Source organism: Cibotium barometz, chromosome 20 (assembly GCF_041138505.1).
Source record: "Cibotium barometz isolate CiBa-2024 chromosome 20, ASM4113850v1, whole genome shotgun sequence".
Lineage (NCBI taxonomy): Eukaryota > Viridiplantae > Streptophyta > Polypodiopsida > Cyatheales > Cibotiaceae > Cibotium > Cibotium barometz.
In genome coordinates, this window is record NC_141065.1 from 26,926,546 (window position 1) to 27,070,724 (window position 144,179).

General features: G+C 42.5%; 1 protein-coding gene, 1 long non-coding RNA gene and 1 pseudogene across 3 annotated transcripts; 2 read left to right on the forward strand and 1 right to left on the reverse strand.

The window, feature by feature from the left end:
- The first annotated feature begins 21,640 nt into the window (after positions 1-21,640).
- On the forward strand, positions 21,641-79,999 carry GRV2 (DNAJ heat shock N-terminal domain-containing protein). Its single transcript, XM_086814675.1, has 24 exons — positions 21,641-22,045; positions 22,329-22,842; positions 25,441-25,576; positions 43,482-43,715; positions 43,803-43,890; positions 43,977-44,185; positions 44,343-44,444; positions 44,652-44,714; positions 44,798-47,035; positions 60,029-60,391; positions 60,848-60,988; positions 66,085-66,477; positions 66,562-67,047; positions 75,465-75,688; positions 75,774-76,118; positions 76,230-76,524; positions 76,641-77,111; positions 77,201-77,546; positions 77,630-77,973; positions 78,108-78,581; positions 78,661-78,785; positions 78,906-79,029; positions 79,120-79,188; positions 79,282-79,999. Exons 2-24 carry the CDS (start codon positions 22,487-22,489, stop codon positions 79,504-79,506), a joined length of 7,851 nt encoding a protein of 2,616 aa, XP_086670801.1. The 5' UTR covers positions 21,641-22,045; positions 22,329-22,486; the 3' UTR covers positions 79,507-79,999.
- A 471-nt stretch (positions 80,000-80,470) lies between these two features.
- Positions 80,471-81,282, forward strand: LOC147627730 (uncharacterized). Of its 2 annotated transcripts, none has more exons than XR_015268326.1 (3): positions 80,471-80,594; positions 80,808-80,867; positions 81,174-81,282. It is a non-coding gene; the product is annotated as an uncharacterized LOC147627730 (long non-coding RNA). The 2 variants fall into 2 exon arrangements; XR_015268325.1 differs by having other exon boundaries at positions 81,097-81,231.
- Positions 81,283-93,210: 11,928 nt separating this feature from the next.
- LOC147627731 (18S ribosomal RNA) lies at positions 93,211-94,325 on the reverse strand (annotated as a pseudogene).
- Between the last annotated feature and the right edge of the window lie 49,854 nt (positions 94,326-144,179).

The window sequence follows — 144,179 nt, forward strand, 5'->3', positions numbered from 1 at the left end:
AATAGATTTTGATGATAACTTTATAGGCATTCCTTCCATGGAAGGCTGGAGACTAGACTCTTTGGTCAAAACAGAACCTAGTGTCAAAAGTTAAGACACTAGGAAAATAGAAGAGCCAAGAGTGCAGAAGACACTAGGAAAATATAAGAGCCCAAGAGCGCAGAATAAATTGCTAAGCAGTGACCAAAGGACTAGAAGAATTGTGGAAAACCTCTCCTAGGGAGATGGGCCATCCACATTTAGCTCAAAGATGGGAAATGACTTAGTGTGCTATTTGGCAGAAGCAACCATATGATACATGAGTGCCCATTCTTGAGAGTAAGGGGGAATTAGTGGTGTAGGTATTGTAGAAGATATGGAAATCATGATGTCCAATTGCTACCACCACACACAAAAAAATAGCTAGAATGACAAGAGTGCCTACATTATTGGTCGCTCCTCAGCCATTAGCTTTACCAACCCCACCTACAACTGTTATGAGGATAAATATTCCCATGTTGTGTAAATTATGGATTCTTAAAAGAATTCATGGAATATTTATATTCCCAAGTTTTTATGTTATGAATTCTCCTAGAGACGGGTTTAGATTGGGACACCTTTCTAAACCTGGGCGATCATAGCTTACTTTATGCATACGGGGGTGAATCCGTACATGCATGGAAAGTATTGGTTTATTTTAATCAATTAATTTATTGATTGATTAGCTAGTTGATGCAAGTGCTGATCATTGGACCAAACAATGGAGGTGAGCTGGTGACAATCAGAAAATATACTTTGAGATGAAAAATTTTGAAAATCAACAAATAATATTTGATTTTGTGACGACAAGTGCCATTAACGCTATTCATATTTATTGAAAACATATATATGTTAATTGGGACATGTGGAAGCTCCCTAGTGCATATTTTAATTTTCACGACATGTGCACTTTATAAGGTTCAAGGCTCACACCTATTTTTAAAAGGAAGTACTATGCTCATCAAGAAAGTTATTTTTGAATCAAGCCACTTTTGAAGAATACTATTCTTGAGGAAGTTGACATTTTTTTAAAAGTATACTATTTTTGAGCCCTAAAGGCTATCCATGAAGTACACCAAGAGGAAGCATGGCTCACTCTTGTGTGTGGGGGCAGATTGGACCCAATCTTGAGTATTGAGTATATTGTTGTATTTACTTTTCAATATTTTATTTATTGCAATGATTTTTTATGGGTTCAAGTCAATCTCCCACAACATTGGTATTAGAGCCATTTGATTACAATTAATAGAATCTGTAAAGAGCTAGTGGATAAAGAGGCAGAAAAGCTTGGCCTAAAGTACAAATTTTCATTCAAAGCATACAAAAGTCTAAGGTTTTTTAAGAAGCTTGTTTCTGCCCAATGGGTATCAAAAACCCATAATTCTTTTACCCAATGGTCCATTCAAGGTGGAAAACCACTTGTCCATTTTGAAAACCACTTCCAAAACCAAATACAAAAATCATTTTTCTATTTTCAATCCCTCTTTTCGATCAGACACCACATATGAATTTCCATCATCTTGGAGGCTTGTAAACCACCCTCACCATGTCTTCTGGTTTTAATTTGTCTTCTCCCTCTCTCTAACGGCACACCATGATTTGTTTTCTTTCCTAAATTACTTCATCGAAGTTATCTGCGCACTGTGCCATTTGGTTACCTTTTTACAAGCTTTGTTTTATAAAGCTTGGAAAACCTTATAATTGAAGGAGGGTATATATATATATATATGTATATATATATATTCCCTCCTGTGCTACGTGTTGCCGCATGCTCTCTCCTTCTCGTGCTAACCCTCAGCATTTCTTTCCATTCTCTCTCTCTCTCTCTCTCTCTCTCTCTCTCTCTCTCTCTCTCTCTCTCTCTCTCTCTCTCTCTCTCTCTCTCTCTCTCTCTGTCTCTGCTACGTGTTGTCGTTCGCTGACTCCCACCCCCTTGTGCACGAGGATTATAATATAGGGAGCTTTTTATTTAGCACTTTTTGAACAAACACACCAAAAAATAGAGCTTTTTGCACACATGATGTTATTGCAAACAAAGCTCCCTCTTTTCATTAGTGGTAGTGATATACATATGGAAAGAGGATGTGTACCAAGTAGAGAGATAACTAGAAAGATATATAGAGAGAGAATGTGTACATAGGAGAATAAAAATAGAGAGAGAACAAAATAACAGGCATATTAGTGGAGAGAGAAAAATTATCTCATGAATATTCTCAAAGACCGAGTAGAATATTAAACTTAAAAATAACTTTTATTCACAAAAATAATCACCCTCTCTACATTAAAAATTAGCAACTAGACATGACAGAACACCCTTTAATAAATGAAAGTTGTGCTAAAATGCCATTCTCTACATTTAGAAGTAGCAACTGAACCAAAGAGAGATACATTTCATCAAATCCCAATGCAGGCCTACATTGAATGCCCTTTTAGTAAACAAAACATTGATATCATCTCCTATGAAGGCTTTACATTAAAAAGTAGCAACTAGAACAAAAAGAGATTCATATCATCAAATTACAAACGAGAATCAAAATACTGAATGTCCTTCAGTTATCAAGAAGCTACTCAAAATGTTGAGGTCGTATGCATCATACGATTCAGCTAGCTTCATTAGACGATGTTGTCCAAGAATAAAACGAATATCCCGTTCTTGTAGTGTTGGCTGATGCATTCTCATGTGTTGGTGTTGATGTAGTCCCAGAACATGCAAATAGATGAAATACATATGTTTACAGGCTAGAGAAGGTTTCTTATTCTCTTCTCCCTTTTGGAAATCAGGGCAAGTGCAGTAAGGCTCTGCTTTGATATGAACTTCATAGTACCCTTCTGTGTGAGAAGACAAAATTTGACATGCTCATTTGGTGTAACACATGTCTCTTCTATTAGTACCGCATTCAACTCAAGGCTTTGGCTATCTTTTTCTTTGCCTCTTGATATTCCATGTTGCTACTTTTTTCTCATCTTACTAGATGGAGGGGTAATTCCATCCATGCCCAAAACTCCATGATTTGGATCAAATCTTTGAAACAATGGCGATTGACAAGCTATATGCAAAGTAAAACTAGCCTCCTGAATTCAGCAGAGCTAACATGTTTGTCCCCTTGGAAATTGGCCATATCCTAGGTAGTTGAGGTACAATCTTCACTTACTTATCCACATTCCACTTGTGCTGAACATCACGATTGCAAAACCACATTCACTAAAATATTTGTTTTCCATTGTACTCCCTTGCTGACCAAAAATAGGGTGCTCCTGGGGACCTGCTCTCTATGTAGGAAGGACACTTTAGCCTATTTATCACCCTAAAACATTTACGCTTGTAAATGAATAGGCATTCTTCTTATTGCCCACATAGTTTTGTGCACATTCTCCTCAATTATATTTTTCTCATCCATATTTTTTACTTTGTTGCTTTCTGAAGATTGGTCATGATAGTTATGCTTTTCATCCATTTGTTGCATGTTATCCTGTTCCATGTTTACATGTTTGTCTTCAAAACTAATATGTCTTGGTCTTCCTTTAAGCTTGCACTGTTTTGACTCTATTACATACCCTGGTTTGTGTAAGTTAGTTGTAATACTCCCTTTTTTCTTTCTTTGCACTGTCTCCTTGTCTCCATGAAGGATAGGCTTCTCAAATAATGGTGTACCTGCTACTGCCGTTTGCATTACATTGGCAACAATAGTAGGGGTTGGAGTCCTTCCCATTGAAACTCTATGTAATAATGTTTCCATATCAGGTCCTGTTCCCATATAGCGACCAGTCTCAAAACCTAGGTACTTTGCACATTGCAAGTAGGAATTAATCACATCAAAGAGTGATATTTTTCTTGCACCTCCTTCTCCTGCTAACCAAGTAGCATGTACACTCTCTGAGAGATTTGTGTGGGTATTTTTGCTCTTTCCCATGGGCTATAAGAGGCCTGACCATACATCACAAGCACACAATTATGAAAAAAATAACTTGTATCTAAAGGCTATAAACTGAATTAAATAAAGCCATTGTACCTCGTGTTGATTTCCCCAATGGAGAATTCTTTCTTTCCACTACTTAAACCATCGCCTAAGAGCTTTTATATTCTCTTTCAAAACATTACCTTTTCCCCACCAATCCTTGATAGAGGTGGCTTGTTTTGCTGCACACTCCGATGTTCAAGCAAGCCTCCATGCTTCACACATGTCGAGATGTGTCCATCTAAGCTGAGGTAGCACCAATTTTTTGGTGTGCTTCTGTAGACTCTATTCCCAATGAAAGAGATAAGAACACTCTCGACCATCTAACACATTGTTAGTTCATATTGCAATCCAATTGGCCTAAGCCTCGTCAGCCATAAATCTTGCAAAGTCACCTGTTGGGAATCCTTCTTCTTGCATAACATTGTTAAGATTTTCCCATAATAGAATTTGTGCCTCTACATCCTCCTCTTTTGTTTCGCATATAGCAATTACATCAAGCTTTTTAAACTATAAATTTAAATTAATTATTTTACAATATGCCTACTTATTGCATGAAATAAGTATTTTATGAATCACAAACACCAAATTACTTTACACAAACCTTGGGTCATACACCAAACATGACATGGTGGCCCAACCATCAACTCTATGAGTGTGATCAAAGTGCACCCAAGAATCATGCAAGTCTCCAAAGCTAGTTTAATGCATTCTATTTACTAGATCAACCCTTGAACCTCTTCCTTTGGTGGACATCTTGAAGAGGCAGCACTTGTCGGAGGCTTTTCCTTGACCTGGGATTCGACTACCAGACTACCATGGAAGAAAGGAGACATGCATCTTTACTTGAGTTGCAAAATGTTATCAAAACCATTCCCAATATCCAAAGTGTTCTTCTTCTTCTCATAGGCAACAATGCTCCTAAACCTGCATAGAAAATTAAAGTGTTAAATTTTATTATGGATTATATAATTTACGCTAGACAATGGACTGTAAAAAGCAAACCTTTAATTTTGAACAAGAGGTATCAACTCTTCTGAAAAGTTATTAAGCTATGATTCCCCCACTGTTTCATTTACGATCAAATGTCAAAGAGTCCATAAGTAGTTGTCGAGCCACAAGCATATGTATTTTTCTAGGCCCACTACCTTATTATAATTTGAAAATGTACCCACGAGCCTCCTTAGTCTCTCAATAGCAGCCCCCGTTGAGGTTCCCGGCTCAAGTGGATGACTTTGTTCACCTTGGTGTATCATAGTCATGTCATACAGTTATCTTCAAGAATGATGTAATAGACCAAACAAAGACATGTATGCACACAACAAACAATGTTTTTGCAATATTGAAATGTGATTTGTGCCCTTCCTTCTTCATCTAATAGTCCTTTGGATACTCTGTTCTCCAAAAAACCATGGAAGAACATATCGTTAAATTGTTGATTATTCTCATAATAATAGATGCAAGATTATCTTTAACATTGGAGAGAACCAAGGCAATAACTACGCTCAACATTGCATGGCATTGAAATATTAGATTTCCTTGGCCTTGACCACATATGACCATCATATTTTTGTTGCATCCCATCTATACTTGATGCCTTTCCAAATGTTGGTGGAAGCTCAAAAACATAGAGTACTCTATGATTAAATGGAGACATTGCTTTGTGAAATGCCACTTTGTCAATGTTGATCGGGGAGTACTGAAGGAGAGTTGATGTTGGCTTTGAGAACTTAAAATGAGTAAGTAATTAGAGTCATTCATGTTCTCTTTGATGGGCCAAAATGAAGTGGATGGTTTGTCATTTTGTTTCGTTTTTATTTCATTTTGTTATTTATGTAGAATTGGGAGAACTACCATATGCACAAATTTTGGTCAAGAAATTTTTCACTAAAGAGTCTTTGCTCAAGGATTTTCCAAAAGAGTGGCTTCATTGGATTGAAGTGGAGTTGGCATGTGAGAGGAAAGCGGCCAAGGGCACATGGTATAATGCTCCAGTAGTTTTACTTGCTATGCTTGTTTGAAAGGTAAGAATATAAGAACTTTTATTACTAACTTTTTTACTCCTTGACACCATGAGATTGTAAAATTACTAAGTGGGACTTTCTTGTACTGCATAGGAGGAATTTGATGCGTCTCTAGTAGCCAAAGAGATAGTAGATAGTAATGATCCCTCTCTATCAATGCGAGAAAAGGAGAGCATAACTCGAGGTAGAAATGAGAGGATCTACAAGGAGAGAGATTATAATGTATGTAATTTTTAATACGGCATGAGTGGAAGTCTAAAAATTAACAATTAATCATGGTTGTAACCCTTTATATGAAGATTCTATCTATTGCAAATCCTGCGCGAATGGTCAAGGGTTTTTTTCTTCTTCTTTACAATAACAATTGGGTGAAAGAAAAGGATATAGTTGTGTTGACAAAGGATAAAGTTCACTCATTGGCTACAGCAAAAATATCTACTAATAGGTACATTATTTACAAGTATTTGTATGTATGTGTGTCCATATGTATGCTTCTTTGTAGTCGTTTCAAACGTTGTCATTTTTGTTGGAATTGTAGGAAGAGAGATATATTCCGCTCTATTCTCACATGCCGGTTGGATGATCCTTCATGTGAGTGATATTTGAGTGCGTAAAAGCTTAGAATGTACTTGAGCACAAAATGGTATTTGGAAAATCTTTTGAAACAATGCCTCAAAATGAAAGGAAAATTGGTGGAAGCGTTGCCAGAGGGCTTTGAAACATGGTTCTCTAACCAAAGAAGAGACCATCTTGACAATGCTTTTTCTGAGTTATGGGGCTGCATGAATACCAAAGAATCAAATGAGAAGATTCCGAAGCTTTTAGAGTCTTCTAAGAGAGTATTTTATAGGTATTCATACTACATTCTCTCATTCTTTTTATCATTATGTGCCTTGAATTAGAGAACCTAAGTTGCATGTGACATACTAATAATAAGTTGAAAGTTAATGATGATTATTCTACTTTAATAGATGGATTGTTAAGCTTCAATGATCATGCAATTGAGGAGACGCCAGCATTTGTGGATGAGTGGATATATGTCTCTGTGCATGGCTCCATGTTTCCTTTTTGGATGAAGGAGCATTGCCTTAGTGAATGGGAGGTGCAATACTGTCTGTGGTGGCTGGACTACCCCATTGGCATGAGGGAGATCATTACAAGGGTATTATTTTGGTACCTTTCTTTGGCCAAGCTATTTCAATTATTTTGCTATGTTATCTTCTACATGAAAACAAACATTCCTTTATTTTAGAGCATGCACATGAGAGGCCAATTAGTGAAGTGAAGGAGGTTGGTTCAGCTTCCAAGAAAGCCATCTCTTCCCAAAAGAAAGCAATCTCTTCTCAAAAGAAAGCAACTAATACCGTAGAGCCCTCCCACTCAACCACATCTTCAATAAAGAAATGGTTGGAGTACATGCAAGGCAATCCTCCAAAGAAAGCAAGCAAGAAATCCTCCAAGAGGACTAAGGAAGACAAGGAACCTTCACAACCTACAGGTATAGGCTTTAGTAGATGCTGCCACGTGTAATTGCAGTTTATAATGTACTGAATTTCTGAGCTCTAACTGCACTATCTGACCTCCACCTCCCCACCACCATGATAACAGGAATGGCTATGGAGTGGCCATTCTCTGGTTGCCAGCTAGCACTGGCTCCCTGACTCCTCCCTAGAATGGCCTCCCCATGGCCATTCCCTACACCTTCATCAATTATGAATGTCGAATTCTTTGAGCCGAAGGCACCAAGACTGTAGCGTCACTGTCACCTTCACAGAATGCTATGAGCTTTCATTAATGTAATACTCAACATATACATAAGAAATTTCTACTTAGCCAGGTCTCGCTTGGAAGCAACAGCCAATCTTTTTAATACGGCAACCTACCCAAGGAGTGCTATCTGTTGAGGTCGAGTAAATATTCTCCTTTTGGGTGGGTCATACTCATGTGTCACCAAACAAAAAGGATGTGTGCTAAAAGTTCATTGGCAAAGTTTTCTGTCAAGCATGCTATGCACCTCCTTGAGCAATCTCAAGTAACAACCACAACTTGGAGTACTATGTAGAATACTAACTATCATATTGCTATATATTGGCAGTTCCATAGAGATTAAATTATTTTCAAATTTAATCATGATTTACCTTCATGTACATTTTTATGTCGCTAATATTCATCGTTGGTTGTTGGTGGCTTATTTATTCAGATAGTTGAAACCTCTCTTATATAGTGGTTCTAACTTGTCTTTGTAACTCCCACGTGCAATATACCTCTCTTATAGTGGTTTCTCTAATGCTTTGAACCTCTCTTATAATATGAGCCCATATGAAGCTTGGACCAGTTTGTAACCAGTTCTAATCTTTCTATGTAAGTTTAAAACATCTCTTACACTAGTTTATAACTAGTTTTACTCTTTCTATCTAAGTTTATAACTTGCTCTAAATCTCTCTTTTATTGGTTTATAACCAATACACCTCTCTTATAGTGGTTGCATTAATGCTTTGAACCTCCCTTGTAGTACGAGCCCATTTGAAGCTAGTTCATAGCCACTTTACAACTGGTTGTATTTGGTTTACAACTGGTTTGAAATTGGTTATACTCCACGATCAATTTGTAACTTTTTTCCCATTTACAACAACTGGTTGTATTTGGTTTACAAAACTGGTTTGAAATTGGTTATACTCCACGATCAATTTGTAACTTTTTTCCCATTTACAATTTGGTTTATAACTAGTTTTGATATTTCTATGTAAGCTTATAACCTACACCTCTCTTTTACTGGTTTATAACCAGTATAACCTACACCTCTCTTATACTGACACCTCTCTTATACTGGTTTATAACCAGTATAACCTACACCTCTCTTATACTGGTTTATAACCAGTTTTAATCTTTTTGTGCAAGTTTATAATCTGTTATAAGCTCCTCTTTTACTGGTTTTAACCTACACCTCTCTTATACTGGTTTATAACCAGTATAACCTACACCTCTCTTTTACTGGTCTTAACCTACACCTCTCTTTTACTGGTCTTAACCTACACCTCTCTTATACTGGTTTTAACCTACACCTCTCTTATACTGGTTTATGACCAGTTTTAATCTTTATGTGCAAGTTTAAAATCTGCTGCTATAAGCTTCTCTTTTACTGGTTTCTGTGCAAGTTTATAATCTGCTGCTGTAAGCTCCTCTTTTACTGGTTTTAACCAGTTCTAAACTTCTCTCATACTAGGTAAGCTTCTCTTCTACTAGTTTATAACCAGTTTTAATCTTTTTATGTAAGTTTGTAGCCTGCCCTACACCCCTCTTTTACTGGTTTATAGCCAGTGTCAATCTTGATATGTAAGCTTATAACCTGCGCTAAACCTCTCCTATACTGGTTTAACCTCTCATATATTGGTTTATAACCATATAACTTTGTAAACTTGTCTTTATAACCAGTTCTAATCTTTCTGTGTAAGGTTTTAACCTGCTCTAGTTTTGATCTTTGTATGTAAGTTTATAACCTGCTATAAACCTCTCTTACACTAGTGGCACTGTAGCTTACAACCTACTCTAAACCTAATGCCATAACTTCAAAACACTATTAAAATCGATTTTATGACCTTGTGTATTAATTACATACTTGTTGGCATGCAGGTGGAGCTATATCTTCTCTTTAAAGAAATGGATCCTACAATGGTCATTTGAGAACTTGAAGCCACATGAAGTACAAGAATTGAGTCACATAGATTCTTATTGAGGTGCTCTTGTTGAAGTAGCCATTGGTTGGCAAGGCATTAAAGAAGTACGTTAACTTGCGAGGCTAATTTAGATATCTTCACCTAGGATAAGATATCAATGTGTTGTGAAGACTTGTGCTTTAAGAGGTTTGGAATTTGAAGGAAAGTTCCAAGCGATGGGTTGTACCATTGACCATGCTTTCACCCACCATGGCCTCCCCATCTAGAGATGTACCTGGAAAGTTGCCGATGATAAGGCCTTGATGCAAATGTCCTCCAATGCATGAGTATGGATATGTACTCATGGAACAGCTACTACATTAACTTAGCCAAAATAAAAGTAAGTTATAAGCTTAACAAAAATGTAATGGCTATTGAAGATCGTTGGGAGTTGCTTGTGATATTCTACCCTTGTTCCTCAAGCACGTACACAGGCACCCATCTTTGATGAACATTAGGAGTTAATGGTTGATGCATTTGGTGCTGAGGTTTCTTTTTTTGTGTAGGATCAGGTGACTTCTTCATGTGCTTGGGAATCCAAGCTTTGGTAGTACCCTTGTGCTTGCAATTTTTTTTTGGTACCCACACTTGAGTTGTCGGAGTTTTTTTATGAACTCGCATAGGCTTTTGTGGACGGTGTTGTGGAGTACTCTTATTCTTCCTTGGCCTCTAAGTGTTGTGTTGAGGAAGAGGCTTTGATGATCAAGGCACCCAAATTGTATTGGTGCCTTCATAGTAGCCTTGGGCTACAAGTAGCTGCTTCTCCACCCACATTTTGATACCATTAAGATACCTTGATTTTTGATTATAATGGTGGAGTTTTCTTTTTGGTTGTAGTGGAAGGTTTAGGGCCCTCCTTTTCACATTGGTTTGCATTGAGGTTACATGTTTGAGACTCATGAGGCTAGAGTCTCTTGTGGAGTGGTTGTCGATGATGAGTTTTTTTAGTATGCAGCCGTCTCCTATGGTGACGGTGGTGAACGAGGAGTTGTTGAGGTTGAGGCTTTTTCTTTAAGTTCCTTTTTAGAGATAGATGGTTGCGCTTGGGAACTTTTTCAGGAATAGCTGTGCTAATTACGAGATTGCGGTATTGTCGTTTGGTGAGGATGGAGTTGAATGAGTAGATGCTTTATCGTAGTCAGTCATTGATGCAGATGGTAGGTCATTGTGCAGAGGGGCTTATGGGGAAGAGGCTTATAACTTTTTGCATTTAACATCATAGAAATCCTTTAGGGTTGAATCCTCTTCTGTGTAGCATGGTATTGTCAATTTTGTGTTGTTGACCATCATGTTGACCCTATCACTAGCAAAGCATAGTGGTGCTTGGGCAGCAATAGTCCATTTATGCCCCAAGATCAAATCTTCTTCCAACACATACTCAACCACAAAAAACTTGCAAGTGAGGGGGTTAGTTTCAATATACACTGTATGTTCAAAGAACCCCAAACATGGCATGTTCAAGTCTTGTGTAAATAGAATTCTTTCAGAATGAGTCGTGAGTGTTGGTTGACCCATTAGAACATTTTGGAGATCATTTGTAGGGCCTTCTAAGAAATTCACGAATTCCTATTTTCTCTCTCTAGAAAAAATATACAAATATAAAACAATTGAATTTTAAGATGTGATTATTCTATTCTTGCATTTATGAATAGCTGCAAGCTTTTCATAAATTTGAATCCTAATACAACCTTATTTTAATATAATTCTTGTCAACTTGTCATAAAGTAGTTATTTTCGAATCTTATACACCAAGATAGGGCTCTTTAATGAAGCATTTCGCGCTTAGAATTGAAATTCTAATAAACCCCTTGATAGTATAAGCAAGATATTATCACCCTCTCTTCACCCTTACACGTAGTCCATGGAGAGCTATAGTGTAAGCAACCATTCTACTAACGTGCTTAACGAAGTAGATAATAATAGAAAATATCATCTCCACATTGATCTTGATAGTGAGTATGAGCCCATTCAAAAGTGCAGAAAACAATCTGCCATGCTCTCATCAAATGATAAGGCAAACATGAGAGAGTTTAGTTTACAGCAGCACATAGATCTTTGGTGTGATGGATCAATCTATTCTATTAACCCTACAACCGCTTCCCATCCTCCCTTATCTAATCCCACAACTCTATTATGTTTTACAGGAGATGGAGTCAATGGATTGCTAGGATATTGTCAATCAATTGCTGCCTATGCAAATAGTGAAAGGTAATACTCTCAATACCAAGCAGCTCAACTTCTTCGTTCAACAGAAGAATGCAAGGCATTAAAATTGAGAATGGAGGGAAATAATATTGAACTTTCAAGACTACGAAAACAGTTGAGGCAAAAGGAAACAAGCGTTGGACTACAACAAAGGAAGAGAAAGCTCAAGAACTTTGAGAACCTGAAGGCTGGCTCGGGTGGGCTAAATAAAAGAATCCAAGCAATAAGGTAAGAGATGCATTTAAAGCTTTGGTTATTTTGTGTTCTTGATGTTAGAACTTATCATTAGGTGGCTTAAATAAAAGAATCCAAGCAATAAGGTATGACTGTGTTAAAAATTATCATTGACTCTGTTCTTAATGTCAAAAATTATCATTGTTGTAACTACAGGGTTGTACTGCATCCTGACAAGGAAAATATTAATCCAAATAACCATCCAACAAAGCAATTTAAACCTTTGCTTACATCAAGAATGGCAAAGGAAATGTTGCAGGAAAAGAAGTTCAAGGTGGTTAAAAGAGATATAATAGAATAATTTGTTAGTAGTAATGTAGTCTCCACAATAGAAATACATGATGCTATGGACAGTAATGGAGTCAATCGAAGAGGTTACGATGCTATTCAGAAGTCACTATCTTCATTTCTTTTGATGCCAAGGGAATCAAAGCCTACCACATTGAAGAGGAGTTCAATGGAGAAAGTGGCAGCATCAGTAAACCCTACCACATTGAAGAGGAGTTCAATGGAGAAAGTGGTAGCATTCAATACAGTCAATTCAACAATATATTCCTAGATATGGAGCTTTTGCAAAAGAGAATGGTAGAGTTCTATGACATCACTATGAGGAGACAGGGGGTGTGCTTCAATTGGTCATCAAGCTTGATGAATGTGAGATTTTCAAAATGAAAAAGGTAGAAAGAGTGACAATAACACTAATGAATAGAGCACTCAATCAATAAATGTATGAAGAATGATAATCTGTAATATTTCAACATGTAATCTGAAACAAATATATGGTGGCTAGGATCATTTGAGGTAAATCATATTGCATTTATCTATAGACTTGTTTTTCTCTTGTTTAGGAAGAAAGTTGACATCATCTATTTATCTGTACAGGTCAAGAAAGAAGATCATGAAATGTTGTTTTGGGTGTTTCATCATACACCCATTCCTAAATTGATCAGCGAACAGATGAAGGGAAACAGAATCATTAGCGTCGACAACAAGGGAGACTTCCAAGTTTAGTGGCATCTTGCAGGTGACCTCAAGACACTCAAGTGCTTATTCAATTGCAGCAAGGGAGCTAACGCAAGATCACCTTGTCTTTATTGCATGGATTCCGCAAAAGAGCTAGACTCTAAGTAGTGGAGAAGACCACCAAACCGAATTTTGATTGATGAGAACTTTCGCCCTGTATTTGAGATTTCTCTCATCAAGTATGTGGATTATGGTGCCTCGAACCACATGACTAGTCATGGGGTGAGTGGTTTACAAATATGTAAAAAATGAAAAAACCAGGGATTTGAAAACAGGTGATGATACTGTATACCCCATTTTGCATGTCAGTAAAATGTTATTGTCTATAAAAGATAGCAAAATGAAGTACTTCATGTTTCTAATGTTATGAAAAACATGGTTTTTGTTGGATAAATGGTTAAGAAAAGTCTATAAGTGAGGTTCAATCCTTAAGGGTACTTTATGGAAGACTTCAAAAAAATCAGTGTCCCTAGTTGCAAAAGGGTAACAAAAATGGTAGGATATTTACTTTGGATATTAACATGCTTGAGGTGAAGACAACCATGTTTGCATATGGAAAAATGCATGCGATGAAGGAAACCATGTTTGTGCATAGGATAGATGTCAATGTAGGTACTAACATATGGCACAAGCACATCAATCATGTGAATATATAGTGGTTGAAGTCTATGTAGACCCAAAATATTATTATACATTTATTGAAATTTAAGGTTGATGGTATGCACAAAGTATGTGAAACATGACAACTTGGTAAGCAAGCTTAACATGCTTCTTGCATGAAAATCACGTGAATGTAAGGCTATTGGATGTAAATGGGGACAACCAAGACTGCAACAATTGCATGCTGCAGATATTATGTTACATTCATTAATGATGTGGGTTTACTTTATGAAGGAGAAAATGAGGTGTTTGCTCACTTTCTCAGAGATTTAAAGCCCTGGTTGAGAAGGAAAAAGGTATGCAGATCAAATACCTAACTTCGGATAGTGGGAAAAAATATTTATCTAATGAGTTCAGTGATTTCTTGAGAAAGCATGGAATCAAGAGTACCTGGAATTCATATACATGTACACTCCATAACAAAATTATGCTGCAAAAAGAAAAAAAAGTCACATTATAGAAGTTTCTCATGCCTTGATGTTTGAAAAAAATATGCTATATTATTTTGGGACTAGCCACTAAAGTAGTTATTTACATGTTATTTATATTATAAATAGGACCCCCACTACAACTCTTCATAACATGACGCCTAAATAGAATTTTATAACCATAAATTTAGATGTGTCTGACTTGAAAGTGTTTGGATGTATTACATATATGGATTTTTATGATGAAGTAAGAACCAAGTTAGATCCAAAGGTGCTTTGGAGAAAAAAGTTTATAGATGATATAACCCTACCACCGTGTGAGATGCAAGTAAGCAAAGATGTTGTTTTTAATGAGATGTGAGTAGTTGTTGGTATCCATCAGCAAAGGCAACTAAAGTTGTAGATGTAAGAAGTAATGATGATGTTCCATATGTAGAGCAGTAATCACATGTTCTTAGTGGATCTACAGAATCCTCTAGCAATGGATCTAGTGTTAGTCCATGGTCAAGCAAGTTGAGGACCTATGCAAAGAATGTAGATACATCATCTCATGGTACTATAGGTACTAGTACATGTAAAGAGAAGAAACAAGTAGATCAACCTTTTATGTCTGATTTGTCAACATTTCACTCTTACGTGGATGGTTACTCTAGTGCCCGAGCAAACCCTTGATAAGGAGCTTAGCATTCCGTCAATGGTTACTCTTGGTGCATAGAGAACCAGGGCTATTTTAAGGACACTCAATAGTGATCCAGGTGTACATATGTCTACTTAGGTTAGATACCCTATTGTGCCAAGTTAAGATATGATGGATATAGCCCATCATAAGTCTTACATGGTTAACGCAATACATGAGATAGAGTCCACTTATTTTGGGTAGACACTTGGAAATTAGAAATAGGAAGATGCCATGGATGAGAAGATGGAAGCATTGGATATAAATGAGATGTAGGAATTAGTGCCTTTGCCTAAGGATAAGAAGGAAATTGGATATAAGTGTGTATACACGGTCAAGGATAATTTAAAGGGATATGTGAAAAATATAATGTAAGATTGGTTGCGTGCAAATATATGGCATTGACTATGAAGAGACCTTTAACTTGGTTACAAAGAATGACAACAACCATAAGAGCTTTCACTGTTATGGCTACAGTAAGGGTTGGTATTTACATTAGAATGGATGTAAAGAATGTGTTCTTGCATGTTTATTTGCAAAAGAAGATATTTACATGATGCATGCACCAAGTTATGAAAGTGATGCACATCCAAATTTTGTGTGCAGGTGAAGCAGGCACCTAGAGCATGGTCAAACAAAATCGGGGAGTATCTTGTTACCATTGGATTTTAATAACCCGTGCAGATTTTTCACTTTATGTGAAAAAGATAAATAGAGAGATCATGCTATTAGTCATTTATGTGCATGACTTAATTATCACTAGTGATAGTGTTGCTGACATACATGATGTGAGGATGCTTTTGAAGCAAAATTTTGAGATGAAATATTGGAGTGAGCTATAATATTTTCTTGCTATAGAGGTGGTGAAATCACACGATGACATTTTGCTATTACCAAGATAGTATGGTGGTGGATATGTTGTCCAAATATGGTTTGACAAGCTATAAGCCTATTTCAATTCTATTGGAGGAGAACACTAAGCTTTTTGTAAATACACATGAGCTTTTGGAAGACTCCACTATGTACAAGCACATATAGGGTAACTTCATCTACATGACCATTACTAGGCTAGACTTGAGATATGTTGTTGAACTTGTTAGTTTATGTATACCCCTAAGAAGCCACACTTTTTGTGGCTCTAAATTTAAAAATACTTTAAAATTTTCAAATTCTAGCAAAATATATGTGTAATATCTAGTTTGGATAGGTTGTAACAAGAAACATACGACAGTTACCTTGTCAAGTACACATTTTTATTGTGACATTATGAGTAGTACACAACTGGCCTAGTAACCTAGTCTATCATGCTAGGACAAAGTACATTGGGGTGCATTATCATTTTGTGAGAGAGAAGGTTCTTAGCAGGTGATATGGACTTGGTATATATCAATATAGAGGATCAGGTGGTTTACATCTTCACGAAGGCATTGGGTACAAAGAAGCTTTACAAGTTTAAGAGCTTACGTGGAGTGGAGTGTGTGGAGTTAAGCTCAAGAAAGAGTATTAAGATATCGAGCTCAACTAGTGATGTAGACATTGATGACCTACCTAGGTGATAGCTTTACACACTTAAGCCATTAGCAAGGTTGATTATATACTTTTCTATGAGGCTGGTCGAGAGATACTACTACATTGCTATACATATATTGATCGGGCTAGTAATGTCTCAGACAAGAGATCTACTGAAGTAACTTTATATTTTCTTTTAGGAGTACTGCGGTGAGTTGGAGTAGCAAGAAATAGCCTTGCTTTGTTAGGAGTACAGAGGCAGAGTATATGGATACTACTATGGTTTCAGAAGCTACTTGGTGATATGGGTAAGCCCATGGATAGGGATGTGGTCATTTATTATGATAACATGAGTATCATATATAGTTGGCCAGTAACCCAATCTATCATGTTAGGATGAAGTGCATTATCATTTTATGAGGGATAAGATTTTATTTGGTGATGTGGATTTGGTATATGCTAGCATAAAGGAGATTAAGTGGCTAACCTCTTCACGAAGGCATTGAGTACAAAGAAGCTCCAAAATTTAGGAGCTTACTTGGAGTGCAGTGTGTAAAGTTAAGCTCGAGGAGGGGGACTATTAAGATATCAATCTCAACTAGTGCGGTGGACATTGATGACCCACCTATGTAATAGCTTCCACACTTAAGCCAGCTGTGTGACAACCACTTTGGTGTACTAGAGTTATGGTACAGTTATAGCACTAGCTCATATAGTCGAGGTCACGCTATGGACCGACCTTTGTAAGTTATAGTAGGAGAGTATTTTCCATAGAGTATGAACTCTTATCACTTTATGTTATGGTTGTAGAGAAGAGAAGAGAATAGAAGAAAATCAAACCATTTATCTCTCTTGTGTGCTTGTCTATTCTTATGAGTGTGTGTTTGGCTTGCAAGGAGCTCAAGCTCACCCTCTCCCACCACTTTCTTCTCATGGTATCAGAATGCCAATTCATGTGAAGAGCTCAAGAAGTTAAGAAATAGGCAAGCAAGGAAGTGGCACATGGGTAAGTGTAATTTCATCTCTTTCACTCTTTAATTTTGGATAAACACCTTTCAGTAGCTGTGAGAGCTACACACAAGCAGGGAAGTCATAGTATCAGATTGAGGCATTAAGTGTGGTGTTTACATTATGAACAGGACCCCTACTGCATCGGTCGAATAATAATAGCAACAACTGTTCATGACATGATGCCTGAACATAAGTTTATAGGCATAAAACCAGATGTGTCTCACTCGAAAGTGTTTGGCTATATTACATATGTGCATGCTCCTAAATGAAGTGAGAACCAAGTTGGATCCAAAGGCAAAGAAATGCGGTTATGCTTTGGAGAAAAAAAGTTATAGATGCTATAACCTACCACTTGTGAGACGCAAGTATAAGCAAAGATGTTATCTTTGATGAGATGAGTACGCACCGGTGAAGGCAACTAAACATGTAGATATAAGAAACAATGATGATGTCCACATGTAGAGAAACAATCACCGGTGCTTAGTGGACTTAGAAAGTCCACTAAGCAGAGCAAGTGTGTAAGAAGAATGATGTTATCCACATGTAGAGCAATAATCACAGGTGCTTAGTAGACTTAGAGAGTCCTCTAGAAGTGGATCCAGTATTAGTCCATGGCCAAGCAAGTTGAGGACATATGCAAGAAACATAGATGCATTATCTCGTGGTACCAGAGAAGCTAGTATATATGTATCACGCAAAGGGAAGGAAAAGGTAGATTAAACTTTTGTGCATGATCTGTCAACATGGCACTCTTATGTGTGGTGAATCTATTGTCTCTAAGTAGACCCTTGATGGGGAGCGTTAGTGGTTACTCTTGGTGCACAAACAACCAAGGCTATTTTGAGGACACTTAGTAGTGATCTAAGTTTACGTAGGTCTACTCAAGCTAGATACCCATATGACAAGTTGAGATATGATGGATATACAAAATCCACCACAATGCTTACATGGTTAAAGTAATATGGGAGATAGAGACCACTGTAAATAAAAAATGGAAAGATTCCATGGTGGATGAGGATATGGCATTGTTGGATACAAATGTAACATGGGAATTAGTGCCTTTGCCTAAGGATAAGAAGGCAATTGGATGTAAGTGGTGTACATGGTCAAGCATAACTTAGATGGATTTGTGAACATGTACAAGGCAAGATTGCTTGCCAAGGGTTATATGCAGGCATATGGCATTGACTATGAAGAAACATTTAGCCTAGTTGTACGAGAATGGGAATCGTGTGAGTTGTCATTGCTATGGCTACATTGATGCAAAGGGTTAGTCTTTACATTAGATAGATGTAAAAAATGCATTCTTGCATGGTGATTTACAAGAAAAAGTTCAGATGATGTAGCCACCAAGTTAAGAGAGTGATGCACATCTAGATTTTGTGTGTAGGTTACTTAATGCCTTATATAGATTGAATTAGGCACCCAACACATGGTTAAACAAGATCGAGGAGTATCTTGTTACCATTGGATTCATATATCCAATGCAGAGTTCTCACTTTATGTGAAAAAGATAGATAGAGGGATCATGCTATTAGACATTTATGTGGATAACTTGATTATCACTTGTGATAGTGATATTGACATACATGATGATGTAAGCATGCTTTTGAAGTAAAAATTTGAGATGAAAGATTTAGGTGAGTTGTAGTATTTCTTGGTATAGAGGTGGTTAGATCACCTAATAACATTGTACTATTATGAAGGTAGTATGGTTTGGACATGTTATGTCCAAGTATGGTATGATAGGTTGTAAGCCTATTTCAGTTCCATTGGAATAGAACACACTAAGCTTTTTACAAATATAGGTGAGCTTTTGGAGGACTCCATTGTGTATATGCACATAGTGGGTAGCTTGATCTACATGACCACACTAGGCTAGATTTGACCTATGCTATTAGACTTGTGAGTCAGTTTATGTATACCCCCAAGAAGCCACACTTAGATGTGGCTAGATGGATTCTCAGATACATAAAGTTAACTATTGATTATGGAATTTTATATAAGGCTGGTAGAGAGATACTGCTACATGGGTATACATATGCTGATTGGGATGGTAGTGTCTTAGACATGAGATCTATCAGTGGCTTTATGTTTTCTTTTGGGAGTGCTACTATGAGTCGAAGGAGCAAGAGATAGCCAACTTGTTGAGTACAGAGGCATAGTACATGAGTGCTGCTATGGTAGCTTGATTTTAAAAGGTACTTGGTGATATAGGTGAGCCCGTGTGATAGGGCTATGGTCATTTAATGTGACAACATGAAAAGCATATAGTTGGCTAGTAAGCTAGTCTATCATGCTAGGACGAAGCACATTGAGGTGGCGCATTATCATTTTTTGAGGGAGAATGTTAGAGCAGGTGATGTGGATTTGGTATATGTCAACATAGAATATGGGGTGGTTGACATCTTCACAAAGGCATTGGGTACAGAGAAGCTCCACAAGTTTAGGAGCTTACTTGGAGTGCAGCGTGTGGAGTTGAGCTCGAGGGAGAGTGTTAGGATATTGAGCTCAACTGGTGCTGCAAACATTGATAACTTGCCTGGGTGATAGCTTCTGCACTTGTGCCAACTCGTCCACTAGATTAGTAAGATTATGGAGATATGCCGTAAGTGGTTTATCTGCCGTGTGACAATCACTTTAGTGTACTAGAGGTGTACTCTTATCTCTTTATGTTATGGTTACAGAGAAAAGAAGAGAATAGAAGAAAATTCAACCATCCATCTCTCTTGTGCTTGTCTACTCTTGTGTGTGCGTTTGCTTGCAAGGAGCTCAAGCTCACTCTTGTGTGTGTGTGTGTGTGTGTTTGCTTGCAAGGAGCTCAAGCTCACTCTCTCCACACCACATTCTTCTCCATGGCCACCCTAACACACACACTTGGTTGACCTTAGCTCTATAAGACCCCAAAAGTGGTAAATTAAACCCAGGTAACTTACCCCTGCAAATTTAGGCCCCATGATTTGCCGCCTTTCTTTGGTTTTTTCTCCCACCAAACATAACTACTTGATCATCACATAACTTGTTTTGCCCTTTGTATGGTAGGTGTTTATACATTGGATGGTCTTCCCTCAAATGTATGATTAATACAATAACCATGTGGACTACAGAGGCTTTGTACTATGATGATTACATGGCCCTTAGGTTGTCCAACTGGCCCGAGAGCACCTAGTCAAGCCACCAAAAGGAGGAAATGAACCCAACTGATGACCTCTTCGTTGGTATCATGATCTTCTCCCTTCCACCTGAATTGCTTGATTATGTTCTTGCATAAATTCCTGGAGGCGATCCTAAAATGAGATAAAAGACAAGAGACCAAAAAAACATACCCCACCTCAAAAGCTCTCTACCAATGATACCAATGTAAGTACCACGTCTTGCAAGCCCACCTATGGGTAACTTTCAATCTTTCAATTATAGGGGCACAATGAATCTGGCATCTAGCTCACCGCCCTAGTGTAAATCCCCTCAAGCTCTTCCTCAAGCTTGAGGTCTAGTGGCATCTAGAGATATAGCATACATGTACAATAGTAAGCCCTAGCATCCCATACCACCAGGACACACTACTTCTATCATTGCAGAGAGTAGTTCCTTCTAGGCTGCAAATCTAGGATTGGAATGATTAACCCCTTAAATCGGCTCCACCGACTTATATAAACCAAGAGCTATTATTAGCCCAATGCCTCTTTTCACATCTAGACCTCCCCTTCAGATTCTCTATCGCAACACCTAGGTTAACCTAGCCTAGAGGTAGGTGTGCTAACCGACCTCTAGCCTTGGGTAATGGGATGTAACATTGATCCATGGCCATTCCTAGCTGTTACAATTGGGGATAGGCTAGTGATAGTGGTGTGATAGGCTAGGAGAGTAGAGAGACAACCACATGGTGATGGGAATGGGAAGGAGGGGGAGCCACTCAGGATTTTGAGGGGAATGCAGAGATGATGGCCTTGTGTGTGTTTTGTTTAATGGGAATTCCTATCCTAAACTCACACAGACACATGCGGGCCCTCCCCCTGCACCCTTACGATAGACATCCACTATTGCAACCTGGCGAGCATCATGTGTTGCTCGAGACTTCCATGCTCTAAGGGGACTAGGGGGGACACCGAGGTGATGGTTAGGAGCCCACCGTCAATCCAAATGTGGAACGACCTTATAGATCAAACAATTAATCATTACGACATTTTTTTCATATTTTTAACAGGATTTACACTGCGAATTTGCAGCTCCTCCTCTGATTCGTTGACAGCAAACATCAACGTAAAGCTTTTCCTGCCATCGTTACGGCCTTCTGAATTCTTACGGATCTCCATAGCCAAACCTTCTTGTAGCTCCCCCTCTTCGCCTTCGATATCGCCAGCATCTCTTCGTTGATCACTGTTTTTACAACGCTTCGTTGGTTTCATCTCAGAAACTCTCTCGCTTGGGCGCTGAAGATCGCTATCGCCATCGCCATTGCACTCTGTCGGTTCTCATTGGCACGCCATCGCTGATTCTTCCTCTCGATGAATTCTGCTAATCGGAGACGAAACTTGGGGGAATTCCCGTCTCTCTGGCTTTGGCTCTGCTGAAGCACCATCAAAAGCAGGTACTGTGTTATTCGATCTTTTTATGCTTTTTCTAGGAAAGCAGAAGCAGGGCGATTCGAGATTTCACCGATTTCTTCTGCGGCACGACACTGGCAGATATTAGCTGCCACTGTCCGGTCGAGCTTTTGAACAGTTGAGACAGTGCGATCAAGCCCCTTTAGAGTTTCTTCTGCGCTATGCCACTTGCACAGATTGTGAGCTTCTTCTTTTTGGTGTTTATGTGAAGAGCTTGCGGGCCATTGAAGGAAACAACTGTGCCTTAGGGCTTTTTTTCATCTACAGAGATTGAGAGCTTTGAAGAAGACGAGAGTAGTGTTTCTCAGAAGCGGGAAGAGCTGGGGGCAAGTCAGTCGGGGGGCCGCAAGGAAGCGGCGTGGAGCTGGTGGCTTCTCCGCTCGAATGCGCGCCCCCCATTGCACCCCCTCCACCTCCTGCAGACCATGGATTTCGTCAATCGCCCTTCCTCTTCAGCATCTACATCCCTCTCATCGGAGACCACGTCTGCACAAGAAGCACATGTACAAGAAGAGCCTGAGTACCTCGCCCGCTACATGGTTACCAAGCACTCCTGGAGAGGCAAGTACAAAAGGATTCTCTGCATCTCCCAAACATCCATCATAACTCTCGATCCTGCCACCCTTAATGTCACCAACTCATACGATGTTGTGACTGACTTTGAAACGGCGGCACCTGTCATTGGAAGGGATGATCCCCAGCCTCATCATGCCCAGGAGTTTATCATCAACGTCAGAACTGATGGTCGTGGCAAATTCAAAGCCATCAAGTTCTCATCCAGGTTCTTTCTTTGACATTCCAATTCATGGCAGCCTGTCAATGTTTTTGAGTCTTCTATGGAGTGCCTATGATTGTTTATCATCTTCTTGTATCATTACAAGGGCAATGTTATAACACGATCTTTCAAGCTTCCTATCTCCCTAACGTTAATGGGTTCAAATAGGACTTTTGATCCAAAAGTTAACTCTACCACAATTTGGAAACATGTGATTTTCTTAAGAGAAGGAAGGCTTACTACTAACGTGGCATGAGAATAATCACTCTGTGTGACTCCACTTTAGCTGGCTAGTTTGAATTTGATAAATTGGGGTTCAAGATGCAGTGTTATGAATCTGAGGCCTGAATTATGTGTATGCACTCTCTATTTCATCTGGTGTCCCATCAAAAGTAAAGGACTAGTACCTTGGTTTTTCTAAGGTTAAGTCTTTGACCCCTATTCATACAAGAAGCATGTAATGCATCTAAAGTATGTGGCAATTCATGGTTAGAGTTTGTGAGAGAAGTACTAAGTTGTCTGCATTGATTGTATTGAGACGGCTGTCTTAGATCATGCAGACTCACTAAGACAGTCATCATGGGTAGGCTGTACTGTCCATCTCCTCTGAGCGTCATTCAGTGGTGTGAAGTCTGCCTTGACTTCTTCACTTAGTGGCATGGAAGTCCAATCACAAATTTTAGAAAGCAGCAATAAATCTTTTGCTCATGATATAAATTGAAGTGGTCATGTCTGAACCAAGTCTGGCCTCTCAACCCAGTCATCAAGTATGTTTTTTTTTTTCTGGGAAAAAGATCCTTCTATTAGTTACTGAAAAAACAGCCTCGGAGGGCTAAAAACAGCCACGAAGGGCTAGATACAAACTTGCCTCATGTACAGGGCGGGAGTCAAGTAATCAAGAAGGGGAAAGGGACGCTTCTCCTCCAGCTGTCCACTCTCTGAGGAGAAGGCTATCTCATACAGGGGGAGGGGGGGGGAACAACCATACAGTCATCAAGTATGTTTTTATAAAGCTTGGCCATTTATTGAGGAACATGAGAGTGGTGAAAATGTTTGTGCATTATTCAGCTCTTTGGCTACTCCAGGCTCCGGCTCCGGCTCCATATATACATCATTAATCACTTTGGTAATGGGAAAAGGACCAAAAACTTCCTGAAAGAAACCTCCATACATTTATTTCCAACTTTCTGCAATCTTTGCTTTGTGATCCTGAGCTTCAGTCAAGTATCAGCTTCATACATCACATCATTGATCTGCTTGGTACTTGTAATTGGTGTGTGTCTTACTAATCTTTTACTTAACGGACTCCGTAAGTTTCTGTCACCTTGTCTGCTACATCCATACACTCAAACATGCGTGTGGTTAATGACAGAAACTGGTGGTTTCATATGGTGTCCTTCCAATGGCTGAGCACATTGCATGTTAGGTTGCAGAAGCAATTAATTAACACATTTAATTTGAAGTTTGGATCAAATTGACAATGTAAACTTGAACGATAATTCATGTTGCGTACACAGCACTTAGGTCCTAGTGGCTAGGATGCTCCTGCCCCCCCCTCTCTCTTCCTTTGTAGAGTATTTACTTTAGTGATATCATATGAGAATGAAAGTTAAGAAAAAGTTTAAAAAACTTCTAAGTTACCTCACTTGTGCTCTCTCTATGCATCAACAGATTGGGAACTAGAGCAACTCTTCCGGTACTTTGTTGACTGAAAGTGGCGTATGAGGGAGCTGAGTAACGGTGCTTGTGGGTTTGCTGAGGTGGAAGATGATGAGAAATGAAGGGATTTGGGTTCTATTTATAGGAGAAACACCACCCAACTTCAAGTAGTTGAAAAGTGTGATAAAGTCACTTAAGGCGTACAGATTGGGCTAAAAGGGTGCCCAATGCTAGGCTTCTCGGACTGACTAATCTGCTCATGCTTTGGCTCCCAAAACTGGTCTAAAATTGCACTGAAACTGTCCATTTGTGCTTCATGCCCATTAGCTACTGATTTTGCCCAAGGCATTGATCAATATGAAAAGAGGTTTAAGGCTTGTACTCTGAACAATTTATGTTTCAATTGAAGTCATTAAGGAGTTGGCTGATTTAGGGCTCAATTGAGCTTCATACTTGTAAAATCAGGGCTGAGAGTGTATAGTTTATGCTTTAATCATGCACTATATCTGCTGGCAAAAGTCAGACCATCTTTCAAGCAAGATCTAAAGATTCCATTGACATCCTCATGTCTGCCATCTGTTCATGAATGCCCTTGACGTTCTTGCAATCATTGACAGGTCTTTGTGCTCTTGAGGTTGATGATCCTTGTTTTGTTGGAGGTCTTATGCTTAAGATTTAAAAAATAAAAAAATCTGTTATGGCTTGATAGCTACAATTTATCCATCATTACTTTTTGAATTGTAAAGTTGATCCAAGTCAGCATTAGTGATGGGGCAGTTTATCTTAACAATAGCTTTTACTGAATGTTCTGAGTGAGTTGCTTGGGAAAAGTATGAAAGGGGAGGATTGGGTTGGTCAGTTTGTGGTTGGAATCCTTAGTTATTTGATCTTTGTTTGTACAACTATCTTGAATGATTACATGACAAGGGTATTGCCATTTTCCAGGTATCGTGTTGCTATATTATCAGAGCTCCACAGGCTAAAATGGAGCAAAACTATAGGCCAGCAACCTTCTATTTCGGCAGTTGCGGAGTTCTTGGTCCTTCACTTGCGGCGCAGAACTTCCAATTGGGTTCCATTTGTAAGACTCTTTATTTTTTAATGCCTTCAATAGACTTGTTATTTTGTATGAAGCCGTTTGAGAGTTGAACCTTGGTGGCAAGGGCAGGGGTAAAGCCACCTCATGATTGAGGTAAAAGTCATGTTCCTTTTTAGGTGCTAGTCACCACTCCCACAGGATTGAATATGACTACTTAGAATTGTAACGGAACATTTTGGTCGGATCCTGGATGCCTAGCTGAGACTTTCACTGGAACAGGCTTCGACACACCAGAGAGGGTTACTACAGATATAGTGTATAGAGGAGAGACTTGCACATTCAGAGGGGCACCGGGGTCAAGAGGAGGCCACACTTACGCAGGATCTTTGCAGTGTATGACACAGGTTTCGTGGCAACTATGCAGCCATCCCTCGTCCCACCACTAGATCCCCACCCCACTTTGTCAACCCTCTTCACTTTCTCCAATGTCACTTCGCCATACACGAACTTCGAAATGGGCATGCCCACGATCACGAGGGGCTACTAGCAGAGCAAATTGCACATGCATGTGACAACCTTGCACCTCTGTTGGCACACATATTCAATAGAGCCCTTTGCCATGGCTTCCCAGCCGCTTGGTCCGTTATTACCATCGTCCCCGTCATCACCGCGGGGGATCCATCTGATCCGGGTAACTACATGACTAATAAGATTGGCCACACACTGGCCAAGCTTTATGGGGCAGAGCTTAGCTCCATGGGGGAAATGTATGGAAACAGGGCTAAGGGACATGGAGGATTCCGGAAGATCTACTCTTTATTGGACCACACCTTCATCTTGAGGGCTATTATGGAGGAGGCAAGATTAGAGTGACACGGGGTGTATTGCTGCTCTGTGGATTTCTGCAAGGCATTTGACACTGTCCTTAGGCAACGTCTACATGATTCGGGTTTATCATCAGAGATGATATGGGGCATCACAACACTATATGACTTAGTTGTAAACTGGGTCAGAGCCTCATGAGGTATGCACAGGAGATCTCTAGTACAATTGGTGTGAAATAGGGATGCCCACTCTATTTTGGCGATCTTTGACTTCATTTAGCCTAGAACTGAAACCCTAATGAGGTTTCATAGACCTAACATTGTATGCATCGCGTGACCACGATAGTGTCACATGCACTCTGCACTCAGTGCATGGTGACAAACTGGCTCATCATCAGCAGTGCAACAGTTGTACATTATTAGAACCCAGTAGGATGATATTTGTCGTACGCCGTGACCCCATTGTACATCCTCAGTCCAGGATAAGTCAGGCACGAGCTACGTAGGTCATTGCTCAGCCTTAGCGGGTGAGTCAGTCAGTCAAGTCCCTTAACCCACTTGGAGAGAATCATTCATGCATGTAGAGTCAGTAGAAGCCTTAGGGTTTGCATCGGAAAGCACTCTGCATCCTGCATAATATGCATTCATATGCCTGTGCATCATTTAGAACATCCCAGAAGCCTTAGGGAATTTACTAGGATTTATCTGGTATTTTTCCCATATTTTTTGGTATTTATTTAGCATTTATTGTCATTTATAAGTATAAACTTTATTAAATAAATGATCAGCCAACTTGACCAGCCTCTAGTTAGTATAAATAGGCTTGCATAGGGCTTAGTTTCTCATTCAGTCTTCAGTGTGCTAAGAGCTTTCCTCCTCAGCCCTAGGAGTTCCCTTGGCCTTCAGCACTAGACTAGTCTCATCCAGCCCTTGGAGTGCTTGAGTTTGCTTCAGCCAACCTTGGTTCTCCAACGCATGCAATTCAGTAGTCCCTACAGCCATAAGCGCATCAGATCAGCCCCAAATCAGCATATACTCTTGCGTTTTCTGCATGTGAATCAGCCACCTGCAGTTCAGTCCCCTAGAAGCTGCGTTTATAGATCTTCAGCCCTTCAAAAGTCCAGCATCAGTCCTACGCCAGAAAACAGCTCTACAGCCCTGCGTTTGCATATTTCCAGCAGTTCTTCTATGCGTTTTCAGTCCTACAGCAGTTTACATGAGTAATTAGCTTCAGTACATCATCCAAGCATACACCAACCCTCTGGTGAAGGTAACCAAGCATTCATAAGCATTTACAGCATTCTAACATAGCATAGAACAGTCCACCGCCTTCTTTTCTCAGCCTCAGGTGTGCAGCCCTTCCTCATGCCCTTGGGAAGAGTGCATAGGCTCGAGATCAGTTCATCGAGGTGTTTCTACAGCCGTGTACAGTTCAGCCAAGCTCCGATCCTCCGAGATCTTGCATTGGCTTATCTACAGTTCACAATCATTCTCTCTAAAGAAATAAAGCAAATACTATCTCGTTATCGGGATAGGGGACCCTTCAGTGGGTAATTCGGGACCCAATCTGGTGTACAGTTCTCATATCTCTCTCTCATATCTCTTTAAAGTTTGAAGTATGAAAGTGGATTGCTAAACTCATGAAACTTAGGATACAGAAGACGGTGTGAGCATTTGTGTGACAGGATCTTCCAATACAAAGACTTCCGCTGCATGTCACATTGGTATCAGATTCAGATTGTCCACACACACCGTATCCTAGCGTGGGGGCATCCTTGGATGGTTAGATTGCGTTCCAGCACGACCACCGACTTTAGCATCATGTCTACAGAAGAGAGTACTCATCAGCCGGAAGACGTCTCCCTCGAAGGAGACCATGTTCTTCCGCCTACATCAGACACCATAGCTCATCTTAGAGCTCAGAACCAGCTGCTCATGGAGCGTCTCCAACTCTTGGAGGCAGCAGCAGCACGTCCTTCTACACCTCCAGCAGCACTCGACTACATCTCCCTCTTCTTTCAGATGGAACAACAAAGGAGAGAGGATGAGGCCGAAAGGAAAAGAGAAAAAGCAGAAAGACGGGACTATGAGGAAGCCCAATGCAGGATTGACGAAGATCGGCGTCAGACTGAACTCGCCGCTCGGGAACACCAACGTGAGCTTGATCGAGAACGTATGTTACTCGAGCACCAACGTGAGCTTGATCGAGAACGTATGTTACTCGAGCACCAACGGGAAAAGGAGGCCATACACTTGAGGTATCAACAGCTCTCCTCAGTCTCCCCAGTCATAGGTGTCACCTGCTAGCAGTCCGCAGCAGCATCAACCACCATCATTCGCAGTCAACCAAACTTCAGTAAGTATGATGGTAAGTGTGATCATTCATCAGTTAATCAATTTATTCATCAGTTTAATGCTCATTTTCCATTAGCTAGGATCACAGACCCTCAAGACAAAGTCCACTTAGCGGCTCCCCATCTCACTGGTGAGGCAGCCACTTGGTGGCAACATTGGTCTAGTATTCATACAGACCAGGCCACAGGTGTCACAACCTTTGACTGGGACATCTTTGTCCATGACCTGAAGACCAGACTTCTCCCGCCCCAATACATGACCGGTCTGAAAGACGAGTTCTATGAACTCAGACAGAACGGATCCCCAGTGCTTCAGTTTTTCGGTAAAATTATTACTTTAGCACAGCAGTTAGGGTTATCTTAGCAGGCTAAGATGGAGCAATTCATTCGTGGATTGGACTTTAACATTCGGTTCACAGTTCGTAACTTTGAACCAAGTACATATGACCGGGCTCGGACTCTCGCTCAGAATGAAGAAATGAAGCTTAACGGGGGCAAGCCCAAGCAGTCATCTCAGTCCAGTACCAAATCCCAGCAGCAGCAATCAGCTGCACAAACAGGGAAAGGTAACGCGTCTTCTAAAGATGCTAAGAAGGACAACAGTAATAGCTCCAGTTCGGGGGGTAAGAAAACCCTCGATGAAAAGGCTAAAGCAGACATTATTGGAGGTTATCTTCCTCCAGAGGAGCAAAGGAAGTACCAGTCAGAAAATAGATGTTTTTTTTGTCATATTATAGGGCATGGTAAGAAGGATTGCCACAAATGGCAAGCGGCACAAGTGGCCAAAACTCCTTCTGCCACAGTTGCCACAACCTCCCCAGCTCCTCCAGCCCCACCTACTCAAATGCAGTTCAACTTTTACCTTCCATGCATCCTATGCCATCCGTGGTATTTGATGCTAAGTAGGAGGGTGAGAGCGATGCTGCTCAGAAGAGCCTCATCTGAGCTTATGGCTCTGCCCAGGGCCGACAGTTTGTAGTCCTTTTCGATATGGGTAGTTTTGAAGACGCCATCTCTCCCCAGTTGGCTAATAAATTGAACTGCACATTAGTCCCATATCATCTGGATGTGGACGGGTTTACACTTGGTCTTCGCACCCATATTTCCCAGAAGGCACAACAATTTGCCTTTGAAGTTCAGAAGGCCTCATTTCAACGAGATTTCATTGTCTCATCTCTGTTGGGGTGTGACATGATCTTAGGAATTCAGTGGTTCCGTCAGTATGAGCCTATTCCCGATTGGGGGCAGGACACTTTTACTATTTGTAAAGGTTTTCCTGAGCCTGTCATGATTCGTGGGGATAGAAGCATTCTTGGCATTCCATTGATTTCACATCTCCAGGCCAGACGAGCTATGTGCAAGGAGCAGAAGGAGCATTAATTTATGCTCAGAGAGCTTCTATCTCATCAATAACCGCTGTCTCATCATCTTCAGTCCCTCAGTTAGTAGATCTCCTTTCTCATTCCAGACATTTTTAAGAATGATCTCCTACCCAGTATCCCACAGTTAGCAGAACCTCCTAGCAAGTTTCCCTCTTGTCTTTCCAAGACTTTCAAGGGCAAGCTAGAACAGCAGTCAGTTCTCAAACATTTGAAACATGTTCCTTATGGACACATTTTCACAGTCACCACCACAGACCACCAAGCACTTAAGTGGCTCTCGATGATGCCAAGTGCCCAGTGGAGTGCTCAGCACACTAGACAGGGTCAGCTCTTCCAACAAGTTGGAGGAATGATTAAGTACATCCGTGGTCAGCATAACCCAGTAGCAGATGTTCTTAGTAGAAAGACTAGCATCCCGACCAGTCAGGAGTCTACCATTCTCAACATCTCTGGAAAAGACTTAGAAGATCAGTATGTCGATTCCGCAGAGTTTGGTACTCAACCCAGTTTGGCCCTCAATTTTGAGCCTGGCCATCATTCAGTTCACAGACAGGCATGTAAGTTTAGACGAGATATCCACTTCAAGGAAGGGGATTGAGTCTCTCAGTGCATCATGAAACAAAGATTGAAACAAGTGGGCAAACATTGTCCCAAGCTTTCATTCCGTAGTTTTGGCCCTTTTCCAATAGTTAAAAAGTTAAGTGATGTCTCCATGAAGTTAAAATTGCCTACCAGTTGGACAATGCATGATGTTTTCCATGATTCTTGGCTAAAACCATATGTTGGTCTGGAAGTGTTTGATGTTTCAGATGAATAGCAGCTAGACGTGGTAGACGAAGCAGAAGTTATTGAGCTTAAGCAGATCCTTCTTCATCGATGGAAGCATGGTTCTGGTCGACGGATACGTCAGTTCTATACGAAATTCCGAGATCGAGGCACCCACGAAGCCGTATGGCTAGACGAGGAGTTCTTCCAGGAGTACCCCTAGTTATTGGCGGACTACTTGGAAGCCATGAACCTGCCGCCAAGCTAAGCAGGAGGGAATGTCACATGCACTTTGCACTCAGTGCGTGGTGACAAACTGGCTCATCATCAGCAGTGCAACAGTTGTACATTATTAGAACCCAGTAGGATGATATTTGTCATATGCCGTGACCCCATTGTACATCCTAAGTCCAGGATAAGTTAGGCACAAGCTACGTAGGTCATTCCTCAGCCTTAGCGGGTCAGTCAGTCAGTCAAGTCCCTTAACCCAGTTGGAGAGAATCATTCATGCATGTAGAGTCAGTAGAAGCCTTAGGGTTTGCATCAGAAAGCACTCTGCATCTTGCATAATATGCATTCATATGCCTGTGCATCATTTAGAACATCCCAGAAGCCTTAGGGAATTTACTAGGATTTATTTGGTATTTTTTTCATATTTTTTGGTATTTATTTAGCATTTATTGTCATTTATAAATATAAACTTTATTAAATAAATGACCAGCCAACTTGACCAGCCTCTAGTTAGTATAAATAGGCTTGCATAGGGCTTAGTTTCTCATTCAGTCTTCAGTGTGCTAAGAGCTTTCCTCCTCAGCCCTAGGAGTTCCCTTGCCTTCAGCACTAGACTAGTCTCATCCAGCCCTTGGAGTGCTTGAGTTTGCTTCAGACAACCTTGGTTCTCCAACGCATGCAATTCAGCAGTCCCTACAGCCATAAGCGCATCAGATCAGCCCCAAATCAGCATATACTCTTGCGTTTTCTGCATGTGAATTAGCCACCTGCAGTACAGTCCCCTACAAGCTGCGTTTACAGATCTTCAGCCCTTCAAACCTGCGTTTTTGTCCAGCAGCAGCCCTGTAGCTTGCGTTTCAGTCCAGCATCAGTCCTACGCCAGATAATAGCTCTACAGCCCTGCGTTTGCATATTTCCAGCAGTTCTTGTATGCGTTTTCAGTCCTGCAGCAGTTTACATCAGTAAACAGCTTCAGTACATCATCCAGGCATACACCAACCCTCTGGTAAAGGTAACCAAGCATTCATAAGCATTTACAGAATTCTAACATAGCATAGAACAGTCCACGGCCTTCTTTTCTCAGCCTCAGGTGTGCAGCCCTTCCTCATGCCCTTGGGAAGAGTGCATAGGCTCGAGATCAGTTCATCGAGGTGTTTCTACAGCCGTGTACAGTTCAGCCAAGCTCCGATCCTCCGAGATCTTGCGTTTGGCTTATCTACAGTCCACAGTCATTCTCTCTAAAGAAATAAAGCAAATACTATCTCGTTATATCGGGATAGGGGACCCTTCAGTGGGTAATTCGGGACCCAATCTGGTGTACAGTTCTCATATCTCTCTCTCATATCTCTCTAAAGTTTGAAGTATTAAAGTGGATTGCTAAACTCATGAAACTCAGGATACAGAAGACGGTGTGAGCATTTGTGTGATAGGATCTTCCAATACAAAGACTTCCGCTGCATATCATAGATAGATAGTGGCTAGTGACTCACCACCCAACCGTAGAGTCCTCTGGACTTACCCCCGAGCCTGAGGTCTGATTGCCACAAGCTTGTTTAGTACCGATGGCCCCAATCTAGCGTCCCATACCACTAGGCCGAACCTAAGGTTTGATTGCCACGAACCTACGTGGTACCGATGCCCCCAATCTAGTGTCCCATACCACGAGGCCGAACCACCCACCTTGCAGCTCCATGGCCATGAGGTCTTGCACGCCCCTGGTAGCTCTCTTGTCTACTACGTGGATACGTCAATAACTCATGAGTGCCCCCAAGGTCAAATAACTTGGCCATTATTGGCCCTTGCTTTATTTATAAGATTTCCCGCTTTATTTATAACTTTCAGCCATTATTAGCCCTAGACTATTAATTATAAGCTCTTAGCCAATCTAGACCTCCTCTCTTGCATTAATTATAAGCTCTTAGCCAATCTAGACCTCTTCTTCTTGCTAGCTCCTTAGCCCCACGTGTGGACCCTCTAGGCTTTGGGCATTATTTCTTGTCATGCAAAACACGACCATCAACAGACAAGGGCAGTCTCACGTGTCTAAAAATCCTTCTAGATTCACATGCAACCATGCACGACGCAAATTCACATATTCTTTAGAAATCTCATGTTCTCATTACTTGTATCTGGACATCTAGGATCACTGGGCACTATTCACTAGAAAGGGGTTCTAGACCAAATGGTGACACCTTAGCATGAAAGCAAGTATTGATGCACATGCAGTTCTAGCTGTTGTCTACTCGTCTTGACATGATGGATGTGGCACCTCAAGTACCTATTGCTCTAGAATCAAAGGTTCACGCTTCTTAGAAAGGGCTGGATGATTCTGAGGATAAAGTAGCGCACCGCTGTCGGGTGGAGTTTTTTACTTCCTTGGATGCAGGTATGGAAGAACCAATGAGCCTCACACTTGGTCTGGCAGTTGTCCTTTTGAGCTTGCAACTGGTCGGGAGGAGAGACACCATTCGTGTCATTGATGACTGTCTTCTTGATGAACTCCCTCTCCACCGAACTCTCTGGATAGTTCCCGTTCGCTTTCATCGGCTCGACGACGGGACACTATTGGTTTATCGAGTTGCTCCTTCATGCCTCGTGAGGAATGAATTCAGCTCTTGAAGTTGTTGAAGCCTCCCAAGTTCCATGGGAAGATGGACGACGAAGTCATCATCAATTGGACTGGCAAGATGGTAGCCACGTTGGCAGCAATAGGTGGTTCTGATGTCTTTTAGCTCCATTTGGTTCGCATGGCTTTGATGTGTGCCGTACTCTTGTGGTTGGAAGACCACCTGTAGCACCATTTTGTCACTTGCGAAGAGGGTGTGGCAAGGCCGGCTTGAAGGAGCTTGTTCCCATAGATATCGGCATGATCAAAAGAGGTCATTGGAGTGCTTTTTACAGAGTGAATTGATAACTAACTCTAGTTGGGTTTAAGAAGCTTCTACTGTGTTTTGTGGACGGTTTGAAACCATTCTTGCATTCAAACGTTTGTGCACATTGCCCCCTTGATCTTTTGGATGTGGTTTGTCTTGCAACAACCCTTGAGACATGGGAGAGTTCGATCTAGTGGTTGAGTGTGATGGACATGACTCTCTTGGGAGAATTTTTTTGAGCCAAGCGACTAGTGTTTCAAGTGTGACTCCACCTAGCACATCGTGAAGGATTGTCCGAGGACATTGAAGGAGTAGTCCGAGGAGGATGATGAATGTGAAGGAGATGCATGTGTGCATGTCTCGACTTTTTTCATTTCTCGGGTTGAGCACACACCAAGGGTTTTGAATTGCGCTAAGCCACAAGAACGAACTGAGGAAGTTTCCAGCCAAGTCTCTTGAGGGAGAGTCTTCACAGTTGCCGTCTGTAGTAAGTGGAGAATATTTGGCTTTAGTGGTGGTTGCTTTGGTTTTAAGGCATGTACAAGTGGACTCTTCTCTTTTGCAAATTTTGCCGGATGGAGTTGTAACATGCGGAAGCTTCAGAGAAGAATCGGTAACTTCAATACTCAAAAATCAGCACTCTTTTCGCGACGGAAATTAATGCACAAACTGAAAGGAGATGTGCAGAAAATAGAGAGAGGGAGAGAGAGATGGAGAGGACACAGTATTGGGTCCCAAATACCCTCTGTAGGGTCCCCACCACGGATGGTGTATTTGCTTTATTAGAATGATGTAAATCTGAAAGAAAATACAGAAATCTTGGACCTTTCTTGGCTGGGAATTCCGTGCCCTTGACCTGAAATCCTTCACCCCTTTGCTTAGCACCCTCTTGGCTTGTCTAGCCTCTTATGCTTGAGCTCTCGGTGAGAAAATGAGATGAATGAATGGGATTGTGGGCTCTCTATTTATACTACTCCAGTATGAGCAGTCGGCCAGTACTACTGCAGCCGGCCAGCCAATAAATGTCCCACGATTGAGAAAATACAGCAAATAATCCTTTAAGTGCTGCGCATCACTTTACTGCATGGCTGGGCACTTATGCGCATGGGAAACAGGGCTGGGCACTTAGGCGCCCACACCGGGTGATTGGGTACTGAATACCCCCTGTTCTGGAGGCTGGGCAGCCTGTATGGGCTCCCCCATACTTGCCCTACACCTCTTCTAGGGCTGGATAACCAGTTGGCTACCCCTGGCCTGCCCCTGGGGCTGTCCTACAACCCCCCATGGCCTACCCATGGTTGGTGGGTACAGCCAGGGCCTTCGTGGCCCTCATGGGGGTGGTTTCACACCATCCCCATGCCCACACTACAACTTGGGGTAGCCCTATGGGCTGGCCCCTTGTTCTAAAAGCAAACCCTAACTAACTACTCAATGACCTAGCATCTAGTACCATACCAGATGCACAGAATCACTGACATCATTCCAGAGGGAGACTCACAGCGCGGACTGCACTGTTTCATGTGGAGGATAGTGCACACTTGACCTTGGACTCGTGTGCAGGACAATGCACACCTGACCTCGAACAACTGAGATGGATCCCTGGCTGACTCGTCCCGGACTGGGCTCACATGGGACTAGTTCACCATCCCAGGTCCTGCACCTTCTGTACAGAAATGTCCGGGCCATTTTGCCGAGTTCCTTAGAGAAAGTTGTCTCGCGCCCCGGTGGTATTCTCTACCTACCCACCTGTGTCGGTTTCGGGTACAGGTACTACGTGGCATCCAAGTGCGGGATGCACGTGACATCCCCTTCTTCTTAACTTGACGGAACCTGCATAGCCTCCAAATAATCCGTCAATAATGCCGGATAGTCTTCGAAGAACTCTTTGTCGAGCCATACTGCTTCATGGGTCCCTGGGTCCTGAAACTTCGTGAGGAACTGTTGTAGTCTTCAGCCTGAGCTATGCTTGAAACGGTGCAGAAGGATTTGTCCTGGAACCATAACTTCTGCTTCATCCATAATATCTGGTTCCGCTTCGTCTTTGACTTCTGAAGGGATAGGACCTGCATATGGCTTTAACCAACTGACGTGAAACACATCGTGCATAGTCCAACTCGGAGGTAGCTTTAACTGCATAGACACCTCATTAATCTTTTTCCTGATGGGAAAAGGTCCGAAGCTCCTGAAAGACAACTTTGGGCATCGCTTGCCCACCTGTTTCAACCTTTGCTTCATAATCCGAAGATAAACCCAATCCCCTTCCGAAAACTTCATTTCCCTTTGGTCTTTATTGGCCTGTCGAGTGTAGGCCTCTTGCGCTTTAGCCAATCTGTCTTTTACTGACTCTAAAATCTCTTAGTAAGACTCCGTCACTCTGTTCGCTTTAGGTATTGAAGACGAGGTCCTGGTCAACAATGACTGGAAAGGTCTGCCAAATGCTCCCTCATATGGAGTCCTGCCAATAGCTGAAGAAAAAGAATCATTCAAAACAGCTTGAACTAAAGGCAAATATGATTCCCACTTACCTTGCTGATCGTGGACATAACACTTCAGCACATCAAAGGCCAACTGGTTGTATATCTCTATCTGGCCGTTCGTCTGTGGGTGAAATGCTTTGGAAAAATTCAACTTAGTACCAAAGTTATCAAACAATGTCCTCCAAAAATGACTGGTAAACTTGGCATCTCGGTCTGACACTATGGTCCTAGGAATCCCGCCAACAATTGGGTACCAATGCCGAATGAGCAACTGGGTAACGTCCTCGGTGGTCACATTGGCCCTGCAAGGAATAAGCATAACAAATTTGCTAAATCTATCAACAATAGTTAAGCACTGCGTATTACGCTTACTCGGACTGGGAGGCAGATTCGTGACAAATTCCATGGAAATGTCTTGGAAAGGACCCTCCGGAATCGGCAAGGGCTGTAATAACCCTATCTTCTTTCCACGAGGAGCTTTCACCTTTTGACAAATGTCACAGCGTTGTACATATGTAAATACATCACGTCTCATCTTTGGCCAATAGTATTGCCGTTCCAATTTCTCCAGAGTCGGATTCATGCCCCTATGACCACCTGTAATGGTGTCATGGGCATCATGGAGAAGAGCTGCCCTGAACAACTTCATGACACATAGTCGGCCTTTGTAGAAAAGCCAACCATCGTGTATCAGAAAGTGGCATGGTCGTGTGGCATTCAATGCCTGTTCCCACTGTGTACCGAATTCCTCGGAATCCGCGTACGTGTGCTTCATGTCATCCGGTCCTGTACCAACAAGATCAAATCTAGTGGTCTGAATCGTAGACACTTGTCCCTTCCTGCTCAAAGCATCGGCCGCTGGATTGGCCTTTCTTGGAAGGTACTCAATCATACCCCCGAATTGCTGGAATATTTGACTCCAGTGGTGTTGTCGATCACTCCACTGTGCACTTGGCATTGTCTGAATCCAGTGTAATGCCTGATGGTTAGTGCGAATCTCGAAGTTACGGCCATATAGAAAATGGTTCCAATGTTTCAAGGCTTGTATAACTGCTGGGAGTTCACGATCATAGACTGAATAGTTTTTCTCGACGGGCAGTAACTTACGAGACATGTAAGCTACTGGATGACCATTCTGTTGCAATACACCTCCAATTGCAATGTTACTCGCATCGGTGATCACCTGAAATGGGTCGTCCCACGAGGCAAGTGCTAAACAAGGCGCTTCTGACAAAGCCACCTTGAGGTTCTGGAATGCCTCCAACGCTCGTGGAGTCATTCGAGTCTTTTGCCTTCTTGTCTTCACTCCCTTTAGCAGATCAGTGAGATCTGCCGCCGAGAGGTCAGAAACTTGTCGACGTGGGTGGAGTATGCCTGGCATATACCTACAAAGGGTCTAATGTCATAGGTTGTCTGAGGTACTTCCCAGTTGACAATCTCGGCCACTTTAGCCGGATCAAGTCGAATGCCTTCAGCACTAATTATATATCCCAAGTAATGCACCTGGAACAGATAAAATTCTGACTTCTTTTCATTGACGTAGAGCTCGTTGCTTTCCAACAACTTAAGGACTTTCTCCACATCAATGTCATGCTGCTCAACCGTAGCTGAAAATACGAGTATGTCGTCCAGAAATATGAACACACACTTTTCAATCAAATCCCGGAAAACACGTATCATCGTGCGGTTAAATGTAGCTGGGGCGTTCGTCAAGCCAAATGGCATGACCACAAATTCATAGTGGGCCCGTTCCTTACGGAAGGCTGTCTTGGGGATGTCCCCCTCCACAATCCGCACCTGGTGGTACCCACTCTTTAAATCCAGTTTCGAGAACACCTTTGCTCCATTCAGCCTCTCGAGAATATAGTCAATTCGAGGCATCGGGAATCTGCTCTTGATAGTCAGCTTGTTGAGTGCACGATAATCGACACACAAACGAGAAGACCCATCTTTCTTCTTGACAAATAAGATCGGTGCTGCAAATGGCGACACACTGGGGCAGATGAAGCCAGATTGCAACAATTCTTGGAGTTAGCGGTCCAACTCCGATTCCATTGCCTTGGAAAGGCGATACGGAAACTTGCTGGGGGGTTCCGAGCCTGGGAGGAGGTCAATCTTGTGGTCCTCCGGTCTAGACGGGGGGAGCTGGGGAGGGAGGCTGTCCCGAAGAAAAATCTTTTGGAACTTTTCATGGAGAACCGAGTACTTCTCGAAAGGACTGGCCACCGTCTAGGCTGTCTGGATGTAAATCATCGCACACTGTGCACCTTTCCTGACTGCTCGCTTAGCCTGCAAGTGGCTTATGAGCGGAAAGTTCGAAATTCCTGGCTCACACTTAATGGTCACCGGGGCGTTTAACATGTTCCGATTGATCTGGAACTCGTGCTTGTCCCACTTGACATCAGGAAGAAACTTGTGAAACCACTGAATACCCAAAATTATGTCTGCTCCTACAAGAGGAGCAACCATAAAATCACGTACAAACTCTATGCCCTGAATAACTAACTTAGCACCTAGAGCTTCATACTTGACGCTTGTTGTCATGCCTGTGCTAAAACCCTCAACCTATTTGTCCACCAAAGTCAGCTCGAAACGGGCATGCCTAGCGGCCTGTTCCGTGACCACATCCTCCGTGCTGCCGCTGTCAAACAAGACGATGACTCTCTGGCCACCTATGTAGCCAAAGGACTTGAGCAATTCAATGCGCTCATACTCCTGGTCACAGGCGTCCTGCTGCTTATCTTCGAGCTCCCGGCTAATAATTGCTCCAACTGAAGCACCGGGGTTTGAAGAACTAGGGGTAGCCGCTGGGGTATGTGTGGGAGCTGAGCTCACCACAGAAGCTGTGGAGGCACTGTGGAGGTGGCGGCGGCTGGCTTTGGAGGCTTCTTCGGACAATCTCGAGAAGTATGTCCTTTTGTATGACAAAAGAAACATCTACCCTCCTCCTTGTATTGAGAAAGCTCTTCAGTACTCAACTTGCCACCTGTCTTGCCTGCCTCCGCTTTCTGGTCTGGAGTAAGCTTAGACGCATTGTTCGAGTTCTTGGAGCCAGAGGCTCCCGGGCTCTGTCCTGGGGAAGACCCCGTTTGGTTCTGGCTTTTGTCCCCCGAGGCGGTAGCGTTGGGAGAAGCCAGCTGGGAAGTCTTGGGCTTGCCATCATTATGTTTCATTTCTGCACTCTGCGCAAGCGAGAGTGCATCTTCAAAGGTGGCTGGCCTAAACATACGCACCTCCCATTGGATTTGCGTGTCCAGGCCATAGAAAAACTGCCCTTTCTTGTCCGTATCAGATAAGCCTAATTGCAGACATATAAAGTCGAAATTCTATTGGCAAACTGAAGGACTGGTTGCACGTTCTGATGCGCTCCCCGGAACTCGTCTTTGAGTCGCTCAAGGTAGTGGGGCGGTAGAAACCACTGCTTAAGGTCGCGGACAAACTCGTCCCACACATAAGCTGCCATACCTACTCTGGTGTGGGCATGAGCCCAGTGAGTCCACCAAGGAATGGCCTCACCTTCCAAGTACCAACTGGCTAAGACCTAACTGCGGCAAAGTAAGCTTCAAATTGATGTAACCATGAATAGAGAGTTGTGGGATCGAGTTTACCATTATACTTACTAAAGTTCATTTTCTCGAGAAAATGATTCGAGGGCGCCGCCCCGGTGTCACTCTAGCGTCCAATGCTCTGAGGTAACGCTCGTGTTCCACGCATCGCATGGCTTTGTCTTCTCGTTTCGGATCTCCAATGCACGCATCTGCAACTCAAGCAAAGAGCTTGGCTGCGGCTGTGACCCCGCGAGAGGGTCCCTGTGATGAGGATCTGGAATCTGGGATACGGAAGGAGAGGGAGGAGGAGATGGAAAACGCGATGCTGGAGAACGGGTACGCTCTTCCAGAGCCAAGATATGCGCCTTCTGCTGATCCAACTTGGTTGTCTGTTCTGCGATTGCTCGCATCATCTGCTGGAACATGTCTGTAACGCTCAAGCCTGGTGCCCTAGCTGGGCTGCCTGGTGCACTCTGGTCCCATGGTTCTTGGTCTCTCTCGTCGTCGAAGCTCACCATAGCAGGAAAATGCACTTCCTTTTGGGAACACAATCTGACCATCCACTACCCGTGTGGGAGACGTCCGGAGGCTTCCGGAGGCTGAAAACCAACCGTCCTTCGAGGGACAGGAGGCACTCCGAAAGGGGTAGTCCACCGGCGTCTAAAAACCAACCACACGAGCAAGAAAAAATTCTGGTTTCTTTGCTGAATCTTTGTACTTGAAGTAGGCTCTGATACCATTGTAACATGCGGAAGCTTCGGAGAAGAATCGGTAACTTCAATACTCAGAAATCAGCACTCTTTTCGCGACGGAAATTAACGCACAAACTGAAAGGAGATGTGGTGCAGAAAATAGAGAGAGGGAGAGGACACAGTATTGGGTCCCAAATACCCTTTGTAGGGCCCCCACCACGGATGGTGTATTTGCTTTATTAGAATGATGTAAATCTGAAAGAAAATACAGAAATCTTGGACCTTTCTTGGCTGGGAATTCCCTGCCCTTGACCTGAAATCCTTCACCCCTTTGCTTAGCACCCGCTTGGCTTGTCTAGCCTCTTATGCTTGAGCTCTCGGTGAGAAAATGAGATGAATGAATGGGATTGTGGGCTCTCTATTTATACTACTCCAGTATGAGCAGTCGACCAGTACTAATGCAGTCGGCCAGTACTACTGCAGTCGGCCAGCCAATAAATGTCCCACGACTGAGAAAATACAGCAAATAATCCTTTAAATGCTGCGCATCACTTTACTGCATGGCTGGGCACTTATGTGCATGGGAAACAGGGCTGGGCACTTAGGCGCCTGCTGCCTGGGAGGCTGGGTACTGAATACCCCTTGTTCTGGAGGCTGGGCAGCCTGTATGGGCTGCCCCATACTTGCCCTACACCTGTCCTAGGGCTGGATAACCAGTCGGCTACCCCTGGCCTGCCCCTGGGGCTGTCCTACAGCCCCCCATGGCCTACCCATGGCTGGTGGGTACAGCCAGGGCCTTCCCGGCCCTCGTGGGGGTGGTTTCACACCATCCCCATGCCCACACTACGACTTGGGGTAGCCCTATGGGCTGGTCCCTTGTTCTAAAAGCAAACCCTAACTAACTACTCAATGATCTGGCATCTAGTACCGTACCAGATACACAGAATCACTGACATCATTCCAGAGGGAGACTCACAGCGCGGACTGCACTGTTTCATGTGCAGGACAGTGCACACCTGACCTTGGACTCATGTGAAGGACAATGCACACCTGACCTCGGACAACTGAGATGGATCCCTGGCTGACTCGTCCCGGACTGGGCTCACATGGGACTAGTTCACCATCCCAGGTCCTGCACCTTCTGTACAAAAATGTCTACGTGGCATCCAAGTGCGGGATGCATGTGACAGGAGTACCTTTACTTTTTGATGTCATGGAGCCACCATAGGAAGGCATGTCACCAGATTTGTCTTCATCTCAGAGGAGGATGTGCCAGTTGGTAACATAGGTTTAGGAAGATGCGTTAGTTGGTGTCTTCACGCGTAGCAGATTTCTCGGGGACTTTACAGACAACAGTCTGAGTTTTTGCTTTGGTGTACCAGCAAAGAATTGCTTGGAGTATCTTCCACAAGGAGATGGTGGTCAGGTGGCAAGCAGTACTGGTGGTGGATACAGATTTGGTGCATCACTTCTAAGGAGTAGTGTTTCTGCCACCGGAGTGCATTGGAGTTGGTGCAAGTAGTTGCTGGCTTGCATGTTGTTTCATGGACAGTTATTGGAAAGTGCTGGATCAAAAGCAAAAGTAGGTCATCTGTAGGTTTCTTTGCACGTTTTTGTGCTGATGCGGTGAAGACAGAATGTGAGCCTTCGCACTAGACACACAGTGGTATCGTAGTGTTAGGGATCCTAGGTGACCTTGTATGATCCAAAAGTTGTGGAAACTCCGTTTCTTGGGAGGAGCTGTCTTCGTTTCCGTTTTCTCGTTTCTTAATCTCACTTGAGAATTTTCCTACAATTTCCCCCTGTAAGTTTTGATTTTCCCCAATTTTACACCATCCGGCCAGCCAAACATTATGACTGGGTTCCACCATACTCACGCGTCCCCTGTGTCCCTGCTGGTACCCCCATGCTACATATCATTGGGTCTTTGGCCTACAACCGTCACACACGAACGTTACCCGTTCAGACATTATTATAAGTGATGATGTGCAATAGTATGCTGCCGTTGGTTTTCCCATGCAATGCCCGTGTGTCCCACGCATTACTAGCGTGTAAATCCCGCATATCAGTGTGTATGTGTCCCACGTGTTGCCACGTGTACGGGTGGTAACACTCGCCGCGACGACCATGAGATGGCCTTGACCCGGATGCTCCTACTTGGTGGACGAGGCAACACACATTGACAGCACATGTGCCGCTTGTGCCACCCCACCTCTCGTGTGTCTCCCTAGATAGAGCGATTCAGGTGCAACGAGCTAGACCTCCGAGACCCATTGATCCGAGGAGATGCTCCACCCAACAGCTTCAGATCCGAGAGATCCTCCAAAGATACAGGTGTGACCCTCCACAGGCAGTGGATGTGGAGAGCCTCTATATAGTCATAGATTGCGAAGACCCACTTTGATCCCCTCGCATTGTATCATTGTAGCATATTGTTCCGGTGGCACTTACAGGGTCATTGTTCTTCTCTCAGCTCCAGTTGGGTTTTTTCATCATGTTTTTTTCCTTGATTTTGTCACTTCATGGACACATTGTAACACTTTTGGTCTCATAGACAGTTTGGTCTTTTATAGACATTAATAGAGCTTTCTTTATTTCTTTCTCTCAATTTCCTAGCAGTTTGCAAGTAGAAGCTTTGAAAAACTGTACGTGCACGGGGTGTGTGGGTGTGTGTGTTGTGTGCCTGATGTGTTTAGTGGTTGTCCCTCTGCTTCATGTATTCAATGATGCTATTATTCTTGATTTTTGGCATACGTCTATTATATGGGCTTCAGCTTAGCGTGGATATTGATTTGATACAGACTATACGGATTACAGCTGTTGGGGTCGAAGTTAGACAACCAAAGACGGGGGATCTGCGATGGTGTCTTGATTTTCGAGATATGGATTCACCCAGTATCATTCTTCTTGCTGATGCTTATGGGAGAAAAGGTGTGGAAGGAGGTGGGTTTGTTCTGTGTCCACTATATGGCCGGAAGTGTAAAGCATTTATAGCAGCTTCTGGTGTGTCAAACTCAGCTATTCTCTCAAAGCTGGTAAGTGTCCTAGCATCAAATCTTTGTGAGACCCTAATGTTAGGTGTCTTCTAAAAGAGTAATTATGGACTTTGTCACTTTTGACAGACAAACGTGGCCAAGACACAGATGGGTCTGACGTTGATAATTGATAGTTCACAAACCATTGGGGCAACAGAATTTTTGAAGCAAAGAGGTAAATCTGTACACCTCACCATAGCCAACTATTATTGTTTTTGTGTTGGATCTCAGCTGATAACTTTGTTTTTGGACATGAATCAGCTATGGTGGCAGTTGGTGCGGAGGAAACACGATATGGAGAGTGGTCTGTGACTAGACTTCGTTCTGCCGGGCATGGCACCGCGAATAGCGCAGGCACAAGCTTTGGTCAGGGGGGGAAAGGTGGGCTAGGTGACAATGGTGATTCTGTACCCAGACAACTTGTGTTGACAAAGCTATCCCTTGTGGAGCGGAGACCAGATAATTATGAGGTCTATTCTGGCTCATGAAAACCTGTCTTGTACAGTTGAAGAGAAGAAACAGCACTTAATTTCTTTATAAAATCATGCTCAAGTCCTAGCATGGGATCTTGTGTTTAAGTTAATCATACCTGGATGCGTTCTCATTATATTCTCCTTGCGAATGCAGGCAGTCATTGTCCGGCCTTTATCTTCAGTAGCTGCTCTAGTCCGTTTCTTAGAGGAGCCACAGTTGTTTGCCATAGAGTTCAACGATGGCTGTCTGATTCATGTAAGCAGTCAATGCCTAACCTCAGCTATTTGTTTTGTAGCGGTAGGAGTGGATATTCCTAGAATATATCATTTATGTAATTTCAGGGGACTTTTATACGAGTATACGAGTAATCAGGCATGTCAATGGATGCTACGTGTCCTAAGAGGCTATCTAGCCAATGCTCACATGTGATATAAATTATAATAGGACAGTACCATTTTGCAGGTATATTCAAGTACATCTCGTGACAGTTTATTGGCTGCTGTACAAGATGTTGTGCAGATGGAGGTGAGCTCTAATGCTTCAATGGGTTTGACTAGAAACTTTTGAGGATCAGGTTTCCAGCTTACGGTGTTTATCCTCATGTGCAGGGGCAGCGGCCTGTACCAGTTTTGCCAAGATTGACCCTTCCAGGTCACCGCCTTGATCCTCCATGTGGCAAAGTTCCACCACTATCTCAACCTGCAAGTTCCTCTCACCACCGTCTATTTGCAGACATTGAGGGTGAGGCTCTGCATTTAAAACACCTTGCTACAGCTGCTAAGGATGCTGTAGCTGAAGGTGGCTCCATTCCTGGATCAAAAGCAAAATTTTGGCGCAGGGTTAGAGAATTCAATGCCTGTGTTCCCTATAGTGGTTTACAACCCAACACTGAGGTAGCAGATGTGACACTCATGGCATTATTATCCATGCTTCCTGCTCCACCGAACTTGCCCCCAGAGGCCCCTCCACCACCCTCTCCATCACCAAAAGCATCAGCAACATTGATGGGCCTTATTGCTTGCCTAAGGCGGCTACTTGGTTCCACATCTGCATTTTCAGTTGTTGTTTCTATGCCCATTGCTGTGCAGCGAATTATGGGCCTCTTGCGAAGTGGGTCTGAAGGAGTAGCAGCAGAGGGCGCCAGTCTTATTGCTGTGCTTATTGGAGGTGGCCCAGGGGAGAGCAGTTATGTTCTCAATTCAAAGGGAGAGAGACATGCGACTTTGATGCATGCAAAGTCTGCCCTTTTTGGGCATCAATCATACATAACGATCCTAGTCAACAGACTCAAGTCAATGTCTGTGTCACCTTTGTTGTCAATGGCAGTTGTGGAGGTGTTGGAGGCAATGCTTTGTGAACCTCAGAGTGAGACAACAGACCACTCTATGTTTGTGGAAATGCTACGACAGGTGGCAGGACTACGAAGGCGTTTATTTGCTTTGTTTGGACATCCTGCAGAGAGTGTAAGGGAGACTGTTGCGGTGGTTATGCGAACTATTGCAGAGGAGGATGCAATTGCTGCAGAATCCATGAGAGATGCTGCCTTACGTGATGGTGCTTTATTGAGGCATCTTGAACATGCTTTCTTCCTTCATCCTGGTGAACGCTGTGAAGTCAGTAGGCAACTTGTAGCTCTGTGGGCAGACTCGTACCAACCAGCATTGGAACTCCTTTCACGAGTGATTCCTCCTGGTCTAGTTGCATATCTGCATACACTTCCATGTGATGATGAGGAAGATGCTCTGGATCCTGATGAAACTCAAGTCAGTTTTTCTGCAAAACGGAGACAGAGGCGCATTCTTCAACGGAGAAGGGGAAGATTGTTTCGCACAAAGAATGCAAGTGAAGCTGCAAATAGGAAAGAGGGAAATCCTCTTCCAGATGCTATCTATGAAAACGGAATAGCATCACCAAATGCACAGGTGCAAGTAAATAGTGCCACTGTCATGAATATGCAAGCATCAACTTCAGCTGGGGGGCCATCTTTTCTTAAGAACCATGTAACAGCTGATGGGGTAGCTTCATCCTTATCTCCAGATCTTCATGCTTCTGCTTCATTAACCACTGCTTTTTCTAATCAAAACACTATTGATGCAATGACAAGTGAGTCTAGCATTGGTCTACCTATCTCTGCAAATGTTCCAGCCCCTGCCCAAGTGGTGATGGAAAGCACCCCTGTTGGATCAGGTCGGCTTCTTTGTAACTGGCCAGAATTTTGGCGGGAGTTTGGACTTGATCACAGTCGGGCGGATCTAATCTGGAATGAACGGACTCGGCAAGAGCTAAAAGAAGCTTTGAAAACTGAGGTTCACCATCTAAATGTGGAGAAGGAGCGGACTGAAGATGTTAATGTTTTGGGATATGGGACTGGTGACAGACATGGAGAACAGGTCTCAAGTCAACTTTCTTGGAACTACTTGGAATTTGGGGCTAGGTATCCTAGCCTTTCAAAGGAAGTCTGTGTTGGGCAGTATTACCTTAGGCTTTTGCTTGATGGTGGGGGGATGGGAGGTCGGGCTCAGGATTTCCCTCTTAGAGACCCAGCTGCCTTTTTCCGGGCATTGTATCATCGTTTCTTATGTGATGCTGACATGGGACTAGTGGTTGAGGGAGCACATTGGGATGAAATCGGTACATCAGAGGATTGGTGTGACGTGGGCAAGCTTGATGGGTTTGGGGGAGGAGGTGGATCTGCTGTAAGAGAATTATGTGCCAGGGCGATGACGATTGTTTATGAGCAGCATTATTCTGTGATAGGTCCTTTTGATGGAACTGCTCATATTACTGCCCTTTTGGATCGAACAAATGACAGAGCACTTCGGCATCGACTTTTACTGCTCTTGAAGGTAAATACCTGTCTGCTCTGGATGGTTTTTAGGCTTTTTTTAGTTTGTTCCCAAATAAAATGAAAACAAATTGTTAGCATCTTGGAAAGAAAAATGTTATTAACATCTGATAGTGGACTGAAAGGGCTCATAAAGCCAAAGTAATATCTGATGGATTGATGCAGTGAGGAATGAGGAGGTGCATAAATGGTAGCCCTGCCTCACTGAACGGGAAATCTGAAAACGCTCACCGCGCCCCCCACAAGCTAAAACAGTGCTATGAGCCTCCCTATATAGGCAAGACACACCTCTGATCCAGTTTTGGGAAAACCCCATGTGTCATAGTGCCCTCCAAAAAATCCCAATCCACTCTATCATAAGCTTTTTCAAAATCAAGCAAAAGAATGGCAAGAGGCTGTTGACTAGCCTTTGCCCACTCGACAGCTTTCCAGAAAGAAAAGATGTTATCAAATATACTCCTTCCTTGGAGGAACCCATTCTGGGTATCATGGATAGTCCTTTGGAGAATCGGCTGCAACCTTATACTCAAGGCTTTAGCTAAGATTTTATATGCAGATCCAAGGAGGGTGATGGGCCTCCATTGCTTGATGTTAGTCTTGTCCCCACTCTTGGGGATAAGGTGAATTAGCCCCTCCGTGAGGTATGGAGGCATCATACCCGACAACCACATTTCCTGAAGGGCAACAGTGATAGCATCTCCAATATGATCCCAAAAAAGAATAAAGAAGGCGGGAGAAAGACCATCATTCCTTGGGCATGAACCACTGGAAAGAGCATGCAGTGCGTGAAGGAATTCATCCTTCGAGAAAGGGGCATCCAGGGAAGAACACATAGCATCTGAAATGAGCCTGGGCATGCACTCCCAAACTTTCTGCCGTGCCACATCTCTGTGAGGGGAGGGCACCTCTGCAGTCAACAAAGACAGATAAAATTCTGAAGCAATACCCCTCACCTTATCAGGCTCAATCTGAACCTCACCCTGTGAATCCTGCAAGTACTTCACAAAATCCCTGCTATGGGAAGGCCTGTGTGCTGAAAAAAACTCTTTGTTGCATCTGCCACCCATCTGAGTCCAAAAGGCCTCGTTCGCATGAAAGGCGAACTCAGCCCTCCTGTCCATGGCCAACAGCAGCTCTGCTCTAACTGTGGTCAAGAGGTCTGTAATCCAAGTCGCATGTGGATGCTTTTCATGTTCCCTCTGAAGAGTAGCAATCCATGCCTAATAGCTCTCTCCTTGTCCAGAGCCTCCTTCTTCTTAGACAAGGCAATGCTATGATAATGATGGCTGGTCCTCTCAAGAGCTAGCGCAATATTATGACGAGGATTAGGACCGTCACAAGATCTCCATCTCTCTCTGATCTCAAGGGAGATGTCAGCATCTAGATAAAGAGAGTCAGGGATATGGATACGGGGAGAGGCCGAGCGAGCCCCAGGCTCCCTGAGACACAAAACGACGGGGCAGTGATCGGATTTGGTGGTGCCAGGCATAATAGCAATGGTGCCTCCTCTGTCCAAGGACCAATCATCCACACAAAACCTGTCCAGACGTGCAAAGATGCTCTCATCCCTGCTCCTGCGGCCAAGAGAAAAATAAGGAATTTGGCCTTCTCTAGAAGTCATCCTCAGTCCAACAATCCCTGCCAAAAAAGGAAAGCGTGAACCTCTCCCATGAGGTTCACTCCAAAGGGTGTAAACCCCCTTCGCGTCCACCCTTCTTGTCAGAAGGTTGCTCAACCATATTCAAATCTCCTCCCACTATCTAATGATCAACCTGGGGAATGACATTTGTAATGGTGTCCCAAAAGGCCACCCTTTCACCTCTCACGTTAGGTGCATAGATATTCAAGATTCCCAATTTCTGACCCTCATGCATGATCAAGATCCACTGCGCTCTAGCAGGGATGATAACACCGTGCCCAATAACATGAGGTATAATAGATGCTGCCATTGAAATACAAACACCCCCTCTAGTCCCAACTGTCGAGGACCAAAAGGTGTGGCCAGAAAGCATCTTACCAGTTTTGCCACACTGAGATCTATCCAATTTGTGTTCATGCAACAAAAGCACATCCATAGGCCCTCCTATAACAGCAGGGTGAAGTTGGTCCTTCAAAAGGCGCTTCCTACCACCCACGGGTGGGAAGCCCTCCAAGGCCCTGAACATTCCATGAGACGATTCTCATGGAAGAGAAGAGGGTTTGACCCCCGATCTAAGAAGACGATGGGCAGCCTGAGGACGCCTCTCATAATGCTGGAGGACGGGAAAATCCACGGGGCAAAGTCCTTGTCCGAGGCCCTGCACCGTGCCTGCATATGTACGAGAAACCTAGTCGCCTTGCGGGGCATCAAGGGCAATGGCATCATGCTGAAAATCCTGCAATACATGATCCCCACTGTGCTGAACATCCTGCATATCGCCCCCTCCAAGTAGAGAGGACTCCACAAAGTCATCCTGATCTGAGATATCATCTCTCTGCAAAGATGCATCAGCTGATACATCCCTCTGACCAGAAACATCATCTATCTGTACATGAACCGAGGAAGCCTTCCCATAAATCGCACCAGGGGGCGGGCGTGAGAGACAGCTCGCCACACCTGGCAGACTGAAGGACGAGAAGGAACCAAGGGAGGTGGCGCCTGAGAGGCTTACGAGGCCTCCTGCGACCTCGAGCCCAAGGACAATCTCGAGCAAAGTGACCCTGTTGGTGACAAACCCGGCACTGATCGGGTTTACCTGCAATCTCCATACGTTGCTTCAAAGGGCCACAAGGACCCGGAAGCAAAACATAGTCCTCAAAGAGCTTAATGTCACGGGCAAGAACCATGACCCTGGGGACAGCATCCGCCGAGGCAGTGACCACCTGGGTAGAAGATGTCGGCAAGGCGTGAAGGGGGGGCACTTGAAGAACAAGCCCAAAGGCAGACCCGATGGCCTCTAACATAGGCCAATATGCGCGAGGAAGACCTGGGAATCTGAGAGTAATCGAGAAACGGTTCCGGTCTTCCTCAACAGGGTCAAAATAGCTGGAGTAGGGAAGAAAGAATATCTTCCTCGGGCCCAATGGCAAAGGGCTGCCCTTCAAAACCTCTGAGGCTGCGTCCTCAGAATCAAAATCCATTTGGAAGAAACCTCTTCCAAGCAACCTGACATCTCGAAAGTGTAGAGCGAGGTCGGAGGGCAGAGCCGCTAGGACCCAATCCCGAGCCTGGAGACGGGACAGGTGAGATCCAAAGATTTTGGCAATGAGGGTCGTTTTGGAGTCTTTTTCTATTTCGGCGTAGAGGACCGCGAGCTCGGCTTCGGAAAATACAATGGTTCGCCTGGCCGAGGGAGAATGATTGGCCATGATGCTAATCGAGGAAAAAGGCCGACTTGAACCCGGATGAGGAGCAATCCGAACCAAGGGGGAGGTGTTGAGGAGGAGGAAAGGAAAGGAGGGTGGAAAAGGGAAAAGCAAAAAAAAAAAAAAAAAAAGCGAAGCAAGGGGAAAAGGCTGGAAAGGGCGAAGAGGGGCGGGGACGGGCAGCACAACAGTGCTGCGCAAAGGGAAGAGAAGGGCGGGCAGGGGCAGGGGCAGGGGCAGACAGAGTGGAGGGAAAGGCGAAATAGCGCGGGCAAAGGCAAGGAGGGGAGGCGGAGGAGGATGGGGGGTGAAGCTGGGAAAGAAGCGGATGGGTGCAGCGAAGGAGGAGGAAAATGAGGAAGGAGGAGGGGGCAGCGAAGGAGGAAGGAAGCAAAGGCAAGGGAACAGAGGCGGAGGTGGAGGGGAGCGATTCAGGCAGCGAAGGAGGAAAGAGACGAAAGAGGAAAGAGGGGCGCAGCGATGGAGGAAGGAAGCGAAGGCAGAGGAACAGAGGCGGAGGAAGGATCAGAGGCAGAAGGGAGCGAAACAGGGTTTGGGGAGCTCCATCTGGAACAGTTTGATTGACACAAGACAACCTCCCACACCAAAAAAAATAGGGAAAACGTATGGAGAGTGGGGAAAAATGAGAAAACACCTAAACCGGGCGGGCACACCCACAACAGAGGCCTTGGTGTAAATATACAGACAGGAGATGATTGCTAACATGGTCATAATTTATAAGTGAGGTTTGGTCGCCCAAAACTTAGTAAAGTGTGTACACACTCACTTATAAATTATTATGAGATCATGAGGCTCAACTTTGACCAATACTTACCACCCGCATAACCATGTCAGCAAACAATTTCACACGCACGGTTCACTGGCAGGTGTCCCCTTACCCGGAACTACACATTGCTCAAGCAAGCATAAAAACAACATGCAAATTCAATTTGCAGCATAGTAACAAAAAAACGTGTTTCTAGCTTTCGAAACCTCGAAACCTCGAAACTTCGAAACGGTTTTTAAAAACCTCGAAACCTCTCTAGTACGGAAGTTTCGCCCAAATTTTGTTTTTTTCTCCCCTGATTTTTTTTGGGATTTCTTAATTTTTGTTTTTCTTCCATATCCTCCTTATCACCTTCCTTCCCTCTTCTTCTCCTGCCTCCCTCCTTTCCTTTTTCTTCTTCTGCTACTTCTTTCACCTCTACTCCTTCCTTCATTCTCATGTTCTTCCTTTATCTTCTTCTCTCCTCTTCTTCTCCCTTGCTCTTCTTTTCCTTTCCTCTTCTTCTCCTATCTTCTTTCCTCTTTTTCTTCCTTCAATGTCTAAAATCTTTCCCAATTTCTACCTTCTCTTCTTCAATTTCTTAAGAGTTCTTGATTGAACCACTTGTGGCATCTAATCAAGCAAAATTGCCATAATGCCTCACCAAAAGAAGGATGGTTCCCCGAGATATGTGAGAAGAGACCATTTTTTCATCATTACACTGTTTTTAGATGGCTACTATATTTTCTTTAAGTATTTAATACTTTATGAAATTATTGATTTTTCGAAGGTTTCTTAGTCGAGGGACGAAACCTTTCGAAACAAAACCCCAAAAACCTCGAAACGTTTCTTGTGACTATGATTTGCAGGCAAGCACATAAAGATGCTATGCAATGCAACATTGGTATAGACAATCCCCGTTCATAGCACTACCAAAATAGACGTGTTCAAGGCAAGTACATGAGGTACCAGACCTAGTGGAACATCAATCCTCCGGCATTTCTAGGCATGTACACATAGGCACAAGTCCCAACGGAAAGCCAAATCTAGAGTATCAAATGATTGGCATCAATCCCTTGCATAATAGCCATGGACGCCAATCCAATGTATACACATAATGAGAAAGCAAGTGTAGACCATTTGGGTGGCCAAATGGTCGGACCCAGTCCTTTGGAGAACCCATCCTGCACATCGTCCTCTCTAGAAAGCCCAATCTTCTTTGTCATAGGCTTCCTCGAAGTCAAGAAGGAGAACAATGAGATCTTGCTGATGCATCCTAGCCGAAGCGGTCCCTTCTCAAAAGGTGAAGATGTTGTCTAGAATGCTCCGATCCTGAGCGAAACCTGTCTATTTACCATGAATCAAGTCGGGGAGGAAGGGCTGTAATCTTCGGCTAATGGCCTTGGCCAGAATTTTGTAGGTGGTCCCTAGGAGGGTGATGGGTCTCCACAGCCGAATCTCCAATTTGTCACCACTCTCTTTGCTTAGAAAACCTCTCTGGCATGGCTTCCATAACCATTATCTCATTGAAGGTAGCTCTCAGGCCACCTTCCATGAGATCCTAGTGACGGAGAAATAAGGAGACTTGAAGCCCGTCCTCTCCTGGGCATTCGCCCCTAGGTAATGCCATCATAGCGTCCGCTAGCTCAGGAGGAAGGGCCGGAGAGTGAGACCACCTCTCTTGTATGCCGCCAAACCCGCTCACGCACATCTAGCACTTGTGAGGATATGGGGGCACTTGTGAGAAGAGAGCTGAAAAAATCTATGGTAATGGCTCTCTCATTGAGGGATTTGTAACAATAGATCCTTCTTGGCCTCGCAACCTACGGATACTATCTCTCCGCCTGTGTGGGCCTACAATCTCAAAGAACTTCCCAGTGACCCTGTCTCCTGCTTGCGTCCAAAAAGAGGCTTTGACATGGTATTTGTACTCCACCCTCTGTTCCTCTATGGGTCTGAGCTCTATCTAGTGGACTCTCCTGAAGCCGCTGAAGAGAAGCTAGCAGCCTAGGCTCTTGCGAATGCTCCTCTCCTGCTCTCGGAAGATAGCAATCTGCTCTGCATTGCTCTTGAGATAGACTGCCAATCTCTCCAAGGCCTGTATCCAAGGCGCCTGTGCAGCTGCACCCACCTGAGTGAAAATCTTGTCTCTCCCAAATCCCCTCTATCCTGCAACAAGTTTTAGAGTCCTGGATGAGGCTATCTAGAAAATTCGGGTACTCAAATGTCTGTCCTGCTTCCTCTGGGGAGAGAATAACCGGTGCATGATCGGAGAAAGTAGTGCCTGCCAAAATACCAATCATGCCACCATGACCACAAGCCCACTCATCTACATAGAACTGCTCTGATCTGAATAGGTTAGGGCTAGTACTCATTCTATTGGATCTAGAGAAACAGAGACTCCTGGGGCTGTGTTCAAACTCTGGAAGATGCCAAGGGTCCTGTCCCTTGAGAGCCAAAATCAAGTCCTCCCAAACCGAGTACTCTGTACTAGATATTGTAGCCATGCCACCTCCGAGTCTGTCCTCTGCTGGCTCTAGCATGTTTAAATCCTCACCCATACACTAGAAATCTGCTTGCGGCAAGGAATGACGAACTGTACTCCAGAAGGTGGCCCTGCCTACTGCAATGTTCAGTGCATATACATTCAGGAAGCCTACATAGTCCTCTCCAATCCTGACTGGTGCCTGCATCGACCAGTGTTGGCAATAGTTGCTCTCTACGGAAAACCTATGTCTTGGAGGGGCCAAAAGAATGGGACTAGAAGGTGTGACTCCTGCCTTGCAAGATCTTCCCGCATTGGTGGGTACGTCCCTCTGGAAGATGGTGCTCGTGAATGAGGAGAGTGTCAATGGGTCCACCAAGCGTTGCTCTGTGGAGCTCCTCTCTAAGGACACACGTCTCTGAAAGCATTGTGGCCCCCCCAAGCCGTGGATGTTCCATGAGGAAATCCACATAACTAAGATCGGTGGGAAGTAGAACTGTCCATAGTTGCATTTCGTACCCGTACTCATCGAATGTGTACCTTCAGTACTTTCCGTACCACTCCATACGTACCGTACCTCGTACGGATAAGGTCTTCGTACCAAATATGAGGTTCAATGCACAACACTTATTTGGCCCGTTTTTAAATTATTTTCAGTGGTCATTGCTCAGTAGTTAATAGATTAGTTTTGATTTCAATATTACCATTGTCTTTAATGCTATTTTTGTATAGATGCTAGATATTCCTTATTTTATACATACGTACGTACATACGTACATATGTATATATGTGTATATATATATATATATATATATATATATATATAATGTGAACGTACTTAAAGTACTTATCTTGATGCATACTTTACGTTCTCGTACCGTCGCGTACCATACCGCACCGTACCTAAAGTACTCCCCTTGAAGAGTCTTGGGCATGGGTTTCAATGGAGAGTAATCAGTGTTGGTCCTGTGGCGAACCTGCACCGCCAAATGGACACAAACCCTTGGCCTCCATGTGATGTCACTTTGTTCGAGCCCTGTGGTATGCATACTCTTGACTCCACCCGTCACAATGCGGGTATCTGTAGGAGGGGGGAAGGGGTGCTTCCACTGAAACATGAAGGAACACAAAAAGCAATAGCTCCAAGTTGGAGGACACCATCTCCCCTACCTGATCTCTAAGGCCCAAGCCACCCAACTCCATCGGAGCCAAAGGCCAGAGGTGCATAAGCAATACGCAGGTCATGCAAATGGTGCAAGAGCTCTATGGCCTGCCCTTGAATAGAGGTGGTGGACATTGACTCCATTCTCTAGTCTGTCACGTGCACTGCTGCACTCAGTGGGAAGGAGAAGATCATCACGCCACTCTCTGGGGTGTCCAGAGTGATAAAACACCACACATGCGAATGGGAGCCACTGTCTCCTCGAACTTATCAGCTCTTCGATGGGAGGGCATTGGAAAAAGCTGTAGTCAACTGGCTGCCCCAGGACCCTTGGGGGGGGGGGGTGTTGCCTGGTGACTCTAGAGGGAGAGCCCGCACTGGAGAGGTAGTGATGGTCATCTCTACTGGCTTTGTAAAACGATGGATCAAACGGCGGATTGAGGTGGCCGACTGCCTTTGCTCCGGGTCTGGCGTAGCCGGAGGGGAGCGGGAATGCTCTAGAGGGTGTAGTTGGAACCATCCAACTTTGCAGACTCAGAGAACATATGAAGAGAAGTCGGAGCAGCCATCACAAAAGCTTGCTTGGCCCTCCTCGCCTGTGCCCCCTAGGCCCTCCTCGCCTTCACCTCTCGCCTGCCTCCTTAGCCCCCTCACCTTTGCCCTCCTCCCCTTGCCTCCCGTTGTGTCCCTTGGCCCTCCTCGCCCTCACCTCCCAACTACCCCCCTCGGCCCTCCTAGCCTTCACCTCATTTCCACCTCCACCTTTCTCGTCACCCTGCCCCTCACCTTCACCCCTCTATGTCTTCCGCCTCCTCCCCACTGCCCACTCTGATGTCCCTCCCTCGCCCCAGTCCCCCCCTTTTTTCGGCCCTGCATTGCCATAGCTGCCCTTGCCTTGCTAGCTAATCGCACTCTCACTAGCTTCCCCCCCTCCTTACCATCTTCCTCGTCATGTGCTTTGAGCTTTTGAGCTTTTTTCTTTGTGGCAAGACTCGCATCTTCTAGTCTCCAACCCCCCGGAGGACTCCATGGCAGCCGCTCTGTCATCCCCGACTGAGGCCACCATCCCTTGCCTCTCCTTTTCAAAAGAGAATCTGTAGCTCCTCACTTCGATAGTTGCCTCTTTTTTGGCCCCCACCTTGGTATGCAAGATTATGGGTAGCCACACGGTGTGCGAACAATTCAAGGATCTGTTCTTGGCACGCTTGGAAAGATCGTTGACATTCATCCCTCCTTGGGGCGTGGCTACTATCAAGCTGAGTTAAGTTCATCTGTAGCGTCGGACAGAGTCATGCAGTTGAGCCCCGTCGCACTATGTACAGCCCATGCCTTCTTTGCGAGGTGGAGTTGAGCCCCGTCACACTATGTACAGCCCATGCCTTCTTTGCGAGGTGGTAGCACAGCATTGGCCCAACGTCCGATCCTTTGGCTGGTGTCTCAGGCTTTCCCGTGACAGTCTACTTTCCAGGAATACCTTCCTCCCCTCCCAGTGATAGATGGTGCTATCGAGAGAGTGATAGAATCCCTCCCCATCGGCTCTTGCTCAGAGCTGGAATTCCATCCCTTCGTATATGCATTCCCTCTTAGGGGTCCTCATGCCATATCGCTTCCTAGCCTTTGGGGGGACCCTATTTTGCAGAGAGTTGTGCTCTCTGGTCTCCTAGGCAAATGTTTCATCTGCCGGCAGATGGGAGACCTCACTAAAGCTTATCCTCGTCGGCAGACCAGGAGGGCTGTTAGCACATTCATCCCCAGTTTCTGCTCATTTCTGGTGCCCATTTGGTCCCTTTTGTATGGCCCTTGATTGTGGGCTGGCCACCCCTTTTTTCCATATTTTTATGGGATTTTTCCCAGCTGTTTTGGTATTTTACCAGTCGGCCAGCATACCTCACCTATAAATAGGTGGTGCTGGCCTCTCATTTCTCATTCAGTTGTACATATTTTGCTCCCTCACTTATGAGACTTCTAGGGTCTCTTGCTTGGGACTGTTTTGCTTCAATATATTCAGCATAGTTGCTCCATATCTCTCTCTCTTGCACTCTCTATTCAGCACACTCTAGTGCCACTTTGCTTCCGCTCTGTGCACTCTTTCATGGTATCATCGCTCCCGGTTCAGCGACTCCTCTACTGCCCCAGATTCGGCCCTATTTTCAGCACCCTCTCCTCTGCGTTTTTCTCGCTGCGTTTTCTGGACAGCACCTGCTGGTCACTTTCTCTCCAGATTGGCTTCATCACTTGCAGCCATCAGGTAATTTTCCAATCAGCATTTTTCTCGACGTGGAGTTTGGACATTGGAAGCCTGTTTTTTCAGGACAGCAGCCCTCTTCTGGCTGCGTTTTCCTCTCCGGTGGTCTTTCCCTTTTGCAGAGGGGGTTTGTGGTGTTTCGGGCTTTGGTGGCACACTTGGTACCTGTGGAGGACACTTCTTCTTCTGAGTTTGTGCATATTTCTGAGATTAAGCCGCCCAAAGGGCAGGCGGGCAAAGGCGAGGAGGGCCAAGGGGAGCTAGCGGGAGGCAGCCGAAGGGCTTAGGCACGAAGGAAAAGGGGCTGCACACAGGTGCAAGGCACACTGGAGCAGGGAGAGCGATGGCGGGTCAGGTACTAGCGCAGAGCTACTGCTCTTAGTCGTTGAATGGATAGATTTATTCTTCTGTGAAGGGTTAGTTTGTGTGTCGGATATCACTAGCAATTTAATATTCGGGGTCCGTAGACTGGTGAGTGATGGATTTGTAAAATGTATATGGGGCATATCCTAGTGGTATGGGATACTAGGGTCTACTTCATTTGCGGTTTACAGGTTTTCAGTGAGGTAGATGTTTTAGCCTCCGATGTGATCTAGAAAGCATATATTCAGTTATTGGATTTATTATCAAGGACTGTGTGCAAGGACTGTGTGGTAGAGTGCTGAGTGGTGGGGTTATACTAGTTTGACTTGGTCCTAGTAACATTGTGATGTTGTCTGGCATCTGGATTACCTTGACACAGTGGTTTGGCACAACTTGATATTTCTAGGTACTTCAAGCAATCAAGAATTGACTAGGTTGAGTTCCTGCTCATTATGATTGTTCTCAGTCTATCAAGAAACAGAGAGGATATATCATATTTTGGTGGAATGCTGTATGCATGCGGCACTAGGAGACCATATGATTTGATCAAGTTTGCGTGCGATGATGCTAAGCATAGGACTTTGGGTGATAGCTAGGTTATGTTTAGTGTGGGGTTCAATAGCCTGAGTTTCCTTGAAACTTTAGAACTTGAAGGTATAACTCTAGGAGAAGTTAACCTTGGAAAAGGGTGGATGGTTTGTAGTCATTGCATGGATTTGCATTGACAGATATTGACTTGCACTAGAGGGGTTTTATCGGTGGTGTTCTGGTTTGAACATGGTCTCGATGTCTTATAGCAGTGGTGTTTTGGATTGAACACAATCTTGATAGGAGCATTCTCTAAGGTTACTTATGATGAGAGTGCAGAGATACTTGATAGTTATATGATTCTCGGATAGGGAAGTATTTGCTGATCATCCTCAGTTTGTTGGGCAAACAAGAGGGTGCATTTGGTTTTGGAAGGTATGCTTTATGCATACGTCTCTAGGTGACCATCTGATTGGGAGAGGTACGTCCCTATGGTCAGCTTTATCTATGTTGTACTAGCATTTAGATACCGATTACAGTCTTAAGTATGTTGATGTACGGTTTTCAACCTACAACTTCGGTAACTATGGGACTTGAGAGTATTTGGATTGATGTGGCTAGAGATTTCTGAGAAAATAGCTATTTGGTGCATCGAATGCTATCGGGAGTGCTCATGATAGAGCACGGGTATATTATGATAGGAGGCATTCATCAAGGAAGTTACCCACTGGAATGCTGGGTTGTTTGAGAGTACCCAAGAGTTCTGAGATGTTACGATCGGGGAAGCTTGGGAAGTTATTCCCTAGGTACAGGGTATTATGTTGTCTTGGTGATTTCAAGTCTTCCAACTTCCTAAGGAGTTGGGGATTGAGGGATTGCTATGTTCCTCAAGACTGAGTAGGTTCTAGTTTTGTCTTATTTCCACAATGATAGTATGGAGGAATAGTAGCTTTAGTTGAGCTGATTCCTAGATACCTAGCTATGTGGTTTCATTAGACAGGTATGAAACATGATTTCGGAGGGAGATGTTTTAGGTGGCTATGTTTCCCTTGCTTTATTTCCAAGAGTGGAAATGTCTTAAGAGGGGAAGTATGTTACATACCTAATGCTAATCCATGGGATTAGTGGGCTAATCTAGCAAGGCTAGGGGAGCCTTGGGATTAGGGAAAGCAGGTTGATATAGGCGGCTAAGGCTCATGGTTAATAATACCAAGTATACTGGTTATTTATGATTGGATAGTTGTTTATAGCAATAGTAGCCACTATATAAGTGAGACTTGGGTTATTATTGTTCACATAGAGTTATTCACTCTGTTGTGGTCTGTGATGGACCAAGATTAATTCCCCTTATTGAGTTCTCATAGAGTTATTCACTCTGTTGTGGTCTATGATGGACCAAGATTAATTCCCCTTATTGAGTTCTCTGCTCGGTTGGGATGCCAGATTCAGCTGCTTGGGGTTGACAACACTCCTGCGGTTGCCTGACATCGGCGAGCCCATGACACTCTTCCTATGGCTGGCTGCACACAGGAGTCTAGCGATGGGCATTTGGTTTGTCGTCACCGGTTGTCCCACGTCCTGTGGCCAATGTAGCGCTCCTCAAAGTCCCAGTGACATTGCCTTTGGGACTGCCTGAAGCTGCAATAGGTCTGGTGGCAGATTTGACAGTCCTCTACGAGAAAGATTGCAAGGTTCTTGCGCTTCAGCTCATTCATTTCAGGATCACTGACGCCGCGGTTCCAGCAGCACCTTGGACCCCTCTTGATTCACGCGAATCAGATGTGGGAGCTCATTAGCAGCATCCATGTGTGGTGAGCCATGCATCCATGTGATAATATTACATCCAAGTCTGTTTCATCTTGTATTATTTAGGTAAGAAGTTGGAATTGACAAATCATGCATAACACTTCTTTGCTGGTTTGACCTTTTGTTTCCCTGATTATGTACCTCTTAGATGCTTTGTTTTGTTTAACATATTAATTCTTTTGCAGCAATGTATTGCTATTGGGTTTTGGTTTCTTGAGATTGAACAAGCTGCCAAAGCTATGGTTGCCCTTCAACTATTTTTCCTTATATTATTGTTTTGGACACATGAGACAGGTGCTCATGAAGGTGCCTTCCAATGCAGAGGCATGTGTCTCTGTAGGAGGCTGTGTACTAGCTGTAGATTTTTTGACTACAGCACATGAAACAGCAGAAAGAACTTCGATTCCCCTACAGTCAAATCTCATAGCAGCTACAGCCTTTGTGGAGCCGCAGAAAGAGTGGCACTATCTGAACAAGGATGGAGTGCAGGTTGGCCCCATGGAAAAAGATGGCATCAGGAGGGCTTGGTCAAAGCAGGAGATTGACTGGAATACCAAGTGCTGGGCTTCAGGCATGACAGATTGGAAGAAGTTGAGTGATATTCGTGAATTACGCTGGGCATTAGCTTCTCGTATTCCAGTGCTCACACCAGCACAGGTATGCTGCTCTGAACTTAGTATGTTGCAGTTATCTCAGTCAATATTATGATTTTAAGCACAGCGTCGCTCACAGACTAGGATGGTTTTTGATCTAGAGTGATCACTTTACACAAATGTGTATCATAATGCAAACATCAAGCACAAATACTAGGAGTCAAGCCAAATTGAAAGGGAGCCCTTTGGAGAAATGCATGTCAGGCCTGATTTGAGAACACTACTGTAGGGGCGATGGGGTATGTGCAATAAACACTTTCAGATGATGATAGGATGTTGGCTACAGTTTCATATTCCATTCCCAAATGACCTTTACTGTTTCTACTATTTGCATAGAATGGTCTTCCCTTGCTTTCCTGATCCTGTCCACAGATTACCCATCTAATGTCTAGTTTGTACATCTTTAGTTGATGCAGTTATAAAGTTATATGGCTCTGCTTTTGCATTGGATGAAAAACAGGTGGGGGAGGTTGGTTTGTCGATTTTGCACAGTATGGTGGATGTCCATTCAGACCTTGACGACGCTGGTGAGCTCGTAACTCCAACTCCAAGGGTGAAGCGTATTTTGTCCAGTGCTCGCTGTCTTCCACATGTAGCACAGGTAATTTATCTTCTTGGCTTTCTCGTTTTCGGGGTCCGCTTAAGGAGCTTTATGGTGCATGCCTAATGTTGTTCAAGGTAAATCTTATGCACTCCGAAAACTAAGGAAGCTCATATTTTTGTAGTAGCAAAGAAATTTTAATGAGTATAGTAGGCAGGTTGTTAATATTTGCAAGGCACACACCAACAATGCATGAAATACCCGGATCATATTTGCATCCTGAGTGTGCCCCTCTTCTCTCCTTGCAGCCATCTCTGTCTTCCCACTTCCTGCATCCCGGCCTCCCGCCTCCTGCCTCCTGCCCTTCCTGCCGTTTGCCTCCTGTCTACTGCCTCCTCATCCAGCCTTCCTGCTATCTGCCTCCGGCCTCCCTGCCTCCCTTTGCCCTTCCGCCTCCCTCCTGCCCTTCTGGGTCCCTTCTCCTTTCCTCCCGTCTTCCTGCCTCTCCTCCTGCACTCTTTAGAGTACGTAGAATTTTTTGTGTGTTCAAGTCGGCCTCTCCCACTCTGATTGGCACTATGGCCTCCGCCAAATTGGGTCTATATTTTGGGTAAAGCGGTTATGCTCTGCTGAAAAATACGTGAAGCTTCTTTGCTTCGCAAAGATAGTTATGAGGATCTTCACATGCGCACATGTATTTTGAGATTCAGATTCAGAGCAAATTTTGTTGATATTGAGATTAGTAGGTTTCTCAGATAGATTTATTCTCTCGAGAAGATGTAGTTTGTATTATGCCAGAAGAGATTGCTAGCAACCTTTGGTAAGATTTCGGAAGAGTGCAAGCTGAGGAGTGATGGATTTGTAAGACATATGGGGTATATTCTAGTGGTATGTGCGGGTTTATAGGATTGTGTCAAGGGATGTAAACCCAGCGGGGCGTGCTATGATAGATTCCACCACGTATCCAAGAGATAGAAAAAAAATAGAGAGAGAAGATAGAGAGAGGGAGAGTGTAGGGTTTAGAGAACCTTTGCACAGGACACACACTGAGCGGGGAACAGGCTCCGCCCCCTTTCAGGAATTTATTCAGGAACAATCCATGGGCTCGCAAGCCAGGATCAATACATTGATGAATACAAAAACAAACAAATATGCTGATAGAAACCAATGTCGTAGTCGATGTCTAGGCACGAGATCCCGTTGTCGAGCACACCACGGGGATGGCCTACAAGATCCCTCATCGAGCTAGTACCAAATTCAAGGGGGGAGGGGAAGTTTGCCCAAAACTGGAGCAAAAGCACAAATTCTCCACATGCACGAAATCCAACATACCCCAAGCTTGTAAATGAGGTACACGAGTGATAAGAGTAGATGATGAAGTTTATGACGATTAGCAGTAGATTAGACCCCCAATCCGGAGTAGAAACAGCCCAAATAGGTCCTACAGCTGTTGTTTTTGGCCGTACAGATGTGTGCGGACCAGAACAGATCCATCCTGCAGCACAACAGCAGCCAGTCGGCGCAGAACAGTAGCGCCACACAGTTCCGTACGAATTGTACGGATCCGTACAGTGTACGGCCGGTTGATGACGTGACATAGGGTGACATCAGTAGTGCTCTGGAACAATAGGAGGGCGACGAAGAATTCTGCGCTTCAGTTATGATGAGGGAGAGAGGTTCATGCTTGTTTTATACTTGTGAGGGTCTTGTTTTGTGCCCAAAAGCTAGCTATGCTTTTGTTTTACTTTTAGCTTTGTTTTTCTCTTTTTCAGTTTTTACAATAAAATATTATTCAAATAAGGCCAACTTTTCCCAAGTGCTTTTGTGCTTGGCTTTTCCAGCTTTAGACTTTTCCCAAGTACTGTTGTGCTTTGCTTTTCCAGCTTTAGGGCCTTACTTTTTGTCCCTAGAGTTGCTTTTTGAAAAAGTAACTTTTGCTTTTCGGTCTTGCTTTATCCCCTCTTGCCAGTGATGCTCCTAGCTCGCGGTCAACTCAATTTGACTTTTTGCTTCTTCTTTTTTTGCTTTTTGACCAAAACTGATGCTTTTCCATGTGCAAACCTTATGGTCCCTGTCCCTACGACTTCTTCCACCAGTCCAGTGTCTTGGCAAGGGTTCCATCATATGATAAAGTGCTAGGAAGGCCAAATAGTTACAAGGGAGATGTTTTAGCCTCTGATGGTATACTATCTAGAACTAAGGATTGCTCGACGTCTAGTTCATGGGGTGAATATACTAGCCTTTGATGCGGCAGATGGCCATTCATACAACCTATTACTATGGCTATTATCCAAGACGTATTTACTATACTAGTTTGACCTGATAGAGTGTTGATGCTAGTAGATTTGCACTTTGCATCTTGTTACATTGACACAGTGGTTGTATGGAACTTGAAGTTTTTGGATACTTCAGGCAGTCACAGTTGGCTTGAGAGTGGTTCCTAGTCGTGATGATTGTCCTCAGTTTGTCAAGAAGCAGAGAGGATGTATTAGGTCGTGGGGAAATGTTATATGCATTTGGACACCAAGAGACCATTTGTTTGGTCGGAATGGTCTATGATTATGGTGAGCATATGACTCATGGGCGATAGCTAGGTCATGTTTAGTACAGACTCTGAAAGCGTGGGTTTCTGTGATACTTTAGAACTTGAAGGTATGATTGCAGGGGCAGTCAGCCTTGGTAAAAGGCTGATGGATGTGCAGTGACAAATATTGGCGCGAACCAGAGGGTTTTATTAGTGGTGTTCTAGTTTGAGCACATGCTTGATATGTTTTATCAAAGGTGTTCTATTTTGAACATGGCTTGCCTCAGCCCAGTATATCTTCTCCCGTTGGTGCTTCTCACAAGGATGCATTGGTCAGCTACGGAGATTGGTGTAAACGGAAGGGGCAACTGAACACGGAAAATCTAATCAATCATGAAATCTAAAAATACACATATGCATGGCAGATAAAACAAGATGACGACTCTGCACAGTACACCACACTAGGGGCCAGAAGATGGGCTGACACCCCCCCCCCCCCTATGGTTAGATTACCAAAAAGGAGTCTGCTTCCAATACAACTTATGCGGGTGCCCAGGGTTCACCACTGGCTGCACCTGTTTCTTCCAATACAATATGAAAACAAGAATACATCACATAATCTGAATTTAATGACAATTCTCAGCACAAGTGAGCATTCCCGGCATCAAGCACATGCAGGACAACTATGGACAGCCCATAGCACTCCCACAGCAACCCGGGACAACTCAACATCTTCATCTTCCTCCTGTGTGGCTCACACACATGAGTGCATTGTCGAGGCAAACAAGACAAGTCATCCAAAGATAAAATAAAAGTCATGCACACACGAGTGCAATTATATTGGAAGAAACACCCATCTGCTCAGTTGTATCCGATAAAATGTCCAGGGCTCATGATCCTTCCGGAACCTTCCTAGAACATAAATACACAAGATCTCCAGGATAGCTAGTCCCAGAGACTTTCATCATGTCAGGCTCCATGGCCATACATGTACACCATGTTAGGCCCCACAAGCCACACATGTACTTTCATGTCAGGCTACACCAGCCATACATGTACTGTATGTCAGGCTCCATATGCCACAGAGACACACCATGTCAGGCTACACCAGCCATACATGTATGTCATGTCAGGCTCCACATGCCACACATGAGCGGTAGAAAAATAGAAGCTGTAAGGAATTTTGTGACAATTGGTCCGCAATTTTCTTTGGTCAGGTTTGGATGGCACAATAGATACGCGAGCCAGAGTTGCATGGGAGCCTATGATTCATCCTACACAAGGAGGGTTGAATATTTCAGATCCAGATATTTAGTGCAGAGCCTTGCTTTGCAAGCTAGTGGTCAGAGGCTTTCTTTGAGGCACTGAGCCATGGAAGAATTCCTTTCTCTCTCAAATCTCCAGATGTACGCCTTGTGGGGGTGGAGACAGGATGCCCAACATACGTTTTATCTTCACAGAGGCAGATTGTAGAGCACCTTTGTCTCCCCTCATGTAAACTGTTTTCAGAGCTTGGAGCAGTATGAGACCCTTCTTGAGACAGAAGATCCCGATATATCTGAACATGAGGTAGACAAACAACCCATTATGTGGAATGATTTCATTAGGGAAGAGATGCACACTAACAGTTAGGGATTGGAAGAGATGTGCACCAACAGTTAGGGATTGGAAGACTCTCTGAAGTCTTCCCATGGATCAGAAAAAGCCTCCACCCAGCACCTCAGGGGAAACCACAAACTGATTGAGCAGATTGATGCAGGTATCCTCCATGAGTGGCCCACTGGCACCTTTCATGATGAGTATCACCTGAGATGGCTGGGTGCTTTTTCTAGGACTAGTACCGCTGCAGTTATTAGGTACGTTAGATGAAGACCAGGAGGGAAATTGTATTTTTTAAACTATCTTGGCTAGAGATTAATGAGATGTGACACCCGGGACTTCATTCTTGGAAATGCTCTCTGCCCTGTGAGAGTTGTGGGTCACTTAGGGAGGCACTGGTCTCCTCTCTGTGAGTCTGACTCAAGGTTCTTGGTGCCTATAGTTCTATGGTGGATGTCCCATTAAACATCTCCCATGGGATCTTGGTGAGTGGGAATGGATTGATGCAACCAATCTCTCGAAGAGTTTTCCTTTCTTCAGCTACATTGTGAGAAATGCCAAACAATTACTACTTGGACAGATTCAGAAAGATGCCTGCCCTTAGGCCACACTGGGTAAGCTTTGGGATTCTCGTTGATTCAAAAGAGGTTTTGGCATGGACTTTGACACTCTTACAGAAGGAGCCAGATTGGTCTCCTTGTTAATCAGTGGCTATCTTGGTGCAGATTTAGCTTGCCCTACATGCTCGATTGCCTCTGGGACTGTACAACATTGTCTTTGGGGTTGCAGAGTTGCCCAGAGGATATGGGAGCTTCATAGCTCTGCTCTTAGGCAGGCTTAGGAAAGTAACACAAACTAACACAAATCACTTGGTTTTAAAAGACACATTGGTTCATATTTCACTGGGCGAAGGAAAGAGGCCTGGAAAACTTTGAGTGTCAGAACTTAAGGGTTCTTCTTTTACATAGTTTTAACCTTGGAGTTGTAGTTATTATTGATGAGCTGCCTTATCGAGTACTCCTATGATATGCAGGCAATTTTGATAGGAGAGCCAGTAATTGTGGAGGGTGCAGCATCTCTTTTGAAGGCAGTGGTGACAAGGAACCCAAAAGCTATGGCCCGTCTATACAACACGGGTGCTTTCTACTTTCTGTTAGCTTATGCTGGATCAAACTTGAATTCTGTTGCAAACCTGTTTGCAGCTACACATACCCACCAAGCTTTTCACGGAGGGGCTGAAGCAGCTTTATCTTCATCGCTCCCTTTAGCAAAGCGTAGCATACTTGGTGGACTTTTGCCAGAGTCCCTTCTATATGTGTTGGAGAGGTCTGGCCCAGCAGCCTTTGCTGCTGCAATGGTTGCTGACTCGGACACTCCAGAGATTATATGGACACACAAGATGAGGGCAGAACGACTGATTGATCAGGTTTTTGTTTCTGTCTTCTTAATGATCTTTTCTAAGTATTTTTCTTTCTGTTGGTTGTGGGAATCAATGCAGTTATTTTTGCAGGTTCTCAAGCATCTTGGAGATTTCACTCAGAAGTTGTCCCAACACTGTCATTCTTTGTATGACTATGCACCTATGCCTCCCGTCACTTATCCAGAGCTTCAGGATGAGATGTGGTGCCACCGTTACTATCTACGGAATTTGTGCGATGAGATAAGTTTTCCTGAATGGCCTATTGTGGAGCATGTTGAGTTTCTCCAGTCCTTGCTTACTATGTGGCGTGAAGAGCTAACAAGAAGACCTATGGATCTTTCTGAGGAGGAAGCCTGTAAAATCTTGGAGATACCTTTAGAAGATGATATGTACAATGGAGACAATGCTAACTCTTCTGAGGATGATGGAAAAAATGGAGATCGACTGGTTGGTCATGTTGACGAAGAGACATTGAAGAGGCAGTACCGAAAGCTCGCAATGAAGTATCATCCAGACAAGAATCCAGAAGGAAGGGAGAAATTTGTTGCTGTTCAAAAAGCTTATGAATGTTTGCAGGTTTGGGAGCATTCCTTTTCATTTTTGTTCTCGATTGGACTTGCAAATCTCTAGGGGTTTAGGTATCTTAAGTATACTGAGATTGTATTGCACAAAGAATGTGAGCATGCTGGTGGATGCTGTAGTTTTCATGGACTTATTCAAAATTTTAGAGGCTTTCTGGTTCAGCTCATTGCTCAAGGTTCAAAACTCATGAGGTGCCATCTTTGCGATAAAGTAAATGTGAAACAGGCTAACTAGAGATCAGGGTTTACCAGGCCATACCGTAGCTGCCCAACAAGGATCTCACAACCAGCTTTGCCTGCAAAATGTTGTTCATTCATTAGTTCATGGGACCTTATTATTATTATTATTTTTGATGTGAGACTGGGTACTGAAATCAGATGCCATTTAGGTAGTTTCAAACAGAGTACCTAGTCGGCAAGCTCACCTCCCAGCCATAGCTTCCGTGGGAAGTCTGAAACTAGACCTGCACTTAGCTTAGCACCTCACCCAAACCCTGGTGTAAGGTTTTAGCACCCATTGTGTTTTGGAAACTGTAGAATACCTTGATGAGATGTGAGTGGGGCTGGGGCGCCTATTTATAGGATCCCATGGGGGCTAGTGGGCCTGCCACCCGACTGCTGCCCTGGCTGGCCTGCCTGACAAATGCCCAGGCTGCCCATTTACACCTGGCTGGCTTGGGTGCCCTGTGCTGTCTGGGCTTGTCTGCCTAGCTGCCGTTGCTTGGCATCACGTCTGCCCCACTAAACCACAACTGTCTGGTGTCCATACAAATTGTCTAGTTGGTCATACTCCACAACAAAATGGTGTTGTAGAGCACAAGAAGCGCACGGTTGTGGAGATGGCATCATGGATTATGCTTAAAGGGAAAGGAATGACCTTTGGGCTGAGGCAGTTAACACTGCAGTGCAAATCCTTAACAGGAGTCACATAAAGGCAGTGAAGGACATGACACCTCAAGAAGCTTATTCTGGTAAGAAACCTTCAGTTGCATATTTCAAGACATTTGATTGTAATTGTTTTGTGCACATTCTAGACTCATCGAGAACCAATTGGGATTCCAAGAGCAGGATGTGCATCGTGTTGGGGTACACTATGGATATGGAGTTGAAGAGGTACCGACTACACGACCCAGAGGCAAAGAAGATAATTGTTAGCCGCGATGTGGTGTTTGCGGAACAACTTCATCACATGGAGGAGAAGGCTCTGTCCACACTATCCTTCAATGAGGTGGAACCATTGGAAGTTAGAGATGCGGGTGTTAAAGTACACCAAAGGCACTACTGGGTATGGCATCACTTACACATAGGGCGATACCTTGACTGGATTTTGTGACTCAGATTGAGGAGGAGATTGTGATAGCAAAAAAGTATTTTTTTTGATTGGGTGTGGAATTACATCCTGGATCAGCGAGAAGCAGCCTATAGTGGCACTTTCTTCCACACAAGTTGAGTACAAGTCAGCATGTTTTTGAAGGAGTCTGGTTGAGAAGGATTTTGGGAGACATGGGTGTTGGTTGTCGAAGTCTCTCTCGTCTAGGACTAGGGGAGACTGGTGAAGAGCAAAACGATTGTGGTCCGAGGCTCGGAAGAGGTTGGCCATGAATCGGTCCTCAAAGGCTGGGCTAAGGCTGCTGGGCTAAGGCTGTGAATCCTCATCTCTATGAAGATCCATCGCCAGCTCGGGAACTAGGGACCGCCAAGACTTTGAGTGCAGCCTCCAGGGCTCACCAGTCCTCTGATGATCAACTTGCCCAGAAGGACTTTGATCTGCGTAGAAGGATCAATAATGCCCATGCCGCCTCTATGGCGAGGCTCAATTATGACTCTCCTTGTCACCTTGGCGTGTGTTGGTGTGACATCACTGCTTGCCCAAAGGAAGTTGTGGATTAACTATTGTACTTGACCAATACATGCCTTGGAGAAGGCCCAGCAAAAGGTGATGTACCACATGGTGGCAAGAAGGACGTGGTTCGCTACTCGAGCTGTGAGTGTGCCTGGTTGTGCTATAGTAAAGAAGCTTCTTCGAAATGCTTAGAAGAAGGGAAGCAAGTTGCTGCTCTGAGGTGATGTCAATCCCAACCTCGCAGCCAAGATAACGAACTGGGGTACCTCTCGAAATCCACTGGAAGGACTCAATTGGTCGCCAAGGGGATGAGCTAACCCAAAATCCACATGACTTGTGCCAGCTGATCTGTGCGCGTGAGGCCCGGCAAAAGATCTCAACCGCATCAGCAAACCTTTGGAGATTCTCTACATCTTCGGAGAGGTAGGCTGATGTGTCATTTGTGAGCTCTAAATCGAGGAGCTCCTTTTGAGATGTGATAGGAAGCCTGTAGTCCGGTCAGAACAATAGTGCGCTTAAGCTAGCTATGGTGGATTGAAGATGATAATCATGGCTATGGACATAGTTACCAGGAGTTTCAGAAACGCGTGATTTGAAACGGGTTTCAGCAACGTTTTAGAAGTTTCATATTTTTCTGAAACGGCAAAAAAAAGTTTCAAACAAAAATGTATATATATATATATATATATATATATATATATATATATATATATATAGAATGTACAATAGTACAAGAAATAAGTGTTTAGGCCTTAGCCTATTTCAGCATGCAGAATACTTGAAAAACATGACTCATGAGAAAACACATTGGATTCATTATTATTCAATGTAAACAGTGATTCAATGCTTGAAAATAGAGCCTATATTCATCTCTCTAGAATCCACATTCCATACATGATACTGGGCAGCCAAGAGTCTAGTACTTCACTTAACACAATGATAAAAAACATCATAATAAAGATAAATCATGATGACTCCGAAGAGTCATGACAATCACACAATGTCCCACGGTCCACCAAATCCAAAAAAAGTACATAGATAAATGACTCAAGGCTCATGAGAGTTCAAGACTTGTCCTCCTACCCATCATCCTCATCATCCTTTCCATCACGCTCATCCTCACTCTCACTACTAGTACCACTGGCTGAGACCTCCTCAAATGCCTCATCCTCATGATTTGTTGGTGTTGCACTGGTACTAGTAAGTGCCTAGGATCGTGTACCATGAGATGTAGCTGTAATCTCCTCATACAACATGGAATAGATATCTCTCTTCTCCTGAGGGATGTCGGGGATCTCTTTGCACTTTGTGATATCAATCTTGTCAGGATTGACTTGGCGAGGCTCGATGGGGTTGCTTGTCTACTCTATCAATCGCAAGTTGCAATGACATAACACAATCCTCACTCTCACTACTAGTACCACTGTCTGAGTCCTCCTCAAACGCCTTATCCTCATGATCTGCTGGTGTTGCACTGGTTCCAGGAAGTGCCTGGGATCGTGTACCATGAGATGTAGTTGTAATCTCCTCATACAACATGGAATAGATATCTCTCTTCTCTTGAGGGATGTTGGGGATCTTATTGCACTTTGTGATATCAATCTTGTCATGATTGACTTGGATTGGGTTGCCTTTCTGCTCTATCAATCGCAAGTTGCAATGACAGAACACAAGCCTCTCCAACTATGTAGTTGAGAGCCTATTCCTCTTCTTGGTGTGGAAAAGTGTCCATGTACTCGAGTTTCTTTCACAAGGTCCTGAACTAGTCTATGATCTATCTAACTTCAAGAGACAGAATAAGAGTTATACCTCTCAAGAGACAATAATGTACAAGCATCGAGGGCTTCTCTAATCTTGTCCATGAACTCATAGAGGAGCCCAATGGTCCCCTCCATATCTGTGAGTTGAAGGACACTATACATGGGATTGAGTGTCTTGACAAGTGCATGTGCATCATTCCACCAAGTCTTCCTCACAACCATCCGCATTGCCATGGCTTGAGTACTCCACCCACTAAAGGATGGGGTCTCCCTGGAGGCATCAAAGAGAGATGACGTGCAGCATTGTCTCCATGAGGAAAAGCTGTTGCGAAGGAAAGGGATCCCAACCACACGCGCCAACATCGAGACAGCTGTTGGTTGGGGATTCCAACACTTGCCTTATCGGGGACAAGCATTTTCTGAGCAAAAACTTCCGAGCATCGGAGTGATGGTGAAATTATGCAATAAGCTTGAACTTTAAGATTGGATGATTTGGAGGGTGGGTAAAGCTTCTTTTCTTGCTTCTCTTGGTTCTTCGCCTTCTTTGGGTGCGACTCCTCCTAAGAAGACCCCTTCCTCTTGACCATCCACCTCATGTCACGAGCTTCCGCATTCAATGCAGACTCCATGCAATTCTTCAAAGTGTCTTTGAGGGGAACATGCATAAGGGGCTGTAGGAGAGGATTCAAACCTCCCTAAAACTTCCGGATGACTTCACTATCTCTGACGTCAATGTATTAAGCAGCTTTAAGATAAACATCCCAAAACCGATTAATGTACTTTTGCACATTATCTCCTTGCTGATCCAACTTGTCCCACTCTGAGCACACCTTGTTGAAGTCCGTGGGCAAGAATTGAGCTTTGAACATCTCCTTGAACTCCTCCCAGGTTTTTGGATTGAGGTTCCTGGTAACAAGTGTTAGATACAAATTACTAGCAACTTCTTTGAGATGCATAGCTACCTGATGGAGTTTCGATTCTTCAGAATAATTATGATTTTTGAAGGCCAAATCAAACTCCCTGATGAAAGCTAAGATCTTTGTGATGTCACTGTCCTTCCTATCATAATATGATTATTTCACACTAGCTTGCAAGTCTCTTGCTTCTCCTTCTCCTTGATGTCCGGTACACCCGCCTTTTTAACCATCATTGGTGACTTTGCTGGTGGTAGACTAGAGAAAGCTAGGATGCATGGCTCCAAGAAAACCGCTTGCCAAGATGAATCCGGACCAATGATTCCCTTCTCATGAAGATATTCCTTTGCAAACACCAAAGGATCACCTTACTTTGACTTCTTCACATAATCTTCAAAATGAGATACCTTTGAATGGTTGATGGCCTTCCTTGATACCACCGCTTGTTGTAGATCTGGATTGGTTAATAATTCCTCCATTTCTTTGAGTCGACGAAAGAACGCTGCTTCACCATTGGCATGAGAAGTATATGGCTTATTGACCTTGAGGATTGGGGCCCTTCATCATGTTCTCTAGTTGCTGTGTCAACATCACCACCTCTTCTTCTTGAAGATGAAACTTCTACAGGCTCATTGAAATGAGCCGGTGATCTTGATATCTCTATGTGGTTAGACATCTTCTTAGCAGCAAAAGGCTTTTTCCCAGGGTTTGTCTTCAATTACCAACAAGGTAAGGAAGATAACACCTCTCTAATACCAATGAAACTCATTGCAGTTGGGTAACAAACTATTCACTGCTAATCACACTTAGCCAACTTTAATCACTGCTGAATTTTGAAGCAAACCACTCGGAATTTTCAGCAATCACTTGAGAGAAAGAGATAGAAGATTATGAAGTTCTTGCCTCTCCTCTCACATGTGTATAATGAGGATAGCTAGCCTCTTTTATAGTGAAGTTCTTTCTCCCTTTTCAAAAAATAGAAAGAGATAGTCTAAAAGTGCATCTCCCTCTTGAAAATAGAAAGAGATGGTTTCTAAAAGTGCATCTCCCTTTGAAAATAGAAAGAGATGGAATTAATGAGTGTGCATGAGAAACTTTCTTAAAAGTTCTCTCCTCAAAATAGAAAGAGATAGTCTAATCTTTTTTGTTAAAATAGAAAGTCATGGTTCTTCACAAGTAACTTTCCCCTGTCAAGAAATAGAAAGAGATGCTGATAACTAAACTTCTAAAATGAGTTTGCATTCAGCTGAAGGGAAAGTTACTGAGCGGGCATGGGCGAGCATATTCGTCACCACGTCATCAGTTTGTTTGTTTGTTTTTTTGCTTTGGGGGTTTTCGACTATTCTGATTTTGATTTTGATTCCGACCTCCGGTTCCCAAAAGATGAGGGGAAAGCTCTTAAATCAGATTTCGATCCTAAAAGTTAGTATATCTTTAAAATTTGTTGAAATTGAAAGTTGCTAGGTGATAAGAATACTTAACCTCCTGCAAAATACAAGTAGCTAGATCAGCAACCAGTAACATGAAGACATTTGATGCGTAAGGATGAATGCCTACGTGTTCACACATTTCCAAAACAACATTGGATGCAAGTTCATCAAGCAACTTAATGTGCATGTGCCTAAGGTGAATACCATCCGTTCAATATACTTTGTATCCACCCCTCCATAAAGGTAAGAGTGCATAGTCCATGCCCTCCAAGAAAGCCAAACTCCACCTTGCTATAGGCTAATGCGTGAATAGCCTGCTTAAGGTCATCCATGGTGAAGGAGAAGTCAAGGGTATGCCCGAGCTGTCACAACAGGTTGATTATATTGAGAAACCTGCTCGTGCGCCTGACTTTGGTGCATGGGCGGTGGGTTGGAAGAGAGAAGCTGTCTTAGAAATCGGAGGCAATGGCTTGGACCTAGGAGGGCTCTGAAGTCAACGTGTTTTCCAGCTTGTGGAGGTGCTAAACTCCATCCGAATTGAGGTGGGGTTGTATGAAAGTGAAGAACTGGTTGTCATTGGGACAATGTTGTCGTGTGGCTTGCTAGCAAGGCTATATGAGCGTCGCTCCCTAGCATTGACGGCAACAACCAAAGCTGAATTTGGAGCCTTGCGGGCCTCGAGATTGTCAATGTAGGGTTGTCACTTGGCTGCCATTGGAGGTAGGCCAGCAGTTTGTTCGAGGTGTGGCCACTGGCCATCCCCAGGAGTCCCAGCGTCATTGTCTTTGGGATTGCCCGAAGGCTTCGCAGATTTGGCAGCGGATTCTCCGCATCTTCACTATGGACCAGGCCCCCTCCCACACTGTTATGTGGGGCATAGTTGCTTGGGCCATTGAGACAGCGGCTGCCATGTCATGTGATGAGTAGGGTGGGGGAGTAGCTCTTCAAGTCTCTAACCTTCGTATTTCTGCAGTGCCAGTCCCAGCTGGACTCTAGGTTCTAGCTAGAGATGGGGAGATTTGCAATAGTATTGTTGCGTGGCATGTCTAGAGAGCTCGATGCAGTGAAGCCATCGAAGGCACACTCACCCTGTAATGGGGTCACCGTTAACTGAGTCCATCCGGAGCATTTGGCTCAATATCATTCAGACCCTCCGTGGACTGTGGGGGAAGCTTCAAGGTGCCTCAGACGGAAGCTCCAGGAGAGGCTTTCTTGAGGATCTAGTGTCATGGCCCTTTCTCACTGTGACAGTAGTGGTGAGCCCACTTGGCACTATAGACCATTTGTATGGTTGTTTCCCCTTCTCCCCATTGTATGAGATAGCCTTCTCCTCCTAGAGCGGCCAGCCGGAGGAGAAGAGTATCCTCCCTCCTTTTATGCTTCTTGACTCTTGCTCCCCATGTGGAGCCGAGTTTGTACATAGCCATTATGGCTGTTTTTCTTGGTAACTAATAGAAGGATCTTTTTCCTGGGAAAAAAAAATATTTTTTAAAGGATATCCTTGGCTTTGATACCGATTGTAAGACTGCTAGATCTGTGAAAGTTCTAATCAGGGCATGGAACAGAAGACTTGCAAATGCAATCACGCACAACAATCCTAACCTTATCCTTGTATTACATGCAGAAAACGTCTACAAAAAGTACAGATGTGCTCAAACTGCTGATATCAGTCCAAGATGCAGATGACGTTTTTTAGATGCAAATGCTCGCCAACAGATCTTCTCCTTGCTTCTCCAGTTGCTTGTAGGCTTGCATGCTTGAAGAGCCTTGAGTGCAGATACTTGATGAATGAAGTGGGGGGCTGGGGGGTTCTGTTTTTAGGAAAATTCATGTCCAGTCGGCCAGCCTTTTGCAAGCCCTTCAAAGTTTCATAAAAGTCAGTTAATGTGTGCACACTGGGCTAAAAGGGTGCCCTACTCCTGGTCCTTTAGTCAGGCTGGTCTGCACATGCTAAGGCACCCAACACTGTTTCAAAACTGCCTGCCCTGTGGGCTTCCCACATAAGCCTTGGCTGCGAGCTGCCCATGCTTTCCCACACAAGTCCTGGTTGCGGGCTGCCCATGCTGCTCCCCTCACGAGCCTTGGCTGCTGTTAGCCTTGCACTTGCAGGTGGGTCACAAGAGGCGACACAAGGGTGATGACAGGAAGGTAAGTGTGCAGGAAGGCTGGCATTCTAATCTCTGTTTGCAAGGTTCCAATATCTTTATTCAGTGTGCATAAAGGTGTTAGCACCTTGCACAGATAGAATAAAAAATGCAGTAGGAAGGGGGGAGGTTAGGAGGGAAATGGTAGCTCTGGCAGGGGCGGAGATTAACGTGTAGTTTGGGAACTTAGCTCTGGCAGGGGTGAAGATTAACGTGTAGTTTGAGAACTTCTGTGTGTTTCTCGTTTTTGTTACATGCAGATTTATTCTTTACTAAGTGTTTGTGGTTGTTGGTTTAATGGTGAGCCTTTTCTACTCTCAGGCTACCTTACAAGGTCTCCAAGGGCCTCAGCCTTGGAGGTTGCTACTACTATTAAAAGGTCAATGCATTCTATATAGAAGATATGGAGATGTTCTAGAACCATTCAAGTATGCTGGGTATCCAATGCTATTCAATTGCATCACAGTTGATAAAGATGATAGCAATTTTCTTTCTCCAGAAAGAGCCCCACTTCTTGTTGCAGCTTCGGAGCTCATATGGCTAACGTAAGAGTAATTAAATCCCTGAAAAATAAATGAACTTGTGCTGAATAACTTTTGCAGTTTTTTAAATTTTGTGATTCTGTAACAGATGTGTTTCTTCTTCCCTGAATGGTGAGGAACTGGTGCGAGATGGCGGGGTGTCCTTATTGGCAACATTACTCTCAAGGTGCATGTATGTAGTCCAACGTAGCACCCCTGGCACGGATCCTGCAGCAAAGATTGTAACAAACGTCATGCACACATTTTCCGGTCTGAGCAAGTTCAAAAGCGCTTGGAAAGAAATGCTCCAGTGTCCTGGATTTGTTGAAGATGTGGTGCATTGTTCTGAGCTAGAGCATGCTACTGTGGCAGTTGACTCAGCCCTTCAAACCATTGGTAATGTGGCTGCATCGCAGGAGCTGCAAGACTGCATGCTGAAGGCTGGTGTAATATGGTAAGTAGCATGTGCATTTGTGTGCAGTCTTAGCATATCAGATCTTAGACAGTTAGTCTACACTAGCAGGACCTGTAATAACCAATCATTGGTTTTTGTACGTCTTCCTAGGTATCTTCTTCCTCTTCTTTTGCAGTATGATTTGACGGCAGAAGAAAGTGGGTCAAGTGAGCCTCATGGAGTAGGCAGCCGAGTGCAGATTTCCAAGAACATGCATGCATTCCTTGCAGCACAGGCTTTTAGTCGGTTGCGAGGATCTCAAACAGAAAATTTTTCTACACCGTACAATGACACTGCTTCTAATTCTTTGAAGGCCCTGCTAACTCCAAAGCTAGCAGCCATGCTGACCCCTGAATCTTTAAAGGAGCTTTTATGCAACCTCAATGCCAATTTGGAATCACCAGAGGTAGGTTTTTTTTCATTGCATCGAAACATCATATGGAGGCTTGATGGTCTCGATTGCATAGTAGATCTGATTGTTCTGCTAGTGTTGACATGTTGATGCCTTTTATGATCTCTTAGATCATATGGAACTCATCAACTAGGGGTGAACTTCTCAAGTTTGTGGATAAGCAGCGCGCATCTCAGTGTCAAGATGGCTCATATGAAATGAAAGAGGCACAGTTGTTCAGATATAAATCCCTTGCCAAAGAGTTGCATGTAGGTGAAGTATACCTACGTGTTTACAATGAGCAGCCTGATTATGAACTCAGCAAGCCTGAGTTCTTTTGTGACTCTTTGTTGCAATTCATTTGGAAGTTAGTTGATGAGAGGAAGAAGCTCCATACGGCAAAATTGTCACCAGGCTTGGAGCCGCCCACTGAACCAGAGTTTTCTTCTGAGCCATTATCAGAGGCAGATGATCACAGTGATGGATGTGGACCAGAAGTGGAGGAAGCAATCAAAGACTCACCTGGTAAGCACCCTGATGAGAAGATGTCACATGAAGAGGTTATTTTGAGGGACCTTACAACTGGACTTACAGCACTTCAGGTACGCTAATTACCTTCAAGTGTGTTTTGAGCAGCTTTCGTTTGCTTTCAAAATGTATCTGAATTCTGTATGGACAAATTTGACTGCAGAATCTACTTACCGCCACTCCGAGCCTGGCTTCAGCCTTCAGTACTAAAGAGCACTTGATACCACTATTTGAATGCCTCGTGGACACAAAAGCTTCAAGTGGGGAAGTGCCACAGTTGTGTTTGAATGTTTTCTCTCTCTTGACAACGTATGCACCCAGTGTCGAGGCTATGGTGGCTGATCGTTCGAGCCTACTTCTTCTGCTTAAGCTTTTACATAGTGCGCCTATTTGCAGGCCAGGGGCTCTAAGGGTTCTGTCTGCCTTAGCAAGTACTTCGGAGCTGGCTTGGGTCACGGCAAAGCATGGAGGATTTGTTTACATACTTCAGCTTCTATTGCCCATGCAAGGTGCATTCCTGTCGTCTATGCGATTTTATAGCTTTTAGATTATTGAATATGCTTGTTGAAGCCTTGCTTTATGTGTTTTGTAGAGGAGGTCCCTCTTCAGCAACGAGCAGCTGCTGCATCTCTTTTGGGAAAGCTTGTTGGGCAGCCAATGCATGGTCCTAGGGTGGCAATAACTCTTGCCAGGTATCTTCCAGATGGTCTTGTGTCTGCTATTCGTGATGGGCCAGGGGATGCTGTAGTTGCAGCTCTTGAACAGACCACAGAAACACCAGAGCTTGTCTGGAGTCCGGCTATGGCAGCATCTCTCAGTGCACAGGTCTCTACCATGGCGTCTAATCTTTATCAGGAGCAAGTGAAGGGAAGTATAGTTGAATGGGATTTACCCGAACAGGCATCTGGTCAGCAGGAGATGCGTGATGAACCACAGGTAGAATCACCCAACTTATCTTTCCAGAAGCAGGAACATTTGATTATTGCTTCTGAGGTGTGTGCATGCTCACAATGCAGCTCCATACATGCCGGTTGTCTGATATTAAATAATTGAAAAACTATGCCTTGCAGGTTGGTGGTGTCTATGTAAGATTGTTTCTCAAAGATCCAAAATTCCCTCTGCGAAATCCCAAGCGTTTCCTTGAGGGCCTTCTTGACCAGTACGTCTCTGCAGTGGCAGCAACTCATGCTAAAGGAACTGTGCTTACAGATCCTGAGCTCCCACTGCTCTTGTCTGCAGCCCTTGTGTCTCTATTGAGGGTGCATCCATCATTAGCTGATCATGTAGGTCATTTAGGATATATTCCGAAGCTTGTTGCATCAACGGAAAATGAAAGCAGGAGGGAAACTATGTCTTCAGGGGAAGTAGCTTGTGCTGGAGCAAGTGCAGAGGAATTATTGACAACAGAGGATGCCGGAGGAATATCAGGCAATCAAACCCCTCAAGAGAGGGTGCGGTTAAGCTGTTTGCGAGTCTTGCATCAGCTCGCTGCGAGCACCACTTGTGCTGAAGCCATGGCAACCACCGGAGTAGGTTCTCCCCAGGTAACTTAATCAGTTTCTGTGTATAACTTCTTCTTAACTGCCTCATCTTTTGTTAGACTGATTTTCTCCATGTATACAGGTAGTACCACTGTTGATGAAAGCCATAGGATGGCAAGGTGGCAGTGTCCTTGCTCTAGAGACCTTGAAGAGGGTGGTGGTTGCAGGAAATCGTGCAAGGGATGCTCTGGTTGCACAAGGGTTAAAGTGAGTTGATTGGCCTTTGCATTTACATTATGCCAGGTTCCTAACCACTGATTAGTAAGTGAAACAGAGAAGCTATGACCATAGTCCACAGCTTCCTGATGGCCAATGTGCGTTTTGCAGGGCGGGCTTAGTGCAGGTGCTTCTGGGACTTCTTGATTGGCGAGCGGGAGGCACAAATGGTCTGTGTGCACAGATGAAGTGGAATGAATCTGAAGCTTCTGTCGGAAGAGTATTGGCAGTTGAGGTTAGGAATGCTGAATACTGTCTGGTGTACTCTCTGTAGAAGCCTCTCTGTACCTTCTGTTGAATGTGTAACTAAGATTTCTTTTTGCAGGTCTTGCATGCTTTTGCCAGCGAAGGTGCTCATTCAGCGAAAGTTCAAGACATTTTGAATGCATCTGATGTATGTATACATGCATCTTTTGTGCTAGATTTGAGGGTTTTGAACAACCAAGGCGTGTTGATGAAGTTACTGCTCATTGTGTTTTCTTCACAGGTTTGGAGTGCTTACAAGGATCAGAGGCATGATCTCTTTCTTCCAACAAATGCACAGTCTGCTGCAGCAGGGGTTGCAGGTCTTATAGAGGGCTCATCTGGGGCTTTGACATATGCGCTTCCTGCCCCAGCATCTCGATCAGCTTTAGTTCGTCCAACCATAGCCAATGGCCCTCCTCAGGAGGCACCCACAGAGCTTTCAGATGAAGAGAATGGTAGCTTGTAATGTTGACAAGGAAATGCTATGCTGTTTGGAAGGAATCAAACCAGCAGGATCTCTTAAATGCTGTCTGAGATGGTCACTGTGGGGTGGGGATGTCGTCGATCTTGTAGATACATATTTTTTAGTGGCTAATTCTCTGTAAAAAATGAAATAAAAGGTGGCCCACACATTTGCATTTGTCACAGTTACTGAGAGCGGTTATATCTGAGGATGGCAGCAGGCACACTGCAAGCTAGAAGCTAGTTTGTAGATCCATAGCAAGTGCTTTTTTGTATCAGTAAATAATGCATCTTAATGGGGAAAAGAGACTGTTGTTATAGTTGTGGGTTTAATCTCCCTCACAAATTCAGGAAATAGAGATGAGTATATTGTAAAAGATTTTTGTTAACAGCAGCAGTTGCGAATCATTGATATTGTCAGTCTCTCTCTTTCTCCCTCTCTTGTGGGTTTAATTTCCCTCACAAATTCAGGAAATAGAGATGAGTATATTGTAAAAGATTTTTGTTAACAGCAGCAGTGGCGAATCATTGATATTGTAATGATTGTAATGTCATGTCTTTTGGTCCCATATGCCTTCAAGGCATTCCGCGGACGTTAATATGACTTTCTTTCTTTCTTTCTCTCGCCGGATGTGCCCTGGAGTTGTTTCTACAGATGGGAGCAAGCAAGGATGGTAATAGAGACCAGATGTCTGAGGCCCTGCACCAGGCGACATTAGACAAACACAAGACAGGGAGCCACGAGGCATCAGGATGCACCCGTCCTCTCACAACAGATTGTGCGTTTGTATCATGCCACCCTTATATCTAGCTTTTAGAGTCAACCATTTTCAGCTTCTATGATGAGGTGGTCAGTTAGTATTTTAACATTTTCGTGCCAACGTGTATGCTCTTGACATATTACATTGATCTCATAGACCCTCGTAGGCTTTCATGAGACATTGATATCACTCTCTCTTTCTCCAGGTGCAGGGAGCTAGGTGCCGGGGACCCACTGGTCTGAGGAGATGCTCCACCCAACAGCTGGAGATCTCTCTCAGATAGGAGAGATCTCCACATGCAGTGGATATGGAGAGCCTCTATATAGTCAAGGTGTGGAGGACCGACTTTGATCCCCACACACTATCGTTTTACCACTAGCACTTACAGGGCTGTTGTGTCTTTCTCTCAGCTTTAGTTGGGTGTTTAATTATGTTTTTTCCATGACTGTCTTTTCATGGACACATTGTAACACTTTTGATCTCATAGACCCTTAGGACTTTTGAAGGCGTTAATAGATTTCTCTCTCTCTCTCTCCGCGAGCAGGCCGCCAAGCTGGAAAGTGGGCAGTCTACCGCGACAGAAGGGCAATAATCGAGGACTTCTGTAAGCCTAAACCCAATTGACTAGCATTCTAATGTGCCATTGGCATTTTTTGTATCATAGATAGTTGTTTATCATCCTAGGGCTTTCATTAATCTTTTGCTTGTGCCTAAGTGCACCCCGAAGTGCATTGTAATGACTGTGAGGTACCGGTTTTTGGTCCCATATGCCTTCAAGGCATTCCGTGGACGTTAATATGACTTTATTTTCTTTTCTTTCTCTCTCATATAAGACTGTCAGCGAGGTGCCTCCCAGACCTCCATCATAGATTTCTTTGGGTCACAACCACCAACTATCGTGGCTCGACAGGAGCAGCAGGACCAGCCACATCCTTGACAGCTGACAAGGCTGGCCCAACACACACGGGGTGTCACTACTGAGAGCGTGTCCGATCTCTTCTGAGAGCTAGACGCCCCAGATCTCAGAGGCCTCATCCTTCCACCCGGCAGCTGTAGATCCAATTTCTCCTTGGACGACATGGAAATCTCCCATCACAGAGGGGAGATGTTATGGCTGCTTTGCGTTGGGATTTGGAGGAGGATGGTATCACTGTATACATTGTCACCATGTAGCATCACATGGATACTTTTGCTTATGTAGCTGGTTTCACACAGTTTCTTCTTTTCCATGGTTAATATTCATCATGGATACATTGTACTACCTTTTTGGTCTCATAGACCCTTTGGGTCTTTTGAAGACGTTAATATATGTATATTCATATTCTTTATCTCTTTCCGATTCTGTTTGGGTTTTACATAGATGAGTTGTCTGACTTTATTGAGAGATTGGATGGCGTAGGCACTCCATTGGTAGATTCATTGGTCCTATCTTGTTGTACGGGAATGATATAGTGCTCATCTTGGATTTAGTAGAGGGGTTGAAATGATGCTTGAAGGAAATTGAAAGGAACAAGAATTCGGCAAAACTCTCTAATATGCCAAACCCAATGGTATCTAGACATCATTTTATACATGTAGGGGATTATGTGGAGATAGTTTCATTCTATGTTTACAGGGGAGTTACCTTTATTGGCCTGATTTTTGCTATGCGCTCACGAAGTTGACTAGGAGATAGGTTGTCCTCTAGAGAAAATGCTTTTAGGCACAATTTGAAGAACCCGGTACTAGGATGTGGCTCTGTTGTACTTTGTGGTGATGTATAGGGCTTCATTTTGGGGATTAGATCTTGGCGAAGGATTGAGAGACTTAAGACAACAACCAAGTAAACCATCCATACTAAATCCCATCATACTAGCATAGTTTGGAGTAACTCTCTGTGGTAGATACACTTGTTTAAAGAGTGACATTCATATACTGCATCTACATTTTGCACAAGAGATAGACCCACACGAGGATTGCATTGGAGTTCTCTCAATGACTATCGGAGTAGGGACATGACGTGGTATGGTATGCTAGGGTCACTCCATGGTTTCTTTCACAGGGGCTTCACATGGACCATTGCCACCTTATGAGTACAGTCTGGATGTGCTTTTTCTTCATCTCTCTCATCATTTTCATCTCACTCATCAAGAGGTTAAAAAGCTCACGTTTGCCTACACTCATATTATGTACCTTCAGAGATACCTCAAAGGTGCACCATTACCAAGACCCCTTTTTTGTGGGTCACAAGCATGGCTTTATTCAAAGGTCTTGATTTTTGCATAAATATGTCACATGCCATGTGGATTGCAATTGGGTAAAACAGTCTAGATGTACTTTTTCATCTCTCAACAAGAGGTTAACTTGTTTGCCTACACACTCCAATTATATACCTTCACACAGATGCACCTTTAGCATGACCTTTTTTTTGTGGATCACATAGCATGGTTTTATTTGTCCCGATGTTCGCATAAACATGTCATATACCATCTAGATTGAGATTGTGTGAATCCAAGTCTCATTTCACCTCCTAAGAGTGGAAACAAGGAGGACCCATTGCATTGCCAAGGAGGGCAAGACATGCGTTTGTGTAGGATTTTTGACTTCCCAAACTAGCAATGCCTAGTGCTAAAAAATACAAAGGAGTTGTAGTAAAGTAGCTAGTTGTTGGTATCCATCCCTCGAATGATTTCTTCATGTACCATATTCTTAGATGTGTCCCTAAGAGTGGTGGTGAATGGAGATACATCATATGTTTTAACTTTCTCAGAGGCAGATCATTGGAGTAGTATGCGGATTATCTCGTCCTCCCTAGTGGTTTCTTTCATCATCCAATCTTGGAGTAGTATGCGGATAATTTTTCACATCATAGGCTCCCAAGCTTAGTAGATGAGCTTGACAAGCAACCAATTATGTGGAATGACCTTATTAGAGATGATCTTGTCAGACCCCCAGGTGTAGAAGGATATATGTAGTGGCCAAGCTGGGAGGGATGTGCAGTGATAGTACCTAACTAGAAGAACTTTAAAGGTCTTTCAGCATCTCAGCGGGAGTCATCTGTGCGACTATTGCACAGATTGATGTAATGATACTTAACCACTGGATCATTGGCACATTCTTAGATGAGTATCACACTTGTAGTTGGGGTTTTTTTTTTTGGGACATGCATGCCTCTTCAGATGAAGGGATTTGTGAAACCAGAGGAGGAAGGGGTCGTTGCTTCCTATTCCTAGTCTAATGACATTTGGAGAGACAAAATATACATGTGATCTCACCAGGCTTTGTGATCTGTCCAGTGAGAGTAGTGGGTCGCTATGAGAAGCGACCCTTCCCTAGTGATCGTTACTTATGTGTCGTGGTGCTTATGGCTATATGGTGGGATGGGCCGTACCATGGGTTGAGGCTTGCGTGTGCCAATGTCCCCCCATCTAGAGACGTCTGCCGATGATTAGGCTTAATGCAGGCACTTGGGATTTTTGGTGCCTTTTCTTGCTAGTTGTGTCTACTAAATGCAAAGACCGTGTATATTGTAGATGTGTGCATGGGCATGGGGCTAAAGGTGTGCTAGTGTAGAGACTCCTCCGGTGAAAACTCCAACGTTGCTTTCTTCGACTCTTTTCATGCGCAGCTTGTTTTGCAGGATCCTTGGATGAGGGTTTTGTAGTGACTTTGGGTCCATAAACAATTGGAAATTAGTTGACAGAGCTTGGCATGGGGGTGATACATACCAACCCACATTGGTCCAAAGATACCGCCAGACTCATAGAAGGATGTGATCAAGGGCTTGCGGGAAAGTCCATAGATCTATGTGCTAGTGGAAGTTGGGACCTTCATTGAGTTCAAAGACCAGACGCTCTTTGCTTGTCCATCATTTCTTGGACACATCCTCAGGAATGAGGATGATGAGTTGGAAGAATCGCCATGTGGCCACTATAGTAGGGTTAGAGACCTTGGTATAGTAGAGGTCATTAAAGTTCTTCATCAATGGTGCTTCTCCATGGTGGTGATTGGTTTTGGTCCTTCAATGTATGGGAAGTTGTAGTCGGGTCCTTTTTCTTCCATGCACAAGAACTTGTGCCAGGACCACCTTCTTTTGATCGGCTTAAACTTGGTGTCGATGCAGACTTCCTTGGTTGTGGCCATGTGCTCTCATCACATTTGGTGGTCATTGAGGAGATACGACATGCACCACTCAAATTGTACTCCTATGTGACCTGCGGTTGTGTAATCCCTTGGATCGATAAAATGCTAGCCTACTCGTGTGTCGTGGGTCGTCGATCTTCCATTTTGGGAAAATAGGTAATCGGTGTGTTGAGTATGAAACGGGTTTCGGACATGTCAAAGGGAGTATCAAGGTTGCTATGGAAGTTTCCTTGGAATTTGAGATCCGGCTCATTGGGTGGGTATGTGAGTTAGTGGTCATGGACAAGCAAGGACACCCTTGGGTCCTTCCCCCATCTTCTTCACTAGCCTCTTCCTGAGTGGTTGGCGGTGGTGCCACATTGAGTTCCGGCCCCTCATGGAATCACTCGATAATGGGGGGCTCATGAATGCAGTTGATGAAGTGGAGAAGCTCCAGGCTGAGGGTTTCAACTATGGATGAAGTAGGTAATCCCGTGGAGGTATGGGTGGGGTGTAGATTTAGTTAGGGCAGAGCGGTGGGTGGGGTTGCTTTGGGGTCGCTCATGGATGAGATTGGGTTTAGTGAGTCTTGGAGCTTTTCTTTTGTCACCCAAACTGCCAAAAGAGTGTGCCCGCAAGCCTCATTGGCTTGTCGATCTTCTTCTCTAGAAGGCTAAGTCCCACAATGTTTACCTTCTTAGGAATCTTCAAGGTCATTCTCTTCATATCTAGGCTTGTGGCTTTGGAAAGAGGCCTATTATCTTCAAGGTTATCCTTTTGTGGCTTGGTTGTACTTCTCGTGGACATTGGTGAGGGCTTTGGTTGACTCTTCGATGCTACAAGGGCATCTTCACACTCCTTTATAAATTGGTTAGCCACACAAACGGCTTGGGCTTCTTCGGCTTCATGTGCTTGGATCATCGCAATCTTGGCTGTTTCGAGTTCTTGGTATTGTAGTGGGAGGGCATCCACGTCTTGCTTTTAAGTGTTGGCTAGATCCTCCTGGTGGCCTGTACATCAATGAGCTCGTTTTTGTGCCTATGGACTTTTCTTTTTGCTTTCTTAAGATTGACTTCTAACTTGGTACTCTTCTCATTGGTGACTTGAAGCAATTGTTGGGAATGGTTAAGCTTCTGGTGCTCCTTGTATAGACTCATCCTGGCACTTGAGCTCATGTCGTTGTGAGAAGAATGTGAGGGAGAGGGTGAGCTTGAGCTCCTTGCAAAGAAAACTCCTTTACACATGCTTCGCTCTTGCCAATGTATGCACCTCTTCTTTTGTTATGGTGGTCGGCAGCTATTGAGCAACAGTAGCACACATGAAGAAATATTAGGAAGATTGCAATGCAAGTAGTGGTGGTAGTGCAGGTCATATGTGAGTGTGGAATGCCTTATGTGCACTATATGTGGCGGCAGAGGTGGCACTAAAGCAGCAGTGTCGATGATAGCACGTGGCAGGGGGGTGCATTGGTGACATGTATGGGTGTCGACGGCAACGACTAGTCAGCGGAGGCGGTGGGCAACTACCAACTCCCTATTGGCGTCGTCAAATATGGAGGTTGGTGTTGCACGTGTGTACAACATTGTGTGTGTGCTTGGTGTGTGATGGTGTGTGTGTTGTGGTGTGTGTGTGAGAGAGAGAGGCGCTCCTCGGCCGCCGAAGACCTGCTCGCCTGCTCCGTCGACCTGCTTGCCTGCTCCCTCGACCTGCTCGCCCCTTTTGGGTGAGCACGTGTGGTCAGGTGCTTGTCCCTGGACTGTATCGGGCTTCATTCCTGGACTGTGTCGGCCTTGCAGTAATCTACGCGACCTTCTCAGGGTTCCTAGATGCTCTTTTTTCTCATCGCCAATATGCTCTTCTTCCTCTCTTCCGCGACCTGTGTGCATGTATAGGAGAGTGTGTGTGTCTGTGCCTCGCTACTACAGGTCACTTTTTTCCCTTCTGTGTAAGTCGCTACAGGTCTTTGTTTTTCCCCTCCTTGTAAGATTGTATTCCAATAGCGCTGTCCCCCTTTTTTTCTGATCTGTGTCTTCCTGCTAAATCGAATAGTCTCGATGGTAGAAACAAGCAAGTATTATGTCAAGAGAGCTCTTTCTCCTGAACCTAAAAGACAATCAAGGGAATCTCTGCCCCCCATAGCTCCTTCATCTGAAGATGCTTCCTATGTGTTTGACATGTTGAATGAGGATTTTCAACAAAGTAGAAGAGAATGGATACTACCTGCTCCGGAACTCACTTACAAGATGAAGTTGCCTTCTCTTGTGCATCCTCTGAAGAAGCTCTCTCAAACTGCAGTCATCATCTTTTTTCCAGGTAAAATACCCTCGGCTAATGATGTGGGACAATGGGTGAATTCTCTCCTAGGTGGATGCTATGTAGAAGGAGTCTATTTTGCCTCCAGAGGATTTTATGAAGTTCATCTCTTGGATGCATTGACAAAACAAAAGATGCTGGAAATGTCCCCTTTATTTTTTGGTCGTCAAATGGTGCACATCATGCCTTGGTCTCCTAATAAGGATTATCAGAATCTCATCAAACATCACTGCCCTATATGGGTTGAAGTCGTTGATTTCCTAGATTACATGAGAACAGAGCTTCCAGGCTTAGCGATGACATTGGGACAAGTGATCTGTTCTCCTCGTCCCACAGGTAACAAAAATTGTTTTTGCATCTTATGGGATATTGATAGACCAACCCCCTCTTCTATTGCAGTTGAGATTGAGGGTGTTAATTTGGGAAAGAAATGTTTCACTTTGAAATGGGGCATTTTTGCTGGAGCTTGTTTCTCTTGTCACAAGTTCGGGCATCTAGCTTCTGAGTGTCCCTCAATCCTTCAGCTGCCATTCCTCCGCCATCTAATAAAGGAGGTCAAAAGACTTATGTGGAAAAGACTGAAGCCAAAGGAGCAAAGCCTTCAGTTCATACAGGGAACCAAGCCAATTTAGCCCAAAACAAGGATAAAGGAAAAAGCAAGCTAGTGGAAAATAATTCATCTTCTCACGAGGGTTGGCAGAATGCAAAGAAGACGGTGCCTCTCAAACAAAGACCTCTCCAATCTCGCAATTGGAATGCTTGTGCTCCATCTCCTGGTCAACCTTCCACCTCTTCGGACAGCCCCATCTCAAAGGCATGGGTCAATGCAGTTAAGAAGGGTATTCCACTTTGTGAAGAAGATGATTTAGTCAGGGAATTGGATTCTGAGGGTCAGCAAGACCCTGTGGCAATGGCAGAGGCTTGATGCCTCCCTTTCTCTTTGAGGACTGCTCATCTCTTGTACATATTTTCATGCGTACTTCTCTTAAATGTTTTTCTTATAATATACAGGGCCTCTACAATCAACATAAATGGAGGCTCCTATGGCATTATATAAATAATACTCATCCAGATGTTGTGTGTCTGTAAGAGCATAATCAGCATTCTTTTGCTGGCCGATATGGCATCCAAAGGCACCCCCAAGACTTTCCAGTCAGCCAGGCGGTTGTGTATATGAAGCGATGGTATTGGTGCAAAGGGGAGCAATAACTCACATATCTCATGCCACAAGGTCTATAATGCATACCCAATCCAAAGGCACGTCGAGCCATAGGGATGGAATTATGCCCTTTTTTCCAAGAAGAAAGCTTTTCTTGGCTGCGTGAAAGCCAAAAGGCGGGCAAGAGCTGTAGCCCAACGTATGCTTTCAGCCCTCAACTTATTCCTTCGCACCATGTCATGGCCATTCCATGTCACATGCTATAATACTTTTTTCTAGCCTTGAATAAGGTGCGTGCTGTATGGGAAGCCAAGTATTTTTCCAACAAAATGACCAAACACCACCTCCCGGTGTATATTAGTGATGGGTCTCCAGTCTACAAAAAGACTCACACGAGATCTTTTTTGGAAAGAGTTTTAACATTCATTCTTTCTAGGAGGAAGGCAATTCCCAATTTTCTCATGCAAGAACGACACTTTCAGTTGATCCCAAAATTGCACGAAGAATTTCACCGTTAGTCCATCCCACCCGGGAGCTTTCCATCTCCCTTAATTTTATTCTCTTCTCTTCTCTTCTCTTCTCTAATGATAATATAAAGATACCTATTTTTTCTCTAGAGAGATTCCAAGAATCTTGTGTAAATATGATCCTCCTTGCCTAGAAGGCAATTGTTTGTGGTCCTTTACACTAATTTTTGAGTTGATTCTAAGAATGTTTGCCATGAATCCTCACAAAGGTTAGTAACCAAATCACTTGTATTTGAGATTCTCAAGAAATCATCAATAAACTTCAAGTGATGGCCTACCAAAGTGCAAGAGGAAGAGCACCTTATCAACCACAAATTTAGCGTAACTACCACAAATCACAATATATATTCAAGCAATAAGAGGAGATGTGGCTATGTTTAAACCGGTTAGTAAAGGTTTACAATTTATACAGATTGTTGTGCATGGTTCCTTTCCCCAGTGACACTGTAGCTTACATCTAAGTTGACTACACCACCACAAATCACAACAGATCTTCAAGCAACATGATATCCTTTGCTTTCACTGCTATACCCCACGAAAGTACATTTCAAACCCTTTGCTTCAAGATTATGTTTGTGCTATACTGGTACATGCACATAAGCCAAACAACCAAATACACGCATATGAGTGATGACTGGAATTTTGCCATTCCAATCTTCATAAGCTGTCATAGATTTTAAGGCTTTAATTGGCTAGCGATTCAGTACATAATTGGCACACATGACCGCTTCAAGCCAAAATCTAGAAGGCAAATCCTTGCTTTTGAGCATACATATGGCCATTTCCATGAGTGTTTGATTTCAATGTTCAGTTACACCATTTTGTTGTGGTGTATAAGGAGTAGGAAACTGATGAGAAATGCCATGGGACATCATGAAAGTAGTAAACTCATTTGACAAATACCCCCCCCTCTGTCAGTACGCAATGTCAGATGCGTATGATTGCAAGCATTTTCAGCAAGAGGAAGAAACCGACGAAAAGATGAGAAGGCATCTAACTTGACTTTCAAGCCATACACCCAGCAGAAGCGTGTATTATCATCAATAAAAGTCATGAAGTATAGTTGTCCACCGAAAGACGAAGCCCACATAGGACCATAGAGATCACTGTGAACCAGCTGCAATGGGGCGAGTAGCATGGACAATGCCATCTTTTGGAAAGGACTGAGGATGCATCTTTCCTAGTATACACCCCTCGCATACATGCTTGTGGGGAGCTGCATAGGTGGCAGCTCATGAACCATAGCTTGACACTGTAACTGTAGAAGAGATGGAAAATTTAAGTGACCAAATCGAGCATGCCAAAGTTCAATATCACGCTGAATTTGTGGTGTGGAAACAGTTAAGGAATCTTCGTGAGAATTAGTACTTTTTTTATACATGTCAAGCCTGTGTAGGCCATTGTGCAGTGTACTAGATAAGAGAAGCACCTCTGAAGAAGTTCTATTCATGAATGGAACATCAATGATCAAAAAATTGAATCTTCAAGCTAGCTTTGGCAAGTTCTGAGACAGAAATTAGATTCTTATAGATTCTTGGTACATACAAGGTGTTAGCAAGAGTATAAGGATCCCCCGAGCATGAAGTCAATTCCACATTGCCAATGCCTTTGATGGCATAGGATGCATTACTAGCACACAAAACTATTCCACATGATGAAGCATCACGCAAGGTAGAAAACGGCTTCTTGCATGAAGTATTGTGCTTAGCGGTACCGGAATCAAAGTACCAGTTAGCATATGACACATACAAACAAGAGTCATGTAGATCACTGCATGTTACTGTCAGTGCATAGCCATTATGTGCAAAATTAGCTTTCTTTGCATTTTCACTTGTAGTGGCAGCAAGTCCTTACTGCTGCTTCTTTTCTTCACTCTCCTTTTGCTTCCGATAGTCTTCTAAAACATGACTAGTTTTTTGACAGTAATTGCATCTCTTCTTTTTCTCATATGGTTACTCTTTGGGTTGTGGGTTATCTAACTGGGCTGGTTCTTGGCCCTTAGGCTTAGCAAGGGATGGAGCCCCATATTTGCCTTTACCACGATGGGAGGCAGCAAGTGCCTGATTAGAAGTAAGCATATTGCTTTGATTGGAACAAAACTGGTCTTCCTGAAGTAGGAGAGCCACCAACTCATTAAAAATATACAATTATGAATTGCTCTTTATTAGCAGGGGGAGTCTGGTAACAAATCCTTGATATGATTCAGGTAGGCCGCCATTGAGAACGGTAGAGATAAGAGAACTATCCGAAATAACCTTACCAATATTGATGAGCTATTCTCGCAGATCCTTGACACGGGTCAGAAATGCATCCATAGATTCAACCTCTACTATCAGATGCTCCAAGTCAAGCTTTTTTCGAAGATAGGCAACTCAGTCTTCATTGCGGATTTGATATAGAGAGGCAAGGACATCTCATGCACTCTTAATGGAGTAACATGATTGAATGTGAGGAATAACTTGCTGTTTGTAGGAGAGGGCAATCAATGCATACGCTTGTGCATATTTGGCATCCCATCTGAGTTGTTTTGATGCAGGAGGAACAAGTGTAGGCTATACACTACCACTTGAACCAGATTCACTGGTTCCAATAGCAGATCTAGAGGATGTCCTAACACCATATACGGGCCCAGCAAGCTAGGTGTCAACACCAGATACATATACCTACAAGTTCTTGGCCACCAGAACATGACACATCATATATACCCACATGGGATAGTTGGTTCCATCTAACTTGTCCTCAACGGACAGCATGCCGAGAATAATTCATTGGTGTTTCCGGACATGTTATATAGCAAAGGAATATACAGACTCAAGTGTATCTGACATAGGGATTACCTCTAAGAGAGTCAAGGTACTTCAAATGTCTCTACAGGGATGTGAAAATTTACCAGAAGCAGGTTGCTGAATCAATAGAGACAGAATTGGATGGGGAGGTAGCAAGTCTGACGTGGAATCAGCAAGACAGTAGCTGACGTTGAATCAACAGGTCTGATGCTAATGTGGAGTAAACAGGTTCAAAGGTGACATGGCATCATCAGCAGTTGACAGAAAGTCAGCAGGGATGCTAATGTGGAGTCAACAGTTTCGAAGTCGGCAAGTGTGTAACTTGACTCTGGTGTAAATAAACCCCGACTAGAAAAGTAAACTTGGCCAACATGCTAAAGTTGGGATATGAAGTGCTGACTTCTAAAGATAGGAAATCGAAGACAAAAAAATAGATATCTGAATGTAGAGAAAAGTGTTGAGAATGATAAAAGCCAAGAGCTATGTGTTGAAAGCGGAGCACTAAGTGTTGAATGCTGAAGATTAAAATCTAGACACTGAATGCAAAAATTGAAGTACTGAGCAGCACGTAAAGCAATACTCACTAACGTAGCTAAATGAGCTGATAAAGCAAAATCATCTGATGCAAAAGTCAAATGCCCGAGAAGAATGCTAAGAAGCTAGTAGTTCAAACCCGAAGGACTCAGAAGTTCAATGTCAAATGAAAGTTGAATGACTAAACAACAAAAGTAAGCATAGTACAAGCTGAAAAACTTTGATGTAAGCTGAGTGAAGTGCTAGTACATGGGTGTGCCTTGAATGTACAACAATATTAAGACAAATGATGCCAATGTACAATAGAAGGCAGAAACCCTAGATATGAGAGAAAGTGCACAGAGTGAGATCTTACCCAAAATGTGCAACGGTGCCAATGAGATAAAGAGCAGCAGAAGCAACAAGAGAATAAGAGGTATGTAACGCTTCCTCTGAAACTTGCATCGGGACTGTGTTTGGCGGAAAAGAGCTGTTGGCTAAGAAGCCAAACTCTAAACCCTAGGCACTATCTTTAAGACAACATTCCTCTGATACCAATGTTGGATGTGAAAGGAGATGCATTGCACAGACTCACAGACAAAACACACACACAAGAGACAATAATGATAACTAGAATGTACGCGATTGAATCTAGAGCATGTGGAGTATAACGTACTAGTAGCCCTTAAAGGGCTGACGTGGTTGATAACACACTAAGGGTGGTTTCTCATGAGGAAAAAACCCCTGCCAAGAATAGGGTCAAAGTGCCCATGATCAACTCTGTTCACTCTTGAACTTCCTAGAGGCAAAAGGCTAACACAATAATGATCCTAGTATCTCAATACTTGCAAAATCTATAGAGAATATCTTGTGCAACTATAATTATTGCATGATTGCACTCATGCTAACACTGAGACAAGGTGGCGTAGTATGGATTTGATGAACATGATTGTTACATATCCAATCATCGATCGGTGAGGGAAATCATCAAAATTACCCGATCCAAGAGTCAGATTGTGGGTTAACATAGAGCGCTACAATCCAAGAGAAGAATCATCGATCAGTAATCTAGAATCAAGTAGGTCAAGTTGCCATACAATCCCAAAAGTAGGATCACTCAAAGGTTGAATCATCCAAAAATGAGAATCATCATTCTAGACATGTTCAACATTAGGCAAAGACACACATTCATATATACCCCTTCATATCCCACCATTCATCGTTTACGTACATGGAGAACAAACAATGTAACTTCCGAGTTGGTCAAGCAGTGATACAATAATAATGAAGATGATCCTTTGTGTAACTAGTTAGCAAGCTCAGATCTCATTCGTTAACGGAATTAACCAGACAAATCACTCCACCAACTAAGAAAAGCCATGCACCACCACCAATAGAATCAAGAAAGAGCTCTCGATCTATTAATACTTACTATGTCTGGACTTGGTAAGTTTCCCCATGTTGAGTCAAATTAAGCTGTAGGCTCCACTCGTGGTGGTGCCCTTTCGTCAATTCCTTTAAGTTTCAGCCTTGCGACCATACTCCCCCCGGGACCCAAAAACTTTGATTTCTCATAAGGTGCTGGCGGAGTCATCGAAGTAACCGCCAATCCCTAGTCGGCATCGTTTATGGTTGAGACTAGGACGGTATCTAATCATCTTCAAGCCCCCAACTTTTGTCCTTGATTAATGAAAACATCCTTGGCAAATGCTTTTTTGCAGTACTTCTTTCATAAATCCAAGAATTTCACCTCTAATAATGAAATACAAATGCCCCCAACTGTCCCTATTAATCATTACTCGGGACCCGAAGACCAACACAATAGGACCAGAGTCCTATTGCGTTATTCCATGCTAATGTATTCATAGCATAGGCTTGCTTTGAGCACTCTAATTTTTTCAAAGTAACATTGCCGAATCCGTGTTCGAGCCAACTAAGGCCAGGAGTGCGTCCTGACAGAAAGAGCGGAGCGACCAGTGCACGAAGGGGTGGACCGCTCGCTCCGCCCCACCCCGAGATCCAACTACGAGATTTTTAGCTACAACAACTACTTAAATATATGCTATTGGAGCTGGAATTACCCCGTGGTGGGCGGCTGCTAGCACCAGACTTTCCCTCCAATGGATCCTCATTAAGGAATTTAGATTGTACTCATTTCAATTACCAGACTTAAAAAAGCCCAATATTGTTATTTATTGTCACTACCTCCCCGTGTCGGGATTGGGTAATTTGCGCACCTGCTGCCTTCCTTGGTGTGGTAGCCGTTTCTCAGGCTCCCTCTCCGGAATCGAACCCTAATTCTCTGTCACCCGTCACCACCATGGTAGGCTTCTATCCTATTGAAAGTTGATAGGGCAGAAATTTGAATGAAGCATAACCGGCACCGAGGCCGTGCAATTCGAGAAGTTATCATGATTCACCACATTATCAGGCAAGCCCGCATCGGCCTTTTATCTAATAAATGTGTCCCTTCCAGAAGTCGGGAGTTGATGCACGTATTAGCTCTAGAATTACTACGGTTATCCAAGTAGCAAGGTACCATCAAAGAAACTATAGCTGATCTAATGAGCCATTCGTAGTTTCACTCCATGGTTTGCCCCGTTCCCGTCTCAAGCGAGCACCACCACCCATATAGAGGTAAACTTTTCGGCACGGGCTAGCAAACCTCGAGAGCACCACACCCCTCCGTATAGAAATCCCAAGGGGGGGTGAGGGCATGGCACTGCGGGGGGTGGGGTGATGGCACGACACCGGAGTGGGGGGGGGTTTGCACGGGGTGATGGCACGGCACAGCACTGTGGGGGGGTGGGGGAGGTTGCGGGGGGTGACGACAGAGCACCACACCGTGGGGAGTGGGGGTGAGGGCATGGCACTGGTGGGGGGGCACGGGGGGTGACGGCACTGGGGGGTGCGGGGGGTGGGCACGGCACGAGGAGGGGGGACAACGGGGTGTGAGGGCACAACACGGCGTCGAGGGGGGGGGGTGGGGTGTGGCTGGCTCTGCGAGGTGTGAGAGCATCGCACGACGGGGCCGGGGGGGTGATGGCGGGGTGTGAGAGCATCGCACGGGGTGGGGGGTGTGAGGGCACCACGCACGGGGGGGTGATGGCGGGGTGTGAGAGCATCGCACGGGGTGGGGGGTGTGAGGGCACCACGCATGGTGGGGGGGTGGAGGGGGCTACGGGGTGTGAGAGCACCGCACGGGGTGGGGGGGTGACGATGGGGAGTGAGGGCACGGCGCGGGGGAAGGGGGGGCAGCGGGGTGTGAGGGCACCCCGTGGGGGGAGGGTGGGGGGGGGCAACGGGGTGTGACAGCACCGCATAGGGGGGTTTTCAGGGGTGTGAGGACACCGCACGGCCCGGGGGGCTGCGGGGTCTGATGGGATGGCACAAGGGGGAGGGGGCACGGCAGGGTGTGAGGGCACGGCACTGGGGGGAGAGGGGGGGCTTCGGTGTGGAGAGCATGGCACCCGGGGGGACTGCGGGGTGTGAGGGCACTGCGCCCGGGGGGGTTGCGGTGTGGAGGGCACGGCACGGCACGGCACCCGGGGGGCTTCGGTGTGGAGGGCATGGCACCCGAGGGGGCTGCGGGGTGTGAGGGCAGTGCACCCGGGGGGGTTGCGGTGTGGAGGGCACGGCACGGCACGGCACCCGGGGGGCTTCGGTGTGGAGGGCATGGCACCCGAGGGGGCTGCGGGGTGTGAGGGCAGTGCACCCGGGGGGGTTGCGGTGTGGAGGGCACGGCACCCGTGGGGCTATGGGGTGTGAGGGCACAGGGGGGTGATGGCACTGCGTGAGGGGGGGTGGTGTAGGGCAGGGGGAACGGGGTCGGGGCCGGGGGGCTGCGGGGTGTGAGGGCACGGCACACGGGGGGGCTGCGGTGTGGAGGGCACAACCAAGTACACTGCATTCCAGCTCTTGATTGATTGTGGCAATACCCATTCATTTCTTTCTCCAAGGTGTTTACAAAAAAAAATTGAGTCAAAAACCAACTAGAGGAATGGTTGTAGAACAGCTAGTGGGAAGGAAGTAGTATCTCAACATTATGTAGGAAGCCTTGAATTCGAATTGGGTAGTGAGAAAACGCGTGATCATTTTAGAGTCCTACCATTAGGAATTTATGATGGGATCCTTGGAATGGACTGGTTAAGTGCAAACAATGCTAGTATTCATTGTAGCCAAGAGAATATCACTTTTAGAAATGAGCATGGCCAAGTAGTATCGATTCAAGGAAAGATAAGTAAACCTAAGTCTAGAGTGGTCAATGCAAAGCATCTTCTCAAAAAGGAGCACGTAAGGGACAATAGGTTTTCCTAGTTAAAATTAACAAAGCCACTGAACCTAGTAAAGAACCAGATCCCTCTTGGCTCCAAGAATTCTCTGACATCTTTCCTGAGACGACGAGCTCACAAGGCTACCACCTCCTCGAGAAGTTAATCATGAAATTGAGGTGGTGCTCAACCTGTCTCAAAAACACCCTATAAAATGTCTCTTCCTGAAGCCATTGAACTTAAAGAGCAACTTTTCCAATTCATTCAGCAAGGATTTGTACATCCCAGCAACTCTCCTTGGGGAGCACCCGTTCTTTTCCAAAAAAAGGATGGAACTCCTCAACTTTGCATAGATTATCGGGGGTTAAATCAAGTCACCGTAAAAAATAAGTATTCTATCCCTCGCATCGAAGAGCTTCTTGATAGACTTCATGGAGCCAAAGTTTTCTCAAAAATAGACTTAAGGTCTGGTTATTACCAAATTAGAGTTAGGGAAGCAGATATACCCAAAACAACTTTCAATAACCGTTATGGCCACTATGAGTTTACTGTAATGTCATTCGGGTTGACCAATGATCCTTTGCAACCTTCAATCGCCTGATGCAAGATATATTCTGCCCTTACTTAGATGAATTTGTGCTTGTTTTTTTTAATGACATCTCAGTATACTCCAAGTTGGTTGAAGAGCATGAGGAGCATGTGTGTAGAGTTCTGCAACTGCTGTGTAGACATAAACTCTATGCCAAGAAGAGCAAATGTATCTTCTTTACTCATTAGATTGAGTATCTTGGATTCATTGTCTCCCAAGATGGTATCTCAGTAGACCCAGCCAAGGTCAAGGATATATTGGAATGGCCACTCCCTAAATCAGTCCATGAAGTTCGTGGATTTTTGAAAATCACAGGATGGTACAGGATTTTCATCAAAGATTATGCCTTGGTAGCTACACCCTTGACGAATCTTCTTATGCATGAAATTCAATTATGCTAAAAGTAACTCTTTTATAATAAAATATTCATCTTTTATGCATACCTCTATGCATGAAATTCAATTATGCTAAAAGTAACACTTTTATAATAAAATATTCATCTTTTATGCATACCTCTATGTATGAAATTCAATTATGCTAAAAGTAACTCTTTTATAATAAAAAAAGAATATTCTTTTACTAAATTCTAAAAATTTTGCCATAATCTCCTTTGTATGGTTGACCATTTTTCAAATTTCTATGTCTTTAAAACTAATTAAAAGTACACCCATATTGAAATTATCCTAAAGTAAACATTTTTTTTCACTTAATTGAGATAAACATTATAAAAATTTGACATTAATCACTTAACCATTCATCTAGGATAGAGAATGGTTGGTTTTATTAGAGAAGAGAGAGGAATGCCTTTTGTAATGAGGCCTAACATTATAGAGAAGACATAAAGCATAAAAACCATTTAAAACCATAAAAATCCATAAAATAATTGAAAGAAAGAAGAATCACCAACTTACTAATGACTTTGATAGCTTTCCTTTGGCTTGATGGTTTGAGGGTTCAACTCTTGTTTGTACAAGAGTGACCAACCAATCTTTGGAAGAGGGAAATGTCAAAAACTAATGAATTATTAACAAATTCATAGTTCTTGGCTTGGATGGAGTAGAGTAATAATGCATTAGACATTGTTAAGTTCCAACAAAGGAGAAGGTCTCTATTTATAGGAAAAAGTGAGCTCCTAACCAAACAAACTGATTCTAGAATTTTTCAATTCAGTTTGATCAATTTTTGATCATTTTTAGGTCAGTTGAGCTAACTTTTTGTAACTAGACTTGAATTAGGAGAGAAGAGAGATAAAATATCACATTATTTATGAGTTTAAAACTCATTCAAGCATGTGAAATATGCACCTCCTTTAATGGACTCCCCTTCCTTACATATGTGTCAAAATAGAATCATTATACCTAAAATATCTCATATTTTTAATATTGCTCATAGTTTCTTACTAATAAACCTTGTACATATTCAACTCTTCATCTTATGTGAGCATTTACTCATTTTTGGATACCCAAATTATCTCATTTTTTTGATATTACTCATAGTTTCTTACTAATAAACCTTGTACATAGTCAACTCTTCATCTTATGTGAACATTTACTCATTTTTGGATACCCAAATTATCTCATTTTTTTGATATTACTCATAGTTTCTTACTAATAAACCTTGTACATAGTTAACTCTTTATCTTATGTGAGCATTTACTCATTTTTGGATACCCAAATTATCTCATTTTTTTGATATTACTCATAGTTTCTTACTAATAAACCTTGTACATAGTCAACTCTTCATCTTATGTGAACATTTACTCATTTTTGGATACCCAAATTATCTCATTTTTTTTATATTACTCATAGTTTCTTACTAATAAACCTTGTATATAGTCAACTCTTCATCTTATGTGAGCATTTACTCATTTTTGGGTATCTTCTTTTACAAAATTAGATTTATCTCCTCCCCATACATGGATTGATCCTATTGGCCCATAGGAACCTTAATTGAACCATAATCCAAAATTTTTGAAAATCTAGACCCTTAGGCTAAGGTCCTTCATACCCATTTCCAATTAATTCCAATTGCACATTGGAAAGTTCTTTTTGAATTTTTGTTTCAGGGAAACTTATTTTAATAAGATGAGTTATTTTTCTATCTAAAAATATTCATAATTTGAATATTCTCTCTCTAGAATATTTTCTCTGTCTATGTCAAAACAAGAAGAGACGAGATCTCTTATATTTCTGAAGAGGAAATTGATTACAGGGGGAAGATGCTGGACTTTTTGAGAGGCTGGGGAGGAATCTTATATTCTCTCCCACTTAAAAAACGCGAGATGTCCTCATCTCGCAAACTGGGGTAATTTTGCAAGATGCACGAATATGAGACTAAGAGAAAATTTAATTAAGATTAACCACCAAGAAAAGTCTCAAAGAGAGCAAGACTCAAGACAAGAACAAAGATTTCAACTTTATTCACTCTTGGAATATAACAGTAAAGATAGAAGAACTTTTTACAATTTCATAAGCCCGTCCATCATATGGTCACAAAAGCAGCACTCACAAGCTGCACACGTATAAGGTAACTCATCTATGGGAATAATTCGGTTGGTTATTGCAACACCTACCTCAGTGGTATGAGGTGATCTAACAAAAGGACCTCTAAGAGACAAGCCAAAAACGGGATAAAAGCATATCTTCTGGTGAGAAAGAAAGCACGCTAGTAAGAAGACCCGCTCAGAAAATCCACCATGCCTTGATCTCATCACGCAGTAGTATCGAGGACCCAAACCAAAAGCTTCAATAACCATGGCCAAGCGGACATTGTTACGAAAAAGTTGCCGATCCCATGGTGTTACCCTAGTTATGTCTCGACAGGTCTGCCATTTGGTCTGAGCTACAGAAGGGAAAAGTGAGCGCTCATACAGATCTATAAAATCCTTCTTCACAGACTCGCTCTTGCGTCTTGAAGGTGAGAAATCATCATGGATAAAACCAATTCTTGCTGCCAAGCCATGAAGAAGATTAAGAAAGAAAGGAGATCGATGGAAGTAAGATTACTGCGAGCGACAAGTAAGAGTTACGACTTATATAAAAGAAGGAACTAGCGTAACCTTGAAGCCAACGGGATATCTTGTCACTAAAGTTTTTCCGTCTCTCCATGATTTGGGTTTGGTACATATTTCTATGAAATACATTAAGAACTTTGAGATGAGGAGGTAAAAGAAGCTTGTAGGCTAAGTCACCTACTTTCATTGAATTCAGATATGGCCCACAATATCTGGGGGATAACTACTTATACTCCCCAAGAGATAAAGAACTTCTTTTGGGCCGTACTCGAATGAAGACCATATCTGCTTCTTTGAATTCTCTGACTGTCCTCTTCTTATCTGCATACTGTTTTTGTCGATCCTGGGCAGCGTTTATATCTTTATGAATTGCCTACATCTGTTGCTCCAAGTCATCAAGCATTTGACTGGTTATCATCACTCACGACCCTAATCAATGGGTCAGACCTAGTTAATGGAGTTAAGCAATCTTGTCCGAAGACGGACCCTGATTAGATTGGTATGAAGGAAATTATCTCTGAATTTGGGTTCTTGACTTTTTTGTATCCTTGTCATGGCAGGAGTCGGGCAGTCTTTTAACTGATAACCAAAACCTTGGCATCCAAAACACCGGTTCTCACTTCTGAGCTCATCGTTTTGAATCCTTAAAACAGGTGGGCTCCTGAGAAAGTATTCTGGGGAAAGTGTCTTTCCTTTTTAAACAGAATCTTTCTTTTATTTTAGAGAGGGAACAATTATAAGATCAGAAAGGAAGATTCTTACTCCTGCATACCTCGAAGGCTGGGGAAGGAATCTTACATTCTACCCCACTTAAAAAGTGCGAGATGTCCTCATCTCGCAAAGTAGAGGACAACTCTTTTTCTTAAGATCCAATTTATTCTGGGGTTCCTTATATTCTAGTTAACCCAACAGAATACGGGGATAAATATCCCTTATATAGAACTCATCATTAAATAGCAATTCATTCAATTCATATCATTCATATCTTTAACATGATAATGGTCTATTAGACCGAAAAATTTCTTTCTGAACATTCCTCCACGGGAATTTCAGTCAAGCAAGTTCTCAATTTGTCATCCCTTAACTTCATCTACGTGTCAAGTATTAATAGTAGTAATTTGACAGCACAATCCACTAATCTCATAGTGATTTGCTGAAATCATTATCATCATTTATCATCACAGGGACTCGTCCCAATCATCCACATTGTGGTTTCGCTCAGCTTATTACATTTCAACTTAACTTCAAAAATCATCATTCCTCAATCAGAATCCAAATCAATTCATCAGTTCTCAAACAGAATTAAAAATCATATCAACCACATTCGAATTCATCATCTGGATAGCATTAATGCTTATAATTTCAAGTCTTTGATTTACTCGTATATATTGCCGATAAAGAGCTACAGTTATATCCTCGGTATATACGGGTAGTCATGATACTTGGAACTATAAGGTAAATACCATCATGTCTAGGCCTCAAGCAGGTCAGGGTTCCATACAATTGCGGTACTTCCATCTGAAGACCCAATTACTAATTTACGAATTTTCAGTTTGAATATCAAATTGTATGAATTATATCACACAATTACAACCTTTTTGTGCTTCTTGATAAATTTTTGACTTAATTGGTTTCTCAGTTGATCTTTATTAGCCAATTTGCTCTGATACCAACTGTGAGATCCCTGTCCCCACCGCGCAATGGATTCAGGATGCTAGCAGCGGAAGTAGCACATCTTGCGCGCAGGGCAGGGATCCCACACTCGGGACCTCGCTCACGGATATCCGGATAAGAGACTAATCTGTCGGTTTATCCAAAACAGAACCCGAAAAAACTTCCTTTACTCGAAAAGCACGGGTGATTCCACCAGGATAACTCTTTACTCTATCGTAGTCAAGACCATTACTGATCAAGCTGATCCGACTGCACCTATAAAGATACTCGGTCAGATCAAGGAAGAATCTTGCACTTGGATCATTGGGATCAACGCTTTTTTCCCCATCAAGAAGCACAGCCGTTGATTCCTATCCATAGAACAATTACTATCCGGGATTTACTTTATCTATCGTAATAACAGAAATTGAGTCTCGATTTACGGATCCATCAGTCCAGCCTAACCCCATCCAGTCCCATGGGTTAGCCAATCTCCCAACCACTGTAGTGATGGGATCTAATTTAGAATTTGATTTTTGTCCCGGATACCAGGGAAAAGAGTTTCCAGGCTCCCTAGCCGGATGTTCATGCAAAAATAAAACTAGTCGCACCACTTACACACCGAATATAAAATTGCCTTTTTCATAGATTCAACCAGTTTTAAAATAACCCTTTAATGAAACCATAGTATCACTGATCACAATCTTCCAAATTATCCGGTTGATTTTTAATTTCCCATCATTCTTTCATCAGAGTATCTATGGCATCATTGGCAACCAGAACGCTCACCACCTGTCCACTCAAGGGTCTTTTCAATAGTTCCTAGCCTATAATACTCGGCAATATAATCACTTATAAAAATCAAGATGGAACCTCTGTTGAAGATCAGCAAGATCAACCAACAGATCCATATAAAGAGCCATGGATTCATCCATTGAAGACCAGCAAGGTCAATCAACCAGATCCATGCCCGGTTTCAGAAAACAACTCTTACTCCTTGTTCCAATATCTTCCACGATGCACGTGTGGGTATCCTAGGCGACCCAGAGCCCGAGCACCGTATGGTCAGCACTCTCTAGGATCCTTCGCAGGTGACCTAATGCTTCACTCATAGGCCGCTTCCTTGGTCCCTCATCCACCATACCGGAAACTCACCATTTTAATCGAACCGAGGCTGGTCAAGACCTCGACCGACTTTGCTACGCGAGACGTCCTCTATTGACTCTCCGTCTCAGCAGTTGCAACTTTATCAGTTAGGTCTCCACGACCTTAATCACAAGACGATCAAAATGCTTCCCCAGCATTCTTGACATAAAACAGCCATTTACAAATACAATTTCTATATTAACTCTCATTTTTTCACATTATCCCTCATCAATCCACTTTACTTATTCCACATTCCATTTATATGTATACTCATCCAGTCACATCATTTTCTATCTCGTCACTTCAGATTCTTTCACATCACATATCATATATTCACATCCACATCCACATTCACATCCACATCCACATCCACATTCACATACATACACCCACATCTACATCCACGCATCCATTTTCACATCCACATCTACATGCACATTCATGCATCCTCATCCATACATCCTCATCCATACATCCACATTCACATCCATACATCCACATCTATATGCATATGCATACATCCACATCCACATCCATACATCCATATCTACATGCACATTCATGCATCCTCATCCATACATCCACATCTGCATGCATCCACCTCCATATTCACATCCACATCTATACATCCACATCCACATTCACATTCACATCCATATATCTACATCTACATACATACATCCACCTCCACATTCACATCCACATCTATACATCTATATCTACATGCATACATCCACATCTCTATGTATACATCCACATCCACATTCACATTCACATCCATACATCTACATTTACATGCATGCATCCACCTCCACATTCACATCCACATCTATACATCTATATCTCCATGCATACATCCACATCTCCATGCATACATCCACATCCACATCCACATCCACATTCACATTCACATCCATACATCTACATCTACATACATACATCCATCTCCACATTCACTTCCACATCTATACATCTACATCTATATGCATACATCCACATCTCTATGCATATATCCACATCCACATCCACATTCACATTCACATCCATACATCTATATCTACATGTGTACATCCACATCTCCATGCATACATCCACATCCACATTCACATTCACATCCATACATCTACATCTACGTGCATACATCCACCTCCACATTCACATCCACATCTATACATCTATATCTACATGCATACATCCACATCTCTATGCATACATCTATATCTACATGCATACATCCACCTCCACATTCACATCCACATCTATACATCTACATCTACATACATACATCCACATCTCTATGCATACATCCACATCCACATCCACATTCACATCCATACATACACATCCACATCCATACATCCACATCTACATGCATACATCTATACATACTCATCCATTTTCATACATCCACATCTACATGCACATTCATACATCCTCTTTCATATATCCACATCTACATGCACATTCACATCCATACATCCACATCCACATCCATACATCCATACACACATCCACATTCACATCCATACATCCACATCCACATCTACATGCATACATCCATACATACACATCCACATTCACATCCGTATTCTCACCCTATCACAACCCATATACATCTTATCCCATCACATATACTTCTTACCTCATCCCATACACATCCTATCACTTCTTAACTCATCTTATCACATCTTAACTCATCTCATATGCATCTTATCACATTTTATCACTTTTCATATCTTTTATGCATACCTCTATGCATAAATTCAATTATGCTAAAAGTAACACTTTTATAATAAAATAATCATTCTTTATGCATACCTCTATGCATGAAATTTAATTATGCTAAAAATAACTCTTTTATAATAAAATAATCATCTTTTATGCATACCTCTGTGCATGAAATTCAATTATGCTAAAAGTAACACTTTTATAATAAAATATTCATCTTTTATGCATACCATGAAATTCAATTATGCTAAAAGTAACACTTTTACAATAAAATATTCATCTTTTATGCATACCTCTATACATGAAATTCAATTATGCTAAAAGTAACACTTTTATAATAAAATATTTATCTTTTATGCATACCTCTATGCATGAAATTCAATTATGCTAAAAGTAACTCTTTTATAATAAAATATTCATCTTTTATGCATACCTCTGCATGAAATTCAATTATGCTAAAAGTAACACTTTTACAATAAAATATTCATCTTTTATGCATACCTCTATGCATGAAATTCAATTATGCTAAAAGTAACTCTTTTATAATTAAAAAAAATAAATTCTTTTACTAAATTCTAAAAATTTCGCCATAACCTCCTTTGTATGACTGACCATTTTTTAATTTTCAATGTCTTTAAAACTAATTAAAAGTACACCCATATTGAAATTATCCTAAAGTAAATATTTTTTTTCACTTAATTGAGATAAACATTATAAAAATTTGACATTAATCACTTAACCATTCACCTAGGATAGAGAATGGTTGGTTTTGTTAGAGAAGAGAGGGGAATGTCTTTTGTAATGAGGCCTAACATTATAGAGAAGACATAAAGTATAAAAACCATTTACAACCATAAAAATCCATAAAATAATTAAAAGAAAGAAGAATCACCAACTTACTAATGACTTTGATAGCTTTCCTTTGGCTTGATGGTTTGAGGGTTCAACTCTTGTTTGAACAAGAGTGGCCAACCAATCTTTGAAAGAGGAAAATGTCAAAAACTAATGAATTATTAATAAATTCATAGTTCTTGGGTGGAGTAGAGTAACAATGCATTAGACATTGTTAAGTTCCAACAAAGGAGAAGGCCTCTATTTATAAGAAAAAGTGAGCTCCTAACCAAACAAACTGATTCTAGAATTTTCCAATTCAGTTTGATCAATTTTTGACTATTTTTAGGTCAGTTGAGCTAACTTTTTGCAACTAGACTTGAATTAGGAGAGAAGAGAGATAAAATATCACATTATTTATGAGTTCAAAACTCATTCAAGCATGTGAAATATGCACCTCCTTTAATGAACTCCTCTCCCTTACATATGTGTCAAAATGAAATCATTATACCCAAAATATCTCATATTTTTAATATTGCTCATATTTTCTTACTAATAAACCTTGTACATATTCAACTCTTCATCTTATGTGAGCATTTACTCATTTTTGGATACCCAAATTATCTTATTTTTTTGATATTACTCATAGTTTCTTACTAATAAACCTTGTACATAGTCAACTCTTCATCTTATGTGAACATTTACTCATTTTTGGATACCCAAATTATCTCATTTTTTTTATATTACTCATAGTTTCTTACTAATAAACCTTGTACATAGTCAACTCTTCATCTTATGTGAGCATTTACTCATTTTTGGGTATCTTCTTTTACAAAATTGGATTTATCTCCTCCCCACACATGGATTGATCCTATTGGTCCCGGTAGGAATCTTAATTGAACCATAATTCAAAATTTCTGAAAATCTAGACCCTTAGACTAAGGTCCTTCATACCCATTTCCAATTAATTCCAATTGCACATTGAAAAGTTCTTTTTGAATTTCTGTTTCAAGAGAACTTATTTTAATAAGATGAGTTATTTTTCTATCCAAAAATATTCATAATCTGAATATTCTCTCTCTAAAATATTTTCTCTCTCTATGTCAAAACAGGCAGAGACGAGATCTCTTATATTTCTGAAGAGGGAATTGATTACAGAGAGAAGATGCTGGACTTTTTGAGAGGCTGGGGAGGAATCTTACAAGTAGGCCTCCCTCCTCTCGACACTTCGACTTAAAAGCAGTGTTGATGTGGACAATGCATGACTTTCCAAGATACAACGATTGTTCTGGTAAGAATTCTAATAACCTCCCTACTCTAATACTATTAGCTATATTAATTATAAATATTAACTTTATTATTCTAACTTTTATTTATATTTTAACAGGTTTGAAAACATCGGGTAAACATGCATGTCTTGTTTGTGGCCCTTCGTTAGTACATGAGTATGCTGACGGTTTGTGTAAGACCATATTCGATAATCATCATCGATTTCTCCTGTCAGATCATCCTAAATATGTTACTAGTAAGAGTAACATTCCTCCACAAACACTTCGTGCAAAAGATTGAAAGCGTATTTGGGAGTCTACAAATATTCTTTCTCTAGATGGCATGAACAGGTATAGTAATGTTTTTAAATCTTGTTTTGTGTAGTCTCTAATTGGATTAAAGGTCACATAGAGCAATCCCTTGTGTAAGTACTCCATTTTTTTCGGCTACCATATTGGACCCATCTTAAGATCAACCATCTTCTTGATCCCATGCACATCTTCAAGAATGTGGGATCTGGTATTTGGGAACATGTTATTGGTAAACGAGACAATGTTAGCATACGAGAGGACTTGCGGTTGCGCAGGACGTATGCGTCAAGCTTGGCCACGAGAGGAGGGTGGGCACGTTCGTCTTTCGCCTGCACCATGGATTATATCAAAGAAAGAGGAGAAGCAGGTAAAGCAGGCCATCACCACTTTGCATACTCCCACTGGATGCATGAGATCATTGAAGGGAGCCTTTACAACCACTAAAAAAAGAGACGTTGAGCAACTATATGGATTGAAGTCCCACGATTGGCACAAGATGCTCCAAGTAAGTGTTTTCCAAGTCTTGTACATTGAAATTAAATTTTGTAATGCCATAAACCATACATACATGTGCTCTTATGTGCGCAATACATACTACCTACTAGCATCGACCATTGTGCAAATAAGAGTTTGAAAAAATATATTTATAAGATGGCGAGCTTGTGAGGTATGTAAAACCCATGTCAGATCACCCTTCATTATACCTTGCAAAATGAACGTGCATGAGGTATAACGTACTATTCATTTATTTTTCAGATATGTTAGTTCCAAAGCAATTGATCCAGCCACGTTGGATGATGCGCGTGTTATGGCAGTGGAGGTGGTTTGTTTGGTAGAGCAGACTTTTCCGCGAACCATTCTCACAAGTTAACTACATCTCATTGTGCATTTAGTGGACGAAATTGCTTTATGTGGCACTGTGCATACACGTTGGATGTTCTTCCTAGAGCGCTTTATGAAGACCTTAAAAGACTTTGTGAGGCAAAGTGCAAGGCCCAAAAGAAGCATGGCCGAGGGTTGGTTGATACAAGAGTCTTTTGTATATATTTCAGAATTTCTTGGTCAGGTGGACATCACTTTGCCACGACTATGGAGCAATGAAGAGAACTTGAGGATGACCTCTATTGTGCCTCAAGGAAAAGGACAGAGTAAAGTAATTGACAGAACATTGATTGATAGTCTCAATTTCACTTGCATCCTTAATAGTGATGTGATGAAAGCAGATGGGTTAGAAGATATGAGGATGCAAAGACAAAAAGGTAAGCAGAAAGAGCTGTCTTTCGGAGACAATATGGCTCTCGTAAGACGTACCCTAAGCATCTAGCAACACTTCCAAATGATATCCATGTTGATTGGTTGCATGAGGAAATGGAGAGAGCAGAGAGCGACGAGGGACTGCATATCACGGCGGAAGAATAGGAGTATGCACGAGGATGCATGTTAAAGGTACATAGAACTAATGTTTTGCATTAGTTGTAAGTGATTTGCTTTTAATATTTATTCACATTGCTTACACAAATATTGCTTCTATTTTGGTCCAGTGCACTATGTTGTAAGCTATATGGTGTGAAGGCAAGCATTTTCGAACACAAAGAATTGATGAAAAGAGGAATACACAAGATTGCAGTGTTATTAGTAGCTTTGAGGGAGCTAATGGAAAAATGGATGATTATTGTGGCACAATCCAAGACATATTTAAGCTTGACTTTCATCACTTCTTTGTGTATGTTTTGGATGTCAAATGGCAAATGAACGTGGTGGAAAAACGGCCTAATGCAACGATAAAACGCCATGCAAGTGGCTATGTAACTATTGACTCTACAAAGTTTTGGCAAACAAAGAAAGATAGGCTCGTATTACCATAACAATGTGAGCAGGTATGCATTTTTTTACTAATGTGTTTCATGTACATATATATCTAAGCTCGCATACCCCTTGACTTTTGATATGCTAATTAATTACTGCAGTATGTGTATTTGAGTAGGTTATCTATCTGCCAATGGTGCATGACATTAATGAAAGAGTGCACAGAGCGGAAGCAGAGTGGCACTAGAATGTGCTGAACAGAGAGTGCAAGAGAGAGAGAGATATGGAGCAAACTATGCTGAATATACTGAACCAAAACAGTCCCAAGCAAGAGACAGTGATAGTCTCATAAGTGAGGGAGCAAATAAGTACAAGACTCTATGAAAAATGAGAGACCAGCGCCCACTATTTATAGTGGGGAAGAGCTGGCCGACTGGAGCTCAGAAACAGGCCGACTGGAGCTGTTAGACATGGCTCACTGGAAAAATGCCAGAATGGCTGGGAAAAATCCCAGAAAAATACTAAAAAAAGGGGTGGCCAGCCCACAAGCAAGGGCCATACAAAAGGGGACCAAATGGGCACCATAAAGAGCAGAAACTGGGGATGAAAGTGCTAACACCCCCTCTCAGCACCAGATGCTGAACAAACTCCGAGAATCCGAAGATGAGGAGCCAAGGAAGCCTGAGAAACCGGCTTGGTGAACAAATCTGCAGCATTCTCTGCGGAAGGACAATACTCCAAACGTAAATCTCCAGCAAGAACCCGTTCACGAACATAGTGATACTGAATCTCAATGTGTTTCGTTCGAGCATGAAACACAGGGTTCTTGGCGATGGCGATGCAACTCTGATTGTCACACCAAAGAAGAGTAGATTCGGTAGGAGGACAGCCAAGCTCCTCCAATAATCTCCGCAACCATATCGCCTCACATGCAGCATAACAAACTGCACGGTACTCCGCCTCGGTAGAGGAAAGCGCCACAGTAGGCTGCTTTTTACTGCTCCAAGAAATGGCTCCAGACCCAAGTGAAAAAACACAACCAGTGGTCGAACGCTGTGTATTTGGATCTCCAGCCCAGTCTGAGTCAGACCATCCAACAAGAGTGCGACCTTGGCCATAGAAGATGCCAAAATCCAGAGTGCCACGTAAGTACCGAAGAACTCTGAGAGCACACCGCCAATGCTGCTGACGGGGTTTGGATGAGAAGGAACTCAATAAACTGACTGCGAAGCATATGTCCAATCGGGAGTAGGTCAACCATACCAAACCGACGAGAACCCGATACTGTCCCTGATCAGTCCCTGGAGAAGCATCAAGAGAAGAAAGCTTCTCACCAATATCCAAAGGAGAAGATACTGGTTTGCACCCAGTCATCTGAAATCTGTCGAGAATCTCCCGAGTGTACTTCTGCTGAGAGAAGAAAATGCCCTTCGAGGTCTGCCAAATCTCAAAGCCAAGAAAATAGTGCAAGAGGCCCAGATCCGTCATCTCAAACTCTGTCTCCAAAGCATCCATAACAGAACGGATCCGCACAGAACAAGAACCTGTAAAGATGAGGTCATCAACATAGACCACAATGATAACAATCAACCCCCTCTCAAGGAGGATATAAAGGTTCGAATCTGCATGAGAACGGCGTAGGCTGAGCTTCTGAAAGAACTCATCAATCCGCTGGTACCAAGCCCGCGGAGCCTGCTTTAGACCATATAAAGCCTTCTTCAACCGGTACACATGATCCTGTTTGCCCGGAACAACAAATCTTGGCGGCTGATCAACATAAACCTCCTGTGTAAGCTCTCCATTCAAGAAAGCCAACTTGACGTCCATCTGGAAAACGGGCCATCTATGATGTCCTGCAAGTGCAAGAACGGTACGAATGGTAGTCATCCGGGCCGTTGGAGCGAAGGTCTCATCAAAGTCGACACCAGGGCGCTGAGCATAACCCTTGGCAACCAACCTCGCCTTGTGCTTGTCCAAGCTGCCATCAGCTCGGAACTTTGATTTGAAAATCCAACGCACACCAATCACCTTACGCTGCAGAGGCCGAGGCACCAAAATCCAAGTGCCATTCCGTTTGATAGCATCCAGCTCTGTCTGCATAGCATGACGCCAAGACTCATGTGAAAGAGCCTCGTCTACAGAAGTGGGATCAGAAGGACCATTAATGATTGTAGACATAAGAGCATAATTAACAAACATGTTGCCCTCATGAATTTGTTTCCCTGTAACTCTGGAAGAACACCGGAGAGAACCAGGCGGAGGAGCAGAAGGAAGCTCACGTAACCCAGAGTCACGAACTGTCTGATAATACCAACCAGGTACAGATCTGCTCGAACTCGCCAGAGGAGGAGCAGGGTCATCATCATCATCTGACTGAGAATCCTCAGCTGGAGGTGTAACAGTAACAGCAGGAGCAGGAGGAGGAGTAGGAGGTGTTGAAATTTGAGCTAAATGATGAGCTAGGGTGGATCATACACTAGAATCAACATGATTAACAAAGTGATTAAGAAATGATTAAGATGTAATTAGTGAATAATTAGCAGATAGATTAATGTAGGCATGGATACTCAAAAACCAGCAAATTCTCATTAGGGCTATCACTACAAGACAATGCTGTCATACACGCGTTTCATACACGCGATAAATTACGAACGCGTGTATTGTCGCGCTTGTATTTGAATAGAATCGGGCGCGTGTATTTTAGCCTTTAAGTTCGCGTGTATATTTGCATTTACCAACGCGTGTATAAACGCGTTTATATACACGCAGTAATACACGCATAAATACACGATAGTATTCACGGGATAATACTCGCTATTATACACGGATAAATACACGCTACTATTCACGGATTAATACTCGCTATTATACACGGATAAATACACGCTACTATACACGGATTAATACACGCATGGCAGAGAAAAACTGAAGAAAAACTGAATTCGTTTACAAAATTAAAAACTATTTTCCTTAAACCATCTCATAGTACATTACAGTATACATCATTACACAATCCCACTACATGCATTTACAACAATGAAATATATTCAAAAATAAATCATGCATATGAGATGATAGAAATGTCATCAATTTAGAACATACAGTGACGGATTGGTTAGGGTTCGATCTCATCTTCAATAAGATCCATCCTTGCCAAACGATCAACATCAATATCCATTTGATCAATTGGTAAGGCTACGATTAAATTTATTCCACTATCGATATTCTGTACTCCATTGATAATGGTATCGATGTCCTGATCATCCTCATCAACATCACCATCATCCTCAATGGTAGGGTCATTCTCATGATCATGAGAAATGGCATGCTCATCCTCATTATCACGATCATCTCTTATTTCTTGATCATCGATCACAACATCTTCAATGGCATGTTCGACGTCATCTTCATTGCGGCTTGTTACATCCTCCATATGCTCCATATCAGTGAATGTATTATACATCACTTTGGAACGTGGTGCAATAGGGATGACGTACCACCATTTGATGTCATGCACCATTGGTAGATAGATAACCTACTCAAATACACACAGTACAGTAATTAATTAGCATATCAAAAGTCAAGGGGTACGCGAGCTTAGATATATATGTACATGAAACACATTAGTAAAAAAATGCATACCTGCTCACATTGTTGTGGCAATACGAGTCTATCTTTCTTTGTTTGCCAGAACTTTGTAGAGTCAATAGTTACATATCCACTTGCATGGCGTTTTATCGTTGCATCAGGCCCTTTTTCTATCACGTTCATTTGCCATTTGACATCCAAAACATACACAAAGAAGCAACGAAAGTCAAGCCTAAATATATCTTGGATTATGCCACAATAATCATCCATTTTTCCATTAGCTCCCTCAAAGCTACTAATGACACCGCAATCTTGTGTATTTCTCTTTTCATCAATTCTTTGTGTTCGAAAATGCTTGCCTTCACACCATATAGCATTGAACATAGTGCACTGGACCAAAATAGAAGCAATATTTGTGTAAGCAATGTGAATAAATATTAAAAGCAAATCACTTACAACTAATGCAAAACATTAGTTCTATGTACCTTTGACATGCATCCTCGTGCATACTCCCATTCTTCCGCCGTGATATGCAGCCCCTCGTCGCTCTCTGCTCTCTCCATTTCCTCATGCAACCAATCAACATGGATATCATTCGGAAGTGTTGCTAGATGCTTAGGGTACGCCTTCCGAGAGCCATGTTGCCTCCGAAAGAGAGCTCTTTCTGCTTGCCTTTTTGTCTTTGCATCCTCATATCTTGTAACCCATCTGCTCATCACATCACTATTAAGGATACAAGTGAAATTGAGATCATCAATCAATGTTCTGTCAATTACTTTACTCTGTCCTTTTCCTTGAGGCACAATAGAGGTCATCCTCAAGTCCTCTTCATTGCTCCATAGTCGTGGCAAAGAGCTGTCCACCTGACCAAGAAATTCTGAAATATATGCAAGAGACTCTTGTATCAACCAACCCTCGGCCATGCTTCCTTCAGGCCTTGCACTTTGCCTCACAAAGTCTTTTAAGGTCTTCATGAAGCGCTCTAGGAAGAACATCCAACGTGCATGCACAGTACCACATAAAGCAATTTCGTCCACTAAATGCACAATGAGATGTAGTTGACTTGTGAGAATGGTTCGCGGAAAAGTTTCCTCTACCAAACAAACCACCTCCACTGCCATAACACGCGCATCATCCAACGTGGCTGGATCAATTGCTTTGGAACTAACATATCTGAAAAATAAATAAATAGTACGTTATACCTCATGCACGTTCATTTTGCAAGGTATAAGGAAGGGTGATCTGAGCATGGGTTTTACATACCTTACAAGCTCGCCCATCTTATAAATACATTTTTTCAAACTCTTATTCGCACAATGGTCGATGCTAGTAGGTAGTATGAACTACGCACATAAGAGCACATTTATGGTTTATGGCATTACAAAATTTAATTTCAACGTACGTACAAGACTTGGAAAACACTTACTTGAAGCATCTTGTGCCAATCGTGGGACTTCAACCCATATAGTTGCTCAACGCCTCTTTTCTTGGTGGTTGTAAAGGCTCCCTTCAATGATCTCATGCATCCAGTGGGAGTACGCAAAGTGGTGATGGCCTGCTTTACCTGCTTCTCCTCTTTCTTTGATATAATCCATGGTGCAGGCGGAAGACGAACGTGCCCACCCACCTCTCGTGGCCAAGCTTGACGCATACGTCCTGCGACCCGCAAGTCCTCACGTACGCTAACATTGTCTCGTTTACCAGTAATATGTTCCCAAATACCAGATCCCACATTCTTGAAGATGTGCATGGGATCAAGAAGATGGTTGATCTTAAGATGGGTCCAATATGGCAGCCGGAAAAAAATGGAGTACCTGCACAAGGGATTGCTCTATGTGACCTTTAATCCAATTAGAGACTACACAAAACAAGATTGAAAAAACATCACTATACCTGTTCATGCCATCTGGAGGAAGAATAGTTGTAGACTCCCAAATACGCTTCCAATCTTTTGCACGAAGTGTTTGTGGAGGAATGTTACTCTTACTAGCAACATATTTAGGATGATCTGAGGGGAGAAATCGATGATGATTATCGAATATAGTCTTACACAAACCATCAGCATACTCATGTACTAACGAAGGGCCACAAACAGGACATGCATGTTTACCCGATGTTTTCAAACCTGTTAAAATATAAATAAAAGTTAGAATAATAAAGTCAAACCGTCTAATTAATATATATAGCCAATAGTAATAGAGTAGGGAGGTAATTAGAATTCTTACCAGAACAATCGCTGTATCCTGGAAAGTCATGCATTGTCCACATCAACACTGCTTTTAAGTCGAAGTGTCGAGAGGAGGGAGGCCTACTAATGTCCACCACCGCAACACCTCTCCATAGTTCCTCCAACTCATCAATCAGTGGTTCAAGATAAACATCCATATGCTTGACTTTATGTTTCCCTGGAATTAGAAGGGATAACATAAGATGTCCCTTCTTGATCGCCATTGATGGTGGAAGGTTGTAATTCACCAACACAACTGGCCACACGCTGTATGCGGTGCTTTTGAAACCAAATGGATTCACTCCATCCATACCCAGGCCAAGTCTCAAGTTTCTGGGCTCTGTTTTAAAGCTGGGCCACTCATCTTCAATATGCTTCCAAGCAGGAGTGTCTGCGGGAATTCTCCACATGCCATCATCCGATCGATGTGAGGAATGCCATGACATGAGCTCTGCTATGGATTTGCACTTGAACATGTGTTTGATGCGAGGAATTATAGGAAAGTGTCGCAAGACTTTACGAGGTACATCAAAACTCTTCATATCTGTTCTGTACCTTGCTTCACCACAAGTGGGACAATGTAGAGCCTCCTTATGCGTCCCACGAAAGAGAATGCAATCATTGACGCATGCATGTATTTTATCATAATCCAGTCCTCCAAGAGATGTCACATAGCGTCTCGCTATGTCTCTTGAGGTGGGTAGTCTATTTTCCTTTGGAAGCATGTTTGATAATAGCCTGCATCCAATATTATCAATTATAATTAGTCTTAAATCCTAAACCTTAAACCACTAATTCAAATTTGTAAGTTAGAATGCTTACTTCAACAATGCATCAAGACTTGCATTGCTCCATCCATAAACTGTTTGTATATTAAGTAGTTCAAGTGAAGCACGTAAAACTGAGAATGTGTACCCTTCAAACACCGGTGTCGATGAAGCCTTATAAAGATGCTCTTGTTCCATATCATCGTCGTCCATACCTTTGGGATCATCCTTAAAAAGATTCCGCACCATATCATCAAGCACCTCCTCTTCCACAACTTCGTGGGGTGCAGGGCTATTGTCGTCCCTTTCCCACTCATCTCTGACAATAGATCCCGAAGCTCCAGCATCATCTCGTCGACGCTTTACGTGCTCTCGTCGCGCGTAGGGTACCATGTTAGGGTGTGGTACTGCATCCTGCTTCAATTTATCAAATTATATGTTACAACTCTATTAATTTAATTTGGATACCATGAGTCATTTGAATACCATCAATTTACATCTACTCACCTCTAAACCTGTTTGATTCCATTCTCCATACACGGAGATGTGATTCAAGGTAATTCGACGTGCTCGTACAATGCATCCTTGACATCGATTACACATACATTTGATCCGTTGTCCCAACCGCACATCGCGATTACGATGACGCATTGTCTCATCTTCCCCAGAACTGCTTGAAGAGGTTGATGACATTCTGTGTACAAATCAGAAAACACAAAATCATTATATGTTCTTAATGAAAGCACAAAATCGCGTGTATTGACGCGGCTATCTCCTAAAAATTGCGTGTATTAACGCGGCTACTTCCTAAAAATCGCGTGTATTCACGCGGCTAATTTCTGCAAAACGCGTGTATAAACGCAGCTAAAATTACATACACGCGAATATACCCGCGTTCATAAACGCGAATATAAACGCGGCGGTAAGTTTAAACTAAAAACAGCTCGCCTTCCCCAAATATAGATTTTGAACTGAGAAATCAACAGTGCATGCGTTTTCGCCTGTTTTCGCCTCTTCCAACAGCAAGGAGGGAGCAGAGAAAGGAGCACACACACGGGAGAAGGAGGGAGCAGAGAAGGAGCAGAGAGGACTCACTTTTTCAGAGGTGAGTCACTTTGTCCTGTGCCTTGTCTCTTTTGTCAGATTTGTTTATTTGCTCTTTGCTCTTTGGGTTTGTCTTTTTGCACACGATTGGGTTACTGCATCCTGACAGGGGCGACAATGGCTGGTCCTTTTATAAGGACATTCTGTCTTTGTCGGGGGGTCGGTCTTTTCGAGAAATTTTTTTCGCAGGTCGCGTGTACGAACGCGTGTAGCAGCGCGTGTAACCTGTCTGCAGAGTTTTTTCACGCGAGTATACACGCGTTTCTGGACGGGTGTATACACGCGTTTTTTGACGGGTGTACACGCGTTTCTACAGACAGAAAACTGCGGCGTTTCAGATTTCATGATTTGCAGGCAACTGACTTGAATGATGATATTTGTGTGAGTCTAGAGACAGCCCATGATGTACATGAAGATGTTTGTTGCAGGTTCTTTATGGATATTCCAGGTTCTTCATCCGATCCATTTGCGTACAGCAATTGGTTGATGGAGATGATGAATCACTTTGGGCGCCAACCTGGTCCGGTTGAGCTTACAGAGTATATGTATGCCCATCCCCCTCCTTCCCTGCCTGGGGTCTACACCCCTACCACGAGTATCCAGGGCACTCCAGTGCCGTCTATTCCTCCGAGTCCGACGAGACGGCATGCAGCTTCTCCTCTTCCACGTCCACCAAGGAGACATACCTCGTCCCAGACACACTCACGTACACCCTCACAGCCACCATCACGTGCTCCCTCAGAGCCACCGTCACGTCAGGGCTCACAGCCACCGTCACGTAGACAATCCCCCAGTCGTGACTCCACCCGCAGCAGTAGGAAGAGTGGGAGTGGAGGATGCGGCGGGTGCTTTGGTGGAGGAGGTGGGGGAGGTGGGGGAGGTAGTAGGGCACGCGGTGAGAGAGGAGATAGAGGGAGAAGAGTTAGAGGAGACAGTTCGGAAGAGGAGGAGATGAGAGAGATGGAGAGAGTGGTTTGCTATGATGTGACGGATAGGGGCGGGATAGTGATGGATGCGAGGGGGAGGGAGGTAATGGAGTACATGCGTGGGGTAGTATCAAACTCATATAGAAATTGTTTTATTAAATTTAAAGATCAAAATAGCCGATTAGTTGGGGAGGTGATAGAGGTTGTACATAGTCGGTACCCCAATCTCCCACATGCTACATTCTCGGATGTATGGGGAACGACGCGAATAAGGGAGATCTTAAGTAATAAAAGATCTCACCTTAAAAAACTCGCGTACGATGACCGGCTAAATGTAGCTGCGGGTGGCTATCCTGCCGAGAAACCTGCCACTGCGCACAAACGCGAGTGGAAGGAGGCAAAGAAACGAGCAGAGGGTGGCGTGAAGAGCAGGCAGCATGTGGAGGCACGACGGATCCAGATGGAGACCGTTGGATCTTCGCATTTCGGATCTGGCGGCGTCGAGTCATGGGAGGCAGAGTTCGTAAGTATCCTGCCACTTTATTTGATTGTTTACTTAATTCATTGATTCTATGAATTGTTTTAATCTTACAAATTGTGTTGATTATGATACAGCGACGGGTTACGGGGAGGAAGCCCACAACCCACGATACTGCGTATGCTCGCCGGCATAGCAGACGTGACACGTGGGCCATCTTCAGAGCCGAGGGACATATTACGGACGCGCAGTTTGAGTTGGCCATGAGACCATACGGTCGACAGGTACTTGAAAATTCGTAACGAATGGTTTTGGTTTATTGAATTGCATATATATATACTTATATACTATATATTACTTGAACAGGCACAAGCTGCTGATGATCCACCGGCCGCCGCTGCAGAGGGTGGACGTGAGCACTACTCCTCAGACATTCCGACCGATGCGAGCTCATCTGAGCATGGGGGGAGCACCGAGTCATCATTTGGGTCTGAGTAGTACTCAGACTTGTAGTATCACATTCCATATTTAGGATGTGATTGTATATATTTTTTTGTAAACTCAAGCCATGGGCTACTTCGAGATATGGACTCCCTTGTATACATGTATGAAATTTTGATAGTAATATTGAATTGATTGATCGATAGTATTACATTCATGTCTGTCTTGAATCGTGTAATGACAATGTATGCATTCATGTCGTTCTTGTCTTAATCTCCCTCGTGCATATGTTCTTCGTGGATGGTCTAATGGGATGGTCTAATGCACCAAAAACCCTAAACCAGAGAGTGCTATTGGGTGCTGGAATGCTGGAACAGTATTCAGGCACCAAATAGCACTCTCTGGATTTTTTTTTTGCTCTCTGTTTGCGTGTATAAACGCGTCAAAACTGCTAAAACTCGCGTGTATCTACGCGGATACCCTGGAAATTACGCGTGTATTAACGCGTATAAACTGGCAATAACGCGTGTATAAGCGCATCTAAATTAAAGAAACGAGTGTATAGACGCAAGTAAAAACGCGTCTGGGACATGGGAACTGAGCAGGATGCGACTATACACTCGTGTATAAGCGCGTCTAATATAATAAGAAGCGTGTATAGGGGCGTGTATTAACGCGTATGTGTAAAAAAACGCGGCTATACACCCGTGTATACGCGCGTCTGAGAGGTACTGTACACGCGGTTTTACACGCATGTCTCTGGCCGCGATTATACACGCACTGATACACGGGCCCGCTACTTTTTTTCACAAGTCATTTTTAGCGGCTAAGAGCGCGGGTATGAGCCCGATCCCTTGTAGTGTATGCCTCAATTTATAGAGTTTACATCAAGCATCAAATCCCATTGATTTCTCCATGATTCACTCCCAGAATATCTCCACCTTTTGCCTGAATCTCTCCACCTCTTCTCTTTTCCCTGAATATCTCCCAGAATATCTCCACACTCCTAAATTCCCTCATGCTACCCATTATTCTCTCCCAGTAGATTCTTCTCACCTTTTCACAGGTTCTTTCACAATTACATCTCCTCTTTTACAGACTCTATCCAAGAGCTTGTTCCCACACACACCCTATTCACTTGTATATTTCAACACCTCCCCTCAAGTGAATACTCCTAGTACACCTAGACCCTATACCAAGTTTGCCTCCCCTTACTTGGCAGTCCGCGACCAGTGTCTACTCCTCCCCTCAAGTTATCTCAGCACACCTGGACCCTGTATCAAGTTTCTTTCTTACTTGACAGTCCGCGACCAGTGCCTCAAGTCCCTAAACTCCATAGTCCTTGACACTCTCTCTCTCTATGTGTCCAAGGCTACTATAAGTGCCCGTGACCTTGACTAAAGTGCTCACACATACATCTACCACTTGGCCTACATCATCGGTGGCTCAGAGGTGGTTTTACTTTGTTGGGGCAGGTTACATTGGGTTGTGGGGTCTCTCTCTCTCTCTCTCAGAGATTTTCACATGGCTCCTCACTCTTTGGAGCCTCACATCTTCTCTTGTCTTCAGTCTTCTTCTCGTGGCAGCATCTCTCCTGGTGGCAGCTTCTCTTCTCGTGTCCATGTCTTCCTTTAGGTCTTCTTCTCGGTGTGGATCCTCTTCTTGGGAAGAGATATTCTTCTTCTTTCATGGCTGGGGCCATGAGCTCGTCCGTCAGGTCTTTTTGCTCCATGTGAGCAACATGTTTCAATGTTTTGCTGACAGTTCCTTTGGGCTTTTTATGTTTATTTTGTATCATTATGCAATGCAAACCCAAATTTATGCGGGAGGTCTTACCTCTTGCCTTAATCTGGACAAGGGCAGTGTCTGTTCCCATTTTTACACTGATAAAATGTGCCCAATACATAATGCATATAGCATTCATTCTCATGCACATTCCAAATGCAATTCTGGCTGTGAATAATCTTGTATTTGAATGATATTTACAGGCATTAACCAAGGGTTAAATGCAAAATGATGATTTTCACAATTTTATCAGCACAATTTTCCCAGAAATTACACTAAATTAAGGGTAACCAATTTGTACGGGATGGTTGGAGTATCAAACCAACTCCGATTTGAAATCTGAAGTTATAGGGATCTGTATTAGATACCTAATGGTTAATTTGAACCCTCAATTGCACCAAAGTACAGTGATTAGCACTGATTAATCACTGATTAGCAAATTAATGCTCTGGTTTGTGTGTAGAAAACAGAGTATGCGGGGAGCTCAGATCTGGTGCCTTCCACTTCAAATGAGCTCAAATGCTTTCAAAGGCATCAATAGCAATGAGTCTAGTAGAGGATTAAGCCAAGAAACACAAGATTTGACCAAATAATGAAAGCTTAATCTCTGTTTTACCAAAGTCACCTGCAGATTTGATCAAGAGCTTGGATCTCTCTGTAGACTTGATGAAATTGATTTCTGTCTTCACCAGCTTGTAGAGCATGCTTGATTACCCTTTGTGCTAAGAGGAATTAGCTCAATTTGATTTGATGAGCTCAAGATCTGCAAATTACTCAGAAAATTCAGCGCTGAAAAAAACGTGAAGATCTCCTGAACCCGCCGGCGGTTTGCTGCGTTTTCTTGATGGGCTTGAAGCCAAGGACCTTAGCTAGCTTGTGTAAGAATCTTATGCCCTAATTTTGAGTGTGCTAGATGCTAGAGACCCTCCACTGGCTGGGGGTGAAGGGGAAGAGTGAAAACTCACTAAAAACTGATTTTTTTGCTAATTATCTTACTAATCCTGATTAATTCACTAATGGGCTCATAAATCTGGTTGATTCTAGGCATGGCTCTGATACCATGTTGAAATTTGAGCTAAATGATGAGCTAGGGTGGATCATACACTAGAATCAACATGATTAACAAAGTGATTAAGAAATGATTAAGACGTAATTAGTGAATAATTAGCAGATAGATTAATGTAGGCATGGATACTCAAAAACCAGCAAATTCTCATTAGGGCTATGCCTCAATTTATAGAGTTTACATCAAGCATCAAATCCCATTGATTTCTCCATGATTCACTCCCAGAATATCTCCACCTTTTGCCTGAATCTCTCCACCTCTTCTCTTTTCCCTGAATATCTCCCAGAATATCTCCACACTCCTAAATTCCCTCATGCTACCCATTATTCTCTCCCAGTAGATTCTTCTCACCTTTTCACAGGTTCTTTCACAATTACATCTCCTCTTTTACAGACTCTATCCAAGAGCTTGTTCCCACACACACCCTATTCACTTGTATATTTCAACAGGAGGTGGAGAAGGAGGTGCAGGAAGAAGAAGCTCACCACCCCCCTCTGAAGATGTAGTCTTGTCGAACACCACATCACGGCTCACAACAACTTTACCGGCTTGAGGATCATAAAGACGATATGCCTTGGACACAGTGCTGTATCCGAGAAAAGTCATGCGCTGAGACTTTGAGTCCAACTTGGAGCGGTGCTCCTTAGGCACATGAACATACGCGGTACATCCAAATATCTGGAAATGAACAACGGAGGGCTTCTCACCATGGAAAGCCTCATATGGAGTTTTGTCGGGAAGAGCAGCAGTAGGAGACCTATTCTGAATGTAGACAGCAGTGGAAGCCGCCTCAACCCAGAAACGTCGAGGTAATGGAGAATGCTCAAGCATAGCACGGGCCATCTCCATAATGGTCCTATTCTTCCTCTCGGCAACTCCATTCTGTGATGGAGTATATGCTGTAGTAAGCTGTCTCCGAATGCCATGTGTCTTGCAATATTGCTGAAACTCCTGGGATGTAAACTCACCCCCTCCATCGGTCCTGAGAGCCTTGACCGAGTGACCGGTCTCTTTTTCCACCTCGGCTTTCCAATCACAGAAGTGATGAAAAGTCTCATCCTTGGTCTTCAGAAAGAAAACCCAAGTATATCTGGTAAAATCATCCACCATCACGAGCATGTACAATGCCTTACTCAAAGACGCGGTACTCATAGGACCACATAAGTCTGCATGAATGAGAGCAAGTGATGTCGAAGATCTGTGTGTCGCCTCCTTTGGAAAGGCGGCTCGGTGCTGCTTCCCCTGTAAACAAGAGGAACAAGGAGAAGAGGGAGCCTTGATGGTTGGTAATCCATCAACCAACCCATCCTTTGAAGCTCGCTGAAGAAGCTGATAGCTCAAATGGCCAAACCGAGCATGCCAAAGAGCAGAAGAAGCACCAGAAGAAAGCACAGCGGTAAGTTTGTAGAGACCACTATCTTGGACTCCCTGAGCCAAGATGCTACCAGTCGCTTTATCACGAATGGTAATCTCATAACAAGAAAAGATCACCTCCGCACCCTGAGCTGTAAGAGCACTCACTGACAAAAGGTTAAAAGCCAAATCTGGAATATACAGAACGTCAGAGAAGTACCTCTTGTCCTCTTCAGAACGGAAGATGGGGATAGTGCCATGACCATGCACTGGCACAGAAGAAGAATCACCCAGAGTGATCTCGCCTGATCTGGCAGTGAAGTCCTCGAACTAATCTCGATGGGGTGTCATGTGAGCAGTAGCACCGCTATCAACAATCCAAGACGGTGACTGAGAAGTCACAAGAGCAAGTATACGCCGAGTACCTGCTAAGAGAAGAATTCCATCATCCTTCTTGGTTTGAGACACCGCCGTTGAGGAAGAGTTCTTTGCTGCTTCATCACGCTTCTTGTGACATTGGGGTGACTTGTGACCCTTCTTGCCACAATAATGACATTCAATGTCCTTATTCTTTGAAGATTTGTTGTCTTTATCCTTATCGGAATCCTTGGAGTTCTTGTCAGAACCCCCTTTACCTTTCTTTTGTTGAGACTTCCCTTTATCTCGTGCTGCCAAAGCTCCATCAGGGCCACCGGAGGTGCCAGTCCGCTCCTCAAAGCGAGACTCTATCTGCATAATGGAGGGGAGAACTTCCTCCCAAGTAACTGGAATAGGACGAGGAGAAGAAACCAGAGACTGAAAGTATGCATCAAACCTCTCTGGAAGTTTGGAGAGCAGCCGAATAGCCATATCCTCTGTGGAGATGTCCTTGCCACAAACAGCAAGCTCGTCCCGGAGATCTTTCATCTTTGAGATGAAAGCAGATAACGATGGAAATGCAGAAACTGATAAGTTCATAAGTTGCTTTTCCAATACCAAAATCCGACTCGGAGACTTAATCTCATAGAGATCTGCAAAAGCCTTCCAAACTTCATGTGCAGCATCTGCTGTACGCACATGAGAGAGAACAGCATCCTGACAGTTCAACATCAAGAAGGAGAAAACACGTCGATCATTCGACTGCCAAATATCAATCTGTGCCTGAGTCACACCACCGGAAGCAAGGGTGGGAGGGGTGGCATTGGCTGGTGTAACAAGCCAATCCCAGAGATCCACGCCATGCAAGGCCGATTTCACCTTCACCTTCCATAGGGTGTAGTTGGAACCATCCAACTTGGCAGACTCAGCAAACATATGAAGAGAAGTGGGAGAAGCCATCACAAGAGCTTGGGCTCAATCTCAAGAAATGCACAAACTCTGAAAAAAGTGTCCTCCACAGGTACCAAGAGTGCCACCAAAGCCTGCAACACCACAAGCCCCCTCTGCAAAGGGAAAGAACCACTGGAGAGGAAAACGCAGCAATGAACAAGTGATGTCCTGTAGAAAACAGGCCGCCTGCAGTCCAATCTCCAAGTGGGCAATGAAACACTGATCTCCAAGAGCCAGACGGCTGAATCGGTGAAGCCAATCTGAAGAAAAACCGACCAGCAGAGTGCTGTCCAGAAAATGCAGTAGCAAAAGCTATGGATCTGGAAGAAAACGCAGAGGAGAAGGTGCTGAAAACAGTGAATCTGGGGCAGCAGAAAGGTTGCTAAACCTAGAGCGATGATACCATGAAAGAGTGCACAGAGCGGAAGCAGAGTGGCACTAGAATGTGCTGAACAGAGAGTGCAAGAGAGAGAGAGATATGGAGCAAACTATGCTGAAGATACTGAACCAAAACAGTCCCAAGCAAGAGACAGTGATAGTCTCATAAGTGAGGGAGCAAATAAGTACAAGACTCTATGAAAAATGAGAGGCCAGCGCCCACTATTTATAGTGGGAAAGAGCTGGCCGACTGGAGCTCAGAAACAGGCCGACTGGAGCTGTTAGACATGGCTCACTGGAAAAATGCCAGAATGGCTGGGAAAAATCCCAGAAAAATACTAAAAAAAGGGGTGGCCAGCCCACAAACAAGGGCCATACAAAAGGGGACCAAATGGGCACCATAAAGAGCAGAAACTGGGGATGAAAGTGCTAACAATTAAATGGTGGTACGTCATCCCTATTGCATCACGTTCCAAAGTGATGTATAATAAATTCTCACTGATATGGAGTATATGGAGGATGTAACAAGCCGCAATGAAGATGGTGTCGAACATGCCAATGAAGATGTGATCGATGATCAAGAAATAAGAGATGATCATCATAATGAGGATGAGCGTGCCATTTCTCATGATCATGAAAATGACCCTACCATTGACGATGATGGTGATGTTGATGAGGATGATCAAGACATCGATACCATTATCAATGGACGGAATATCGATAGTGGAATAAATTTAATCGTAGCCTTACAAATTGATCAAATGGATATTGATGTTGATCGTTTGGCAAGGATGGATCTTATTGAAGATGAGATCAAACCCTAACCAATCCATCACTGTATCGTTCTAAATTGATGACATTTCTATTATATATGTTTTTAATTATCTCATGATTTATTTTTGAATATATTTCATTGTTGTAAATGCATGTAGTGGGATTGTGTAATGATATATACTGTAATGTACTATGAATGAGATGGTTTAAAGAAAATAGTTTTTAATTTTGTAAAGAAATTTAGTTTTTCTAAATAAAGCGTGTATTAATGCGTGTATTGATGCGTGCATTAATACGTGTATAATTGCGTATATATACACGCGCTTATACACGCGTTTCTGAAACCAATATACACGCGAATTTAGATGCCAGTATACACGTGTTGGTAGATGCCAATATACACGCGAATTTAAATGCCAATATACACGCGCCCGATACTATTCAAATACATACGCGACTTTACACGCGCTCGTGATTTATCGCGTGTATGGAACGCGTGTATGATAGCATTGTCTTGTAGTGATGCGATGTAAAGAGATGAGATGTGACATGAATATATGTGGATGTGAAGTGATAGATATGAATGTATAAATAGATGCGAGTAGTCGTCCATGTGAACAATTGGATGGATAGATGCGAGTAGTCGTCCATGTGAACAATTGGATGGATAGATGCGAGTAGTCGTACATGTGAACAATTAGATGGATGTGAATGAATGAGATGAGATGTGTATGAAAAAGATATGATGTGGATAGAAGTGGTGATTTAATGGTGATGAGAATGAATGTGATGAATATGAATGAATGTGATGTGGTCTAAATGGATGAGATGTGAGTGAATGTGATGTGGTCTAGATGGATAAGATGTGAATGAATGTGATGTGATGAGATGTGGATATGGGTAGATGCGAATGGATGAGATCAGATAAGGATAAATTGAGGAAAGATGTGATGAGATGAAAAATGATGTGATTGAATGAGAATAGAAATCCTTATGAAATGGTTATGGAATTAAATAATGTGGGTTGATGTGGAGCAGTCAGGAAAGACGAGAGTTTGTTATAGAAACTATATTTTTGAATTGTTTTTAAATGACTTTTATGTCAAGAATGCTGGAGAAGCATTTTGACCGTCTTATGAATGAGATCGTGGAGACCTAATCTGATAGTTGCAACAGCTGACGGAGAGTCAATGGAGGACATCTCGCGTAGCAAGGTCGACCGAGGTCTTGACCAGCCTCAGTTCGATTAAAATGGTGAGCTTCCGGTACGGTGGATAAGGGACCAAGGAAGCGACCTATGAGTGAAGCGCTAGGTCACCTCTGTAAAGGATCCTAGAGGATGCTGACCATATGGTGCTCAAGCTCTGGGTCACCGACGATACCCACGCGTGTATCGTGGAAGATATTGGAACAAGGAGTAAGAGTTGTTTTCTGAATTCGGGCATGGATTTGATTGATTGACCTTGCTGGTTCTCAATAGATGAGTCCATGGCTCTTTTATATGGATCCGTTGGTTGATCTTGCTGGTCCTTAATAGATGAGTCCATGGCTCTTTTATATGGATCCGTTGGTTGATCTTGCTGATCTTCAACGAAGATTCCGTTTTGAGGTGTGAATATATTGCCGATTACTATGAGCTAGGAACTATCGAAAAGGCCCCTGAGTGGACAGGTGGTGAGCATTCTGGTTACCAATGATGCCATAGATACACCGATGATCGGAATGATTGAAAATAAAAATTTAACCAAAGATTTTGAGGATTATGATCAGTGACACAATAGTTTCATTAAATGATTGTTTTTAAAGATATCCGATTCTGTGAAAAAGGCAATTTCATATTGGGTGTGTAAGTGGTGTGACTAGTTTTAAGTTTGCATGAATATCCGGCTAAGGGACCTGGAAACTCTTTTCCTTAGTTCCCGGAACAAAACCTAACCAAATTTCTAATTAGATCACATCACTACAGTGGTTGGGCGGTTGGCTAACACATGGAACTGGATAGGGTTAGATTGGAATGATGGATCCCTAAAATGAGACTCAATTCTGTTATGGTACGATAGATGAATTAAATCCCGAATAAAAATTGTTCTATGGAAAAGAATCAACGGCTGTGCCTCTCAATGATGAAAAAAGCATTGGTCTTTACGATCCAAGTGCAATCTTTTCCTTGATCTGACTTTGATACTACTGATTCGATCAGATCAGTTCAGTTAGTTAAGGCTTTTGACTACGTTAGAGAAAAAATTATCTTGGAGGAATCACCCGTGCTTTTCGGAAAAGGAAAGTTTTTTCGGGTTTGATTTTGGAAGAACCGATAGATTAGTCTCTTGTCCGGATATCCGTGGGCGAGGCCCCGAGTGTGGGACCCTACCCCGTGCAAGAAGTGCTACTTCCGCTACTAGCACCCTGAATTCATTACGCAGTGGAGACAGGGATCTTACAGTTGATATCTGAGCAAATTGGCTAAAGTGGATCAACCGAGAAGCCAAGAATGTCATAAATTTATGAAGTAGCAGTAAAAGGTTAGAATTGTGTGATGAAACTCATACAAATTGATATTCAGAATGAAATTTCTAAATTGATAATTGGGTCTTCAGATGGAAGTACTGTAATTATATGGAATCCCTGACTTGCTTGAGGCCTAGACTTGATGGTATTTACCTTATAGTTCCAAAGACCGTGACTACCCGTATATACCGAGAGTATAATTGCAGCTCTTTACTGGCAGTATATACGAGTAAATCTAAGATCTTGAAATTATAAGCTAAAATGCTATCCAGATGATGAATTTGAATGTGGTTGATATGATTTTAAAAATTCTGATTGAGAACTGATGAGTTAAATTGGATTCTGATTGAAAAAATGATGATTCTTGAATTTTTGGTTGAAAAGCGATAAACTGAGCAAAACCACAATGAGGATGAATGGAATGAGTCCCTGTGTTGATGTTTGTAACTGGAATGATGATAATGACTTTAGCAAATCACTATGAGATTAGTGGATTGTGTTGATAGATTGTTATTGTTAACTCTTGACCCAGTGGATCAAGTTAAGGGATGACAAATTAAAAATCTATAAAATTGAAATCCCCCATGGAGTACTGTTCAGATGAAAATTTTGGTCTAATAGACCATTATTGTGTTAAAGATATGAATGATATGTTCTGAATGAATTGTTATCTGATAATGTGAGTATCTTTATCCCACGATTATGTGGGAAACCAACCTATCTAAAGAACCCCAGAATTAGATGAATCAAAAATCAAATTTAAATCATAAATAAAGGGACTTAACAAGCTTTTTCGTATTGATAAGAACATGGATCGAGGTCGTCGTGGTAGAAATGATAACCTCCAACTTGATGAGGAAGAGCTCGACTTGGATGTTCATAAAACTCTTCATAGTTCGCAGCCTGGGCCTTTCAAGGATGAAGGAAAAAACTTCAACGAGGTTGTGGAGAAGTGGATCGAAGCAATGGAAGAGTACTTTGATGTCATCGGGTACAACGAGAAGAGCAAAATGGCTCTTGCAAGGCTGAAGATAGTAGAAACGGCCAGAGTGGCATGGAGAAACCACTATGAGTCAAACCGTCTGGATCGGAATACCTAGACATGGAATGATCTCAAAATTTACCTAAGAATAAGATTCTGTCCTCCCGGATTTTTGAAAACAAAGATGAACGAATTATTAGAGCTAACCTAGGGGAGTAGAACTATTGAAGTATATCACCAAGCGTTCGCTCTCCTTCTCAAATACTCGCCACCGCTGAATGAAGAATAGCTGATGGCTAGGTTCATTCGAGGACTGAACGAACCTTTGAATATTTTGGTGATGAAGAACGCCAACAAGCCAGTTTCCATGACCGAAACAGTGCGGATGGCGAAGGATTTCTCCAAGGCCTTTGATGTCAAAGTCCCACCAAAGCCAACACCATAATCTTTCAAAAGGTTTTTATTTCCAGAAGGTAATTCCAACCTTCTCCCGCCTAAGAGATATCAAGGTTAAACCCAGGATATGGGAAGTTCCATAATGGAAGAAATGTCTTTTTCTCGAAACTCAATCTCTTGAAATTCAACTTCAGAAGTTCCACCCTTAAACAAGGAAGTGAAATGCTATAACTGTCAAGGATTTGGACATCGCAGTATGGTTTGTCCAACTTCTTTTGGATCAAGATTTTCAAGGTGGAAAGAGAAATCAGGAATCAAGATTCCAGACTCCAGCTCCTTCCTTCCAGAGTAATCAGGTTTCTATCTGCCAAAATCACGAAAATCCCAGAGGTAGATCCTCTAACCAACCCGCAATTTCAAACCAAAGTAATGCAAGACCTCTGCCTCAGAATAGGGGAAGTCAAAGAGAGTTGTTTTCAAATCGGCCGTCCACTTCCAAGGTAGTAACGCTGGAAGTGGTTGAAGAACAAGAAGAAGATGAAAGAGATCATACTCAGATGAGGACATCTCGCATTTTTTAAGTGGGGTAGGATGTAAGATTCCTCTACCAACCTCTCAAAATGTCCAGTTTCTCTCCCTGTTAATCAATCTCCTTTTCAGAATAATAATAGTTTCTTTCTGTTTTGACCTAGAGAAAGAAAATATTCTAGAGAGAGAATTCAATTTCTAGATATCTTTTGATGAAAAAATATCCCTTCTTATTAAAATAATTTTCCCTGAAACAAAAATTCAAAAAAAACTTGCCAGTGTGCAATTGAAATAAATTTAAAATAGATAAAAAAGACCTTAGCCTGAGAGTCCAGATTTTTTAAAAATTTTGAATTAAGATTCTTATGGACCAATAAGATCAATCCAAATGTAGGAAAGAGATAAATTGAAGAAGTTAAAAAAAAATCTTTCAAAAATGAGTAAATACTCACATAAGATGAAGAATTGACTAAGAACAAGATTTATTAGTTAAAAAAGAAAAGATATTTAGAGAAAATGATGCATTTTTGACACCTCAGTGTGAAAATTTTCTCTCATAAAGAAGGCACCTATTTCACATGTGTGGATGAGTTTTAAAATCATAAATAATGAGATATTTTTATTTCTTCTCTCCTATTTCAACTAGAACCAAAAAGTAAGCTAAATTGACTTAAAAATAATCAAAAAATGACCAAACTGATCTGAAAAATTCTAGAATTAATTTACTTGGTTAGAGACTCACTTTTTCCTATAAATAGAAGCCTCTTCCTTTGTAAAAAGTTAATAGTATTTACTACTCCACATAGTCAAATACATTGAATTCACTTGATAATTCAATTGTTTTTTACTAAATCCTCTCCAAAAGAACTGGTGACCACTCTTGCTGCAAACAAGAGTAAAACCCTAAATCCCTCAAACCAAAGAAAAACTTACAAACTTCATGTAAGCTTAATTCTTACTTATTGTGAATTTTAAATCTATGATTTTCTTAAATTGTATGCTTTAAAAATGTTTGAATTAAAATCTGATGCTATGCCTTGATGGAAAGGCCACCCCCTTCTCTTCTTTACAATTCAGCCTTTCTTAATCTTAGAAAGTTTAATTAAATGATTGATTAAACTCTTTTCATTGTTTACTCTCTTAATTTTTTTAAAATAAAATAAATTAAAAATATTAAAATTCAAATTGAATTAATTCAAATCATCAATTGAATGTTAAAATTTAGAAATGATCAACCATATAAAAGAGGTTGTGACAAAATTTTCTTAAATTTTGTAAAACTAAAGTTTATCATTGGGTTATTCTAAAAGAGTAATTCCTTTCGTTTATGCATTCTAAAAGATTTATTTTATTTTAAAAGTGTTATTCTCATTAAAATTAAATTTATACATAAAAAGATGCATAAAAAAATTTATTTTGATTTCAAAAGAGTTATTCTCATTAATTTTGATTTTATGCATAAAAAGATGCATAAAAAAACTTATTTTTATTTCAAAAAAGTTATTCTCATTAATTTTGATTTTATGCATAAAAAGATGCATAAAAAATTTATTTTTATTTCAAAAATATTATTTTTATTAAAACTGAATTTATGTATAAAAAAATATATTAAAAATTTTATTTTTATTTCAAAAAAATTATTTTCATTAATTTTGACTTTATGCATAGAAAGATGCATAAAAGAATTTATTTTTATTTCAAAAAAATTATTCTCATTAATTTTGATTTTATACATAAAAAGATGAATAAAAGAAGTTATTTTTTTTCAAAAGTATTATTCTCATTAAAAATCAAATTTATGTATAGAAAGATGCATAAAAGATTTAATTTTATTTCACAAGTGTTATTTTTTTTTAAATTTGAATTATGCATAAATAGATGCGTAAAAAATCTTTATAAAAAAATTAGGATCCTCTTAAATTCTACGTTTAGATTCTGTGAATAGAGGTGATGAGATGTGAAGTGAATAGATGTGATGAGATAAGATGTGAATCAGATAGAAGATTAGATAGATGTAATGTGAATAGAAGTGATGAGAATATGAGATGAATAGATGTGATGAGATGTGATGCGAATCAGATAGATGATTGGATAGATGTAATGTGAATAGAAGTGATGAGAATATGAGATGAATAGATGTGATGAGATGTGATGCGAATCAGATAGATGATTGGATAGATGTGATGTGAATAAAAATGATGAGAATATGAGATGAATAGATGTGATGCGAATCAGATAGATGATTAGATAGATGTGATGTGAATAGAAGTGATAAGAATATGAGATGAATAGATGTGATGGAATGTGATACGAATCAAATAAATGTGAATGAATGGATGAGATGTGATGTCATGTGAATCAGAATGTAAATGAATGATATGAGATGTGAGTGAATGTATGTGATGGATAAAGGATATGAATGTATGTGAGGAATGGATATGAATGTGTATGCAAAGAATGGATGTGAATGAATATGTGAAAGAATGAATGTGGATGTATGTGAAAGAATGGATATAGATGTGTGAAAGAATGGATATAGATATAAAGAGATGAGATGTAACATGAATATATGTGAATGTGAAGTGATAGATATGAATGTATGGATAGATGCGAGTAGTCGTACATGTGACCGATTGGATGGATGTGGATGAATAAGATGAGATGTGTATGAATAAGATATGATGTGGATAAAAGTGATGTGATTTAATGGTGATGAGAATGAATATGATGGATATGAATGAATGTGATGTGGTTTGAATGGATGAGATGAAAAAGAATGTGATATGATGAGATGTGGATATGGGTAGATGCGAGTGGATGAGATCTGATGAGGATAAATTGAGGAAAGATGTGATGAGATGAAAAATGATGTAATTGAATGAGAATAGAAATTCTTATAAAATGGTTGTGGAATTAAATAATGTGGGTTGATGTGGAGCAGTGTGGAAAGACGAGAGTTTGTTATAGAAACCGTATTTTTAAACTATTTTTAAATGACTGTTTTATGTCAAGAATACTGGTGGAGAAGGTGAATGAGGTCGTGGAGACCTAATCTAATAGTTGCAACAGCTGACGGAGAGTCGAGAATCCCTTGATTCTACCCAGTTCCATCACCATCAACTTTGGTGAGAGGACGTGGCACCAATGCACGATTGTTACCGGTTAGCCTAACCAATGTCTTAGATGTCACCAATTAGAGCATGAGAGAAAGGTGTGCCCCCGCTTGGGATTTTATACGACTATGACAACAAAGGGTGACGTTCCACCAGAGGCAAGAGCAACACGAACTGTGGCTGACCAGCCTCCTTTCCACCCCCCCAGGCCGACCTCCAGAGGGAGGGGGGACATGCATACGGACGAAGTGGAGGTGAAAGACCTCAACCACCACACAGACTTCAGCCTCGGCTACACCTACAAGGAGGAGACATCGACGGCCTAACTCCAAGGACCAAGGAGCCACTAGGGAGCAAGCAACTACAATAGCTCAAGCCTTGGCCTCTTCCAGCTCCTCTGTAGACCACGATAGTCCACCCATAACATAGTCTGAGGCAGTAGCACCACCATCAACGGTGATACTTGAGTCTTCTATGGGAGGCAGCCCTATAGCGGAGCTGACCGAGGGACAAACTATGGGTACTACTAGTAGGCAGAGGTCGCCAGATAGTCATATAGAGGGTCTGATGGTTCACATGACACGTGCCAGAGTGCCGTGGGCCACAATTATGCTTCCCAGAGGGGGGATTGGGGATCATTGATCTAGAGCTCCAGAGTTCGGCATTGTTGGGGAAGCTTCTAGTGCATGGAAAATCACTTGGAGAACATACTTGGAGCTCCAGTTTGGCACCCATTGAGAGGTTGCCTTATGCAAAAAGCCCTGACATCACAAGAGGAGATTGATGAGCAGTCAATTATCTGGACCCCTAGGGTGAGAGATTTGCAAGATAGACAGCTGGGTGCTTAATTACACCTACCATGGGTTGCTTGGGAGAGAGAATCGGCCCGCTTGGGAGAGAGTTGGAGCTTTCCTGGGGGCGACAGAAGATTAGAGTGGTGGGTCTTTGAGGCAAGGTGTGGTCTATCAATCCTTGTCCGTGGACATATGCATTTGAGTAGCTGGAGTTCGTGGATGTGGGAAATAAATGCCAAATGTGGTGAGCTTCCAAAGTGTCTGAGCTTCCAATTCAAAATATAGTATCCTATTGAAATGCACTAATTGCAAGATATGCCCAACAACAACATGGTGATGAAGCACTAAATTGTTACAAGCTACGCAGTACAAGGGCCTCTCACAAAATGCAACCACCTCTGCTCTTGAAAGCATGTGGTAGCATAGACATGTTGAGCTTGTTAGGCTATGTTGGAGTATGTCAATTGTGGTGCGCTTGCGAAAGCGCAAGAAGTATTGAATGAGCTTTTAATTTAAAGCACATCCTATGTTGGCCCCCCTAGTTGTGTAGCCCTCCCTTTGCCCAAAACGCAAGTCTTGGGGAAGGAGGAGGGGTCTAAAGAAGCGTCGCCCTAGGGCTGTAAGCTGCCGCCCAATGGCTGGGAGAGCCGCCCTTGTTGCCCGACCCTTAAACGCAAGCTGTGGGAGGTATAGGGGCTATCACTTGCTTATAGGGAAGAACACTCTTGTTGTCGTGGGTGAGGGTGAGGGCTATCACCTGGTTCCTATGATGACAAGCACCAAGTTATCCAGATGTCCACATATAATAGTTTTCCTATAAACCCCATTAAGTTCAGAAAGCATGGAATGCCTCCACATATAATAGTTTTCCTATAAACCCCATTAAGTTCAGAAAGCATGGAATGCCTCTCTTCAATCTCCATATCCACATATAATAGTTTTCCTATAAACCCCATTAAGTTTAGAAAGCATGGAATGCCTCTCTTCAATCTCCATATTTCAAAAATATTTTGTCAAGGTTCAAAAAGGCGGCCAAGAGACAAGAAGCCAACAATAAAATCTCCAAAACCCTACTAAAAAATCTAAGACCAACTAAGTGGAAGCTCCAAATCTACTCATTATTTATTCAATTAAGACATCATTTGTTGTTTGGGCATCATCCTTCCTTACTGCACGAGCCTCGAACCATTTAGTCAAATAATCGATTGCCACTATGATGTAATTCTTTTTCCTATGAGATGATGGTGTACATGATGATGTAATGGGTCCCATGTAATCAATCCCCAATTTCTCAAAAGTTACTACTACGATAGGGTTATTTAGCCTTAGATGATTCTCAAGTCTGCTTGCATGTTAACACATTGCAATTCACTTACACCATTCATATAAATCTTTAATAAGAGAAGTGTCTTGCATAGTACGGTATGGTTGAAACTTCCAAGCTGCCTCTGCTATAGCTAGACAAGCACGTCCTACCCACGTGTACTTAGTCTTGGCATCCTTGAGTTTACAACTATAGTAAGCGATTGGATGGTCTCTCTTTCCATACTTTTGTGCAAGAAAAGAAAATATGACCTTTGTGGAATAATCAATCTAATGATGAAATGCTTTTGATGCATAGAGTAGTAGTTTGATGATGGGTATAGTGTAAAATTCTTGTTGAAGATTGTTTGAGCCTCTAGTATCCCCAACCGTATTTCACCTCTATCCTCAACAAGATCTTCAAATGATAGATGCTACATGCCATGTCTTTTATAAACCTAGAGTAATGCTTAGTAGCCCCAAGAAATCCTTTTAATTTTCTAACACTTCAAGAATGTGTCTCTATTAAGCTTTTGACTTTTAATGGATCCATGGCAATCCTATGTTTACTTATAACATGTCCTAGTAATACCCCATATTCTACCCCACTAACATGTCTCAGTAATACCCCATGGCAATCCTATGTTTACTTGTAACATGGCAATCCTATGTTTATTTATAAAGTGTCCTAGTAATGGCCCATATTGTACCCCTTTAAATGATCCATAGAAATAGTATGTTTACTTATAACATGTCCTAGTTTCATGCCTTAGTAATACCCCGTATTCTACCCCAAACACACATTTCAGAGGGTTGAGGGATATTGAGTCTTGACTTCTCTCAACATTTTCACAAAACATACTCTATAGCCTTTAAAGTTTTCTCTCTATGATCCCCAATCTAAGATCATCCACAAACATTTTTAAGAACTCCATCAAATTATCCCTAAAGGTCTAAAGAACTAGTAAGTTCCTTGGCCATTACACAAACCAAATGAAATCAATGATCACTGTGTGATCACTGCAGTGTTTTGTGCACAGTGGAGGGACCTCTTGCAATATAGAGTCCAGACAAACTAACAGCTCGACATTTAAGGGAATAAAAAAGAAAGATAGAGAGATGACATACCAGTAACCAAACTTCAAAGCTCCGGTTGATTGATCACTGCACACAGCAAAGCTCCATCAAAGGCAAGCCGCAAGATTAGGATGAAGAAGTCCGAGGAGATGGATATAAGAAAAGAGGCCTCACCGGTGAGTGAGGAGCACCCAAGATGGTTCCTTAGTGAAACTGTTACAACTAGCTCTTACAACACCGTGAGTAGCCATGAGTAGTCACACAATGAGGGCGATTATAAATCAGCACTATCACTACTATGGTAATAACAAGACAGAATGAATGACAGCAACAATGGCAATCGCACTGGCTAGAAGAAGCGGAAAGGGAGCATAGCTTGGAAGGGCAAGCCATTGTAGTGTACGTAGGGATGGCAACTCTTCTAGCAACGGACAGTCCTCCAGGCTAAGCTCATCAAGACGGAAGAGGGATTCAAGCCCCAGTGGTGAGTCGTGATTTCTCAGGAGAAATGCACGAAGGCCCAACCGCCCAAGGGCGACCCTCCTCTGTCACTTGTGTGTGGCACGTGCTCCAGCCTCCTCTAGAGTCCATCTCTCTCTCTCTCTATCCGCCTCTCTGGACTTTGTGTGCTGGTGCGGGCTGTGCCCATGTCTACAAAATAGCATCCAGACTCGAGGGCTGGGAGAAGGTGAGAGTCGAGACTCGAGAGAGCATAAGCTGCTGCTGATTGATTTAGATTCTAAGCGCAAAGCTCGCAGATGCCAGGAACCCTAGCTTTGGTAGGTAACTTGCCTTTCTGAGAAAATAAGGTTTTGTGAGAGATGACGGTCGGAACTGGAGAAATAAGGACGCCTCGGCCCTGGCCATCCTGCATGCATGAAGCCTTGAAGGTGAGTTGGTGAAAAATTAATCTGGCCGTGGTCGCGTGGTGGGCACTGGGGACTTGCCACTAGGCAATCACGAGAGTGTGGCAGCTAGCTGTGGGCACATTAAAGATATTTAATATTTACTAATTAGGACTAAGTAGCAATTAGCACACTTATTAAGGTGTATATGAATTGTTATCCGAAAAAATAAGGTTCATATTAAACGTTATCCGGAGAATTAAGGTTTATATTAAATCTAACCCTTAAAATAAAGATTCACACATCAATTGAACCCTTTGGTTTTAAGGGTGCAAATTTTATTATCCTGGATTTTTCAATTTGGGCCAAGAAATTTGCACTGCAAACCGGGTTTTGTGAGCACTGCTATGGCCCTTGTGACCAAGGCCATAGCCCCCTCGATAAGGGGCCTCGACCACATGGTCCTGTGGCCATACAAGCACCTCTTTTTTTAAACAAAATTTTAAAGTAAAATTTTAAAAAATGTTTTAATATTTCTAACAGTTATTTAATAAAAAATACTTAAAGGATTTTTTTAAATTTTTATTTAAATTAGGGGGACGTATAAGAGAAATTAAAAGAGAGTCGGGGAGGTATGCACCTATATGTGCATGTGTTTACAAGTGTTTTGTGTGGGGGTGTGCAAGTGCAATGCACGGTATATGTAAATAGGTGGGGGGGGGGGATGTGTGTGTGTGTGTGTGTGTAGGGGGATGTGTATGTGTGTGTGTGTGTGTGTGGGTAGGGGGTGTATATGTGTGTAGAGGGTGTATATGTGTGTGTAGGGGTGCACATGTGTAGGTTTTTATTTTTGTGTGCTTTATGTGTGTGTGCACAAACAATGGTTTAGGATTGTGCATATGCATGCATGTGTGATGTATGTACATATGTAGGGGGTGTGTAAGTGAGTATTTACTTTTTGTTATTTTTAGTTTTATTTTGGATTTTATATTTTTAAATCATTCTTGGTAGATGTGTCTATACACTTGGTTAGGGGTATTACATTACAGTTACCATGTGGGCTCAATAAGTGAAGGTTCCATCTATTATGATGAAAGCTTGGATGCCACCGTCCAGCTGCATTGGTGTTCTTTTTTGAACTTTGGCTTTTGAGCTGGCAAGTTAGTGTTGTGGCATGTCACACAGGTGTGTTGTGGGACCATGGCAATCCATTTGATCCTAGGGGTCTTTCTAAGGCAAAGTCTCCTCTAGTCTGTGGAGAGGATAGTGGGTATTAGGGCCACCTTTTAACTCTTAGGGTGGATAGTGGGTATTAGGGCCACCTCTTAACTCTTTTTTGATTAGGAGATTGTGATATGGATGGTGAGGTTTTTGGGACCCACATAGAGGAGTTGCCCTTGTAGAAGGCATTGATCTTCTCTAACAGGTTGACTTGGATCTACCACGGATCATGTGGTTGAGAGTACAATCTCTTATCTTGGGGGTTCCACTTGACAAATTTATGCTCATAGGTGGACTTTGGATCAAATGGTTATTATTGCTAGGGGTATGTTTAGGTATCCACCACTCATTCTTAGTGACCTCCCCAAAGGTACATTATTGATATTGACATTTGAGGGTTGTATTTGTCTATGTTAGTAAGGTTTTGGATCTCCATTATCCATTGAGGGGATGGTGGCCAATGTGCTAAGTTAAGAGGAGTGTTGATTGTTAAGGGATGGTGGTGTGTAATTCACTAAAGAGGCTTGGGATATTGAAGGGTTCAAGATATCCTTGTCCACCAAGGGTATGGTAACCATTCTGTGGGGGAGCTGGAGTGTTGTAGTTCTTCTTTACTACTTGAAAATCAGTGGTGGTGGCCACATTACATCCCCTTTTAAAAGGATGATAATGCTTGGGGTCTCTACCTTTTGGTGACTTGATATGGACCTTGGCCTTTTTACTTGACTTTCCTTTTGGTGTTCTTATTAACACTATACATAAGTACCATGCCTTCTACCTTCATGCACTTGTCCTTGAGTTCGTCATCAAACCATTGCTCGTGCCATAGCTTTTTAACCATCAATCGGTATGCGGATCATAATCTTTTCTTGATCAGTAGCTCTAAGGTAACTAAGTGAGCGACTACCTGGATCACAATATTTTCTTGCTTAGTTTGTCTATGGCAACTAACTTCTCTCTGAGAGGGTTCCCCTTGAGGTTATGCCTTGATGCAATTCCAAGGCTTGGAACTAAGTATTCCATTGGCATGACTGTATCAAGCCTATAAATGGAAATTGAAAAGATGTGCTATCAAAAACCAACTTATACGTGGTGCAATAGGCCCATAGAGGAAAGTTACACCCCACAAACCCCACACTACCACAATATCAATTTGCCAATTTGATGGCCAAATTTCAAACAAGGCACTGGCAAGGTCAACGACGATGGTGTTCAAGCTTTCGTTGTGGATGGTGGTGGGCAAGTAGTGTTAGATTTAAGGGGGAAAGAACATGAAGCCATTTATGATAAGAAAGAGAACTTCTTAGCTTGATTTCATTGATAGCAAAAGTAGGTTCATACACGAGGCTTATATAGCCATGTGAGATACATCATAGGAGACTAGATTCATTGCTTAGGTGACATCATTGATGAGGTAGCATAATCACAAGTGGCTAGCAAGGAGGTGATTCTAATACATTTTATCCTATGTGATATAGCTTAGGGAAAATGATTGGATTATTTTTAATACCCCCTTAAGCCAAACATTTCACTCAATACATGGGCTCATACCTAGTAATCCCCCTTGATACAAGAATGAGCTAGAGTCTCCCCTTAATGACATTGGGTGTGTGTACTCTTCTCCATAATACAATCAAGGTCATATAAGATAAAAGACAAGATTTTAGAACCCAAAAAGAAAGAGTGAACTAGAGAGCATAGGATTCATTAGAATCAGGACCAGCTATATGAGTTACAAAATTACTTTCTTTAGTGTAAACCTAAAATTTCAATGTGCTAGGGGATTCATCTGAAATGTGTTCCATATCTCAACTAGCCTTCTTGAAGTACTTCTAGTGGCATTGGCTGCTATAGTGGCAAGGTGGAACATTTAATGTTCTATATGTGTTTGTTGCTAACGTTTGGTTCATTACTACATGAGTAGCATTAGGCCCTGTTGTTGTTGTGGGAGGTTGACTTGAACCCATAAAAAAATGATTGTAATAAATAAAATATTGGAAAATAAATAGAACAATATACTCAATACTCAAGATTGGTTCCAATCTGCCCCTACACAAGAGTGAGCCACGCTTTCTCTTGGTGTACTTAAATATATTTTATGGGTAGCCTTTGGGGCTCAAAAATAGTAGATTTTTATAAAAATGTCGACTTCCTTAAGAATAGTATTCTTCAGCTTGCTTCAAAAATAGCTTTCTTGAGCGTGTAAGCTAGGCTTCCTTTTAAAAATAAGTGTGAGCCTTAAACCTTATAAAAGTGCACATGTCTTCAAAATTAAAATATGCACTAGAGAGCTTTCACATGTCCCAATCAACATATATACATTGCCAAATAAATATGAATAGCGTCCAAATAAATTAATGGCACTTATCGTTACAAAATCAAATATTATTTGTAGATATTCATCTCAAAGTATATTTCCTGATCATTACCATCTCACCTCCATTATCTGGTCCAATGATATGCACTTGCATCAACTAGCTAATCAATTAATTAATTGATTAAAATAATCATCCATATAAAACTTCATATCAACAAGACGATGCAACCAATACTTTACATGCATGTACGGATTCCCTCACATACGCAAAAAGTAAGCTATGATCACCTAGGTTTAAAAAGGCATCAATCTAAACCCGTCTAGGAGAATTCATAGCATAAAAACCTGGGAATATAAATATTCCATGAATTCTTTTAAGAATCCATAATTTACACAACATGGGAATAAATAAAATATTCCATGAATTCATCCTCATAACAAGTGACAAGCAACTGTCCTCATTTGTCGCAAAATCATCAATATTAATCATGGGCTAGAAGCCCTGTAAAGATGCAACCAAGGATGGATAGGCGGCGAGGGTATGATGAGGTAACCATTGAGAATCTTTAATTTGGTGACCTTTATATTTGACCAAATATCTTTTAGAAACATTGCCTTTGGTTCTTTCTAATTTAGTCTAATTAGATGATGTGAAGAAAAAGTTATAAACAGATGAATATACAATATATTATATAGTCAAAGAAAAAAGTTTTGTTTATAACAAAATGAAACTACAATCCTCTTTAAACATTTGTTTCCATGGTCACAAAAATCTTTTCATGAGGAAGGACGGAATGTAGGAAACAAAGGTTTTTACGAGACAGATAGAGGTGTCATTTTCTACTCTATACCCGCGGATTATTTCATATTGTTCCATTAGTTGGCAAAGCTCAATGTTTGGGGAAAACACCCATGTGTTGCCTATAGGTACTATAACATAACAGGAGTCATGGTCGTTTGCCCAAATTTTGGCCCATTCATCTTCTCGTTCGCCACTAAATGTATGGATTAACACCTGGAAGAGATGTGCATTGTGCATTAAAATGTGAGCAAGATGGAGGCATTCATCCATAAGTTATAGAAGTTCGGGTAGCTGGCATGGATTTTGCGGATTTGGATTTGTCATTGTACTAATTATTCTGGCAAAAAGAGAGTCAAAATATATTAGTCGTGGAAGAAATTTGAAATAATATTACCTTGATCTTACATGTAAGTTTTTCGAGAATGTGTTCGATTCGTCCGAAAAAGCGATATTGTTGAGATGATACATGACTAAATATTGAAAGTTTCAAAAAGAAAGACTTCTCATAATCATTCAAAATTTTGCTCTTGACTTTAAACCTTGATGTTCAATTAAGAATAAGATATATATATTTATATTTATATTCATATATATAAATCATTAAAACTTAACAACATAAAGAAACTTTGAAAAGCCCTAAACTTTGGGTTAGGAGTGAAAAGAAAAGGAACAAATGAACACTTAAATTTTTGCTAGGCTTTATATATAGATATATATATGTATGTATGTATGTATGTATATGTTTATCTATACAACCTTTAGTTTTTGATTAGCATAAAACAAGAATTTAAATTTAGCTAAACTATATATATAGATATATATATATATATATACTAAACTTATCTTATCTTTAAGCAAGGGGGTGGAGAAAAAGGAAAACGGCCGGCAGCGCACAAGGAGTGTAATTATTTAGGGAGCTTTTCATTTAGAGATTTTTCAACAAAATAAAATAAAATATAGAGCTTTTTCAACACATGGCCATGATGCAATCAATTGTCCCTCCTTTCAGAGGAGGAGAGAGAGAGAGAGAGGAAGAGAGAGATATGTTTGGAGGGAGAGAGTCAGAGAGTGAGAAAAATAGTTTAAGAGAGAAAGACAAAGTAAGAGAAGAGAAGAAACCATATTTTTAGGCAAAGCAAAAAAATGAATTCAATTAGTTTAAACTTTCTTTTATCACTCATTATTCTTAGGTTAAGCATTCTCTCACCTAGTCCATAACCTTGTCAATCCCCAAAGTTTAAGCATAAGCAATTTTTTCTAAGGAATACACACAAAGTAAGCATGCCATGAAGTAAGAATAGCTATAAAGCTTCTCATTTTAGACCTAGAGCATGTTTAGTCATAAGGCCAACAAGCTAGGAAGCTTTACATATATACACTAAGTAATTTTTCTATAAGTAAATAAGCAATGGAGCTTATATGTTTACTTGAAAAACAAGCTTTGCCATAGAGCTAGAAAGCAAGTCATAAAAGCAAGATAGGGGGAGAGAGATATGCTTGGAGAGAGAGAGAGATTCAAAGAGAGAGAAATATAGTTTGAGAGAGAGAGAGAGAGAGAGAGAGAGAGAGTTAAAGATAGTTTGAGAGAGAAAGAGAGTGAGAGAAGAGAGAGAAATTTAGATAGGGGGCTAGAGAGATAGAGTCCTACCAAAGGTTTATAACCATACATGAGCATTTACACCATAATGGAGTCAATAACAAAAAAAAACCTTGATTTCAAAATAGAAGGATTCAAGAACACAACAACACAAACGCAGTTCAGCCAATAACATAACATTGTCATAATGTAAAATAGCATAATGGATCCTTTCAAATAGTCCACAACAAAAAAAAACCATTGAAATCACTATTGTGGCTTGTAGTAGCAGGCCATAATCTCATCCGCCAGATTACAAAACATTTGCTCATTTTCTTTAGATATGATCTCAGAGGTCCTCCAATATCCAATGAGCTGAGGGAGTACCATCTCTAGCATGTCGATTTCTGCTAGCTCAGGAACTCCCTTGGACTGCCCCAAGTTGGACAAGAGTTGCATTCCATGAAAGGTGCACCTTTTTGCTTCATCTAATTCCTCTGTACTTTCTTGATCAGCATTTTTAGGTAGCCTTGCATTTCTAGCTTGAGCAGCAGTTAACTTTTTAAAAGCTCTGTTAGAGCAATCTCCATTGTTTTTAAGAATTTTAAATCTTGAAGAGAAGGGGATGCCATGGGCTGTTAAAAAAAAGCAGCATGGGTTAAATGTAGAGCACCCTCAATCAAATATAAGAAAACTTTTCCATGAACATTATGAATTAAAAAGAAGCCAACACATCGTAACATATGTAATTACACTTTACACAAAATATACAAGAATCAAGCCAACCAAGTACTTTCTACGCAAAATATATATATGTTAAGCAAGTTGATACCCATACTTTAGAAGCTCAATCATCTAATTTCGTACCATAGAATATCAAAAGAAAATTGGATAAAGTCAAAGTAGTCTAACATTTTTATGCTAAAAGATTCGAGTCTTCCTTTATATCAATAGATTGTTTGCTTTCTTTACGATTGCTTTGCACAGGTATATACATGAACACATAGGTAAGTAAATACCGTATACCAAACAAAACAATCATGTACCATCCCCTCGGGGGGTGCACTACTAGAAAACCCTAGGTATCACGTGCGTTCAAGAGGTATTTTAAAAACCCCTTAACTAAAATGTTTCCCTCAATAAAACAACCCCTCTTTACTTATGAACTAACAGATTTTTTCTAAAGTTGAATTAAAAAACCCCTCCTGTTAATGTAATCCTGCTAATTTTTCTAAATGTATCTAATTAAAAAACCCCTCCTATTGAACTCACGTGGTACACTAACATTTTTTAAGGTGAACCCCCTGAGGTACCATCCAACCATATCAAGGTCCCGATCGAAACCTTATTGCAAGGAAACACCCACTTGTGGGAGGACCTTAGAGATTGGAACGAAACCTTATTGTTGCAAGGAAACACCCACTTGTGGGAGGATCTTAGAGACTGGATAGATGGAAGATTGCGAGCCCATGTAGCCAATTTGGAGGAGTTTGATGATGTCTCAAGTTCACAAGTATCTACATCACCTAAGGCAAAGCTTAAGATTGCTAAGGTACCAATGAATAAGGTTGGGCATTACTTCAAGGGAGATGAATCTAATGCCATTCTACCCTTAATCTTTAAGGACAATCAAGTCACTATAAGCTTGAATGGTGGAGTTGGTGTCAGCATCATCACTAAACAATGCTGGGAATCCTGGGGAAAACTGCCTCTTGATACTACAAAAGTGATTGTGAAGTTAGTAGATGGAAACATAGCTAAACCAATTGGCACTCGCTGAGATGTAAAAATCAAAACCTTAGGCATGAGCTTTATGCACACCTTTATGGTTATGAATTTTGAGAGGCCAGTTCCTATGAAATGATCCTCGGTTGACCCTACATGCGTCAAGCATGTTTAGTGCATGATTGGGATACCAATCAAATCTATTTGCAGAAGGGAAATTGAACAATCAAAGTTGATATTCGAACTTGGAAAACGGATACCTTACCTCAAAAACAAGGCACACGATATAGTCGACTTGATGGGACAGAAACCACCTCATTATATGGCTTAGGAACAATTTCATTAAGTGAATATGTCACCTTGAAATCGTCGGTATATAGTGATTATTCTGCGAGATCATCAACTACATACTAAAGACGTTAAAGTAAGATAAAATGAAGAAGAAATAAAGTTCCCCAAGTAATTCCAATGGAACACACTCTCATTGGTTGAGTTACCTTCATGCAATTGAAAACCATA

Bases quoted from the DNA above. Each gene is read 5' to 3' on its own strand.
- GRV2 (XM_086814675.1), top strand. From the start codon at position 22,487: ATGGATTTCGTCAATCGCCCTTCCTCTTCAGCATCTACATCCCTCTCA. The intron at 60,989-66,084 runs GTAATTTATCTT...TATGATATGCAG, and splicing joins GTCTTCCACATGTAGCACAG to GCAATTTTGATAGGAGAGCC. The intron at 77,974-78,107 runs GTAGAATCACCC...TATGCCTTGCAG, and splicing joins AGATGCGTGATGAACCACAG to GTTGGTGGTGTCTATGTAAG.